Source organism: Chlamydotis macqueenii, chromosome 1 (assembly GCF_036417535.1).
Source record: "Chlamydotis macqueenii isolate bChlMac1 chromosome 1, bChlMac1.mat, whole genome shotgun sequence".
NCBI classification, from domain to species: Eukaryota; Metazoa; Chordata; class Aves; order Otidiformes; family Otididae; genus Chlamydotis; species Chlamydotis macqueenii.
The window spans coordinates 184,409,769-184,534,274 of NC_141556.1; the positions used below are offsets into that span (position 1 = coordinate 184,409,769).

General features: G+C 45.2%; 2 protein-coding genes across 2 annotated transcripts; one reads left to right on the top strand and one right to left on the bottom strand.

The window, feature by feature from the left end:
- The first annotated feature begins 19,734 nt into the window (after positions 1–19,734).
- Positions 19,735–47,495, top strand: CBY2 (chibby family member 2). The gene is given in 5 exon segments (XM_086757490.1): positions 19,735–19,859; positions 19,861–20,347; positions 42,990–43,143; positions 44,351–44,488; positions 47,293–47,495. Coding segments are annotated over 5 exon segments (1,107 nt in total).
- A 3,302-nt stretch (positions 47,496–50,797) lies between these two features.
- SIAH3 (siah E3 ubiquitin protein ligase family member 3) lies at positions 50,798–99,929 on the bottom strand. Its single transcript, XM_086741809.1, has 2 exons — positions 99,567–99,929; positions 50,798–51,591 (listed from the first exon to the last, which is right to left on the bottom strand). The coding sequence occupies exons 1-2, from the start codon at positions 99,699–99,701 to the stop codon at positions 50,998–51,000; spliced, it is 729 nt and encodes a 242-aa protein (XP_086597935.1). The 5' UTR covers positions 99,702–99,929; the 3' UTR covers positions 50,798–50,997.
- Between the last annotated feature and the right edge of the window lie 24,577 nt (positions 99,930–124,506).

Genomic DNA, 124,506 nt, shown 5'->3' on the forward strand with positions numbered 1-124,506 from the left:
CTACAACTAAATACCACCCACCAAGGGCTGATTGGGGTGGTGGGAGTCCATACTTCCTTAAATGCTAAGGAAGCAGCTATATGTGTGTATATATACATATACATCTGTATGTATCTATTTATGGATTCAAGGACAGTAGCTGACTACTTTCCTAATATCTTTTATGTATGTATATATATAAAATATATATTTTTATACATAGACACACACATACATATATATATATAAACATTTATGGGCTTTAATTACAGAACAAGCCTATGAAAAGCAAGCAGGACATTTCCCTTATTTCTCCCATTGCAGCTGTGTCCAGACTAGATCTCCAAATTCTGAGTTACAACCACCGCTCTTGCAGAGAAAACAATCTCTGAAAATAACTCTGTTTCCACCCTTTGCACTTCCCAAGACATTTGGAAAACAATTGGTTGCCGTAAATTGCACGGAAGACTCTTGAGTGGTCTCCTATTGTGCAGCCTTTATGCCTGTTACATCCTACCAGTCCCGAAAGCACCAGCAGAGCCAGTAACACTCATCTCAGCAGTGCCTTTCCGTTTGAAGGGCTGCATCCAAAAGCCTGGATCTCACCACAGCGATGACATCGGCTCCAACCGAGGGGCTGCCTACCTCTCCGTAACCCACAGCGGCCATTAACAGGCTTGTAGGAAAAGCAGAAGGATATGGCAAATATGTGGTGATCCCGGACCCCGTGAATTCACTCAGCCTCAAGGTTATAAAGCCACTAACACTCGCAAATTAAGAGTTAAAACCATTTATTCTGGTAAATCAGGAAAGTAACTTCTCTTCCTTTGCGTTTATAATAGTTATGAACTTTAAAATAAAACTGATTTTAGCAGATCCCGTTGCCTGGGCTGTGAAGCAGACAGGACACACACTCTATGCACAGCTGAGGAGCTACAGTCCATGAATATTCCTCAGAAAGCCCAGCTTTTCAGCAGGATAGCTATTACAGGACACAGTAAAACGAAGCGGCTCCAGCTGTAAATCAGGGTTATTAGTGCGTGTCTGGGATTTGTGTCATAAGAGACAAGAAGTAAACTGAAGTTAGATTGTCTGGAAGCGCAGAAATCCCCGATTAACACTGCCAGTGGTTCTGGCTCTTTCCTGCTCTGAAAGTGCGAAGGACCTGTCTGAAAGCACAGCCGGAGATTTACTTGGTTTGGCTCTGCGTAACACAGATCTGAAGTTACTGCTGGCTGTGGCTTTGATTTCTGACACTGCGGCAAAATGCAGGTAGAAACATTCTGGGCTGATTTTGGCACACGGGACCTGATCCTCTCATCCACACAAAGGTCCTGCTTTGTGCCCGGCTGTGCAAGAAGGAAGCTCAGCACTGCTGCCTTTCACCCTGCCCTTCGCAGAAGCCAAATATTTAAGTAGAGATCAGAACGGCATTTCTTACAGGTGGCAAATAATGCGTAACTAATCCATTAACCCCTAAATGTGGAGCTAAAGGTTGTAGTCACAACACCAAAGGTGTAAATTTGCAGCAATACTGGGTAACTACCGTTACTGTTGGTTCAGAGCAAAATAAATCACAGTTGCACTGAGAAAGGGCTGAGAAGCTCCTCCTTCCCCTGATGGAACAAACAATACTTCTGCTATTCAACCGAGCCTCTTTTTTATGCTATGCTCTCTGAAGTAGGCATCCGGAAATAAAAATGTTATGGTAAGTCTCAGGAAAAATGCGTATATTCACAGAGCCGTCTCCTAAAGCTGCAAGTTCTGAAGTAGAAATTTATGACAGTGTAGTCTGAAAAAAAAGATAAATGACTGTGAACACTGTTTAGGAAGGGGAAACGGAGAATGAGAAAGAAGCCAAGAGCGAATGCTGTCAGCACTGACCCTGTTGAGGCACAGTCACACCAAATGCCCTAAAAACCACCTGCCTGCATGCTATCCATAGGCACCTGGGCAAGAGGCTGCCTGCAAGGCTGCGCTGTCCCCATATGCCATTTTTAGGGTCTGCCAGCCTGAGAGTCTGCACCAGCACCCTGGGGTGGGGGCAGAGGGGGGCACTGACTCCAGCTCTCACCAGGACCAGCTCAGCATGTTTTGGAGAAAGAAAGATTTTCATTTCTTTTCTTTTTTTTTTCTTTTCTTTTTCATTAAGGTATGTTATAGTATGGTCTTGCCAACAGTTGATCTTGCATTTCAGGAAAGTCGGACTTCAGGGAGGGCTGGGGGGCTGAAGGGGGAGGCCAGCTCTGTGTCTCTCCCCTCTCCCCTCACCCACTCTTGTGTTTCCACCCCTGCCTGCTGCAGGGAAGGGGACATCCCTTGGGGCACCCTGCAGCTTCCTCCTCCTCTCTCCGTAACCTCCTTACGGTGCTGGGGTTTTTCATGCAGGGGTTTGGTTTTCATCTCCTGGACAAAAGGGAAAATGGAGGAGGACAGCAACAAAAACAAGAACAAGGAAACATGGAGGAAACAGCACAACAGCATCTGATAGGCACAGCAGGCCCCAAAAAACTTCCCCTCGCTGGCTGAAACCCCAAACAGGCATCCCAGAACAGGCTTACCTCTCGCCAGGAGAGTGGGAGGAGAAACCACCCTTCCCCAGCCCCACGAGGGGCAAGCAGACACCTGCTGGTGGGGAGGTGCCTAGGACATCCCCTTGGTCCCCCAGTGTCCCTGGGAGTTGGTGGACCTCTTCCCCTTGTTGTTCCCTTGTCCCATTGGCCCCCCATTCTGTCCATCCACTGGTGTCACAGTTCCTAGGCTGTAGCAATGGTATGGACTGGGAGCTGAGGGCTCCGGCCAGCTTGCAGCCTCCCATGGATATTTTGGCAGGGCTGCAGGAACCTGGAACAGGGCTTGGGGGATGGAAGGGACAGGAACTTGCTGTGGTGGAGGGTGTGCAAGATCACATCCAGAGCGGCCAGGGCTGCCCAGCTTGCTGGAAGCGGGATGCGGACCTGCAAGCTCATCTCAGGTAAGGATCCGTACCACCAACACCTGAGACATCTTGCCCCAGGCCAGCTCTGAGAGGAGGTAGATGAATTGTCCTTGTGTGTTTCTCCACAAGGAGAGCCCGGGCATCTCACAGTTGGACCCATCCATCTCAGTCATGGTGGACTGTTTCCACCTGAGGGCTCCCTCGCTGGTGGTGTTTTGCTGTGTGCTGCATCTTCTCTGGCATGAGCTGCCTCCATGGTCCCCAGCACATCATCATCCTCACCCCATCTGGCTGCTGGTGCTAGAATGAACTAGTCACCCCTGCCGACTTCAAAAACAGCTCTTCAGCTTGGTGGCTGTGGGGTCTTTCACATATGCATCTTTTTTTACTGCATCTGGAGGGGAAATAAGGTTACCTCTTATTCTGGTAGCTGAGTGTCTGAGCTTAAAGGGTGTGAGGTCCTGGGGAAGCTGCAAAGGCCAATGACTTGAGCAAAAGCTGCTTTTTCATTCAACTCAGAAATTTCTTAAACGGAAAGCTAGGTTTAAAGAGAACACTTGATATATTCCAGTAGTGAGATGCACTGGTGCTGTCAGGAAGTTTGTGGCCCCATGTCTGTTGTCTCCAGCTGTGTTTTACTCTGTGTAGCCGGTTCCTTTGAACCCCTCCATCAGACTCTGGGATATTTTCCATGCTGGTGATCATGCTCGCAGTGAGCCTGGGGGATGACCTTACAAAACACATGGAGAGGAATTTGCCTTGTCCTTGGTGATGTCTTGGTTGATTCTTTTTGTTGTTGTTTTAAAGGCAACAAATGACAATAGGTGAAACAAAACAAAACGTGACAAGGTCAGCGGCTGCACAGCCAGGCTGCCTGGAGAGCCCTCTGCTTTATGTACCCTTCGCCTCAATGCTGCGGCCTGTTTTTTTCCCTTTTGCAGGACCAGTGGTAAAAATGGCACCAAAATGTCGGTGGGTTTGACCTTTGCATGTGGCCTGAGAAGTTAAAACTGATAAGCTGGCAACTGGAGGGCTGATGGGGCTGGAGGAGCTTTCCTCCTCCCGGCTCCTGCTGGAAAGGGTGGGGAGAAATCGCCAGATGATGGTCAAAGACACAATGTCTGTGGCCAGGGGCTTGCCCACTCTCCCGGACAGCTGTGATTTAGGTTTTCACCTTATGTTCCCAGAATTTCCCTAAGGGCACCCAAATGTGGAAGATGGTTCATGCAATGATGCTGTCAGATGGGGGCTGGGGCTTGACTGCCTGTTGCAAAACAATGAGTGGTTTTCTGGAGGCAGGGGGCATTCCCTAATAATCTGTAATTTAAATCAAAACCATGTATTGTGCAGTACATACCTCTGATATACTATGGATTTTATAATTTACTTGAATTTCTCACTAGGAAAAAGTCAATTCCTGTGTGGCAGGGCAGGCAGAGGAAAGAATGCTTTAGTCTGCTCAGCAAACAGGGACCTATTTTTAATCCAAAGGCCATCCATTAGTTCTTACCTATTTAATGTAAAAGCAGGATTTACTACACATACAACTTAATCCCCTTTCTGTATTTGCATAGAGATCCCAGGGCATGTGTATGAACAGTTTTTGAGATAAGAGAGGGAAGGCCTTGGGAGTCAGAGTCATTATTTTTGCATGAAGTATTTAATACTAAACATAAATATTGAGAGGACTGAATTCCCATGCACTTGCAGACTTCACTCGTGTACTCCTGAGGATTTTTGCTTTATGTCCAATTATTAAAAGCACTCTTGTAAGTGAATGAAAAAAAAATTACAGGAAGCCTTTATAGCAAAGATACTTCCTCAGGCTTCATTTCCCAGTTAGAAGGAAAGGAGACAAAACAGAAGAAGAGGTGGTATCCCTCTCATCTCCCCAAAAAGAGCTCAGCTAAGGAGTGGATGTGCCAGGCAGGAGGAACCCAGCCCTAGGAAAGGACTTTCTCCAGTGATGACTTCGAAGGGGATTGAAGCTGGAGTTCCTGTGGTGCACATTCATCAACCCTGCTCACTGTAATTCGCATGATTTACGTTCTCAGAATCATGATTAGGTAGTGAAAAAGATGATCTACATGCGGGTTGACTTCAGAAAGTGACGTTCTTTGTCCAAATCTAATCAAGCCCCACAGCAGGCAGTCCTTTTGATTTAGCATTAATTTTAATACGTGTGGCCCTGAAAATAACCCTCCTGGCTTCAGAAACCTTGGAGATGAAAAGACTATTGGGTAAGTGCTGGGCAGAAGATTATGTCCAAGAGCTGTCATTCTTTCCTCCGGGGGCAGTTTTGCTGGAGTGAGGAACACGATGCTGCACTGGCATGAAATTCATTTTAAAAATGTAGTCAAAGGCAACTCAGTGGGGAAATTTACTTCTCCAGACATAGAAGTGGTCTAGAGGAACTCCACTAGAAAGGCTTGTGGAGTTGTTACGGGCTCAGCAGTGCAACTGCAGTGAAGAACAGATTTTTGCCTTAGTAGGGGCAACGTAATCGGATTAATTTTCGCTCTTTTGCTTCTAATTGATGTAATAAGACTGGCAAAATGTGTCTACCTTTGGATGTAAAAATCCCTGACTCTTTTGATGTTGTTGTGACTTCAGTGGGTCAAGATTCTGTATTGAAGCCTCCTGCTGCTGCTACTCAAAGCTTTCCAAGATAAGTCAGATAACAGCCTAGTTCTTGCCTGCTGATGACAGGGCTCTCCATTGCAAATTAGAGAACAGAAACCAGCAAACCATGTGGGTATCGGTCTGATTCTGACGCCTAAAACGGGGAAAATCAGGAGGGTAAAAACCCAGACAGCATTTCTCCAATATGCCTTTCTATATCACACTGCTACATCAAACTCCAGAAGCAAATCTTGACCAGCACTAATAAACATGAGAAGTCTGTGGCCAGTCATTCTGGGAAATGGCTTACGGGTACGGGGGAGGAGGAAATCAGAAAAAAAAGTGTTACTTAAGTACTGCAGGCTGAAGGAATGAGTTTGAACCCAAAACTTGAGTTGGGTTCAATCAGAAAGACAGAAGAACAAGAGTACTTTTATTAGCACGCTACATACCAAAATTAAGGAACTGTTCTCTCCTCATAATGTTTTTTAGACTATTAACCAGTCACACTATGCTGGTGACAGCTCTTTTCTATGCTCTTGAGATGTTCTCCTGCCCTACAATTTTTCTCCTACGAACAGAAAGCTGTAGTGCTGATTGCAAAGGACAGATGCCTAATTGTAGGATTTGTTATTAGTAGAGTTTGGGAAATAAAAAGTCAGCAGTTCATATAGTTTAGAGAATGATGATGCATCTCAAATAGCTAATGTGACTTAAAATGAGGTCTATCGGAACATGCACATTTTCCCCCAATTAAATCAGTGAGAAAGCCTATCTGCAGCAAGATCTGGAAGGCTTTGCAGCTCTTTTTCTTGACTTTTGCAGAAAATAAACTTTGAAAGTTTTCCTGACGTCTTTATCCCATCCGTCTGTCAGTCAGGCTCACAATGTTCTTCATGCAAATCTATCAGGACATTCTATAATCTAGTGTGTAACAGATGTCTTGAAGCAAGACAATGTTTGACAACATCTCGAAGGCTTGAGATCCTGCTTCCCTCAGGCACACATCCTGGGGAGTTTCTGGGACACGTTGTCCCTTTGCTACCCTTGGTGTTCACTCGTGGCTGATCACAGCATCGCAGGCTCGTTGTCCTCAGGAGTGGCTAGTGGGGAACGACCTTGGGAAGGGACAGGAGTGGAGCTGTTTCCAGTCGGCACACACCTCTGTCTCTGCTGACAGTCTACTTTATAGTTGCATTCAAACTAGATATATTGTTTAGACTAAAATGAGGAGAGAGAGAGTGAAAAGAAAGCGTCCAATGGTAAAGATGTGAAGTGAGGGGAAACAGGCACTTCCTTCTGTGTTGCTGAAGGCTTCGTAAAGATAACAAACCATTAAGCTTTATGACCAAGGTCTCAGGGTAGTACTGGTTTGGTTTTTTATGCTGCAGTTGTCTGCACAAGTTTTGAACAGTTTTTGACTCCTTTCATCCCCTCCTGCATTTTCCTTCCTTCCTCCTGCCCGTTTCTGTCAGATATTCAGTCCTTTGAATAAATTGCACCTATTAATTTCTCATGGGTTTGTTGTGATGTCCAGCCCCTGTCTCTTAAGGACAGTCCATCAGGCTGAGTCAACCTCATTTGGTGATGATGTGAAGCACATCTGGGCTCATCTCTTTTCAGTGGATGTTTCTAGAAGTTTTCTGAGCTAGCACTCGCTTGGTTAATGAGCACTGTGTCTTCACGGCCTGAAATACCCGACTCCAGAGTCCCAGTTATGTGGCACATTATATGCAGGGAGATAAAACTTTGTATTTCTCCATGATTTTAATCTGGGCGAAAATATGGAGGAAAGGATCATTTCTAATTCCAGACTTTTCAATTTTCACAAGAAAAAATATAGATCCTCTCCAATGCATCTTCTTTCTCACTCTAGTCTCACCTGAGACACACCTAAGGGAAAACAGTGTCTTTCAGGACTATTCTATCTTAGGTTAGTTTTAGACTTTGACTAAAACCAGGAAGAGTCACAGCTCATAATCAGCAAATTATGACTGGCCAGAGATCGAGAGATCAAATGCAAAAGGAAAAAATGAAGGAAAAAAAAAAGAAGAAAGAAGAATAGTACATTATTTGAAAGGGATCAAAGGAATTAACCTTTAATATAATATGCAAAGGAGTAACAGAGCAATTTAAGTTAGAAGGAAGTGGCAGCTGAACCCACCTCAATATTGGAAATCTTCGTCCTTGTAGGTTTTGTGGGTCTTTGTAGGTCTTGGTGTTACTAATGAGCTGGTGACTGTGGGATTCTGAAGCAGAATATAAAGAGTTTACCAAGGAAACAGAAGATGAGAAGAAAGCAGTAAGTAGAGAGAGAATGACAAAATTATGTTTCAAGGATTCTGGTTCTCCTTGACATAACATGTCAAAAGCTGGAAATATCCAGGCACGGGCTGTAAACAGCTTTGACAATCTGATTGATGTGGGCATTAACCGAAGTTACGACATAAAATATATGATCCTGCAAGCGCTTATTTTTCCCCATGAAAGTGATTACCACAAGCACTTTGTGCAGTGACATGTATGTGAACTTGTAGCTGGGGCTTCTCAGGCACACTACAAAAAGACATTGGTATAATGAAGAGCCACTATCTGTCATTTGTTTTATATGTATATGCAAGCAGCAAGGCATTTAAAACAAGTATCTTTGCAACAAATGCCATTGTCAGATCAGATTTTAGTTCAGCTCTTGTTACCCATATGTACCTTTTTTACTTAGGAAGGTTTTCAGTGATTCTGTCATTTGATTAAAAAAAAAAGTTGTGTGATGTTACTGCTCCAGTACTGGTGTTTTATATACATAATTTGGAGGAAATGCTGCTTCAGATTTCTGTGAGTGTCTATACTTCCAGTGCTGTGTATTTTTCCTCCCTAAGAACACAGGTATCTGACAGGAGGATACAGTTTCACTCGATATTAGCATTAACCTAAACCTCAGCAGCAGTTTCTTTAGTAGGCCTCCTAAGCGATCTGCAGCTCAGCCCTAGCCATCACCCAGGTATGTCTGTGCTTTGGTGGCAGTTGTGCATCAAAGACGACGTGTTTCAACAATGAGGCAAGCAATTTCTGGTCTCATGCATGTTTACTGCATCTGAATTTTTGCCTTTGAACAGTACTGCCTGGGGCTCCCTCAAAAAGGGAAACATGAGGGTTATGTGTAGGTATAAATGGAGATGGTTGGAGGTTGTTTCTAAGGGGTGTTTGGTGGGATGGAGCTGGTGCAAACAGAAAAAAAAAACCTGAGATAGTGGCAGGTAGCAGAAGTGATAGGACTGTAAGAGCTGCTCATAATCCCTCTGGCCAGAGGAACTAGAGACAGCTAGCTATCTAGCCATTTGCTTTTCTCTTCTGAAGTAGAGTGACATGAAGTAGATGCTGATAGTGTGTGCTTTTGCTCCCTATATAACAAGGAAACACATTCTGGTAAGAAAATCACAGAGCAAAAGTAAATATGACAAAACAAAGACAAATAATTAGGCAGATGACTCATTATTTGTAAGAGAGCATCTGCTGTCATCAGAAAGAAACTTTCTGTCTCCCAGGGGTGTGAAGGAAATTTGACCTCTAAAATGATCCAGAATCCTGATGTCAAATAAAAAGAACTCCACTTTTTTATTTTTAAAACTGTCTTTATTTTTAGCAAGTTTTATGATTGTTGAAGGCTTGGGCAAGGCCGAACCTAGTCAATGAGACTGCAGAGTACAGCAGATAACAGTATCTTTGATCAATCAGGCAAAGCAGATAAAGATGCACTGCAAAAAAAAAAATGGCCCACAAGCCACAGAAATATCTTTTTTTTTCTGTCATTCATCATTTCCTGGGATGAGACTTGCAGAAATTAATCAGCGTTGGGGTGGAAGGTGAGGGAGATATGGGCTGATGACATGTACCTGTCTGTAAGCTTGTGACAGGCTTTGGTTCAGTCATTTCAGATGAGGCTTCCCAGGTCACCGGAGTGCCCCTGTCTGCCTCAAAAAGGCAGTGTCGGGATGCTGTCTTCTTATTAGTGTCAGGTAGAAATCTTCACTAGAAACAGGAGGACAGTCTCCAGGTACCTTGTTAGATACAGAAGACTTGACAATCACGGCAGCAAATAATACAAAGCATTGCATGGCTCAGAAAAGACTTTCCTGTCTCATAAAAAAAGAGTTTGCAGAGATTTTGCAGCCAGGGCAACTGTTCTTTTCTATGCAGTTCAGACTTGTGAATAAACATGCTAGCAGGCACATGTCTAGAGCAGTTATGCAGCTCTCATGAACTACAGACTAATGACAATTTGGCTTGAGACAGGAACTATTGACCTATTATTGTCTTTCTATTATACATACGAGAACCGTGTCCTTGGTGTCCATTCAGCAGTGAGCACCGTGGTACTTGGTCTGTAACAACCAAGCACTGACAATATGAGCAGTCAATCATATTCCTGGTACTCTGTCTATGCAGAAAGCGACTTTGGTGAGATAGGGGAAGAGTAACACCAGCACAATGTGTAACCTCAGTGTTTGTGTTATGCAAAATGATGTTTCCGTTAATGGGGTGACTGCCACATAATGTATGTTTGTCTTGTATGAAAAGTCCAGGTGGCTTATGCTTTCTACCACAATGCTAAGGTTAAATACGATGCAAAATATTTTAATGGGTGTTGTGTATTTCTGCCACCTCAACCCTGCTTATGATTGGAAGGAGATGAGCTGTCTTCTTGCCAGGCAGCAGAGGCTGAGTTTTGCTTCTTGCACAGCTAGCGCTGCTCAGACCAGGAGTGATGCCTGGTGGTGTCTGAGATGACTGACATCTTGGACAAGGCAACACTTTGGCTCTGATGACTTATGTTGTAGAAGACACCTTGCAGAGGAGAGCTTACACTGTAAATCAGAGATCCAAAGCTTACATATACATAAGTGAGCCCGTTGGACATGTTATGTATGTTACGTACACGTCATGGTGTTCTGCACCCCTTGGCTACCGTATCAGAAACATTGCACAAGGGGTTCTTGCCATCACTTGAGTGCACTGGAGAAGAGCTAGTGTAGAAGAACCACTGGAGGGGAACCAAGGATACATGCAAGCTAGTAGCACACAGCAAATCTGTAGCTGCATGGTCAGAGAGACTTACACTTGGCCCCAGAAATAGGGTCACTTCCTATGCTCTTCCCATCAGTTGTGTTAGCAATCTGACCGCAGCTCACATTTAGCAGTGAACTGTATTTGAGGAGTGCCTGTCCCCTATCCCATCACACGTCTTGCTCCACCTGAGCCTTTCTCTCAGACTTTGCTCACTGAACCATTGACATCATAGTAATGTGACCATCTTCAGGGAATTTGTCCCTTCACCTAGCTGAGATGTGTGCTTTGACTTTGTAATATATACACTTTCTTTCCTTCTGCATGGTTAAGAGTGAAAGCTGTACACCAAGTAAGGAACAACAATAGTAATAAAAAGTAGTGTAATATTTTTTAAGGCCCAATAACTCCATACTTGCTCCCGCTGAGATACACCTTACTGTGAATTGTATGTCACTGATGGGACTGTTCATTTGAGCATGGCAAAGCAATAGGGACATTATAATTAATAATGCTTAGCAGGAAACAAGTTATTGTGCTTGGGGCGAGGAGGGGGAAAACCATTCTCTATTATTTTTTGAAGAGTTAATTGGTAGTAGGCAAAGATTTGCTGCGTTGAGCCAGCAGGTGCTGCTTTATGACTACATTAATGTTAATGATATCCTCCGGACACGTATGAAGACAGTTTAACCTATTTCTTTCTCATTGCATTTCTCTAGGTGGATGTATGTCCTGATTCCAGTTATTTTTTGAATGCCACCACAAAGCACTTGGACAGACAGTGACTCCACCTTGCACAGATGTTTGCAGGTAGTTTTATAGGACCGGGTAACTTTAATAACCTGCAAACACTCCAGGACAAACTTGACAGATTAAAAGTTGAGGGAAATGTGTAAAAGGGGCTGTATCTCTGGTACAAAATAATTCCTAGGGGTTGCATAACATTTCTAAAATTGCCTGTTTAAGTGTTCCTGGGTGTGCTTAACAATAGTACCTGGGATCTAACTGTTTATTCTCTTCTTTTATCGCTGAAATCTCACTTTCCCCCGGCGTACTGTTAAAGAAGCACTCTGGCAGCAATTTAAGTCCTTAGGTGAATAGGTGTTAAAATTGTATTCCTCTAAGCAAAGTGTGCCGTGACCCACCAAAACATGTACATGCTAGAACAGGCAAACCAGTGGCTCCACAGAGATTGAAATGGTCTCATTTCAAGTTTTGTTATGGACTTCTATTCCCTTTTATTTTTTTTCCTGAACTTTTTGCATATCTAATTTGGCAAACTTACCAAAAGGCTTTAAAGACCCTTCAAGATATTTATATTTTAATAAGATATTTGCTTTGCACAAGCCCGTCAGCTCCAGTCAAAATCTGGGTGCAATTCTAGTAGGTAAAAATGCTGTGGAAGGACAATCCTTGGAGCTGGCTGTGGAGCTCTGCAGAGCTCAGGTGACAAAGCTACCATTACAGAAACCCACCAGGTAGATAGTGTTTCTGAAAGCCATATCTGATTTTTAATAAGATTACTAGATGGGTCCTGTGCCTCATTAGAAGTCTGCCCTGCTGATCTAGTGATAACAAAACAGAAGGACAAATCTTGCGTGCCTGTGAAGACCACAAGTGTTGTATGCAGCAGTGTTTGCCCATTAGGGCATGGGTGCAACTCCAATTCAGCTATTTCATAATTTCTTGATGGGTGAAACACAGGTATTTGGCATATGTAATTTTAGGGAGACTTGCTGGAAGTATGAGGCAGGAAGAGATGGAAGATGGAGTTAAGAGCAGAAGCTGGTTAAGGAGGGAGGGAAGAAGGGAGGGAAGAGGCTGTACAAAATCATAAGAGGGAGAGTGGAACCCTACACATTCATCTTTTTTTTTGAAAAGACATCTCTAGAATGCAGTGTTCCTTTGTGATCTATAGGAATAGGAGAAAGAAACCAGGAGCACCAGTCACTGAGGAAGACAAAGGAGAAGAGATGCTGATGGAGCTGGGCTGTGCTGAAGAGCTACTAGGAAACCCTGTCCATCCATAGATCTAGACCTAGTGTTTTGCCGTCTCCAGGTTCCTTGGTAGTCAGCACACACCTGTGAAACCCATTGACAGTACAGCTATCGCCTTGTGGCATATGTGTCTCCTTATAGCATAGCTTTGTATAGAAAATAATAACTTGTTATTATTGCTATTGCAAATACATCCTGTTAAATTCAAATTGTGGAGATGTTACCAGTGCTGGAGGTGAGATGTGTGGAGACCAAAGCGGTTGTATATAATCAAATTTTCTTGGCTTATCTCTTTAAAAATGTCAGAAAATGCACATGCACAAATACACCTGTTGAACGTTAAGTCTGTAAAGTCAAACAGTCAAGGGACAGGAAATACCTGAGCCTGGCAGAATTTCTAAATGAAACATGTCTTTCTTTCCTGGTAGGTTTCCACCATACTCTGCCATTTAATCATCTTTGTTAGCATCCGAATTGATTTTTTACTTTGCTTTCATGAAGTTTATAGTATAGCATCTAGTAAATCCTAATGGGATACTAATTTTTTGAGATCTTTACTTCTTCTTCTTTAGAGCTTTTAAAATAAAATGAAATGGTTGGATTTCAGTTAAACAGATCCTTATTAAAGCAGGAGCTAGTCCGATAATGACTTAAATTGGTGCTATGTGGCCATCAGATGATATTTGATAAGCATTCCGTTACAATTAAGAAGTGACTAATAGACAATTAACATACAGGATTGCACACTTGGCTAATTAGATGGTTTTCTTTTTTTTTTTTTTCTTGTTAGATTAAAATGTACAGGACCCCATAAATCACTATTAGAGAATGCTTAATAAGCTTGAACTCTCAATTTTCTCCCTGTCAATCAGGAATGGAGCTGCTGACTTTTCCTCTCACCCAGGGAGACTTGTCATGTGAAATAATGTGAAATGAGCTGAAACGTATTCAACTCCCAAACTTCGCACCCATTCGCAGGACATTGAGGCTTGAGTTTGTGCTCTCATGGTCTGCTCTGCTCGTTGAAACTCTCAGCTCCTGCCCTTGCACATCAAATGGGATGTTCCTTAGTGTTCCCTCATCACCCTTGGTGAGAGTGCCTCTGCCCTCACAATGAAAACAAGTGCACCTGTGAGTATTGCTTCTAGTACTTACTCAACAGTAAACAACCGATGGGCTTGTTCAGCAACAGAGACCGCTCTGTAAAACTTGCTCAAACAGAAGCAGCAGAGTGATACGGTAACTGGGCTGTGGCTTTTTGGCAAGGCTCACAAGCAGTATATCACAGGGACACAAAGGGATAGCACTGACAGGCAATGGCTTACAGTTGACCAAGGGACTGCACATGGTTTTAATGTGTTTTTTAAAATATTCATAGCTGAAGTACAAGAAAAGCAAGGTGGGAATGAGATCTAAAGTGGAACAATGCAAAGCCTGACATCTCTGTAAGGTGTCACTTACTAGCAAAAGTAAAATGTTTTGCTTCAGCTTGTAAACATTGCATGTTTTACAATTGTGGGCATAAATAAGAGTGGTGTGCAGGGCTTCTTTCCTGTAATGCTCTTCATGTTCAAAGCACTTTACAAGTAAGAATTAATTTCTCTTGACAGATTGTGTCAGAAAGTCAGTATCCCAAACTCATTGAGAACCTGAGGAAACAAGGGTATGGAAACAGATGACGTGCCCAATGTCTAAAATGAAATTAGGACCAAAGACAAGGTATAGAAGTAAATATTTCCACCTCTCCTTCCAGCTCTCAGCTAACCCACCCATCCTGGCCACTGCTGACGTGAGTATGCAGAGTTTGGTGTTGTCCCTGGAAGGACCTATGATGCTGTCCCTGGAATTATGATTAGTCCGAATGGATGGCGACATAGGTCTGTCCCTCAAGCCATTTATCTGTTTGAAAAAAAACTTGCTTTGGAGGTTTTCATTACTGATTTTCACACTGCTGACTGAATGCACTCATCTCTTCCTGAGCAGAACACAATGCTGAGATATCACCACCTCTCCCTCCAGGCATTTCACTACCTCAAAAACTGAGAAAGCATCATTTTTACTCCCTACCCAGTTATTGAGGTCAGGAGATGATTCAAGAACACTCAAATATGCAAGAATCTTTTTAGTGACTCAGTGGGATTGGCATCCAGGCTTAATGCCCTGGAGAAAGGTGGATGAGTGTGCAACTAGACCAGCCTGCGCTGACATGAACAGAGGCTGGCATTTCAGAAGCACAAATGTGTTTGGAGTGGTAGAAAGTGGTAGTGGATGCCTTTGGTTTTATTAAATAAAGATTTGGGAGTATTACACACTTATAAAAGGAGAAAAAGAGACAAGATGCTCCAAATTCAAAGAAACGTTATACTTCCACTAAAAAAATCTTCAGATTATTTTGATTGCAGGCACTTTAACAGGTCTTCTAAACTCAAAAGCAAAGGAATGAAAGGGTTGAATTTTACTGTAGGTACACACCACCATTCCCAATGGGAAGGAGACTGGAATGGGGTCTCCAGGGTCCTTCCTGCAAGATCTTCATGGCAGCAGTTCAGCCCTCGCTCTCCCCTCAGCTTCCAACCCATCACTGAATGGTGATGTCTTGCAGCCCAGCATGGAGCTGAATTTCCAGACTGGAGAATATTGTATGAGTGTGTGTGAGATCATCCACTCTCTCCCACTGGATCCTTTCCAGAATCAGACAGCCTCCAAGAAGGACAGCCAGGTCAACTGAACAGTCTGGTGTAAGGTGTGCAGGAAGGATGGGGAATATGGCTTTGGTTTCAATTAATATTTAATTCTTTGTGTAGTGAAACAGCTGCACTTGGAGAAATGAAGTAGTCTGAAGCTGTGGATAAAGCAGTCAGCTGGGAAGTTAGTTCAAATCCCTCTTACAGAGCAGGGGTTACTTGTCTCTTGGCAGGGAGGGGAACACACTCAGCATTATTTCTGCCTTTGTAATCTTGTGAATGACATCTCAGTCCTTTTGAGAGTCCAGCTCAGAAATCAGTGTAGCTGCCATAAAAAATTCTGCAGTGAGCTGTTGCAGCATTTCCAATTCTGATGTACTAGTACATACATCTGATGATGCTCTCTAAATTTGATCCAAATATATTGGTGTCTGAAGTAATAATTTTCAGCAAACAAATGACTTGCCAGAAGAACTTTATCCAACTTTAAGGAAAATATTGCATAAGAAAAGGTGAAGGTGCACTGCTAACTTAGTTCTTAATAGCTCTGAGTTAAGCAGGATTTGTCTGCTCATCAGTCCTATGCTGCACTTGTCTCTGTTAACTCAGTTTCCAGTCAGCTCTTAGACCTGAAGAGGTTCATCATAGATCTGCTTCAGTGGTCTACAGCCTCAGTTCTTCAGAAGTTCAGGTCAGCTCTTTCAGTAAAAAAATGGCTGCACCTGGGTAGCACCCTTAAATTCCCATCTGATGGCAGACCAAGCACAAGCACCCTGTGATAAAATCTTTTCCTTTCTCTTTTGAGGACATTTTCCTGCTTTCCTGTGCAGGATCTTGGAGCTCGAATAAAGAAGAATGTTCCCTGGGGAGTTGCCATAGTAACCTGTGGTGGTTTTTTGTTGTCTAAGATTAAATATAAGCAAGGGAGAAATTACAGAGAAGAATTTTATATCTGAGTTTATCATCTTTGTGTAACACCAGAGCTGAACTGTACCTCCAGCTTCCTAAAGCAATAACCGTCACCTTGAGGCTGGTGTCAAGTTGGTAATTTTCCCTGGAAAAGAAATTAACTACTGTATTTATTATTCAAGAGCCCTGATTAGAAAAAAAAAAAAATTCCACATCTGAAAGATGTAGCAAATAAGAAAGCGAATGAGATCATTAGAAATGTAAAGACATGGAAGTGGGAATAGCTGCTACAAATAATATCTAAACTTGCAATGCATGAATGCCCTGCATATTCTATTTTCTTCTTAATAGGCTTCAGTGATAGTCTGCTCTTACACTTATGGTCAAAGAAAAACTCCAGACTCCTGTTGTCCTTGGAAAATAACTTCAGGTCTCATAACGCATACAAGGAAGTGATTATTGAACATATCAATCTCAGTTCAGCAACAAACATAATTTGAAGATTCAGAATAAAAACAAAATTTGTTTTAAGAGGGTGTGATGGAGAAGGAACCCACCCAAACTGCTCTCAGTTATGACCATCAAAGGCAGATGGGGAAGTCTCAGATCAGGAAAGGGCATGAGAGCTGAGTTACCAGAGAGGTGATTTCCATGAGAAATAATCCAAAAGTGCAATGCTGGGAAAAATCAAAGACAATCCTTGGAGGCCAGCAAGGAAGGAGTGCTGGTGGATTGTGTAAAGAGGGTTCTCTGCGAAGGGCATGCAGGAGCTCCCAGCCCCGGTGAGGTGGGGGCTGGGAGTGGCTCTGGTGTGAGGTCCCCCACAGCACTCACATCTCAGTCGGTCCTCTGTCCCTTGCACCTCTGTCACCCCCAGACACTCCAGCAGCAGCAGGACCTCACAGTGAAAATGAGAGCAGCAAACAGGATGCTTGGCAGTGGCGTGGGGAGAGAGAAGACCTCCGGCCCCAGTGAGGGGGTGAGCACATACCGGGGCGTAATTTAGCGTTGCCAATTACCTAGCCCAGACGGATTTCATGCCACTTCTCCCCAGTCAGCTGTCCTGTCTGCCCACTCCAGCTACCCAGCATTTCCTGAGATTATTTAGTTCAGAGCCAGGGGGAAAACGATACAGGAGAGGGTAGAACTTGAAGCATCTCTCTGAAGGCTGGGTCTCCTCTGCAGTGCAAAAGAGCTGACAGAGACACTGTCAAGTTTAATTGTCCCCAAGATAGTGTCCTTCAATGCTGTATATATTATAAGTTTCTGTGTATCCTGAAAACACGCCATAGAAACACTTTAAATATAAGTGACTTTAACAACTTCAGCTGCCTGCCCATGCTATGCAGTGGCAGGCAGGTCTTGGCTTGCGATGCTGGATGTTTTCTGCTTCTCATCTGGATATTTAGGAGTCAGGTCCCCCTGTGACAGATTTACCTCCCCATCTTGGAGCTGAAAGTGGAAACACCTGGACTGGGGCATTCTAAGGGAACAGGATGGGTTGGAAAGGCTGCAGGGGAGAGAGTGCAAAGGATAGAGTGACATATGGCTCTGAACATCGCATAAGAGGAAAAAACTCAAAATCTGGGAGTTTTGGGGGAAAAACCTTTCAGCAGAGGAATTATATTATGAAAACATGAGCCTGATGTGAGAGAAAGCAGATGGTGATGCAGAAGACAACCCTAAAAGTCAGATGGAGACCCCATTGCAATAAAATCAAGTGTTATTGCAAACAGACCTATATTGCAATTGTCCTCTTCTGCATTAAGGGATTTTAGATTTTGAATGCAACCAATAATTCTCCAAGCTTTTGGACAAGCTTGGGAAGGAGGCAAAGGAAGCAGCTACAGATGATGGCTCTCAGAAGTAACCTGGAGGAGCTTGGAGATGCAGTGCTGTGTGGTGGAGACAGCAGGGAAAGTGGGGAGCAGCAGCTTTTGGAAAGGAGAGGGTGAAAACAGGGCAGAGGGTGCACAATGTAGTGGCAGAGCTGGAGGGTATGAGGAGCTTATGCATGGTTGTCACCCCATGCCTAGTGCTCAGGGCAGAGACAAGGGGGCAAAATTCGTGAAGGTAAAACACTTCTCACTGACAGAAAGGCAAAACTGGGTTTCCCAAGGGACAGGAAGGCAGCTGGAAGAGCTGAGTGGGGAGAGGGGTAGACTTGGGTGAAATTTGACAGCCAATCTCTTTTATAAAAAAAAATTAAAATAGAAAAAGGCATATCTATGCTGTTGGAAAGACTGCACAGAAAAACTAAGAATTATGTCAATTTGGTTATAAATATTATTCAACCTAATCTCAAATTACTTCATCTTAAAATCACAAAAATTTAATTTTGGAAAAATGCAGAAAATAAAATTTTCTTTGGCACAAAACACTTTTTTTTTTCCTGTTGTTGTTAATGTAAAACGACTGAAATCCTTCATTTGCCCAGGTTTACTTATGAGGAGAAGGTGATTTAAGCAGCAACAATTTGGGCAGAGGGAAGGAAGGAAGTGTGTTGACCAGATATGTCTGAGGTTTCTGTGCCTGAAATGAGAAGTGTTGGAGGTACGGCCCAGCAGTATGGATTTTAAAGAGATGGATTTTCTGGTGATGTGAAAAAGAGGCAGAAGGACTGGAGGAAAGAGATGAGCAATCATTATTGCAAGGCTAGAAAGCAAGAAAAATAATGGAGCTATCAAAGGATACAAAGAAAAGAGTGACTGAGGAGAAATGAGGAGGAAAGATGGAGAATTACCTAAGGACTGTGACAGGTTTTGGACCGTGGTGATGGGAACGTGTCAGAAAAACACGCAAAGAACAGAGCTCTCCTGGTACAGATGTCCCAGAGCTTCGGTTTGGATTTTTAATTATTTGTGGATATTGTATCATTCGCTGCTCTTCCCGTTCACAGTTCTGTAGATTTTAAGATTAAAAAGCACAACTGCCACCACATTTTTGTGGTGTCATGTTAACACAGGCTACGGAGTATCAACAAGAAAAAGCTGCTCTTGAGGCCAGTTTTTCCCTGTGATCCTTTGAAAATGTTTTCTTTTGAAAAGAAACAATTTTTAATTCATTTGCCCGTGACTCAGTTGGGATGGGCTATTCTGAGGTGCAAGATACTCTTGCATCTTACCCCCTTACATGTCTTTAAAAATGAAGTAGAGGGATAAAGATGAGTCTGGGTTTTACAATAAAGCTTGTGGTACTGCAGTAGAGCTGTTTTATCTACCAATGCCAATTTTCTCAGCTTCTATAAGCTATGTTTCCGGTATATTCCTTACCTTGCGGAGTCAAAGAGGCAACATGGTTGGTTAACTGTGGGAACTGATTTATTTGCCTGTTCTTGTCATCCAATGGACTTTAATTCTGACCTTGAATTTTGGCAGCAATTCTGTGCGTTTGTGTTCCCTCTTCTTCCAGTCCTCATCAAGCTTCTCCAGCCCCGCTGTGTCACCTACTCCTTGCCAGTGGACAGTGGCATCTTGCAGAAGTCCTGGAAGGAGCCTTTTCACACAGTCCTCCTCAATTTTCTAAAAAAAAAAAAAAAAGGCGATGTCTGCTTTTTATGTGATGAACAAGAGCATGCAGTGCACAGAGCCTGAGAGAGACTATATCGCCCCACGGATGAAACTGAGGAATGAAGTGTTGTTTGTCTTGATTGATGGTAAATGGGTGAATCTACTGCCAGTCACCCTTTGTTTCATCGTGGAAACCTTTTGTCAAGAAGACACAGAACAAGTGGAGCATTTAGGAGGAGAACAGAGCACTCTGGGAGGAAAACCAAGTCCTCCAGACTGAGAATAGGATGCTCTGGCAAGAAAACAAAGCTCTACAATGTCTCCAATCACAGAGCAAAGCTATTCAGGTTATTTACACTGATGCCATTCAGTAAAGCCTCCAGAAGCAAAAGAAGCCGTTCCCATTCTTCCAAGAGAGGAACATAGGCTTTCAGGTCACTCCAGGCAACAAAGATCTCCAGGTGGTCCAGGAAAAGAATAGAGTCTTAGAGGATTTTCAGCAGGAGAATAAAGCAGTATCCATCATCTGGAAAGACCAAAAAACCATCACAGTCCATGAAGAGGGCAAAGATGCCAGCTCAGATCTTCAGAAGGACACTGACATCCTGGACTGCATCAAGAGGAGCATAGCCAGCAGGTCGAGGGAGGTGATTCTGCTCCTCTACTCTGCTCTGGTGAGACCCCACCTGGACTACTGTGTCCAGCTCTGGAGCTTCCAACATAAGAAGGACATGGACCAGTTGGAGAGGGTCCAGAGGAGGGCCACAAAGATGATCGGGGGCTGGAGCATCTCTCCTATGAGGACAGGCTGAGAGAGCTGGGGCTGTTCAGCCTGGAGAAGAGAAGGCTCTGAAACTTTCATATATTACTTAGATGTATTTCACCTTCTGGTTATATAATGTGGGTGAGTGTCATAAATTTGGCTAGTGTCAGTAAAACATGTTTTCCAGCATTTTTTTTTGCAAGTTTCTGATAACAAGGCCTAGATTTTCAAAAGAAAATTCATGCTTTTCACACTTAATTTGAGGTACCTTATGTTGGCCATAATTTTCAGAGGGATGGACACTTCTTCCTGGGAATGAGGATGCCAGCTGTGAGCTGAATTTGGATCCTCAGTGGTCCCTTTCTTTCTTATGGCTGACCAAGCTCAATGGCCGAACTGTGTCTTCTGCCACCCACCAGCCTTCCCTCTCTCATATAGGGTAAGAAGTGGATCATTGAAAATGTAGCCTCCCAGATGAGACAGGCCCAGGAAAGTCAATGGGACAGAGAAAAACAAACTGTATGTGCCATATATATATACGTGCTTGCTGTTTCCTTTTCCCAGTCCCACATTTCCACTTAAATTGTTGTCTCTTTCCCTTGTTTAGAGCTCTTCAGTAGAGAACCCATCTCTTGCCTCAGAGTATAACAGAACCATAAAGCAAACATCACCCACCAGAACAGCATGTCTCCTTCTGCCTTGGTTATTTGTAAATTGCCTTAATAATTTTGTACCTTAATTAGGCTTAATTCTTCTCAGATTGCCTTGTTTTGGTACACTTGAATAATCTTACTGATTTCAAGTGAGATTATTATTTGCTGGTAAATGACACTTTTAGGATGCAGTGTGGATAGGAAAGACTACTTAGTGTCTTATTTATAGCTCACTGCTAAAAGAAAATTCCTTTGGTGATCTTTTTTGACCAACTTTTCTTTGTGGCCAGGAATTAAGCATGTCTTTGTCTTCAAACAATCACATGTAGTTATGGAGCTAATAGCTTGGAGGAGCATTGGTATTTCTAGTGGTATCATGGGGCAAGGGAAAGAGCAATGCCCTACCCCCATGCGGCAGAAGACCCTGGGCAGCTTTGTGAGTCTGAGCTGTCTTCCCAGAAGAAAAGACTTGGAGACTTGAAAGCAGGACCACACGTACTGCAATAACTTGCTGTCACATGCTGAGTATTGGGCTGGGGTAAGTATGCTGCGAGGCTAAGCCCCAACAGCCCTCACCAGCCCTGCTCCGTCACCCAGTGGGTCCCCGTCAGCCAGACCACTCCAGGCAGGTGGGGAAGAGATGACCTTCTCTGCACCTCGCTCCTGCTGCTGCTTCTCTTAGGATGTTTTACACCTTGTTCTTGCAGTGCCTTTTTGTTTGAATGTCTGATGATTTCCTTCCTTTGTTTTAAACTGTTGGTAATTGGTATCAACTCAGCAGTCCCCCTGCCACGTGCTTTCTTCAGCTTTGCCTCTGCATCTTGCACAGCTTAGCAGCCACCATAATGTCTTGCATACAGACCAGCTGATGGGACACCTGCAGTTCACCATTAAGCTGCTTTCAGCAGAATGGTCCCATTGACTGGCAGCTCAAAAATTCAGGCCCTGCCTCAGGGATACAGCCCCAGAGAAAATGAAGGGAGATCAGGGATATGTCCTCACTTGTGATGGAAGGGGAGAGAAAGGAAAGAAGTGTCACACTCATGTGGGTGCTCAGGCTGTGAGGGACAATACTTCTGGGGACAACTGCCTGTTTCTGCACTGTTGCTGAAGTGTCGCATGCAATCATAGCTTGAGAGGAGTGGACAACAAGACCAGAGTGAGAAACATGGGTCCGAGCTCATAGTGCAAGGGCACACTCTTAATTTCTTGAATGGTCAGCTGCTCCATTGCAAGTAAGTTTCCTAGAACGATGTTTTGGTGGCTGTTCCTTGACTTAAGCTGGTACTTGGATGTGTATCTGCTGCGCTATGAATGGACATGCCAGTCTCAAGTGATCTGCTGACACAGGAGATTGAGAATCTGTTGATATGGTTATGTTTAAAAATTGGATCTAGACTCAGTTGTGTGGCCAGAGTGTCTGGAAACACATTTTCCTCTGTCTTGGATATCCCCGACACAGAGCAATTTGTGCAATCTTTCAAACAGGATACGGGACTCTTTGGGTAATCTAACAAGACAGGTGCAAGGAGACTTCTGCACAGCAATTGTAGGAGCATTACTGTAAAGCAAAGGGAAGGTTATGGTGAGGTTTACCTCTTACAACAAGACCCAAGAAGCAGATTGTCACTCTAGTTTACAGATGTCTATGTGATTTGGCACCAAATTACATAAAGGATGAATTATCTTTCACCTTGTATTTCGCTCAGACAGCACCAAGGCCAAATACCAGTGATGACTGTTTACTTCAGATGCTGAAAGTAAGGGGTCCCTTCTTCTGCTGTTAGGGCTTCAAGATGCTGAGGCAATTCTCCTGTCATGCTTGAAGGTAAAGGACTGGCTCTCAGTGCTGCAGGGAGGGCTGCGTGTGTCGGGACCAGGGGAGAAGAAGAGGAGCAGTGTCTGTGAGTAGGAGGAGGTGCAGACAGCAAGTCGCTCCTGCTTAATAGCAGGATTACAACTGTATGTAAACAAATACCTCAGGCCTGTGTTGGAGAATGTGTTCATGCTTCTGTGCCTTCAGACACACTCCTTTTTTTTTCCTAGCTGTCTACCTCATGGTGTTTTAATGTAATATTTGTTAAGAGGCAGGAGGGAATCTATAAAGACCCTAATGCCAAGCTCTGGAGGGGAGTAGCGGTAGTGACAAGCTTTGGTGATGTGTTCATATTTTAACAAAGAGATTTGTGTCCTGATAGAAGAAACAAACCACTCCTTTGCCATTAGTCAGGGTACTGATTCCTGCCATGTCCCTGGACGTGGGACATGGACGTGCAGCTTTCCACCAGGCACTCGGGAGAGATCATCTCACCTAACGTTGGGTGTCCATCCAGGACAGGACATCAAGATGTCACCTGGTCACTCCAGGCTTTCTTTCTAGCCTGCAGGAAGAAATGGGCACCTTAAGGCTGTGATTTATCTGACCTCTCTTAGACAAAAGTTTCAGGATGGACTGAGTCCCCAGCTGGAGTCACCTGCTTCTCTCTGTTGCTTCTATAATTGTTTTCAGGGCAGCTAGCTCCAACTTAGACACTCAGTGTGGAGTTGGAGGGGATATATTCTGCTCTCTGAAGGAGGAGCTTGGCGGTTCTGAGCAGAGGAGTTGCTTCACAAGAGCGTGCGCTGCCAGTCCCCATCCCTGGCTTTGCTTTCTATGAGATGCCTTCATTAAGCAGCTGACTCAGATGTCCCCATTGTGTGGGAAAATTATTACTTTGTGAATAAAATTGAGTTAGTTTAGGAAGAACTTAACCATCAGGAACACACGTAAGATCCTCAGGGGAACATGCTCCTTCTCCTGAATGCTAACGATGTTCCTGGAGGGAATTAGGTTTTGTGAGATCTTCGTGTTTCGATTGCTGCTTTGGATCATTGATCTTCCTGGTTATAAAAAGTCTATATCTGCTGTATGCTTTTTGGCATCTCTCATAGAGAAGTTGAGTTGACTCATGCCTCAAAGTTTTCTCAGGTCCATCATGTACTGAGATAGCAATGCCCATAATGACTGCCCAGCACTTAATCTTGCAGAGGACTGTGTGATAAGCAAACTCATGATGCTAGAAGGTACCAAATCTCCAGTCTGTGCTTATTTGGTTACAAACCAGACAGAGTTGGTGACAACAGTGGAGGATGGCTCCTAGGTGATGGGAGAAAGGCAAGTGATCATGAATATTGCTTGATCTACATGAGTATTGCTCAATCTGTTACTCAATGTTGAAGGCACAGATGGTGAGATTTGACTCAGTTGCCTGCAGAGTGCCACAGGATTGCATGGGGACAGTTTGAAACACGGCCCATTCTCTGCTTTGCTCCATGCCCCCAGTGAGTGGCATTAACCACTTCAGTTGGGCACCATTGCAGTATCCTACTGTGATGTAGGTGCTGGTGAGGAGGGCTGGCCTCACAGCTTTTGCAGCCTATTTAAAGTATGAATGTAGGAAAAATGCAGCAGCCAGTAAGTATTTACAGGAACAACTTATTAATTATCATAACATTTAGGCAGGTTTGGGAAAAAATGAGATAAGCTTAATTTTTTTTCCTAGCCTGGTCACTGATTTACAAGTCCTTGGAAACTGATAGCTATTTGGTTTGAAACGGATAGATGTTATTCTTATAGTGCATAATTTACCTTTTGCAGAGAGACAAACTTTCTGTCTCTCTCCTTCTTATTGTTGCTGATTAGCTCCTTATTTTTGCACTACTCATTTGTCAGTACTATTTTAGGAAAGCCGAGTTTTTGGCAAGGTCACCATCAGCTTCTTGCTTCCCTGTAAATTGGATTATTGCCTGTAGCTGGGCTCTGTGCAAATGCTGACTTTCCTGTTCTCATTTCTTATTAGGCAGTCTAATACAGCTGGTTTTGCACTGCCTTCATATAATACCCACCCTGGCCTCTTGCACTTGTCTTAGCAGCCACACCACATCCTCCCATCGCTAAATTTCAATTTAGGATTTTTTTCAAAGTGTTTTGAGCTTCCTTGAGCCCTGGCTTGCTCCTGTTAACTGCTGAAGACAGTTTTCCCAGAATTATGCTTGTGATTTCATGAAGTCTAGGATGTGCTTCATAAGCTGTTTTACTGGCCAAAACCCATGCTCTCCATGGTGGCACGGGCTGTTTGTCAGGGTTCTCAGCAGCCCAGCCTGGTCTTCCCAGTGTCGGTCCCAGTTCAGCACAGAATTAGTCATAAATGTACTTTTAAATGTAGGATATGGTGGAAGTCATTCACTCAACCTTTGTGCTGAAACAGGACTAGTCATCATTTTTTGACATTCAAATTTGAGCGCAGACTACTCACAGTATTCATGTAGTGAGGTACAAAGAAGCGAGGGTGGCAACGCTTCAGATAAGGTGCATGAAGAAGTTGTTTCCTACGGAGGCCATTGGCTGGTTTTAAAGCAGATAGCTTTAAAACACTACTACATTTTCCAAAGTGATATTCATCCTGCCTAGGTGCATGGAGGCAGGCTTACCAGACGAACCCTCTCCAGGGGTGGAGGTCTTTTCCTGCTGGCTGCAGAGAGCCTGGAGTGGCTAAGGTTAGGTGGGAAAAGCCCAGGCCTGAGCGATGGTCCCATCCCTTAATGCACTTGCCCAGGCAGCACCTCAAAGGATACCAAAGGAAAGGGAGGTGGGGGAGCTGTAAGTCACTTGGCAGAAGTCACTTGTCTCACTCTCCTTGTAGGCCAAAAGCAAAAGCTTATTTCCTGAACGCAACATCAGCTCCCCAGAATGATGCCAGCAGATTACAGCCATTCACCCAGCCTTGGATTTAGCCACTGAACAGGTTCTCGGCATTGCATCGGAGATTTCTGTTCTACGCTCCTTGAAGCCTGTGGCAAAACTCCAGCTGAGCTGAGCATCAGCGGGACGGAGTATCGTAGTTACACTGTGCAACCGAATCTCAAAAACTTTGTTGTAAATATACACATTTTAGCTTTTCAGCCTTTCTGTCCCTCTGAGTTAATAGGGGTTTTTTGTTGTTGTTGTTTTGGGTGCAAAAGGTAAAACTGCAGAACTTTCAAATTTTCAGAAAAATAAAATTGACAGAAATGTTTTCTAAATGCAAATTGAACATCTTCTTTTTGATTGTGGGCTATGCCAAAGCTCCAACATACATCTTTGATCTTATGTCAATGTCTGGAGAAATTATGGGATTCTAATATGGAATAATAGATTCTCATTAAGACTTGTAGCTTTAGGAAATTGTTTAATCTCCATTCTCAGTGGCTGTTTCTTTGATGCAGCTGTGACTGAAGGGTCCCAAGTGCTGGGAAAAACAGCTCACCAGCTCAGAACAAAGCTGATTATGTAAATTGTGCATTAAGATTCAGCTTCAATTTAATTTTATTCTGTAAATAAATATCCCATTAACATCCATCTGTTAAAAGTCAGGTAAAACATTTTCAAAACCTCCATTTCTATTGCAGATGTGACTGTACCATAAATAGTGATGGGATGGTGGCACGAGGATGTCAAAGTATAAAGTGCGAAGCACATTTTAAAAAGCAAGGAAGGTGATAACATTTAATTATATTTAAATGGACCTTGTCTGATTGTTTGAGACAGACAGTGTTTCAATTTGTGTTGTACTGTTTGCATTATGCAAAATGCTTTCTCTGATCACCGTCTCCAAGATCACTAATAATTATAGTTCATTAATTCACTTAAAAGACAAAAACATTTCAGCTGATGAAGGTCATTACTGAACAATGTCCAAGCCTTTTGCTTAATATCATTTTATTTCAACAGCTTACTTGTGAGTAGTCCTCTTCCCTTGGTCTAGCTGGTACTCCACCATCAATGATGTAAAAGATTATACCGATCAGAAACAGAATGATGAACCCTGTCAGGTTTTCTAAATTACTCTTTGAAGAGTACGAAAAGGTTCAAGCTCCCTTATCCTATAGCTATTTTTAACTATTTTAAATAATCAGAGATTTCATGGGCACTGCAAAAGAGCACTTGACAAAGAAGCAGGTAGAAGATTGGAACATATTTCACTTATACAAGAAGTGTAAAACTATGCATATCTTTCAGCTGGAGATCAGAAACAGCTTCCTTATATATTCTTTAACATCCTGAAGGAGGAATTGTAACAGTGCTAATTTAATTCCATAAAGAGAATGGAAAAGCTATTTTCTTTGGGACACATTGTAGGGAACAGTTAGAGGTAGTGCATCGCTGTACGCCTCCAAGATGGAACAATCAAGGAGAAATTACGATTCTTCAAGGTGCTATCATGGTGCTTGAATGTAACCTTCCAGTGCCCTGCTATTCCACCAAAGCTCCTTGTTTATAGGAAATCCACACTGTATGTGCAAACCCTTACTGCTTGGTGGAAGCTAGCCTTAGGTATAAAATTGCTTGCCTGTAAATACCTAACTGTTGGTACAACAAAATGCCATATGCCACACTAAAGCCGACAGTCTAATTCCCAGCAAAACCAGTGTGCATCAAACCTTTTTTACCAGAGCAAACAAAAGCAGAGTCTGGCACCAAGTTTCAAGAACGTTTTACTGCTCAATTTAAATGTGTTTGCAAATCATAGAATCATAGAATGGTTAGGGTTGGAAGGGACCTTCAAAGGTCATCTAGTCCAACCCCCCTGCAAGGAGCAGGGACATCCCTGACTAGGATGAGAGCCTCATCCAGCCTGGCCTTGAATGTTTCCAGAGATGGGGCCTCCACCACCTCTCTGGGCAACCTGTTCCAGTGTTCTATAACTCTCATCGTAAAAAATTTTTTCCTAATTTCTAATCTAAATCTACCCCCCTCTATTTTAAAACCATTACCTCTTGTCCTATCGCAACAGGCCCTACTAAACAGCCTTTCCCCATCTTTCTTGTAGGCCCCCTTGAGGTACTGGAAGACCGCTATCAGGTCTCCCCGGAGCCTCCTCTTCTGCAGGCTGAACAGCCCCAACTCTCTCAGCCTGTCCTCATAAGAGAGGTGCTCCAGCCCTTTTATCATCTTCATGGCCCTTCTCTGGACCTTCTCCAACTGGTCCATGTCCTTCTTGTGTTGGGGGCTCCAGAACTGGACACAGTACTCCAGGTGGGGTCTCACCAGGGCAGAGTAGAGGGGCAGAATCACCTCCCTCGACCTGCTGGCCACGCTCCTCTTGATGCAGCCCAGCATGCGGTTGGCCTTCTGGGCCGCAAGGGTGTATTGCCTGCTCATGTTAAGCTTCTCATCCACCAGCAAGATCCAAGAGAGCTCAGCGGTTCTCTAGGTATTGAATATCACAAGCTGTGTCCTCATTCCTGTCCTATTTTCCAAAGAAAGTGTGAGATTGTAGGGACCATAGATACAGCTAAAGAATATGGCTGATATTATGGGCTCTCCCCATGCATCGGTATGCGGTGAATCTGCTTTGACTGTGCATTTTCTCAGCTATCTCAGGCTTTCCTGTTCAACTGGATTTTCTGGCGGTGTGGGTGTTGGGCGAGGATTAGAGGGCCATGCAGCTTTGATCACCTCCCACATCCCCAGCTGTGACAGGTGCAGTCAGATTAGAAAAGGGAGGTTATCCCATTCCACCAGGCCAAAGCCAGAGCTCTGACCTGGCAAGAACGACCTTTGAGGAGGACATGTTAGGAAGGGGCCCTGAGCTTTGCTGCAGTCAGCATTGCTGCCCTCCCCATTGCTGAGAGAGGCTATGAAGGCCGCAATGGATCCCTCCTTGAGTATCCACCTGTCCCTCCTGTTCTCCCCCATGTGAATTGGTCCTTCTGCCACCACGCCTATAGGCATGTCTTGGACAGAAATATCTTCTTCATCACATGCCCTTTAACACTCTGAGGATGCAAAGGTACCCACAGTCTGGGGAAGCCAGACTGTAACAGGGGAAAGCATGTTGAACACCGTTGCTGCAAGCAAAGCTTTGCTCAGGTGCAGTCTGGGAGAACCCTGAGGGGGTTCCTTGGCTCTAACACCATGTGTGAAATACAACAAGCAAACACAATCCTCCTCAAGAAGGTTGGACACCTCATTTGTGACATTATTCAGGCTGGTGTGCTCTGCTTAAGATGGTAGGGGGGAAGTAGCGAATGTTCCTGCTAGGGAGCATCTCCAGAGCTGGAGCATTAGATTGACCAAGACTGCCCAAGAAAGTACTATTTTCTGTCAGCTGTTCTGTGAGTGGAAGACGCAGACTTCTCCTGGGAATAAACACAGATAGAGGGTGGGTGCACACAGTCCATGGAGTTGTTCTTCTCCAGACAAATAAACAGCCACAAACAAAGCATGTGTTGCACAAACTGTACTTGTATAATCAAGATTTCATCTGGTCCGGTTTTCACAAGATTCAGAGGCAAAACGTAAATTAGTCTTCAAAAAAATATTTATCTTTCTCTCCTCTTGACAGCCCACATCACACCTTTGCTCCTCTACCCGTGATGTGATACCGTGGTTATCCATTTCCTCACCATATTCCTCTCCTCAAATTCTTGCCCACTCTTGTCTCCTAAACCCCAAGAGCCCTACCTGGGACAAGTTACTGTAGGTCATATAAAACACATCTTGAAATGGATACTTTTCTGTGTGATGAGGCTCCTGGGGACCCTTGGATGTGTGACTGCTTTTGCTGGTATCTAAAACTGGGCTTAGGTTTCAAGCCCAAAACTGATTTCAGGAAATTACTTGAATGCAGGACTGATCAGGGCTATTTCTGTTCCATTTATTTGCTTTTGGCAGGGATCAAAAAAACTTGCCATAGCTGATGGGTTTTCCATCTTGAGGCAGGCAGACAGCAGCCGGACTCTGGGGCTGGGTGGGCTTGGTGAATGCCCCCTTCACCCTACACTCGCAAAAGGACATTTCCGGTTCATTACGTGTTGTGCACCCAGAATGAAATTCTTTTTAAAGGAGGATTTTTAGAAGACACACGTTATTCTAATCAGATGCCTCTGTGATCTTTGCAGCAGGGTGGCCGGGGATTGTTGGCAAGCTTTATTGAGTATGACTTAAATGCATTAGATTAGAAAGCACTCAATTTGGCTGGTTGTTTTTCCTGATTTGCTTGGCTACTCCAACCATCTCCCCCTCCCGCTCCTTCATTGTGATGGAGATGCTGTGAGTGAGGCTGGCATGCAGAAAAGACTACATGTCAGCATATTCAGGGTCCTAAAGGTGAGGTGCATCTATGATTGCATAGCCCAATGATGAACAGAATTTCAAGGCTTCCTAATTAACCTGTCTAATTTATCTTCCCACCATATGGTAAAGCGGAAGTTAAATACAAGACAGGATTAATTCAAGGCCTCTTTTCAGAAGGCTGGCCTTGCAATTTGCACAGACTCTTTCCACCTGGGGTTGAAAAGCAAGCTCAGATAAAACTGAGGCCACTTCTAGCTCTTTGCTGGGGTAAAGGGGAGTGAGGAGAGGTGTAAGTACACAGGGAAGTGTTTTGCAAGTACAAACATGAAGGTACAATTTTTACAGGTGAAAAATATAATCTCCCTCCTTTAAGACCCTTGAGCCTGCCACCATAACAGCACCCAGTAACATCTCTGTGCTGCCCCGCTTCATTGCAGGAGGGGAACATGCAGTTTGCAGTAGAGAAAGGAGGCAAAAGAAGGGAGAGGGACAGGGAGGGAGCTGTGGGCCACCCTCAGGAGTTGCTCCCAGCCTGGTGGCTATGACAGAGGGGCAGGCAGTACCTCCTTGCTCTGGGAGAGAAGGAGTGAAGACAGAGACCAGAAGGCAGCTGCCTGGTAATTTTTTCTACAGTGGTTTAATAAAAGAGATTCCCAATGACAGTCTGCAGGAAAGAGATTTAAACTAAGAAAGAGATTTAAATCCCAGGCCAGGTTTGATGGGGCTCTGACCAACCTGATCTAGTTGAAGATGTCCCTGCTCCTTGCAGGGGAGTTGGACTAGATGACCTTTAAAGGTCCCTTTCAACCCAAATTATTCTGTGATTCTGTGACTCTATGAACACATGCAAAACAGTCTGAAGGCCTGCCTGTCAATGTCCCTGTGCTTCTAGGACGGATGCTACTGCTAACGCTGAAAAGTGTTTCTGCGTGACACGTGTTTGCAGTGTTATTTCCTAATATGCAATTTGCTTTTAGGTAGAAACCATTGGAAAGATTAAGTTGTGAGCAACCAAGCTTGAAGCAATACTGCAAATGGCACTAAAGGTTCCTGGCAATATGGTACACCTTTCAGCGCAATGTACTCTGATTTAAAGGGCAGCTGACAAAAAAATATCTTCGCTGAGTTTTTCCCTTCTGCTTTAGCAGCTCAGATAAATTATGACATCTCTTGCACTCCTTTCCCTTCAGAGTAGAACTTTAATTTTAAATTTCATAGTACGCTGGAAAGAAAACAAACAAAAGCAAACGGCAGAATAAATCTACCGGGGAAAAGAAAACAACAGAGTCACTCTAGTGACTTTGGAATGTTAGAGGTGGCCACTTGATTTCATGGGTGTTACAGTTTTGTAGTGGTCAGAGCTGCCTCTCTGTGTTACAGTTCAGGCATGAGGGTTTGGCTTCCAGTTTTTACTTTGACCTTTCGAAATCCAGAATGAAAAAAAAAAACATAAAAAAAGAAAAGCTCAGGTAATGGCACACTTTATGGACTTTGACCTGCCAAAGCACACAACTCATGTTGTAGCTCCCACACCATTTGTCTGAGCAAGTAGTAGCAGTGAGGACAGAGCGATCAACATAACATTAACAAATCATTTCAGTCTGACAGGGCTTAAGTTTACTTTTGCTGCAAAGCGTGACCAGTACTAAAAAACAAGGCACCGTAAGCAACACCCCTCCTTAATACCCTCACGTCTTGTTTTCTCACTGGCAACCTCAGAAAGCAATTGGGTGTCCTCCTAAAATGCACGCCATAGCTCAGCAAGGAGTTTTGAGCTCAGAGTGAGAATACTGAGTGAAATCAAATGGTCCTTAATTCTGTCAAGGAGCTCAGACTAGAAAATTAGTTAATTTCTGGCCCCAAAATTTATGAATTTTGTACCAGCAGTGGCTGGCACCAGAAGCAAATCTTTGTCACATGGGATTTCTCCGCTGGCTTACCATTATGATCCAGCCATTTTTTTTTGGAGGACCAGAGACTTTTTGCCTAATAAGAGAGTGGCAGAAGTTATCTCTTTATAACAGCTGCAGGACTGGGAGATGGTGAGAAGGTATTCTAGATCTCAGACTCCAGGAACAGCAAGAAATATCTTTTTTTTGAGGCTGTGTCTTTAAGATGCATATGTATTTAACCAAACTACTCAGATACAGCTTCTCAAACAGTGAATTATGTGGGGTTCAGGGAGATGTGACCCAAGCAGAGGATCACAGCGATGCTGTATCTGTTGGACAAGGGAGAAATCTTCCTTGCTTAAGTGTCCTCTCTACCATCAAGGCATGACAAGGTAGGCCCAAGCTACCTAAGCTGGAACTGCAGTATGGAAATTATCTTGATCCATCCCTGAAACAGCGTCTCTCTTGCTCTTTCCAACAACAACTACACCTTAGGAGAGACGGACCTTGGAAGGACTGACCATGTCTCTCTGGATTCACAAGACACGTTTGAGGGTAAATCTCAAGCTCGGATGTGGTCACCAGTATTCCCAGTGAAGCCAAATAGGCCCTTCAAGGTGTGAGACCTCTCCTAGAGGAGAGGTCCAAAAGAGATCAGATGGGTTCGATGCTAAATGCACACATTTTTCCCCACAAAAAGGGAAGGGAGCTATTCAGATTCAGATAGTGGGCTATTCAGATTCAAGGTGGAGGCAACTGCTCTGTTGGCACCCTAAGCTAGGTGAGACAAATCCTTGGCCCTTCTTGCCCAATTAGCACCATCCCATCCCTCCAGATCAGTCTCACTGACAGAAATCTGTAACGGTCTGCCCATGTCAGCACGCCACAGAAGTAGGTGAGAGCATCAGTCACTTCCTAGCAAAGAGGAAACCTCTAAAAGATGTGCATGAGTACATGCATGTGCGATAATGCGATCCCATGTATTACTGGGTTTATACGGAGTGTATGTGGTGGGTTGGGTGTATGTGCTCCTAGAGGGCAAGGTGCACTAAGTCAAGAGCCTCAGCTCCAGCTCCAAAGGAGGAGGGCAGGTGACTCCAAGGATAGAAAGAGAGAGCTGAGATGTGAGATGATGACTAGCAGCCACTGGCCAAAGCATGTCCAGGAACCTTCTCTCCTCTTCAGAGGAAAGGAGGTGGACTTTAGCCTCTCACCCAGGCAGACACGAAAATCCTGAACCATGTTTCTTTTCCAGGGCAGTCACAGCTGTGTCCTGCGATTCATCATTTGTTGTCCTCATGTGCACACCTCACAAGCGCATCCCAGCAAGGACAAAGCTATTCAGACTAGTCAAACCAAGGAAATAACCGTTACTTGTAAAATTACTGCAAGCTGATTTTCTCATTAAAATTTCATTAATGTCTTTTTTTTTTTTTTCTGACTGTGCTAAATCCCATACTTTTAAAAACGTTTCTTTCTATTATATTTCCATTAACACTAGCCACCATATTAATAACTTGAAAACACAGGTTGGTACATTTGGGCTGTTAATGAGCACTGCCCTCTCCTTCTCAAAATATAATTATGTTGTGCAAAATAAATATTACGGCTAATGCTTTGCATTCCTCCCGTGGACTTATTTTAAAGATATCAGCAGGGTTTCCAGCTGGTCTCAAAGGTCTCATCCATGTTTGGTTTGGAAACAAAACAACACGCAGTTATTGTTGTCTCCATCTGAGCACAGTCAGAGCCCGGCTGACAAAAGAAAAGTGTCACATTAGTGCCGGCTGCTGCTTTGCCATCTTCTCTGGGCTTTGAGAAGGGTCGTTTTGCAGGCAGAGGCTCATCCTGGTGCCCCTCACCGGTGGCATGGGTTTCTGCAGCAAGTCTCCTGCCCCGTAGTGGCTGCACTTCTTCAGGAGTGTTTCTCTGCTCCATCCATCCTCCAAAACTGATCTTTTCCCACTGAAAACCAGCAGCCCTATATGGAGGCACTGCTGATCACAGTGGCTGGAAAAGTCGAGGGAGGGAAATTTGTCAAGGATGTGCCTCTGTGACAAGGAACCATTGGCACCAGTGGGAGCTGGAAAAGGCCCTCTGCACAATTTAGTCCTTCCCTGTTGTTTGTGCAAAGAAGGCTTGCACTCCTGCCTCTGCTCTGGCTGGGGTGCCAGCCAGGAAAAAAATGCACTAGGGGCTTACTGGAGTGAGGAACAGCAGGAGAACACCAGAGGGGAGAGTGTTTCACCATGTGCTGATGTGGAACATCTTCTGAATACCTGGCTACTGCCTGTGTCCCCAACCCCGGAGAACGTCAGGCGTGGCAGGCCCTGGCTATGAAGTTTGGACTCCTTAGTTCAAAACACACAGACACATCCTTCTGGTGTGCTGCTGAGGAAGCAGCCCTCACAACTTGTCCTGCTGACATTAAAAGCAGCTTTTAGGGATGCCAAGATTTGGCTGAATCAGGAGCCTCAGGGAGATCAGGATCACCCCTGGTGTGTGCAGATCATGCAGAAAAAAAATAATCCCTTTATAAAAAAGCTCCTAATGACCAGAGGAGCATGCGAGGCTTGAGGGGGTGGACTGGCTCTGCTTGCTGCAGATTCACGTTGGCGTAGATGAGAGGAGAAGTTGATAGATTGCTTCAGCATCTCGCAAAACACGGTTTAACCCCCAGGGGCTGGAAAAGATCCCCTTCCCTCAGCCTCCCTGGCTGTGTAGGTAGGCTTAGAGTGCTAATAAAGCAGTCAGAGAGCACAGAGGCAGCCTGGTCTGCTATGCCGGGTACTGTGCAAGCAGCAGTGTTTACTTTCGTATACTTTCCTAATTAGGGGGAGAGGAAAAGCAATATCCACGCACGTCGTCTCCCGGGAGAAGATTGAATTTTAACACGTAACTTCAGGAAAAGATAAAGTTATCTATTCTCGGGACCCAGGCTAATCTCACCTTTCCAGAGCGGGGGATTAGGGTTAGAGGTGTAGGATTTGCAGTTTTAATCAGGGGAGCCTTGACAACTTTAATTGTCTGCTCCAGATTACTCTGGCATCTCTGTATCCTCCCATCCCTCTGAATAATGAGGAGCTGCAGACTGAATCCTATCTTATTGATACTGCCGGACTTTCACGGCTTTATGAAAATTGTCAGTAACTTAGGCTGCTGCCTCTCTTTTCAAAGAAATATGAAGGTTTTGTTGGCTTTGGACTCTTGCCCTATTTCCTTCATTGACCCAAAGGATTTAGAAAACTTAATGAACTTTTTTTCTACTGATGGTGGGAATAGCAGGTCCAGTCCTGCCTGACTTGAGAGGTAGTTGATAGATGGCCCAGGGCAATGGAGAGGAGAGAGGAGAGGGAGAGGGAGAGGGAGAGGGAGAGGGAGAGGGAGAGGGAGAGGGAGAGGGAGAGGGAGAGGGAGAGCGAAGGGAAGGGAAGGGAAGGGAAGGGAAGGGAAGAGAGAGAAGGGGAGGGGAGGGGAGGGGAGGGGAGGAGGAGTCTAACTCTCTAACCTCACCATGAGTTTAAGCTCACAACGTCAGGGACCCCAAAGCTTTAAGGGGAAAAAAAAATAGCGTTCTTCAGGACTGGATGATTCAAGAAATTGATGAATTATTATAGAGGCATGGTTTTGTTTTAGTTTGGTTTGTTTTACCTACAAGAGTATTTTGTTAGTAGAGGCCAATATATTTTGGCAAACCACTATTTATTTACACAGGATGTAAACAAAATCTTATTCCCCATATTGAAGTAGAAACAAACACACCTGGTATTTTCCTGGCTCTGAAATCCCATTCTGGTGAGTTCTGTGACCAAAAAAAAAAAAATCTCTTCTCTCTTTGCATGGCCAGCCTACCACCACTGCACTGACTTACTGCTGTCAGTGCCCTTACGGAGCAAATCTAGGGGATCAGCTCTTGCTTGTGCAATCAGAAAATCCCATGACCTACATTAATTAGCAATGACCAGACCTTGAGATGAAATTAGTTTTCTTGACTGAGGAGCTAACACAGTGTCCACCTACCCGACAACATATTTGTGGTCATATATTGATTTTGACCATGTTTTACCATTGTGCTTTAGTGAAGTTTGAGGTGGACTGTCTGGTTATATCCTTGAGGAAGGGAAACAAAGGAGGAGAAATGAAGAAAGACCTGAAAGCCTTGACCTTTTCAATCTTACAGAAGACCTTTTCAGTCTGATTTGACATAATCCCCTGCGTGAAAACCATCAGAAGCTATGAGACTTCTTGCAGTGGGAAAATTAAAGCAGATTCCAGAACTTCAAAAAGTCTCATGACACCAAAGCAAATCGCGACTTTCCAGCTGTCCCATATGCCTTGCACAGCCAGGTGCTTCCACCTGACCTACAGCTGGGCTGGAGTCATGGCTCACTTGCTGGCCACCACTTATCCCTCTCATCATCATGAAATGAGTACTTTAGCTTAAGTTTAGTGGGTCTGTCCCAAAGATGACAATAAGCAGCCCCAGAAGAGGTCTGAAGAGAGGCGACAAGGGCTTCCTCTGCCTGGGAAGTAGAGCACATGTGTGGGAAGGAGTCTGGCTTGGGGCTCTTGGAAGCAGGGCACACACAGATGTGCAGCAGGATCCAGCAGCTGGGGACTCTCCTGGGTCCAGTTTTCTAGATGTAGGCATGATAAAAAAAACAACCCTTTCACCTTGGAGTGGGTCTGAGGGTTCATGGTGTCTCACAGAAGGACCTCCTACTTTCTAGGAAAAAAAAAGCTCTGAATGATTTCTCAGGAGCAGCAGTGATCCAGAAAGGGGGGAAACGTGCACACAGAAGGCTTTCTAAGTAAAAAAAAATAATTACTTCCTCAGTGTTGGTGTTTTTGTATGGATTGTACTAGATGTGCTTATGTTTGAGGTTGGATACTCTCAGCCTGGGGGTATCAGGATCTCCACTGGTGCATGAGGGCTGCTCTGTATTCCCTGAAATGTTCTGATATAGCCAAAAAGGGCCTTAAGAAGCTGACATTTTAATTCCTGGGAGAAAAACCAAAATTTGCAGAAGATTCTGTTGTAGCTGTGCAAATCGTTTTGGATTAATCTCAGTCATGTCAGTGATCCTGGCAGGGTGATAACTGGCCTTTTTCCAATTTCTCCTGTATTGCTTGATGTAGGACTGATCAGCTTTCAGTCAAAGCAGATATTTTTATAAATAAATCTGGAAGAAAACTGAGTTTACATTCAATCTCTTTGTCTATAATGCATTTTTCATTGATTCAATAAGTGTGCAGAATGAATTTCTTCTGAGAGTCTTTATTATATTTGTTAACAAGAGCACGGCTATCCCACTGGAGCATTTTTACCATAGTATTTTAAATACAGAGACGTTTTAAAGTCTCAGTTCCCCTCATCAAACTTAGTGGCTTAAAAAACGTGACTCCATGTGGACAGTTGCAGGCATGAAGAATTTCTAAAATAAACCCTACTCATATCCTTCAAGAATCCACCCTTGTTTTGCCTGTAGCTCTGGGAAAGCCACTTCTTTTTTTCACCGATGTCCGCAGCCTCCTGCATTACCCTGTCACTTCCAGAAAATAGGATTTCTCACCTACAGATGGCAAGAGGAGGATAGCCGTGAACATTAGGTTGAAATTACTTGTCAAGTTTGATCAATTCATAGAAAGACAAAATCCCTTTTGAAAAGGCACAGTTGATTTTTGAAGATTAGTAGCAGTGTCCTTGCAGCTCCATTGTTTGGGGAAATTATACAAGGGTGCAGTTTATTACCTAAATGAAAGATACATTTGCATGTAGATGGTACACAAATTGTTTCATTCGGTGCTGGATGGTGCAATAAACAACCCCTCTCCTATACACACACACACACAAATGCTCACACGCATTCACCTACCCAGGACTTACGGCACAGAAGGTGGTTCTTTTTCCTTGTATTTTCTTTTTCCTTTTATTGCCTTGTAAGTATTATCATATGACAAAGCACTAGGGAAGGAGTACATGAATCTATTAAAGATAACAAAGCTCCATTATGACCTGAAAGTCAGGAAAGCAGGCAAATAAATCTTTCATAATGTGGACTAGCTGGTCCCTCGCTCTTCAAGCGAAGAAGAAGGAGTTGATCTTGAAATGAACACTAATCTGAATCCTGCTATTCTTGTGGTGACTTCTTGTTGCAGCAATTTCTTCTTACAATTTAGTCATGTCATGATGCATTAATTACCATCTGTGTGGCTCTCTTTAATGGCAGCATTAAGAGACAATACCTGTTTTGTTCCCTCCCGGAGTAGCATTTATAGGAGACAAGCGTGCGTGTGCCAGAAAACACCTCCTGATCTGCTGCGTGCTTTATGGGCCAGCGATGTAGGCTACAAACAACAGGCAGTTGGCTGTCTCTGACAGGAAAAAAAGCTTCCTGCTTCCTTCTAGCTTCCTGCTCTGATTTTCAGCCTGGAGATGTGGTGCACAGTCCTGTGCCACGCAACACCCTCATCATGCCCAAACCATTGGGCAATTTTGCTGGGGTGCACTGGAGCTGGGGATGGCTCAGCCTCACCGGCAGCAGCTGCATCCAAGGCTGGATTTTTGTTCTGCTGTGCCCATGCTGCTCACAGATGCGAGCAAGCCCTTCCCACTGCCCTATCTCTCTCCCAGCGTGGTGGGATGTCTCATCCCCAAGCAAAATCCAAGTGTGAGCCATATGGAGAGCTGGGGAATCAGGTGTCCCACGAAAGCCAGTGTCCTCGGCTAACCTGGTGCTGCCAAGTGGGTTTCAGGAGAAGAAGTGACCAAGTTGAGGACATGGAGCTCCCAGTGGTGCCTGCAATGGAGGAGAGCTTCCATCATGCACGAGCTCATGGGGGACAGTGTAGAGGCTGGGAAAGGGCCATGAGGCTGCAGAAATGTCCCTGCCTTGTGGAAAGGTCCAGCTGGAGCTCACAGTCCATCTCTTGCACAAGCCACATGCCTAAGCTTTGAGCTGGAATTAAAAAAGTGTGGACACTTCAGCCCCCATCACCTACAAATTGGGGAAAATCAAAGTTCTGTGTAAAAAATATTTTGATCCCTCATCTTGGGCTGTGTGGAAATCCACCTGAAATGTTATGAAAGCCCTCTCTGACCCGCTTTGTTTGCTGATCATGTGCTAGCAGCCTTACGATAAATAAAGCAGCTCTCGCTTCTAGTCTTTTTCTCCTTTGTTCATTAACATTTCATTTCCCTAAGATCAAGGAGAAAAAATTGAAGACCCGAACAGCCTCGTGTTTCTGAACACTTTGCAGCAGCAGAAAGAAACAAACCCTTTAAAATATTGCATTTTCAAAAAGAATCATCATCTCATCATACAGACGGTGTGTGCCAGGCCTTCATTAGCATCCTGGTCTATTTTTAGACTCTATTCTTGCTGTGCATTAAATTTGGTGGTATTAAAGGAAATACTGCACTGCCTTCCCCAAACATCATTTCGATCCACAAAAAGCACTCAGCTCCCTTCCTGTGTTGGGTTTTAAGTCACAACTGCCTTCTCTGCAAACTAGCGACTGCTCTGCAACCAGTAGTGTATTTGTTCATGGGGCAGTGGAGGAAAATCACCTGCCAGATCTCCCTCCTCCATCATCAGCTCTGTTTTTTGTGTCTGGCACAAAGAATGTTGTTAATCCTGAAAGAGATGCAGTCCTCCTCTTTAGACCTTGCTGAAACAGATTCTAGGATTGCACTGGCAGGCCAGAGAAAATGAGGACAATGAAAGGAAAATTTTCTGTTTGTTGCTGAACTGGAGATTGATGCTAACCCACAGCCCAGGATGGTCCTGTGGTAATCTTTGGTTATTTTAGCATACGGCAGGAGGGCAAGCACAAGGCACCCTTCACTTCTAGCCTGCAGTGTTTGGGGTAGGTTTCACTCCAGTTTTCCTGGAGATTTGAACCACCAACAAAGAGCGGAGGTTGACGTGAGCAATGTAACAACTTTATTCTTTTCCTCCCAAAGCAGGGGTCTAAATAGCTGAAATGGGTCATAGAATAGTTAGGGTTGGAAGGGACCTTTAAAGGTCATCTAGTCCAACCCGCCTGCAAGGAGCAGGGACATCTCCAACCAGATCAGGTTGCTCAGAGCCTCATCCAACCTGGCCTTGAATGTTTCCAGGGATGGGGCATCCACCACTTCTCTGGGCAACCTGTTCCAGTGTTCCACTGGAAAAATTGTAAAAATTTTTTTCCTAATATCTAATCTAAATCTATCTCCCTCTATTTTGAAAACATTACTCCTTGTCCTAAAGGGTCAAATCCTCAAAGTGCCCCTATCTCTACCCTCTGTAAGAGAAAGTATTGGTGACCTGTGCAGATGCAGGCACTTATCTTCCAGGTGTCTAAAATCAGAGGGGACAACATCCATGCTTCGTGTCCAAGAGGAGAAGCTGGTTCTTGTAGTCCCTTCAAGTTCACTTTCTTTTGCATATATTGCAGAGAATTTCAGGGGCCTCCGCTCTGGAGCAGATGCAGTTTTATTTCACTGTTTTGCTGAATTATTTAACACAAGCTCAGTGTCCCTTGCAGCTAGGTTCCAGAGGAATGAGTGGTAATGAGGCAGTAATTTGTATAAGAGATAACAGGTCAGCTGAAGGTACCCTACTCTGAGAAGAGTGTGGAGGTTGCTCCGATAAACCATGAATATTCATCTTGCATGTCTGGTCAGTTTTGATCACTCAGCTCTTTTCAAGGCAATTTCTATCAAGCTTCATGAGTGCCTGAAACAGGTTTTGGCAGTAAGAAAGCAAAGAAAAAGATTGATGTTAAAAGGAATTGACAGGCAATAGTGTTAGAGATCCTGCCCAATTCTGATCTTGCAAATAACCAACCTGAAATTAAAGAATTAATCTGTGAAGGTCCTTGACAATTCATGGGGTAGAGCTAAAGTATATTCCCTGTTAATTGTCCAGAAGAATAAAACAACCAAACAAAAGTCAACTCCTAAAGCCTTCAAGAAATGAGGTGCAGCTTTGTGATGTTTCTATTTAGTGACATGACAGAAAGATTAGAAAACTCCAAGAATCCCTTTCTTTGTTTCCCTACATGCCTAGCTTTGGGCTAGACACAGGATCAAAGCTCTGATTCCTAGGTGGGTTTTCAAGCTCCTGCCATCAAAAGCAAGCTGTGCTGAATCCAGCTCATGAGAGCAACAGAGGACCCAATCCTGGGGTACTGAGACTTGTGTTTTGCCTTTGGTGACGGTGACACTTTTCTTTTCAAACTGGTTGTGACTGTGGAAGATTAAAGGTAGGCAATAACAAATTGTAAGGCAACCTCTAGCAGGCAGTGCACTTTGGCAATTGCTCTTTTCTTCCTAATATTTCATTTCTACCCTCTCATGATGCACTACCTTCTTCATAAAAGTAGCCCTCCAATGCAAGCAGGTGATACAAGCTGAGAATGCCAAGTAGGACTTAATGGCATTTTTCATGGCAGGCATTATGAAATGTTTTACAGATACCAATAGAAAGGTTTATTGCCACTCTTTCATGTAATACATCATCATAAGGATTTCTAGAAAATTATACACATTGGTTCAGATTAAGTAATTGTCTCTGAGTGTCATTGCTTGTTGAAGTAAAGTACTTCATACAATGTAATGCACTAAGTATATGTCAAATATTTGAGAAGGGACAGTGGAATATGAACACTAACAGATACAAGTATATGTCAAAAAATGTGTGGAAGAAAACACTGCTTAGGATTTGTACAGTAAATTTCTTACCTATTCCTATGCCACTTTCTTTACTTAAACTCTAATCTGGTATACCTCACCTGGGTTCAGGCAGGTTATCCATACTTCGACTCTGTGCTTAGTTCTTCCCTGTCCATTGAAATGCTGAAATGTATGCAAAGATCTCCTGACTGAAGTCCTTGGAAAAAAATTGCAATGCATTTGTCCTTAAATGAAGCAGCCACTCCAGGAGCTTTGCCATCGTAAGGATCTCAAGTGGCACAGCCTTGTACTGCTCATCCAAAAAGGAATCATTTCAGTTTCTCAAATGATGAATTTTCTTGAGGCATTTGAAGAGTGATACTGCTTGAATTTTAAAAGAAAAGATGGGCTTTTGAAGACACTGTCATTGATGCTCACAGATGAACACACCTTAATGTCTCAGAGGTTAAGTTAAACATTTGGATAAAGTGACCTGAACTGTAATTAAATCATGGAGTAGTCCTGTTCCAGAAACCCCTCTTCTCCATAGTCCTCTGCTGAGCTCCAGGGATGCCCACCCTGCCAGTCCAGCTCCAAGCACTCCTTATTGCACTGCTTGATGCTTCTTTCTAACTAACTGAAACTGGAAGATTGTCTCACCGTCTCCTGCTGTTTTTCTGCCTGCTGCGTGCTTTGCAATGCCTTGTGCTAGTTTGCCTTAGGGTTAAATATGTCCATCCTGGGAAATGACACTGTATTGTGACATGAGGCATCTAACACAAGGCTGAAGAGATAGTCAGGATCCCCTAACCCTTTGGGAATACGAAGTCTTGTGCAATTGTGTTGATGTAACATAGAGGTGGTTTGGGTTCACTTTTTCAGCTGGAAAAATTTCTTTTTAGAAGAATTAAAGTGAGGGCCTTTAAGAACCGCAAGGGAATGGAATTGCTACTTGTGGAGGAATAAGGATAGCTTTGTGGGGTGTTTGGGCTGGAGGCAAGGCTGCTTGCCAGGGAAGGACACTGCCCTGAGATGGGTTGATGAGAGGACAACTAGCTCCTCTGCCTTGCGGGTGGCATACCCCATGACGGTGTTTGAGCTGGAACTGTAGCCTGAAGGCTGTGGTTCAAGGGACTGAGGACCATTCTCAGAATCATGTGTCACCATGACCACAATCAAAATTTCCCCCAGATAAAGTGATTTGAATGCGATTGTCACCACAGGATGAGAAGAGAGCAGTAAGCCTTAGGCGTTTTATTGACAACGGAAATACTTCCCAGCATCACCACCGTTACTTCTGCCTTTCCCTAGAGGACCTGAGAACAAACATTGATGCAGCTGAGGAGTCAGGAGGACCTTTCCTGATCACAGCCTCATGTGGGAGCTAGCCAAAAGCAGCCCCTAACTGCACAGCCCTTTTCCAACACACTCCCACTTGACAACAAATGAGTCCCCAAGCCAGCTCAGTTAGTGCTTCTCTGATCAGAGATGACTGCCATTGAATCTTTTAACATGCAATTACACTTTGAAAGGTCAGTCTGTGAAAATGGTGCCGTGAGGCTCCATGTTTATTGACTCCCTTCCCTGGGCAATTTGCTCAGTTTACAGGTAATGAATAAATGCTGTTCTTGGCTGCTGCCCAGCCCAACGCGTCTGAAAAGCCAAGCTATGTCAGCTCTCTGCCAGGGCATTATCACCAAAACTAAAGATTACTCCAGGAAAACTTCTTGACCTGTAGCCTAGGAGTGTCTTTTTCCTGCCACATTTGCATTTGGGCACTTTCCCATAATCCCCCCTTATCAGCATACTCCATTTCTTCTTGTTTTCAGCTCCTGATGAACTCCACCACTCCTTGTATCCGCTTTAGATTTTGGTGCCATTTTCTCCCAGTGTCAATTTTCATCTGCAGTGTAGCTCCTAACCTGTCTGTGATGGTTCAGACCTGTCTCTAGAACTGGCTGCTGTATCTACTCAAGGCAACCAGGAGAGGAAAACGGGGTTTGTCATGTTAGACAATATATCAGCCTTGTAGATGGCTCCAGGATGGGCAGCTGACCCACCATGGGCTGAGCAAGTGACTTAACCTGGTAAAGTGGTGAGACTGTTATGGCAGGATGGCTTCTGATACTTGTGCTGGCTCAGCTGTAGTCGGGTCAAGGCCCTCACAGCAATGCAGTGTGACGATAGCTGCTTTACAGATCTGGGGCTGGAAAGGATCATTCTGATTTTGTGGCTGAATGGTGCAGATGGGGTTTCCGCAGCAAGCCTGCACCTGGGGAGTATCACCAGGTCTGGAGAAGAGCTACACAGAAAAGCAGTCCTGTCAGTCACTGAGGAACTGAGAGCCAAAGCGTGGCCCATTTGACCCGATACTCATCGAGTCTGAATGGGAAGTGCAACCATCACCGCATAGGGAAACGACATGAGTCATGGTAGGGCTTTCACTGAGGTTTCAACTTGAGTGAGGACGAGTGCATTTTGCAGAAAGAAATCCTCTGTTTCTCTCTGGATGGGAAAGTTAAGGCTTATATTCAAAAACTTCTTAGTATTTGGGTCTATGCTGCTTGTTTCTCTCTATGCACAGCAATGGGCCCTCCAGGACAGACACCCTCGTGGTGCTTCTATGCTGGCCTCAGTGCCCTGGACACCTGCATGGCCGGTGACTCAGCTCCAGTTCCTCCAGGTTTCAAGCTAAGAGAAGAAGAGCAATCAGGAGGCATGGGTGAGATGCGATCCAGCACAGACAGTATGGTTAAATGCTCGCCCTCAATATATTAAGGACATATCTCATGCAGAAATGTTTCTTCAATGTGACTTCTCAGTGTATACATAAATACCAGTCAACATATGTCAGTCCCGCATAACAGGCTATGGGGCTGGTGAGTCTACCATAACCCACAGACTGACTGTCACCATCAGCAGGTACAGATGTACACAGCCGGAGGGCCCCAGCTTAATCTCCGCCAGTTTTCGACGCGGGAGTTATCATGCACAATTGCTGTACAACAGTAGCAACAATTTACTGGCTGTCAGGAATGCAGCCAGTCCTCTTCAGACCTGGGGCTATCCCCGTCTTCTGCCAATCCAGCAGAGAAGTCGCATGGAGGCTTACCCAGAGGAGGCTAGATAAATCTCCTTGGCAGCTCTCACACTGGTCACACCGTTCAGTGGATATTTATACTCTTTTTTTTTGCAGTCCCGGTTAAGTCTTTCTCTGCAAAGACTCTGGAAGTGACAGCACAGGGGCTGTGACATGCTGAAGTTCAAACCTCTCTGCCTACTGGAAATCCTTTTCCAAGGACATGTGTTACAAGAAACTGCTGTCCACAGGCAATGGCAATATATTTCTGCTTCACTCAGGACTCTCCTAGCTAATTTGTTTTAGTTCAGCATTTCTTTGAGTAATCAGGGTAGCCCTGAGACTGTCACTTTTCTGGATATCTTCTTCCACATCTCAATAAAGAGAAAGCACAGGCACCACCCGAAGCTGATTTTGAGTAATGATCCCTTTCAGTATCAGCTGCTACTTTAAAAGATGTTATTAGCCCTAAAAGGCCTCACTGCATTATTATTTTACGTTAGTATATTATACAATCATTCATTTATATTACTGTACTTTCCAGAGGCCTTTCTGTGGATCAGAACCCTACTGCAGAAGGTGTGGTAGCACCTAGCCATGTTTTGTAGCCTACTGTCATCTTCAGAAGCCAGAGATCCATATCCCAAAATAGGAGTCATCTGATGGAAATATGAATCAGCCTAACGTTCCTGTGCAAGATCCTGGTTTAATTCTCAAAGCTAAGGGAGTATCTCACACCGGTTTTGTCTGCTGTTGGACTGAACATCTCTAGAACTGGTGGCATCCGGTTGTGTGATCCAGCCATTTGCCGCAGTGTGATAGGAGAGACCTGAACTGATCCCTGTGAGTGTATCTAGTGCTCCTGCTGTGAAAGGCAGAGGTAAAGACGTAGGGCTTCTCTGTATCCCTCCCATTCACACACATCGATGAAGCTCACAGAGTTTCAGTGGAGCCTTGCTGTCTCTTGCCCTAACACCACCTTGGCCTAAAATTCAATATTAGTAGATTTTTAGACAACAGTCTTAAAGTCATAAAAGGCTTCAAGCCAGCTTGAAGCAGGGATTGTAGCATGAAGAAAATATTTACATAGGTTGTGCTTGTGACTCTGGACTCCCCCTGAACATGTAGGTGATGTAGTGCTCTCCCCAGAGTCTGCTGGCCAGGCAGTCCAGTTTGAAAAGAAAGATTATTTCCAGACTTCATATGTGTTTCATATGTGACAGTGTTTGCTTTACTTTCTAAAGCGGTCTCCCTTAGTAGAGAAAGGAAGAATATCTGACTTTCTCTTGAACTCAAGCCAATAGGACCTGACTGGTAGTGAAATGACTCTTGCTATGCAGACATCCAGTCTGCGGTAATAAGGAAAGTGCTCTTAAGATCACCTGAAAACTCTGCCCTACATCTCATGTTTGCGTTTGAATAAGTTTATTTCTTCGGCTAAAAGCTCTGATTTTTCAGCCTGCACCACATGGATGTTGAAGCAGTTCATCACTGTTGCCATGAAAGTTCAAAGCCATTTATCTTCAATAAGGTTACTTGATGCAATTTCTAACAGCAAGAACCCCTCAGTCCTGGGGCTTTCTACAAGATTAAGTGATGTATTCAGATAGGCAATGTCTCAGGAGAATTTTCGGTACCTGGAAGATATAAAGCTCTTCCTAGTCGAAGGGCATCGGGCTTTGCAATTAATGTTTCCCATTTGCCTTCCACTACGGTTTGTTAGGCTCTTTTTTTGAGCCTGGCATCTCTTTGTGAAAGTACTGTGAGAACAGTCATCTTCACAATGAGTGCTAGTTCTTGTCTTTCTCTTGAAGATGATCACTGCCTACCTGTCCTTCAGATGCATGTTCTGGAGGGACAGAGCCCAAAGAGGGATAAAAAAGCTCTACATTAGTTATTACTTTCGTGGCGAGAGAAAGAATGAGTGATCATAGTCCTAATCAAGGGTATGAGGTATAGGTTTAATTTGATGTTCCACCAAAGATTTTTTGGGTGGTTTTCAGCAGATATTTTCCTACCTTGGTGGGAGCTATGCAGGTGAAGGACAATAAAACTGTTCAGTGCTAGGGCTTGGAGGAACCACTAGCAGCTGCAGATAGCTGAGTACTGATCAAAACCAGAGGAACTGTGGGGCAGGATTTGGGTTGGGTGTCTGCACTCACTATGCACCATCAGGGCCATCCACACGCAGACCCACAGCACTGAGGGCTGATCCTCTCATCTGTGCTGCTCCCAAGACAAGGCTCCCAGCATGGTTTCTGACGGGCTCTTCTCCGATTAAAGTGTTTTTCAGGTGCATTATCGGCTAGAAAAATAGATGAATCACCTATACTACAGTACTGTTGATTGAGTTTCATTCCTCTGATGCTCAAAAGAGAGAACCATGCAGCAGTATCTGGCAATTTGTAGTAAACCATGCATTTTATTATAACTCTTTTATTGTCCAGAGTTTACCATCCCTCCTTTCTTCAGTAGCTCACTGGCCTGTATTCATAAAGGATGCTATGAAACGGAGGATGTGATATCAGACTCCGGTGGGAAGAGGACTACTGCCCTACTTCTCTGCAAGCCCTCCAGCTGGCGCTGGCACAGTGAGATCCTTTGTCATCTTCAAGACGATGAGACTCAGGATGTTTCAGCTGATTTATAAGGAGCCGTGGATATATGATGTGAGCTTAATTCATAATGGGATTGAGCTGAAAGCACTAATGGTGTTTTACTGCATATCTGACATTAACATTCACACTGTGTCTGATGGATAGTGCAGAAAAACCAAAGTAGGTTTTCTAGTGGGTCTGGTAGCAATCTATCTGGCTCAGCCTGATGAAATTATTGTTGCAATTTGCTAATCTAGGCACAAGAAAATCCATCCATGAACATAGATATGTAAAAACTCTAAAATAACCCCCAAATATAATTTTGTTTATGTAAAAAAAAAAAAAACCAAAAAACCCCCAAAAATAAAGAGGGAACACTGCTCTCAGGTAGGTAGGAAAACAGAATTCTGCAACACCTGCACAACAATTTTGCAAGACCTCATTTTCTCCTGCACCAAATGAAGAGTACCCCCTTACTTTAAAGAGATGTAAGGCTGTGTTCTTCATATTTTGGAAGGAATTGGGAGTGACTGGGTATAATATATTACAAAGTTAAAAAATATTACAGTACAAAATGGATTCTAGAAGCCCGAATTTCAGCCCAAATTTGGAAAGTCAAGCTACGGCTGCCTTTCATCCATAGATAGAGAGCTATAAAAAGTGCTATATTATGGGCACTGAAAGAGTGCATGTAAACTGAATTTCATTGTTGATCCTACTTGCCAACATTTTAGGATTTATTCCCACCATGCAGAATATTTTCTTCACCTTTGCTTTATGGCAGTGAAGAGCGGCTCATAGGCTGTGAATTATGACAGAACTAGGATGTTCTCCATGGTAGAAAGTCCTTAAATATACCTTAAACATTTGAGTTTTATGTTGAGATGCTTATGAAGGTTGGATTTAGGTACCTATATCTCCTTTCTCCCTAAAATGTCTCCTCCTTTTCTGTACTGAGAGTCTTACTGGGCAGATTTTGATCAGTACTCCAATGTATCTCGATTTCTGAAATCCCTGACAGAAGTGAGGCTTTGCAGCTGTGGAGAGCGACGAACAAGGAGGTTACTTGGTTGGCTGCAAAGAGCAGTGGGAACAATTTAAGCAACAGCACCCAAGAGGCAAAAGCAGGACAAGGCAAGAAGCACCACGGGCTCTGCAAGCCGAAGGGTGAAACCCAGGTTGAGAGCTTGAGAATGGGCTGAGAAGTGTGGCCACATGGGATGTGAGAAGATCCATGTCGAGGAGGTCACATTTCAACTGTGCCTCCTGCCCCATTAAAACCAGAAAACCAGGATGCTGGCAAGAGATGGAGATGCCCATCCTAGAGAACTGTTCCTGTCACACTTATTTTGCCAGAAGTACAGAGGTCCTTTGGCAAGGGGCATGTCCAAAAATACCAACAGTGCATTCTTAATTTCAGTAGATATTTCAAGAACAAAAGGTGCCAACTGGCAAGGAGTAAATAGTCTGGAACATGTGAATACCCAAGAAATATCCCTCCACCTAGAATGAGTTGTGATTAGGCAACAAAAGGAGCATTATGTTAGGTCTCTACACTGTAGAGACGAAGAGCTGTATGAAGAGCTAAGGAAGTTTAAGCTAGAGGAACTGTTTTTATTGGGGTTTTATTGCTTTCGCTTTATTTTAATTCAGCAGAATATTTGCCGGAGGTGCTGGAGAACCTAGTTTCAGTCCACAAAAATGCCAATGATTTATTTATTGCCGTCATTTAGGGAAAGGGCAGCAGTTGCTGGTTCTGAATATTTAACATTGCAGAGATAAAGCAAGCCACTCTGAAGCCTGCGTGTTCCAGTGAAGCACTGCAAACCAGCATGCCCTCCTGGGTCTCCCGTGACCTCAGCTCCTGTGGTCATGAGCAGGCTGTTGAGGAGACCCTACCCCCTCTCTAAGTGGTGGCCTGATATGAAAGCCCAGGTAAAGAGACGAGGTGCACCTGCAACTCAGAAGGCATTACCTCTGTAGCATTCACCTCAGGAAAACTGCAATTTGTTTTACTTCATGCATTGTTTATAATAATTCCCAGGAGAGAAGCATGTGGGAGAGATGAGCATCAGAGCTTTTCCCTACCCAAAGCTAGCTACAGCAAGGTGTCTTTTGAATCACTGAAGGACTGTTCTTAGCTCGCTTTCCCTCTTCTTTGGTTTTCCAAGAGACTCAAGCAAACAGCCTCAATCTCTCCAGCTGCTAACTGACACAACCCACCAGATGTTTCTCAAAAAAGCATTCAGGAGCAGACAGCCCACCATCACACACGGGCAAAAGGGAAAACAGGAAAAGACAATTTCCCATGCTTCTAATCTGTCATGCTTACTGTAGAGCCCCCTTCCTGCAACACATCACCTGCTGCGGTGGGATTTCACTGCTGTTATTGGTTACAGAGGAAGCATGCCTGACCACAGATGAGACTGAGCATCAGGAGGTGGCCAGCACCTGCCTCTGACTCTCTCCCAGGAGCCGTCCAAGGGAAAAGCTCTAAGAGAAGCCTGTTTCTTCTTGTGACCATCACCATCTGTGAAACACCCTCAGCGGAAGAAAGGGAACATCATCACCCCTCAAGAGTATGGGAAAAGAAAAAGAAAGATATTTTTAAAGGAGAGCATTTCAAGTCTCGTAGCCAATTTGCAAACAGATATTCCAGCTGCGTTGTTTTAAATCAGTATTTAGCAGCACATGTTGTGGGTCTAAGTGGCACAGAATTCAATAGCAAGATCAGTACACACCTTAGCACCTTCCTGATACTTTATTTTCTGAAAATCTCTTTTTGAATGCTTAAGGAAATAGCAGCTAAAAAGGTGACTGCCCTGATGGCCAGCTACGGTTTTCTGTACCCTGGAGCCAGACCATCTGGCAAGCCTCTCACTGCCCATCATGATAGAGGAGTGAGATTTGACTGTGCTCACAGTGACCACCCACTGGCTGTCGTCCACAGTTTAATGCAGGATGAGGCTTCCCAAGCCCCAGCTCAGGAAAGGTGGTGACTTTTTCTTCTGAAGCTTTAAATGTCTGGGTGGTGAATGTTGCTTCCTCAGAAGCTGAAGGGAGCTCTGAAACTGCAAGCTCGCCAGGGCTTGGTTGTGACCACAGTGTAAGAGTTAAATCACCATTGCTAATATGGAAACCTGGGTGCTCTTGCCCCTTAGTTGAATGCTTCACCTTTTACTGGGCACAGGGGCCTCCTTAATACCAGGCAATTAGGCAGACCATGAAGGAAACACATTTCCATAGCATCCTCAGACCAGAGGTTTCTGTGAGTCACCCTGGGTGCACTTTCCAGGAGAAAGTGTTGTTTCCAGTGTTGCTGGAGGGCGACAATAAATTGATTAGCCTCTTTAAAATTTCTCATAAAATTGTATTAACAAAACAGTAAATACGTTACACAGAGACCGTAACCACAGGATGTTTACATAATGCCCACTGTGGACGAGTACTAAATACCATAAAAGACCTGAAACCCCCCCGAGAAGTCCGCAAGTTCTGGCTCTCACAAGGCAGCTAGAGCACCATTGTTGTTGTTGTTCCTCTTCCCCTTCCCCCTCACATTTCATCTTCGGCATTGTGTACTTTGCTGGTGGTTATTGCAATTCCTATTGCTAGGCTTCCGTTGTCAGAAAAGAGCTGAGCCAGGGAAGTGTTCAGCACAAGGCAATCCCCATCTGAAATGACAGAGTCAACGCACTCCAGTACCGACCTGGGGGTCGCCTCCCACTTAAGGCGCCTCTGGTTCCTGTTGAGCTCGAGCCTGTAGGTGAAGTTGTCGGCTTGGGTCGGTGTGCCGATCAGCATCATCGTAGCAAAGAACTGGGGGTGGCCTTCATACTTCTCCTGCTTCCTGAGGACCAGCAAAAACTGGTGGCCAAGGCAGGAGTGCATGATGATCCAGTCCGTGGGTGCAGGCAGGTGCATGTCCGTGGCCAGGAAGACAATCTCTGCCCCCTGAAGGATGTTGATGCGGTGGGTCTGCCTCAGGTGGGACACCACCACCTCCAGGTGCCCTTCCCATGGGCAGGAGAAGAGCGGGCACGTGCAGGGAACCAGCTGGGGGTCGTGTACTGCTTCATGGTGATGGCAGGGAGGAAGGACACCTTGCTCAGCAGACGTCTGCGCAGCTGCACAGAGGGTTGGGGCATACTACAAGAAGAGAGAAATTACACATGATAGTAAGTGGATGAGGAACCGGTGCAGATATGCAAGGTGCAGACCCCGCAGACACCAGCCAAATAATACTTCACCTAAAACAGCACTGGTGGGAACACCAGGAACACAACACTGCTGAAATCAGGCTGAGATCAGGGGCAATCCAGGCCTGGATCTGCACAGCAAAAAGTGCTGGCAGTTGCCTTGTTCTCCAGGGGAAGTGAGAAACCATTTGAGCCATGATAAGTCACTTCAAATGGAAGTGATGTATGTGTTTAAGGAGCGATTTCATTAGTTTGGGGTGAAAAATCTGATTAAAAAGAAAAAAAAAGCCCAACAAAGGAAGGACAGCATGGGGCATTTTATATAGTTAAGGCTCTTGCTGCTCAGAACAAGGAAATGAAATATGTATGGCTTTATTATTCTTTAATGAAACACACTGGCAAATACAGGCATTTCTCTTGAAACAATATGCTTTATAACACCCATAATTTGTGAAATAAAAGTCAATTTTTATTCTATATGATGCCTTCATTTTTTTCTTGTCAATGAATTTGTGCTTAATTGATGCGCCTCCCTCCGTAAATCTTAAACAGCTCTCAAAGGTGGATGGGTGGCAAATTAAAGGCATTTTTATACTAAAGTAAATTTGGATTAAGGTAGTTGAAAAGGCATCAGCTCTTGCAGAATAATTCTACATGAGGACAAGGAAGCAAACTGCTCTGCCTCTGTTGAGAGGAGGTTGTTGAAGAGAAATAAGTAAGCCTTGTTCAACCAAAAGTGTATCCACACGCAATGCTGTTCAGGAAGAGTAATGGTTCTCCACAGTAACTCTGTGCATAGACAAACTCTAAGGCACAGGCATGCCAGTCATGATTCAGCCTACTCAATTTTAAGCATTTACTTCAGCCACCCACGACAGAAACCTAGTCACCCTGGGCTGCCCCTGAGGTTAACAGAGGAAGGCAGCTCTTCCCAGTGACAGATTCAGATCTTAGCTGGAGTAATTCACCTCCTAAAGGCGGCACCAGCGGCTGCCAGAGTGACTAAGGCTGAGATCCAGTCTGTCTAGTTGTAACTACATTTTAGATGCTTAAACATAGGAGGGCAATGTCTTGCTCTGAACACCTTTGGAAATGCTTATAAGGAGTGTAAGAATTAAGAGCAAATATATATACAGGCACATTTTGCTTTAACATATGTTTTAGGAAGATTTGTGTAATTCCCTGGGTACTGCCCCACATCTGCTCATTTTAACATACGTACCCAAAATTACAGGAACAACAGTATGGTTCTAAGATCTAGCAGTTGTTCTCCTCCATGCCACATCCAAGTCATAGCAGATTTGGGGTTTATTCAGCTATTTTTGAGCAGAGATTTGGTTTACCCAGGGGCAAGTATAGTCTGCTGTAGTAGGTTCCAGGTAGGTTGCAAGTGATGCATTGTCTCATCTCTCTGTGGATACCATGATGCCTTTCCTTACAGCCTTGATATGAGAGTAAACATTCTTATTGCGTGCAGACTTTTGCTCCAGAACTTGCACGTTTGCTTTCCAGGATGTTTTGGAAAGCAATCTCTTGGGTCAACTGTCCCAACTCGTAGATGACCAGGACTTCCTTGCCAACCAGAATCCTGGATCTCTGTTCAGGATTTCTGTTCTGTCATTAGCTGCCAAAGGATGTGATGGGCAGACAAGGCTGTGATTGCTGCTGCTGTGTAATGTATGGTTTGTCCCTAGGCACTGGGTGTCAAAGGGAGATGTTTCTTCTTCCTCTGACATTTGATATGGAGAGTAATTGACTATTTAAGCCCTGTTATTGAACCTTGCAACTTTTTATTGGGAGAATTTTTACTTCAATAGTACTGTTCTACTTTTTTCTTCCTAATTTTTTTAAATTTATTTTTCTGTATAAAATTCAAGAATATAAACTTTCCAACAAGATAATGAATTGGGGTCAGATAAATGAATATCATTGTCTGGGAAATAAAACAGGTCATTATAAACTAATTGAGGTTTGTGGCTTTAGCTGCCTGCTTATCATGGTGGGATTGCTGGAGAGGACTTAATTCTACATTAATTTTTGCATCCCATTAGGATGAAAGTTATGGTTAATTTAAACTCTTTTGGTGAAGGAGGCTACTGCAATGGCAGAGCATAAAAGCCTTTTTAAAAAAATCCCTGAAATGCTAATTGCCTCATAAAATGAATTCTAATCTCCCGATCTAATACAGTGGGTGTGAGCAATTACTCTCTCTCACCAAACTGTTAATGCAACATTAGTGATTATACTAATTAAAACTAATGAACTCATACTCACATGCTGATAAACCTCTCAACCACTTGACAAGTTCCAGCCTTCAATCCGTTTTATTTAACTCCTCTTTAGGAAGAAGAATCTTAAATTAACCTCTTGAACAACATTCAAAATTAGGTTTTGAAATGTGAAGCTTTATAGACTGTGTATAATGCCTCTCCAAAGATTACCAGAGTCAGAGAAACCATTTCCACTGAGGATGTAATTGAATTTAGAAATGCATTCTCCTAATTTGATAAGCATGGAAAGCAATGGTAGCTCATCCATCTAAACTGTACCCAAGGTAAGAAAATACAACTGTCTCCAAAAATCACTTTATGAAAAGCATGTTTCTTTGGCTCAGGAACTGGAAAAATAAATTATGATGAGAATTCCCCTTCATTTCTCATGTTTTTGAAACATTTCCATGAATCACTTCAGCAAAGGATTTTTGGTCTGACTGTTCAGTTCAGATTTATTGAAAATTCTGGAAATCCAACACAAGCCACATGATCTATTTTTATTCTCTGACTAGGTGCGAATCATCTTCAAAATCTGGTTTCTGAATTATTCAACATTCCTGTTTAGAAATTCTAAATTTTGTAACATTCTGAAAGAACAGTTTTAAAATTCCCTGTCTCTGTGAAAAGAAGTCCCACGGAAAACTATTATTTTACTAGGCCTTGGCCAGCAGCGGGTCCGCCCTAGGCCTGGCCAAGTCCCCTGAACAAAGGGGAGCAACTTCTAGCAGTTTCCTACAGAAGCTACCACCTTAGGCCCCCCCTCACTAAACAAAACCACGACATTTACTTTTGAGGTATGAGTGTAACTGTTAGGGTGCCTGCATCCTTCTTGGTCTTTCATATGCCTGTGAATCGAACCTCTAAAATTGAAATGCAAAACCGGCATAGAATTCTCACCTTGAGTGCATTTAAATGCTTAAATACATATTTATGAACATTTTTATCCATGTTTAATCTGCTTCAGTATTTACTTTTCATCATTTATTGCCTGATTACCTAATAAACTCAGGTTTATTATGTTGTTGTGTCAGTCCAGTATTATTCTCAATTATCTTTTAGCTTGTTGGCCTATTTCAGTCAAGTTTATCCATATGATAGAAGTCTCAAAGGCTTTCATTTTCAACTGGTTTTGTGAGAAGAGGCAGCAAGTCAGAGAAGTATGACCCTTTCACGTCTCCAGGGAGGAACAGCCTGCCACGTGGGCAATATTACATTGTCAGATGACAATGGATAGGAGAGAACTTAAACAAATGCAGTTTGATCCCAAATGTATTATAGACACCAGAGAATCCACATGAGACAGCGTCTTTATGAACAGGAGAAAAAGCTTCAGCCGGAGTGCTCCTCATTAGACGTGAGATAATCCCACCATGAGGCACAGAACGGCAGGAAATCAGGCTCTGCTGCTCTCAGAAAAATTTCTTTTTAATGATCCAGCTTATTACAGTGTAATTCTCTCTAAGAACAAGTCATTTGGCAGAGGGTGTGAATCCATGGCTCCCTACCACTATTACACCTCCAGTCACCAGTGAGTGGATAGAAAATCCAGGGGAAAGTCAAAGGGTAGATCCAAGAGGTAGAGATCTCCAAGATCTCCAAGAGGTAGAGAAGGCACAAGCATATCTCTGAGCTTGCAACTGAAAAGCTGAGGCACCCACCCAGGAGAGAGGGCTTTGGTATTGCTCTTCATGCTCTGGGGGACCTTTTGTATTTTAATTGGCAGGGACTTTAGGTAAAAATAGTGGAAACAGAGGCAGCAACCCACACTGCACCCTTGCTGCCTGAGCTCCTGCCCTGTGGGGCACAGGCACCGGCTGCACCATGACCCCTCAAGCCCCGCTTCTCTGCTCCACATTGTCCTGAGCAGCCAAATGCCTTGCAGTTAAAGTCCTTACTTGCAAATGGGAAATTTTCTTGCTGGAAACCCCTCAGGGTGAGGGAGGGTTGAATCCAGTTCTTCCACCCCAAGGGAGAGGACCCAGACCCTGACGATCAGGAGTAGAAGGAAGGCAAGTAGCACCGCCACATTGTAGACGAATAAATGCTGTTCAGGTCTTCAGAGTGAAAGTTAAATGCCACATTTTGTACTTTCCAGTGGTCTCTAGTGTTATACTGGGAGTCTGGATGCCTCATTCATACTTTTACTTACAGTAATGCACATAATGTGCAAAAAAAATCAGCCTTTAACCCACCCATGAACAGCGCAAGGTGTGCCAAGGAGAACATCCCAAGGACTGAGGAGAAGGACTTGTTTGCTGCCCAGTCAGTATGGGTTTCTGACAGCAAAGTAGGTGCTGTGCATAACCACCCTTTTCCAGACACTTCATATTTATGCAACTGCGTTTTATCCAGGGATCACACACAACTTCGCAAACAGCCATTAATTCACTCATGGGCTGGGCTATTTGCTTGGGGAAGCCAATGGTATAGACTGAAGGCCATCACAGCTTCTGAGCAGCATCACACAGAAAATGGCAGAGATTGAAATAAAGACATTGGACACACCAGCCAGCCCAATGCAGCAGGTAGTACTCCCTCTTTACACCGGTCCATCTTTAGCACACCTTGAGATACTGCAACCTAGTCCTCCTCCCAAAAGGCAACCTGAATCTGCTCCTTCTGTGGATCCAAACTCTTTCCTCCTCAGCCACAGCTTTCTTGGCTGGATCACAGGAGACTTGGTAGGAGCCGTGCGTGTTCACGGCAGCCATGACCTTCAGTGGGAGCCGGGGTTGAGAGGGGCTGCGCTCACACCCCCTGTTACAAACTCACCGCCTCGGCCGCCGCTGCCTCCTGCTACAGCTGACCCTGCTCCGAGATCCATTTTCCTATTGTGTATACTCTGTAAAACTTGGATTGTTTGGGATAACATCTGATTCAGGCTGACTTTAGAACAGAGATTAAATTATATATGCACTTTCACAAACATATACATATTTATACATAGACTCATAACACTTGCAGGTCTTTTTCAAATGTTTCGGAGTGGGGAAAAATGCAGCAGAAAAAAAGCACATTGTTTTGTCCAACTTAAACCATTCTAGTATCCTTTTTTTTAATTTTAAAAAGTTCTCTGTGGGTGGGACTTGGGGGATGGAAGCCCATGCATTTTGACTATGAGCTTATTTTTGCTGTCCTTGTGAAAATAGTCCCAAATTTGAGACTATATATATATATTTTTTAAAAATATCTCTAGTAGTTCATTATATCATGTATTTTTTTCTTCATAGCTGTGGCTGTGTCTGTCTGTGCATCACAGGAATCTGTCAGCTGATATCTATGGCGTTGAGCTAAGGTACAATGGCAGTATTTTTTCCCAGTTTAGGGTCAAGGAATTTAGGCACAGAGAGATTAATGATCCAGGTGTATTGACCATATTTTTTTTGCCTAGCTTGTATCACACAGCGCTTAATTTTTCATAGTAGAATTGCCTCATAGAGCACTTGCTATTTTCAAAATCCAGCCTCCATTAACCTCAGATGCAGCCACCAGTGATCAAACTATTCACAGCCAGGTCTACAGCTTTAGGTTGAGCAACCCAGGAGCAGAGATTGTCTGAGTAGAAGCCATCTGTGAATAGCTTGCAGTATCATACATGGCTTTCCAGGCAGAGGCATGAATGGACTCCAGCTCTCCAGTGCAATGTGGTCTTCCTCCCAGCTACAGGACCTCCTTGCCAACCTGTCATCACTTATCTCCTTGTCATCCTACATGTGACAAGGGACAGCAAGGGATATAGTCGCCTTGCAGGTAGGTGAGCAACCTGGAAATGCGCCATGAGAACTTGGTGGATTTTTGGCTTTGACCTAAAGACTTCAGCAGGCAAGGAGGGACTCGGGCCTGCAGCTTTGGGATGCTTTGAATGAGAGCTCATGGTGATTTTCAGGGTTTCTGCTGAAACAAATCGGCTTTTTCTTTGCCAATGAAATCTGCCATTTATTCAGTTTTCTTACTATCTTCCTCCTCTTCCCTGGCTTCTCAGGGTCTGATTGCTTCTTCTCATCTGTATGAAAACTGCCTCCAATCATTTTTTTTAAATTCTCAGCTTTTTTCTGCCTCATAAAAGCTTTGCCACCTACTAACATCCACCTCCACATTACTTACACCCACCACAGAGGGACAGATGCTCAAAAGAACTATAAAGGTGACATGAAGAAACTAGTGAGTCTTTTAATCCTGGTCTTCATTTAATTTATCTTCTACTATTTTTTAGTATGCTAATGAGATTTTTGTAAATCTCTCAGATGAAAGAAAAGAGAAGGAAGAAAAAAAATCAACCCCTCAACCTATTTTGTCAAAAGCTGTGCTTCCATATCTGAAAATAAGAAGTCCAAGCCAGGGCTCATGTTGGGGATTTATTTAAAATTTTAATTACACAAAATCCTATTCATTATGAATGCATCAGTTGAATTTCTTAAGTAATGAATATTAGTCGCAGCTTTGGCAGTGGAAGGATTTGTTTTCCCTACTATCAAATGGCAGCAAGAGGACAACTTCAAGCTCATTTTGCTAATCTCTCTTTGCAACATAATCGTGCGTGACTTGGTGACACAGCACACGGGATGTGTTAATGGCTGTCCTCATGCTAATTACACATCTCTGAGTGTGTGGAGAAGATGTTGCTTTGGTACATGTCCACACTTCAGCACCACACTTCTCTGTTTCAGAGGATCCTAAATTTTAGATGAGGCCACATATTTTTAGAGGTATTTTGGAAAAAAAAAAATTGTTTTTGTGGTAGATGTAGCAAAAGTATGTTACAGCATTTTAAATGTATCCCAGATGGAAAAAAAGACATTATTCTCAAATTAAAACCCCATGCTTGCTTTTCAAAATCAGGATTTTCAGCATAAACTGTCATGCAGTCTTGAAGTGCAAGCAAAAAAATATCAAGAAACTTGACATTCTTCAATATATTGAAAGCAATGTAATTACAATGAAATATAAAAAGGATCCATACTAAAGCATTTCAGTTTCATACATGCTTTCTGAGAGAGATCTAGGTGTAGACATCGGCAGGGTAGAGCAAGGTCGTGCTCTCCTGCTTTAAAACCAAATTTGATGAACCACTCCCAGCCCAGGTAGGAGGACACCAAAACTTCCCATTTTTCAGGCTGAAGGGAGATGTGTCACCTCTCTGACCCTCAGCCAAAGCTGCAGATGGGTTATGGATACCCAGAAAAATTATCCCAGGGTAGCTGCTATGGTTGCTGGATCTTACTCTGTGGCTAACCTGAGATCACTTTCTGTGCTTTCCTTGAGGAATAAAATATATTGAATAGATACAAGCAAACCATGCACACAGACAATTCCTGTGGAGCATCTGGCACAGTTATTTGCTAGCCAAAATAAATGAAAAGCATGGAAATGAAATGGATTAAATGGAAGCATCTGGACCTGCGGAGGTCTGGCAGGTTAGCAAGCTGATCTACATCACCTGCTCTGGGGTAATTGTCCTGTGCCTGCTCCAAGGACTTAACCAAGGAGGAATCTTATTTTTAAGATTTGTAACAACAGAAAAGAAGGCATCTTGGCTTTGAGTAAAGACAGTATGAGACCATGACTGTGGGAATGCATAGGACCAGACACGCTCATGGTGTCCAGAGCATCCTTGCTCATTGCAGCTTTTATCATGCACCTGTGCTCACCACCCTCACCAACATTGCCTTTCTGCTCTGTTATTTGAGTTTTGGACCCCCCCAATAGAAACATTAGCTTCCTGGAAATTTTGAAGGGCTTTTAAAACTAAGGAGAACAATAGAAGGCAATACACTGCTCCTGTTCCTCAAGGAGAAGCCCACGAGGGTGCTCTTGCCAGTACCATTTAAGCCCTTTGCAGGGGCACTGAAGCAAGGAGCTGAACTGAGGCTGTTTTGGTTGTGCAGGGGCTTGTGCCCCCACCATAAACATGGAGGGAGCAGAGACAGACTCTGCCTCCACGACAGGGAGCTTCTCTGAAGTGCAGACGGCTACTGGGGATGAATCCAGATGCCAGATCCTGAGTTACAGCTACCATCAGCAACCCAGGTGGTAAGGGTGGGCAGCTGCAGGCCAGAAACAGGAGCTTCCTCCTCTTCTGGTAGTTTAGACCATTTCCCTCTCCATTTTGGTTGCGAGGGAGCACCGAACATCCCCCTGGCAGACTGCCGAGCCTTGAAGAGGGGCTGGAGCCACTAGAGACACAGACACCAGGCTGGCGGGTGGGACGTGCCCTGAGGACCTGAATTGCAACTTGAATTCCCTTTGCTGCACTTTAGTACTAGGTACAATGCAGTGAAAACAAACCGTACTACAGAATATTTGATGTTGCACTGCAACTGCTGATGGACTGGTGCATGGACTTGCTATCAGCTCTTGCTCCAGAAGGCCAGCGTGTAACTACTGTTTATCCTCAGATCACTCATGAGGCAATGCTGGTTGTGGCTCTGGGTGATGTAGCGAATGGCCTGCGTGTGCAAAAAAAAAGATAATCCAAAATGTAGAATGATCTGAGGATTCACTTCAGTCTTTATCCACTTTGTATTTTGGACAAAGCCTGTTATCAAAGTGCAAAACTGTTACAGGCTTTAATTGAAAACAAAGTGATAAAGTAGTTCCAGGCTGCATCTGCTCTGTCTGATAGAGAGGCAGAATTCACAAGAGGCCTATATCTGACCTGTTGATTTTCTGGTTTACATCTGAGGAAGAAATTAATATGGAAAAAATTAAAAAAAAAAAAGAAGAAATTATTGCCCACTGTGCTCATAAACCTACCAGTTCAGACTGGCTCTAATAACTTATCATCCAGTATTCATTTACAAGTTACTACAGTAACAGCATGTCTCCAAGAGGAGCAGATTTGCTCAGATTTGACCAAATCCACCCCGAGACAATAGAAATGCTTCCCTTCCATCAGACAACCTCTAGCTATCACAATTATATGACATTTAAATTCACTAACTACTCTTTTAGGAATGTCAAAGGACAGCACAAACATTACTGGTCTGCTGGAAAGAGAGAAGAAATGAGGTGGTGATTGTTGTGCAAGCCTGCAGCCTCTCTTTGTGGAAACGATGTCTCCATTCCCATCCACACACACCTTCTGTCCAAGGATTTGCTCTGTGATCTATGACACATCGGTCTTGCAATTGTCATGGGATAATGTGCAACTAAGCCTACACCAGGCGGGCCACAGCTGAGTTCAAACCCTGGGGCTGGGGCCACGTAGGCGGAGCAGGGAGGGAGCTAAGGGCATGCAATGCTGTCAACACTGGTTTCCTGTCGTGTCTCAGGCTGTGCTCATGCCTACATCTCTGTAGCAGTCACTGAGCAATGCATCAGCCATAAGACACTCCTCATTTTTGGTTAAGACCTTTTCCTGAGAGCTATGTCTTGCAGAATGAAGGAGTGGCTTCAAACCATGCCTGCCTCCCTCCTGCTGAGGCCAGCTGGTACCAGTGAGCATCTGGCATCTTGAACCCAACCACAATGGCCTGGCTGGCGGAGGTCATGCTCAGGTTTCAGAAGCATTAGGAAGAGAACAAAATGGGAAATAAATTGTGCTGGGCTCAGAGTAACTCTCCTTTCCCCTACATGTCTCTGCCCCTTCTCCACTAGTGACCTAGCCCTGAGCTTTCAGCTTGCCCTTGCTCCGGGCACGTGCAACATAAGTGCAACGTTGAGTGAAAAAGGTCTCCCTGTTACAAGACAACCCAAAATTCATCATGATCTCACTGTCAGCTGAAATTATATCTCGAGTTTGTGCAGTCAGTCTTAAGAAAGGGGAAAAAATACAAAAAAAAATCCGGAAAATCAATGTGAGCCATTAGCTTTGGGCATAAAAAACAAACTGCAAGTCTGCAGAAATTTTTTAGTTTGTATAATGTGTGCTGATGCTTCATTGAGGTATTCTTTGCAGTAAGGAAAGGGACAGTGCCGCGGGAACATTTGGCTTGTGTCACAAATACTTCTTTTAATTTCATGCAAATCATAGCCTGTTCCTTCTTCTTCCTCCCCCTCAAATTCTCGAAGAATAGTTCTTCTAGAACTTTTATTCACATGAGGAGGATGCATGTGGAAAGAGAGAACACAAAGGGAGGCTCACCTGAGCTGGAGAAGACAATGTTCCACCTACAGTAAGAAAATTATCTCTATTAATAGAGTGAAAGTTTAAAGGGTTTTGCTGAAAGGGAAAAAAAAATCCCACCAACCTTCTAAGTTAACATTCATGCTTACACAAAGGTACTGTATTGACAGCCTCCGAGTTTGCAGTGCTCTGCCTGCAGAAGCAGCACAGACCACAACAGTGTTCATTTTTTTTCCAACTTGTCCTGTCAAAATGCCTCAGATTTGATAAAAAATGGTCTCCCCTAGCCAGGAGATGTTGAGTCAGTCTCTATGCTTCCCCTTCTGCAGCATTACCCTTTGGAGGAGAGAATCCCCTGGCATTCCCTAGCCCATTGGCATCTCTACTCTGACCTTATGTGCCACCAGCAAGAGGGAGCACAGAATCACAGAATGATTGGGTGTGGAAGGGACCTTTGAAGGTCATCTAGTCCATCCCCCCTGCCAGAGGTAGGGACATCTGTCACTAGATAGGTTGCTCAAAGCCCTGTCCAACTTGACCTTGGACACTTCCAATGATGGGGCATCCACAACTTCTCTGGGCAATCTGTTCCCATGTCTCACCATCCTCATCGTAAAAATTTTCTTCCATATGTCCAATCTAAATCTATCCTCCTTCAGTTTAAAATACTAAAAAAAACCTTGTTAATATAGGTCCTGGTAAAAAATGTTTCTCTGTCTTTTTTATCACTCTCCTTTTACAATGAAAGGCTGCTAGAATGTCTCCCCAGATCCTTCTCTTCTCCAGGCTGAACACTCCCAACTCTCTCAGCCTGTACTCACAGGAGAGGTGCTCCAGCCCTCTGATCATCTTCATGGCCTCCTCTGGACTCACTCCAACAGGTCCACGACCTTCTTATGTTGGGGGCTCCAGAGTTGGACACAGTACTCCAGGTGGGGTCTCACAAGAGCAGAGAATCACCTCCCTCGACCTGCTGGTCATGCTTGTTTCTGTACAGCACAGAATACAATCGGCTTTCTGGGCTGCAAGCACACATTGCTGAGTCATATCTGGTTTTTTATCCACCAGTATCCCCAAGTCCTTCTACTCAGGACTGCTCCCGATCCCTTCATCCTCCAGCCTGTATTGATATTGGGGGTTGCCCCGACCCAAATGCAGGACCTTGTACTTGGTCTTGTTGAAAACTTAATAAGATTTACAAGGTCCCACACCTCAAGTCTGCCAAGGTCCCTCTGGATGGCATCCCTTCCCTCAAGTGAATCAGCTGTACTGACACTGACTCAGTGTCATCTGCAAACTTGCTGAGGGTGCACTCAATCCCACTGTCTACGTCATTGGTGAAGATATTAAATAGTATTGGTCCCAGTATAGACCTTTGTGGGACACCACTCGTTACTGGTTTCCACTTGGATATTGAGCCATTGACTGTAACTCTTTGGACTCTGCCACCCAGGCAATTCCTTATCCACCTGTAGGTCCACCCACCAAACCCATCTCTCTCCAATTTAAAGGTAAGAATGTTGTGGGGGACTATATCAAAGGCCTTACAGAAGTCCAGGTAGATGACATCCTTAGTCTTCCCTTGTCCACTGATGCAGTCACTCCATTGTAGAAGGCCGCTGGATTAGTCAGGCATTATTTGTCCTTGGTGAAGCCATGTCGGCTGTCTCTAAGCACATCCCTGTCTTCCGTATGTCTTGACATCTTCCAGGAGGATCTGCTCCATGATCTTACGAGACATTGAGGTGGGGCTGACTGGTTGGATGTCACCAGGCGGTGACAGTGTTGTTCTTGGGGAAACTATGAACAATCCAGACATGAAAGACCTGTCACCCAGCAGAGCCACAGTTCCTGGAGTCCAGTTATTTTTAAAGTCTGTGAAGCTTTTATGGGAAATCCATTGGCATAAGCTGTGCAGCTCTGGTTGCAACACCACAAGCTCTTTCTATTTTCTCTGGTCTCTCTCACCCTCCATCCTAAAATTTCCTATTTCAGTGCAAGTGTAGCATTGGAGAAAGGGGACAGAGGTGCCACGCTTCTTATTCAAAACTGTTCTTGCACTTTAATGCCCCCCCACACACACACACACCCCCTCCCTTGTCTTGTGGGAAGGTTTTTATGTTTTCACTTCAGACAGGTCCTCCCTAAGCAGGCAGTTTAATACATGTTCTTGTAAAGTTGTCTGGCTGTACAATACTCATGATTCACATCATGAAAGTGAATAATTGTACAACTATTCTGATACTCTTATGGGTTTTGAGAGTTTTTTTTTTTATTTTCAGCTTTCTATAGAGAGCTTTTTGTAGAACTTTCTGTGTGACATGTTATTCAACAAGATGACAGACCACTCATTTCATCACATCAAAGGCTTTTCAGCCTTTCTTTCCCAGGGGAAACCTCTCTCCTTCTTCCCAAAGGGCTGCCAGGGCTGGCGGGAGGAACTGTAGCAGCTCAGCAGTGGGAGACCAAGGGAAGATCTGCTCTGCACCTCTCATGCTACAGTGCTATCTACCTGTTCCCTGGGCCGGGGTGCACGTGTGTGAAAGAGGGGACAGCTGGACCACCCAGGATGCTGAGCTCCCAGCTGTAGTTCCTGCTCCCCGTCGAGACGTCACCTGAGCTGAGCAGTGTGGCTTTGCTGCAAGGAACCGCACGCCCCTGTGACAACCTGAGTCAGCTGGGATGGGCATTACATCTGCTTCTGGTTTTGTGGAGGGCTAGGAGAGATCTTGGTAAACCTCTGGGACCAGGCTTAACAAGCAGGAAAGGCTGCATGGTGTTTTGTGCAGCCTGTCAGGCCAGAGGCATGAATCACTTGTGTAGTTAACGCAAGAGACACCCACACTCCCAGGCGGAGCCACTGGAGTGTTCCTGAGACTTCACCTGCAGCTACTTGGTCAGTGAATGCTGTTAGGCACCTTCAAGCCCCTATCACAGTTGTCTCATGTGTTGAAGGAAATAAAACTGTAATAATTGATTTCCATGTCTTTAAAACCCTTAATTTCCCTCCTTTCCACCTTATGAGTATGTGGTGATGGCTCACCCTGCAATTTCCAAACCCACAGCGAGTCCACGCTAACTCAGAATAACATCTTTTAGACACAAGGTGCTTGCAACGCCTTCAAGGAGAAGGGTGGCATTACTTAGCTGTCGTAGTTCAGCCCCGATCAGGACCAGACTACACAGTCTCTCTCTCGCTCCCCCCCACCCTCCAAGAGAATAGGGGGAGATGATATAAGAAAAACGGCTCAAGGTTTGAGATAAGGACAGGGAGAAATCCTTAAAGTTACCGTCACGGGCAAAACAGACTCAACTTGGGGAAAACTATTCATTTATTTCTAAAATTAGCAGGAGAATGAGACAGGGAACAAGATAACGTCCCCCCACCCCTCCCTCTTCCCGGGCTTAACATTATCTCTACTACCTTCCCCTCCCGAGCGGCACGGGGAGGGGAAAAGGGAATGGGGGTCGCGGTCAGTTCATTACGCGTTGTTTTACGCCGCTGTATCATCGTCGGGGGAAGAACTCCTCGCATTCCTCCTCTGCTCCAGCGTGGGGTCCCTCCCACGGGCCACAGTCCTTCGTGAAACTGCTCCGGCATGGGTCATCTCTTCCACGGGGTGCAGTCCCTCTAGAACAGCTGTCCCAGCGGGCCCTCCACGGGCCACAGCCTCCTTCAGGCCTCCACCTGCTCCGGCGTGGGGTCCTCCACGGGCTGCAGGTGGATCTCTGCCCCTCCGTGGACCTCCATGGGCTGCAGGGGGACAACCTGCTCCACCATGGTCTTCACCACGAGTTGCAGAGGAATCTTGGCCAGAAGCCGTATTACTCCTCCCCCTCCTTCTTCACTGACCTTGGCGTCTGCAGCCGTTCCTCACAACAGGCTGGCAGACGCCTCTCAGGATCCTTTTTACATCTTATTCACTTCTCATCTCCTCTCCACTTCTTGCAGCCAGGCTGGGCCGAGTTGGGCCCAGTCGGCTGCCTGGCGGGAGGCCAGAGGGTGAGGCCTGCAAGGCCCATGAGGCTCGCGCCTCCCCCTCTCTGCCCCCCGCTCAGCTGCTTCACATCTTCTCCTCCTTTTTTTCCTGTTTTCCCCTACTTAAATACGTTATCGCAGAGGCGTTATCACGGGACATTCTGCTACCAATTGGCTCGGCCTTGGCCAGCAGCGGGTCCGCCCTAGGCCCGGCCGAGTCCACTGAACAAAGGGGAGCGACTTCTAGCAGTTTTCTACAGAAGCTACCACCTTAGGGCCCCCCTCACTAACAAAACCAGAACATTAGCAGAAGAAACACCTGTGACAAACAACTAGATAAATTTTGGGTGGGATTTGTCTCACCTAAATGTATACATCTAGAAGATAGACGTGTTCAAATATGAGCTACTCACTTGAAGCTCCCTTAATAATGAAGGTAAGATGTACCTCCACAGAGCAATTCATCATCCCTATCTTGAACATGCCAGTCTTCGGGGGAAGATGAAATTACCTTGTGGCACCCACAGGAGATGCTCACTTCTCTTCCGTGGCTAGAAGTGGAGCTGGGATCACGGGCCCAGAATTGGACATCAGACTTGAAAAGTTTCACCATGTTCAGTGCAGCAGTAGAGTCACAACTTGGAGTAGCGAAGGGTGTTGGGAGACAGCTGCTATGACTGTTTAATGGGTGATTATGAGCTGCCTATTTGCCTAATGCAGAAAATCCCTTGAGCTGACACATTTTCTTCCCAGCTAAGGGCTGGTCATCCTAATTTTCAGGCCTCTAGATTTAACAGTGAAATAAAACTAATTTACGGCTCTTGCCATTAGGAGGACAAATTTTCATCTCCGTCCTTCGGGTGAGAGGCACTATACCAAATGAATGATTACTGACCCATGATACCTATTAGAGATTGCAGTTGGGTCATCTCATTTGTTGTTTTAACACAAGAAATTAAGACCCCTGGCAGGGCTGTCACAAAAATTGAATTGATTATGAGATGTACACTGCCTTCACCAGAGGCTCTTTCTAGAATTACACGTGGGAAAAGCTCAGCAATGAGAGGACCTCGAGCCATGGGCCTGAATCGCAGAGCCCATCAGTCAGCTCGCGCTGACCTCCTCCCGTTGCTACCTGGAAGTGCAATCTGGCTGCTGCACACTGGGCTTCATACAGACAAAGGAGCAGTTAGCCATGCACTTGCTTGGCCCTTTTCCCTCCATCACTACCCACAGCTAAATAGCCCACCAAAGAGGTTTCGAATTAAAACGGTGTAAGCAAACAGGAAAATTTGCTCCCAACAGCAGCCGCCATGGCAGACGCCTGTGCTGATTGCAGTCTGGTCCCTGCTGTCAGGTAACAAAACCTCCTTCAAAAGCATCCTCAGTGCTGGGAAACAAAGAGCTTTCAAGTTTTAAGGGAAGTACTGAAGAACATCGTGGGTAACCTGGCTCTGAGCTGTATGAAGGCAAAATTAGACCCTAGCAGTCCTGCAGACCCTCAAGCTCAAGACATACATGTTTGGCTTCTGCTCAGACCTTCATGCCTCTAGAGTGGGGGGTTGCTCCCTGCAACCTACACCGACACACCGGGCATTTTCCATCATGTGACACAGTGCCCTGGAGTTGTCTCATGTGTTGAAGGAAATAAAACTGTAATAATTGATTTCCATTTAAATACTAGCTAGTCATTAGTTGATTAGCTGTTCCTTTTTCCGATCAAACATAAGATGGAAAACTGTCCCATTGCTCTTAGTTCATAGAGGTCTGTTTAGTGCATCCACAGGCAGAGAAAGTACTCAGCAGTATCCTACCCTTACTTTGTGGAGCTGGGTTAGATCTTTCCTCTCCACAGTGGGGTTTCAGCTAGCACTGGATGGAAGGAAATCAGAGCTGTAAGTCTTTCTTCTACAGAAGAGCAGCAGAGCTGACATTCCTCTTTTCATGGGCTCAGGGAAGCACAAAGAGGAAACTCTGCAAGGTTGTGGTGTGAAGCTATAGGGCAAGACCCGCTTCAGATTTAGACCACAGCCCGGAAGATAAAAGATCAATGAAGGACTTAATACTTTCACTGCTCTCCTCCACCTACAGCCACTTAGGCCAGCGCACTCCAGCATAGAACAGGGCTGTATGAACACAGCTCCTCCACCACTGCAAACCAGAGCAGACCCAGTACTCATCAGCTTAGGATGCAGATCATTAACCCCATCCCTGCTTGAGGTCTTGTCAACACTGGTGAAAGCAGCTAACTTCAGGGCAGGCAGTGGAGAACCTGCTTCCACAGAAAGTGCTGGTGCAGTTACACTGGGAAACCCACTCCCTTTCCATTGCTGCAGTCCCAATGCATTCATCACAAAGGCTCTTTCTCCAGAGCTGCTTTGTCTCTCTGGTAGACCTGAGGTTGTGAGGTTGGTGTTGCAAAGTCAGACCTGCAAGTCACATTGCCATTTTGCTTCCCACATGAGCTTTCTCCTCATTTATTCCTGCTGCCTTGTTTTACATGAAGATCTGCTTTAGCTTTTGGGCTTGCTCCAGCACCATTTGCTGAAATTATATCAATTATTGATCGGTAACAGATATATTACAGGGACAATGCTATTGAGAATACATTAAGTAAATGGAGGAGCCAGCCCATGCTGCTTTCTGCCTTTCACTCTGTTTCTGTTTATCAGAACAGCAAACAGCAGCAGCAGAGATGTACAGGATCTGAATCAGCCGTGGCTTAAACTGGTCAGAGATCATCTAAATTCATAGGTTATGGAGGAGACTCAGCGTTGTGTTAAATAGCTGCACGCCTGGTGATACCCATGGTTACAGAGTAACTGCATGGATGATCTTGTGAAATGAGAACGGTTCAAGGAAAAAACTTTGTCATTAAGAACCTGAACATTGTGGTGGTCTGCCATACTGCTCCTTGTTTCATTTTCAGGTATTATTGCTCCTTTTTAAAATTTCCTTCTGTACTTAGAAACATGCCAAGCACTGTTGACAGTGGTGACTGGCTACTATTTTTCAAGCCATGCAACCCAGGTGGTGAAGTAGAAGGGACAGTAAGAGAACAGGAAAGGGGAAACACAGACACAACTCCAGGTGATGGACATCAAGGTGGCACTGGTGGAAGATGAGAGGAAAGTGAATGTTTCAGGATGAGAAACTGAGGTAAAAAAAAAAAGTTTTAAGCAGCAAATTTACACTAAGGTATGGAGCAAGTTAAACTACAACTCTTTCTTAATACTCAGATGTGAAAATGAGCATCAGTGACACCAGTATCAACCTGAACTGAATTGCAAATGCCCTTTTGCTGGAGATCCTTGCACTGGCCTTAAACAAATGACTGTAGTTGGAGGAATGCAGGCTGAAAAACTAGAGAAGCCTGTATATGAAATAACATCAGGATTACGTTAAACTATCTGAAGCTGTAGAGTAGCAGAGCTATAGCTAAACTTCCTTCCCAGTTGAGTCTGTCATTGTCCTGATTCTGGCATCACTTGACTACTTCTCTGTCCAGTGCCTGTTAAGGGGTGTTGAGGGTCAATAAGCCAAGCTTAGATGCAGACACCTGGTTTACAGCTACTACACTCAGCTGAGACAAATCCCACCCTGCTCCTGCCTGGGCTCCTGGGCTTACTGGTCACCCTCAGCCCTTTGATTCTCTCTTCCTGATCCATCTTTCTGGCCTTGCACTGGCTTGGCCCTGTGTTGCCTGGAACACGGCCCTCTTGTTGTCCCCATGCCCTTCTTCAGATTAGTGCTTTTATGAATTTAGGCTCTCCTAATAACATCTCTGCTCTTCCCTGAACTCTGCCCTAACTGAGCCATGAGACAGGACCATGAACATCTCACTCTAACCCTAGACTGCTTTCAGAAGCTCAGATAGCCAGTTGGAGTACCTCCATGCCCTTTCTTTGCCATGTGAAGATGTACCTTGATATCAACCCTCTACCTGAAAAACTCCTGGTCACACCTGCTCCCTCATGTGAAAGACTCCATGTGGTAAAACAAGAACTCTGATTTTCACTATGGCTTGCAGCCTTTAAAGGAGGATGATGCACAGGTCTTACGTGCAATGCCTAAATTGACAAATAAAGGAGGTTTAGGGACAGATCTCTGGTCCCAAGCTCACGTGACACAACTTGGCTTAGAGACCTTTGTTGAAGGGAGACAGGTCAGCCTGAACCCATGTCAAGGAACAAGCAGTGCAGGTGGTCAAGGTCCAGACCTCAAACCCAAACCCCATCTCTAATTTATCAGCCTTTATAGAGGTTAATAAAATAGACCAGGAGACATTCCCTGGCCCCAAAGACAAGTGGCACAGCTTGTGTCCATGTGGTTCACCTCTGCTCTCCTACAGGGTGGCCTTTGCTTTGTGCCTGGTGGGAACAGTCCCTGGTCTCTCCAAGCCCGTCAAGAGAGCACTTGCTGGCATGAGGCAAATCCAGGGACAGTGCTGGCCATCGCATAGCGTGGATGATTGCAAGTTGGTGCTGTGGCCTTGGCCTGCTGCAACTTGGTGGATACAGCCATACCGGAATTTCCCACGCCCAGAGGTGGCTCAGCTTGTGCAGGCGAGAGGCAGAAATTCACATCACAGAAGTTCACATGCTGCTCCCCAAGCCCTTGAAGGTTAATGGTTGCACAGACACTGTCAGTCTTCAGGGACATCTTTTGGCACCTTTCCTAAGCACTCGGTCATTTGGAAGGGAAAATAATAAGCACTTTCCTGTGGAAGGCTTTTTCTTTCGGCATCTTATGCCAAGATGCAGTTACATGTCAGGTACGTGTTTGTTTTCATAAAGTGCTGTGTAAAAGAAGTCTCTTCCTTCAAGCGCATGTTGTGTCAGCAGCTCTTCTGGACAGATTTCAACTCCTCAGCCGTACTGCAGCAATTCTACAGCGAGAAGAGGGCATTCAGGCTTTACCTTCCCTGTCAGCTGAAGAGTCACACTGCTCAGCAAACTGCCCTTGAAATCAATGTGGTTGCTATATTAGAAATACTTAGCACATAAATTGCAGGACATGGAGACAGCGCGTGTTACAAGGCATGATAAGCCGGCAGTGAACCTGCTGTACGAGCTTATTTCAAAATCCAGCACAGACTGCTTGCTCTCCTGCCTGCTTGGTTGAGAGCTTTAAGGGAGGGTGTGCTTGTGAGGGTACGCAGCTAACCCCATCCAAACTCCAGTCAGCCAGAAATGGGGCTGAGCTTTCTCACACATTGTATTCTTTTTATGCTGATATGCCCACATTGCAGATTTGATGGTAAAATGAGCTTTCCCACCTAATTTGTGCACTTTCGCCTGAATCTGAGGATGTTACTGGGTGGGCAGTGGTTAAAGAACAATAAAATAGGAACGGAAGTTACATGCTCACATTTCAGTAAGTGCTTCCACAGGGCTTGATGGTGTGCACACTGATAAATAATCATAAATGGACACCTTATCCTGGAATAGTGAGACAGTGAGGGAAAGAAAGGGAAATATCTGTGCAAGTTTTTGCACGCCTGGGCATTTGAAAGCCAAGGCGACCATGATAAGGATGCGTCCGGAAGGTGTTTTTGTTTCCATGCCCACCAAGGAGAGCTGTATCTATGTATGTAACTATTAAAGGTGTATCTTCCGTGTTCACAAAGCCGAGCCTATAAAAACATAAGCTCATTTACCAGGGAAAGTCTTTCTCTGTGAAAAACCTAAAGACTCTTTAGACGTGCCAAATTGATTTTTTTGTCTTCGAGCACAAATATCAATTAAGCAGAGGTTATGTCCTAGCTTAAAAGCAGGGTGAGATTTATGTGAATAATCAGTTTCAGTTACAGGGAATTAATCTTAAGCATGTAGTATGGGCACAGGAGTGCATTACTTTCCTTTTATACCATTTGTTTCCTGATACTGGCAGTCTGGAGCAAGGGTATCTCAAGTAAATTTGGCTTCTCATTATACATCTGAATCCCATCAACACAACTACAGGCAGCTGGTGAAGGGTCACATTCAGTTGAACATGCTCAGCTGCGTGTGGGTGACATCCTGTTCCACTGCAGGCACCTCAGGGTTTTGTAGATGTTGCTGGTAGAGGAGCTGTGGCTCCAGGGAGAAAAGCAGATGCTGAGTGGCCAGAACAGGTCTCAGTTGCACTAGAGCGGTGCATTTCTCACTTGGCTGCTTTACTGTACTACCACCCTCATTATTTCTGCTATTATTACTTCTCTAGCACTCAGCATAACAGGTACCTTGAAAAAGGACCATACAAAAAGGTTGAACCACTGTAAACCTGAATTCCCAGCTGAACAAAGCCAGCACAGCTCCACGGCAGCTGTTGCACCTCCACTACGAAGTTGCGCCGCTGGGAGCGGAGAGACACAGGGACAGCAGAGGCTTTCACAGTTTGTGTGCTGACATGAGGGACAATAAATTTAGGATCCAGTCCTAGTTTTTGTGGATTGTGTTTTGCAGGAGACAGTCAGTAGCTAAAAGAAAACAGGCTGCTGTTCACTGTTTTCCAGAAGAGACGTGAGTGTGGAGTCGTATTTCTTCCAGCCCAAGATGCTTGTGGTTTTGACTGCACGATGACCTCTCTTCCACAGAAACAGCAGAAGGTGATCCTTGCCCTGATCTCTTCCACCATCAGGGCACTCCTGTGGGAAGTGGGAGATGCGGCTCCCACTCCATGGGAGAGACTTCTCGCTTCTAGGTTGCTCTGCAAGCAGTGAATGAAACATAGACTGAAAGCTGTTGCCAGGGAGTTGTGTCTTCTCCCCTCCTCTGTGCTGTCACTCTGTGGTGGGTACACTCACAAATTAAATACAGGATCTAGTCCTTCCGGAAACATGGAATCGCCTGGGTTTTCATCCTAAGATGTCAGCCCTTTGGGGGCAAGGAGACACAATAGGCACATTACCACATTTTCAGTGCCAGCTTTGGTGTACAGGGACTCTTACAGTGTCTAAGTGATCAGGTGAGTCTTTTGAAGTTAGATACCCAATAGTTTCTCATAATATTTTAGGAGTTGGATCTTGCCCTGAGTCTCCAACAGGTCATTTTCATGGATAGATAAAGGAAATATCACAATTTACCCCTACACTGTCTAAGGCACCGTCCACCATGGGAATTATCCATCTCCTATATACTGAGGGACCACAGAAAACCTTGGGGATCTCAGTCTATCGACTGCAGAAGAGTTACTCAGCTCTGTAACATCATACTCAAGCTTGTACCCAGTGGGTCTCATACAGCTATCTGAGAAAAAGGGATGACTTTGAATGAAGATACTAGGTAAAGGCATGCAAAAGGAGGGGCCAGGTACTAGAGGTCTCTACTCTGCCAATGTGAGCTGAGCCTGGTGGTGGCTGTGGCTGTAGAAGAGTGTGAGAAGAATGAAACTAGGCTCAGCCAGATTAGGGATTCAGTCTGAAATGCTTGCACAGGGGTTTCCTAGATGTGGGGCACACGATATCAGTAGCATGCAAGCCCTCCATGGTGCCAGGACCTGTCAGTCACAATATGCATCCCCATCAGCGCTGTTGATCTTGGCGCCCAGCAAAAAATCACTTGTGGATCTGTGCATCCATAAATCGCTTAGGCCCTGCCACACTTGCAACGTCCTCTCTTCCTACAAATGTGGCTCTCTGTGCTCCAGGAATACGGCAGCTCGCTCTGGTTCAGCCCGGCTACATGGTCTTGGCTCAGACTGCTACGGACAAGCGGGGAGAAAGTCTGTAGAGCAGAGAGACTCATGAGATGAGAAAGGTGAAAAGGCAAACAGAGGTAGGATTGCTGAGATGGGGACAGGAGACAACTGAAGGGTTCAGGAAGAAAATCACCAGCGTGGAAAGATATAAAATTCTAGATAGCAACACAGAGAGTTGGAAACTGGAAACCCAGCAGCACTGAGGACTTGTCACAATAGAAACCAACCCTTGCCCACCTGATGACTGACTGCCTGGCAAGCAAGGACACTTCAGGTACCAGGGACATGGAGCATACTAATGCTTAGCCCGGTAACACGTTCAATCCCAGCTATCTCTTCTCTGTGTCAACCAATAAATAACTGTGTTATACTTCAAAGTTGTGTATATCCTGCTTACAGAATCTCTTTGTGCATAGCAAAAGGTGCCTGAACAAAGTGACCTAGAAAAGGAGGGCTACAGCTTCCTTTCTCCAGCATGGAAAGCCAGCATGACCAATATGAGAAAATATGGTTTCTTTGTTCTTATTCTCCCTTTTAATCTTCATCATCCCTTCAGCTACTGAAAATGAAACACTTTCACTGTGTTTTGTTGGTGTTGGGGGTTACCACAAAGGCATAGGACTAAAAAAATCCAGCTGGAGTTGTATTTCCACTTGTACACAAGTGAAAAGTGATGTGTGTAGTATGTCATGGTGTTGACTCTTTTTACAGACAAAAATTCAGATTCTCTGAATTCTCCAGATACTCTGCTGGGCTAGAGTATATACAAGCTCAAAAAGATAAATCTGGTTAAAGTTTTATGCTCTGTGTTTCAAAGTTTTGAGATCACGGAAAGGTTTCAAAAAACAACTCAAAGAAAAAGTGTTTTCCATCTTACCTAACCTCACAGGTTCACAGGCATTTGTATATGATCTAGTCAATATGGGCTCTCCTAACAGTCAAAGTAAATAGCATAGTCCTCTGGGCTCACTCTCTGATCTTGCTTTTGCACCTACTCCAGGCATGCCTGTTTCCCTCCACTGCGTAAAACAGGACCCTCCATTTAGTCCGGCATCTTCTACACATGGCACCAGAGGAAGAGAGGAGTCACTGAGGGTGTGGAGTGAAATAAAAATAAGGAGCACTGGGTCTGGCTGGGATGGAGTTCTTCACAGCAGCCCATATAGTGCTGGACTTTGGATTTGTGACCAGAACAGCACTGATAACACATGGATGTTTTAATTATTGCTAAGCAGTGCTTGCTCAGCGTTGAGGTCTCTGCTTCTCACTCTGCCCTCCCATCAAGCTTACTGGGTGTGGATGAGAGGTTTGGAGGGGGCACAGTTGGGACAGATGACCCCAACCGATCAAAAGATCAAAAAGCCACAATGTCATGCTCAGCAATGAACTGGGGGGGGGGATAGTCTTCCCAAAGTAGTTTTTGCTTGGAGATCAGCTGGACATCGGTCTGCTGGTGGGAGGTGGCAAGTGGTTGCGTTTGCATCACTTGTTCTTTGTTCTCTCTTTTTCCTTCACTTATTAAACTTTCTTTATTTTGACTTGCAAGTTTTTCTCACTATTACTCCTCCAATTCCCCCAGCCTGCTGGTGGGGAGTGAGCGAGCGACTGGTGGGTGCTTAGTTGCTGAACAGGGTTAACTCACCACAAAGGGCAAAAGGACAAGCAACGTTAGCAAAAATCAAAAGGAAAGGAAACCAGAAAATGGGCATTTACATGAAATAAACCAAACTCTGTAGTCCACTGGCAGCATTGCTGAAACATGAAGGAAATGGAAATATCACTTCCAGGGCTCTGGTGCCACAGAACAAGCAAGGAGCCACAGCTGAAAGTAGCCATTTCACTGGAAGTTTATGACACCTGGTTGCGTCAGACATGAAGAAACCTTCCCACTTCATATAAGGTCTCTGCGATATTACTATTGTAATTCTGAAGATCCTGTTTGAACAATGCCAGCTGCGGGGCACTCACACTTAATGAAAGAGTAGTTTGGCAAATGAAGCTGAAACACAACCCAAAGCTAAGATTGAAAAAGGAGGAAGTGAAAAAAAAATTGAAATACTGAGAAAGATACATTTGGAAATAAACTTGTGTTTGTGTCATTTATGGAAAACATCGTCCACAGCACTGAGCAACCTCTGCACTCAGTCCAGTAGCGGGGAAAGACCTTGCAATATAACGCTAAGAAAAGGCAGACAGGACAAACATCAAATAAGCCAGTCCCTCCATCCGCTGCCATGACACAGAGAAAACATAGGGTGTGCAAAGAACCCAAATGATAGCAGCAACCCCAGATCTAAGCTGGAAACACCTATAGAGAAAAGATTGCAGGAAACATTCACTGGCGCTGTTCGAAGAGCTGATGCACACCACACACCACTTGTCTGCAGTGAAGGAACTACATGAGCAGCAAGCAGTGTGGAGCACTGGCAGCTGGAATTGCCAGGGTAATTTTATGATGTGCACCAGGACAACCAGAAAATAGGTGCATAAGAAATAAGAGGTCAGGGCAGCATGTCAGCACAAGGCCAAGATTGGCACGTCCCCAAAGGAAATCATCTGAGCCAGTAGTGAAGCTGGTGAAGGGTCTAGAGAACAAGTCTTATGAGGAGCATCTGAGGGAACTGGAGTTGTTTAGTCTGGAGAAAAGGAGGCTGAGGGGAGGCCTTAACACCCTCTACAACTACCTGAAATGAAGCTGTAGCAAGGTGGGTGCAAGGTGGGTGTAGCAAGGTGGGTGCTGATCCTTTCTCCCAAGTAACAGGACAAGAGGAAACACCCTCAAGTTGTGTCAGGGGAGATTTCGTTTGGATATTAGGAAAAATTTCTTAACCAAAAGGATTATCAAGCATTGGAAAGGCTGCCAAAGGAAGTGATTGAGGTATCCACCTCCAATACTACCGTTCCTGGAGGTATTTAAAAAGACATGTAGATGTGGCACTTAGGGACATGGTTTAGTGGTGGATTTGGTAGTGTTAGGTTAACGGTTGGACTCAAAAATCTTAAAGATCTTTTCCAACCTAATGATTCTATGATTCTATAGGACTGGAAGTGTGGTCTTTGGACCCTGCAGATGAAGGTTAACTTGAGCTGTGGTAGCCTGCTCATGTTTCAGGCCTGCCCTAGATGAATGCAGAAGGAAAGTGATCTTATCTTTAACCTTTCCATGCACCTCCTTGGTGTGAGGCCATCCCAAAATGCAGCACATGGCCCGACCACAGGCACATTCAGCATGACTTATATCATGTGTCTCTCCTCTGATGGTTTTCATCCTACAGCTTTGCCCTTCCTTCCTTGCTGCTCCTGCCCCACTCTGGTGGCACATGGCTCTGAAACCAGCATGACCCCCACAGCCGACCCCAACCCTCTGGTCTGCAATTTGCTGCTCATGATGGTCCCCGTGCTGATAAACAAATCTTGGCCCACTGGCCAACACTGCAGCAACATGTCTTTAGGGCTTTCTCCCTGTCTCAGTTACTATTATTATTTCACAAGAGCTACTGATGGTTTGGGAGCATCCTGGTATTATCTGGCATTCAGCTAAACTTCCTTGTGACTGCATTAACTTCTCCATGTCTGGTTGTATATGATATGAAATGCTTAGGAGGTCTGGCAGCCAAACATGTTGTGTCAGCCCACTGCACCGGGTTTCTTGTGGTCCTCCACCACACTGAGCTGAAGCTGTGTGGTAAATCAGATGTGATGAACCCAGCCTGACCTGGTGTAACCACAGCGACCAGGATTGGGAGCTTCTTTTTATATAAACTGCACTTGTGGAAACATGGCAGCCCATTGCTTCCAGCTAGATGCAAATAAAGAAGGAATGACTAAAGTGGGTTGCCCTCCCTTGCCTTTGGATGTGATGAAGGACACTGCATTAACAAGTCTCCTAGCCATCCCAATAACATTTCTGAGCATGGAGCAAACACTGGCACTCTCAGTGTCTCCTTTCCCTACCTCCTCTGAGACAAATTGACCCTGCCTAAGTAAGAAAGGACTTTCCTAATTGCATTAGGATCAACTTAGATGGCAGAGAGGGTAACAAAATTAGAGCTTTTAAACCATTATCTCTTCTTCATGAACATCTGCATTGATACAAGCCTGTGGAGAGCTAAGGAAAGCTAAGCTATGGCTGATCTTATTATAGCTTTAAAAAACAAAATACGTGATAGAGAGCTGGTCCATGGCTGTAAGAAAAACATCAATCTTTTTTTTTAAGAGGCAAGAAAGAGCTCTACTCAATCCCAGAGTGGTTATATTCTGATTCTTGATTCAAAAAATAAAATTATCTCCAATTCCTCAAGTCTTTTCCTAGGCCCCATATGCAAACCAATATATAAACATATACTTAGTCAGGTAGTGTGTCTACAACTTCATATTATAAGTGTCATGCCATAGTGTTTTAATCTTGTTGTCTACATCCCGTCTGATGTAATAATTTATTGTAATATTTTGCATAACCAGAGTTGATATATTGTATGGAGAAGCCAGGGAGCGTGTCTGATCTCCTTGCTATGACAGCAATAACTGAAGTGATATGGTTATTGTACTCGGAGAGAAACACGAACTCTGCAGAAAAACTGGACTGGATGAAATAGGGGATAGGATTGGATTTTGGCTAGTGCAAAGTAGACACCTATATGGCAGATGATACAGTAATCAGGAGTTTTACTGTGCAACATGTTTTTCTTAAAAGCACTAAATAGGAACTACTCACATATTTCTTAACATAAACTATGAAAAAAAAAAGACTTCCTGTTGATTTACTTAAAGTGTCATTTACTGTGAAAAAAAAAAAACCTTCCTTTTATTTATATGTTTACATATATAAATAAAACTTAGAAGGTCAAAAATCAAACCAAAATTTTCTGAATTTTATTACAACAGACAGATGGGCCTAAAACAAAAAACCAGTGTCTGGCACTGGGTATGTTCCATGCAGAGGTGTATACGACTATGTCCAACAAAAGAAAATCAAGTAGTGAACCCAGGCACTGGACACCTGATCATCCACATTCCTGAATTACCAGCTCACTCCCTGACTCTGTTTGCACCACTCCAGCTCCCTCCCTCCAAGGTGAAATTGCTGTAGCAAGAGCTAACCCTAACCAGCTGAAGAAGTCATTGGCATTTAGCTTCAGGCAAGAAATTGCTTCCCACCCCTCTTTCATTTAGCAGTATAGACATAACTCGACAATCTTGGACTTTGGTCCTGTACTTTCTCTGTGCAAGCATCACTTCTGCAATGCACTTACAGTGATGTGTACAAATTCACACGTGCATGCACGTGCACACATACTTCTTCTTCGTTGTTCTGGTTTGGCAGAGCCCTGAGCCTAATTTTGAAATGTCACAGCTCAAATATAACCCCCCCCAAAAAAGTTTGCAATGTAGATCACTTCAGTAATCTGGTTCACAGCGCAGCCCCCAAAATGATGATATTGGTCACAGACTGAGATGAGAGAGCAGAAACTTTTTAAGCCAGTCTCATCGCTGAGGTCTATTATGAAACTACCTTCTCCATCTACAGACATTTAATTGCTACCTGGCTTTTGGCCTCATTAAATTCCAGATAATTAATCCCCAAGTACTAGATTTTCACTCTGCCCCAAGACACTTCAACAGGTTTTCTTAGCAGTGGCCTTGAAATGATCGTTTCCTATTCTCAATGCCGAACATGCTGTGCCAAGCAGTTTAATGCGTGTCCATTAATAGCGGACCACTCTGCTGTATTAAGGGGAAGAGAAAGACGGGAGAAAAGTACAAGCCCTGCTCTATCATCAGTTCTGCGGTGAATTTGAGTGATCAGAAAAATGCAGATTCGACCACTCGTGGGACAATTACCCCATTGCTCTCCAGGGAGCTCGGTTTGCAGAACGGCCAAAGAGCCACGCTGAGCTTCAGAGCTGCTGCTACCAGAGCCTTGTCATGTGCCCCTCCTGCTCCAGAGTCGTCACCTGCCCTGCAGGGAAGTGACCATACCTGTCCAAAGGGAAGGGATCAAAACCCCACCCCCCTTTTTGGCATTGAAACCACCTCCCACTTCCACTCTCCATTCTCCAGTTTTCGTTTGAAGGTGGATAAGATCTCAAGGAAATGAGCACAATGCACTCCACATTGTGAAACAGGGACAAAACTTAGTTGCAATTTAATCCTGAGTAAATTCCACCACAGATTTAATTCAACCAAAACTTCCCTCCTCCTCTTAAACAACCAGTAGAAGGCATTTGCTGTAGGTCTCCCCTCCGTGACCGTCACTGGCAGAGGCATAGCTGGAAGGCAGCATCCTGCGGATGATGCCCAGGCTCTCCCCTCAGGGACAAACAGAAGACATCTTGCATGAAATTTGTACTTTTGCCCCTGGAGACCCAACAGATTCTTCATTTTTTTTCTATGATTTGGATAACAAGTTTAATGTAATCTTGAGATGCACAGACTCAAAAGTAACTTTCTTAATTTATTTTCTAGACTTCTGGGGCTGGCACAACAGCCCTGTCAGGAGGGGCTCCTGGTTCATGCACTTTGAGGTAAGATAGGGAATAGTGTCTGTCCTTCAAAGCGGACCTTTTCTGGATTATAAATACTATCAGCTTACACTTACTTTTCTTTTTTTTCAGGACTGTATTTCTGTTTGTTGTATGTGGCAGATGTCTGGACTGATGGTATCTGAAAACAGCATAATTAATGGCTTCCTGCAACTTCAAAATAAAATGTATTTTGATCAACTTCAAAAAAAATCCCTTCTTTCTGCTGATGGGAGGTGCGAACCTGTAAGTGCTGAGCCGCTGAGACTTTCCTTGACTTCAGAGGAGGTTTCATCTCTCGTTCCAGAGAATTACTGAGAATGTCTCCTTCATGAAAAGAGAGGAGACTAGGACTTTCTCCTTTCTGTGTTGCAGGCCTTGCTTTAACCTCAGAAAGGCCTTGGTTTTTCCAGCCCTAAATGTAAGTGACAGTATTTATAAGCAGACTGGGATTTTCTACTTGAGACGCACTTTACAAAAGCCTGGCTGTTTGCCAAAGACAAGTATGATATTTTCCAGACCAATGCACCATGGCCTCTCTACTGCAGGAAAATAAAAAAAAAAAAAAAGAAGTAGAAGAAGATTCAGTCCCCTGTTTTGATATTTAGTTAGAACAGAAGTGGGGCGTTAAGGCATTGTGACGCTGCCAGGCTGGTACCCAAAAGACTGAGGGAGTAGAAAGCCCACAGCTGATCTCCCCTGATGTGGGATCACCAGGCATGCTTCAGGAGCAGATGATCTGCAGGGAGAGTGCTGTCTATATGCTTCTGGATGGGGAAACCAGCTGGATGGATCAGGATGTGACTAGGGGAAAAGTTAAGGAGTAATCTGGTAAAACAGGGCAGGGGAAGGATGCTGCAGCTACTGTGGGAAAGAGCTGGGACTCCACTGCGGTGGGTAAGTGGTGTGTGCAGCCATCGCTGGCTTTTAGCACCAGTCAGTGGTTTTGCAAGCTAGGGTGACTTTCACGAAGCCTCAGAGGGCGTGAAGTGCTGATCCAGCAGTCGAGATGAGCTGTAACCACACCTGCAAAAGCGATGAGAGAGGAGCACGGGGGAAAGCTGGCATGGAGGGAACAGGCTGATGCGGTGAGCACCAAGGGAACATAAAACTATTGGCAAAACTGTCCTGAGGAAGGGGAGTCTCACCAGGTCGATACAAACCCCTACTGTCCATCAGCTGTAATTGATTTTTCTGGGGTTATTTCGTTGCCTTCCCTCCAATCCCCAGCAAAGTTACTCTATTTTTTACAACAGACACAGTGTTTCTGGGGGGATATCAAAGTTCTCCAGAGCTGGAGGGAGGGAATACTTAATTTCCAGGCTTTTGTATGGCATCTCAAATTGCTGCTATTTCATTTACATTCAGAAAGAAGAAAACGCTGAATAGCCTCTTCCCAGCTTCCCAAACCCTTCCGAGCCAATAAAACATAGCCTTTTTTTTCCTGTTGACAGTATCTTTTCTAAAAATATTATATTTTGCCTATAGATATGTGATCTCTAGCAATGAAGGGCATTGTGTCCAAACTAGAGGTCTTTCTAAAAGGCATCAGGGAGCTGAAGTTATGGCCTTAAGCTCCTGAGAAAGGATCTTGGCTTTGGACTTGTGGAGCTGGCCTGGTTAGGATGCCATAAGAGACTCTTCTAGCTTTAAAGGATGTGAATTCATATCTAGGAGGCAAGGAAATTTCACTGCACCCTCACCAAAGCTTCACTCTGTGTTATGTTAGCGAAGTCTCAAAACAGGATCCCTCGCTTCTCCTGCCCCACGCCACCAGCTTCACAGGCTCCCTGGAAGATGCTTCATCTGGAAGATGCTTGTCCTTAATGCAGGATGAACGTGCTGTGAGTACACAAAGCTAGCGATGAGCAATGGAAGATCCTCAGCTTTGTGACTCTCACTTCATTTAGGCCAAAGAAGACACAACCATGATGCCCTACGGTTCCTGGGGTTGGTGGCTAAGAGGCAGCTCAGTGATCCCAGGGGGTCATGGTATGACCCTCATTTGGACCAGTGCTGCACTTCCCAGGAGGACCATATCCATGATCATGATGCAGAAATGGAAGAGCCATTTGGGTTGTGCAATTCCAGGGAGCTACAGCAGAAGGAACCCTTGAAGGACCACACTGTTACTAGGTCCTGACTGACACAAATTCCCTTCCCAATTAATATCTGTTAGGGTATATAGATGGCTTAACCCAGATCTGATGCACAGAAATGTGTTGTTCATGGTAACAGTCTCTTCTCCTTTGATCCTGACAGGTCTGGAGCTTTATGAAAATCTTTGGTACCTGCTGTGTCTACAGAAGGGTTGATTTATGGTTCGCTTAATTAAGGTTGTTCTATCACATATTGATTTTCTGTGTGGTTAATGGCTTAACTTAAAAATTACGTGAAGGCCATAACTACGTTAAGCCTGTATGAACAGCAAAACACCCTGACATAATAAAGCAAAAAATTACTGCTGACCTGCAGCTGGTGCAGCCTCTCTCTGAGAACCTGCTTAAGCATCATAGCCAACACATTCTCTGAAATAATTTTTCTCAGAGGTGAGCTCATAAGCAAGCTAATTAAATACAAAATTGGTTATTGTGGGTGCATTTACTGGGCATGAAAAAGTGATGCATCTCTGACATTTCCCTCTGTAAATACGTTTTAAATAAGTAGTTGGTAGTTAATTACTGTACTGTAAAATTAAGGCAAATAGATGTATTTTTGATGCTATAAGGCAGCTGCTTTATGATAATTAAGTAACATCAATGGATTATGCTCAGATAAAAATTCTGGAAAATCAAGAGCATCACATCATGGTATAGCATTTATTGCTTCCCCAGGCAGAGCTTCTGGATTAGAGGAGGTGCAGAGGATGCGTCCATGTTAGTAATGAGGGCAGCACAGAGCAAGAAGGTGGGGATCGATTTGCAGCAAGCTGTTATATTTTGAGGATGACCTGTCCACACCCCCTGTTTCATGGCCATGAAGTTTGGGGCAGCTGCCAATGCTCTGTGTACACCACAGGTCGCTTCCCACCAGGGCAGCACCCATGCGTGAGCCGTGGGGCACAGCTCCAGGTTTGGGACCTCAGGGGGCCCTGCACCCCTGCTGCTCTGGTCCAGAGAAGGATTTACCCCTTAGAGCACATGCATTTCTTCCCTTCTTCACCTTTGGGACTGGGTTTGAGAGGCAACCCCACCAGAAAGGCAGGCTTCCTGCTCTTGCTCCTCTCTTCGCTTTGCAACAAAAGCAGCCACCCAAGGTTGATAGGATTTGCACCCTTTTGGAGATTTGGCTAGGACACCGTACTGCGTCCAAGACGCGATTCAGCAGGTCCCATAGCCTGGCCAGCACATGAGTGGCCTCAGCCTTGTCTCGCACACTGGAAGTGAAGAAAATACACACAAAAAGTAATCTGGGACTGTGACAGCCTCACTACTTGTTTCCTATGGTGACAGGTATGTGAAAAATTAAGTTCCCTGTTGGAACAAAGGTACATCTTGCCTTTGACCATGTAGTACCTGTACATCTACTATTGCCTGATGTGCCCCTCCATCCTTGTTCTACCCTATCCTCAGGCAGTGCACAGTATCCCCTTGAATTTTCTGCCAGTTAAGAAGATCCTGAAGATCACTGAGCTGACAAGTTTTTTTATTTGCCGTGTGACAGTAGGACATTTTCTACAAGAATTATCCCTGCTCCCTCTACTCCAGAATTAGACCCCCAAGGCTGGCTGGCTGTACTGCAGACACTGCGGTTTCTGCCTCTGCTGAAGCCCTGAGAACTCGTCATGCTTGGAACGGAACAAGGCACAATCTGATCACTGTTGTGCATGAGGAACCACTAAGAGAAGTCGAAGTGAAGAAAAGCATTTTTGTTTATCAGTGAAGATAAAGCTGGCGAATACTCTAGCACATGTATTTTTTTATCAGGTCATTGTTGTGGTGAAACCTAGATGATTTATGATTGACCTCCCAAGGGTTTTGCCTTTGCTAGGGAAAAGCACAGAGGTTGCTGCACTGATACACACCTTTCCAAAGCAGTACCTTCAACCTTGACCTAGATGACTGAATTTTTCTTTGGTTGTAAACAGAAAGTTAAAGGTGCCCACTCTGCTGTCTTTGTTAGGCAAAAAGTCAAGATGTTGGTGCAGATTTGTCGTAAAACCCCAATGCACCATGACAAGGGAGGTTAGGGGGGCTGCACATGCCTTGTGGTGGCTGCCTCAGACCGTCATCTTCTGTGCACCTCCACCTCCTCCCATGGTCTCAGGTGAAGCGGGCATCCTCCGTTTCCCTCCCGAAGGCAGGCGGGGACGGCGTGCTGCGTAATGCTGAGGTGGTATGATTGCTTCATTCCCTCTCAGTGGTGGCTGCATATTAACTGTGGATTAATGAGCCCTCTAAGTATTACTTAATGCTCCTAAAATGCTTTATATTTTCTGCTTACGGTATAATCATCATTAAGGGATTAAGGTAAAAAAATAAAATTAGGTGGCTACAATTAAGCTTCAGCAGCCTTGTTTTGGGTCTGATATTTACAGCCTGACTGTGAGATGGGAAGAGCATATCCCCCCAGCCTCATCGACACCAAAATGACTGGTGGCTTCATGGTGTTTATGGCATCAGAACCACTTTTGCAGATGGGTCCCTCACACACATACAGCAGCTTAACCTACAGCAGGAGATTTGACTATTTTGGCCTCCATCCCAAACCATCTAACTGATGTCAGAGAACATTGTCCCACGCCTGATTTACAGAGAGAGAAACCAAAGGCAGAGATGCCTGCGGAGCATCCCCGCTAGCTAATCTTTCCCGCAGCTCCGGTGGCGCAATGGACTGCTGCAGCACGTGGATGTGTCCGTCAGGTTTGGAGGCAGATAAACCCCAACGCCTCGGCAGGATGCTGCAGTGAGCAGATCCCGTCGCCTGCAGGGCTCATTAGTTCAGGCACAGCATGCGCCTAATGCCACTCTTTAGCTGCTAGGCTCAGACTGGCTCCTAACCAGCCTCTGCTGCATCTCAGCTCCATCCTTTCTGGCACCCCAGCTGCTGGGACGAGTAGGGCAGGAGACAGGCAGCCTGCCTGGTGCTGCTGGTGAGCTCAAAGGTAGTGTTTGTACCCAAAAACGTCTGTAAGCACAGCAAACTCTGTCACCGTTAGCTGTAGCTTGGGCTCAGAGTATCGGCTCAGTCATCACAGGGTGCTCTCCAGGGAGCTCAGCCTGATTTTGCCCATGAACTCAGGAAGAGATGCTCACTGATGGGTCTTGGGGAAGTCTAGTAAAACCCACCAAGAGGTAGGGTTGTTCCCCACCAGGGAAACAAATTATCCACAAAACTGGACTTAGGCTCTAGGACTTCTCGACTGCAGAGGGCCGAACTAGGTTGTTGCTCATCTTTTAACACTCAGCTATTTGCAAACACCAGGTGGCACAGGTCTTGCTGGAGTGCCTGAGCTGTAATTACAGGTTAGCCAGGACTGGAGTTAGCTGCAACCCACTGCGTGACTTGCCTGCAGAGAGCTTTAAGGTCCTTTTCCATGAAAAACAACTCAGAAGCTAACTGGTCTGCAAGTTTCTTCTGTGTTGTAAAAGTCAAGAAGTAAAAGTAACTATTACAAAAAATGCTGAAAGCCTGCTTTTGGCATCAATTAATTTTCCCTATGAGTAAGTAAAGAACAGGTCTTGCCTTCCCGAACATCTGCTTCATCAGACTGAGCTCTCTTGCTGTAGGCTGTTGATTGGCCTCTGGCAAATTAAAGTTGCTTTAGTTAAAGCAGCAAATAGGCAAAATATCCAGACACAGCCTGGATTTATCTGTGAACTGGGATGCTGTTTTCTAATCACTGGCTTATTCTTAAAAAATCATTAAAAGCTTAAATACTATTCAGACATATCCCACCAGTAAGCTCATGCTTAGCTGCAACACTAAATTATCTCCAGTTGCCTTGTGAAGCTCCTGGAGATTAAGTTGGCTTCAGATCTGTTTTCTGATAGCGCCTTCATCTTTTACCAACAGCCTGAAAGAAATTTCAGGCTTTATAATCAGTTATTTACAAACCAGTGGTTATGTTTGTGCAACCTTGCATGACCTTAACATGTTTGAGTCTCTTTTTTGAAATATTTTCTATGGCAGAAGAAACCCAGTAAAAGTTTTGTTTTATTTTTAAAGCTGTGTTATTTCCCATATGATTTAAACCCTTGAGATTCCTGGCAGGAGTTGCAATTGGATGAAAGATCCCTGTTTGGCTGTAAGGGAAAAATAGATGAGGCGCTGGTGAATTACTGCAAGCATTTGTGTCTGTTTTCCGGCCACATTTCATACCTTGACCCGTGCACAGTCACGAATCACCTGCAAGTAAACACACTCCTATTTGTAAGGAACGCGCTTCTACTGTACTGCTGCCTTCTTTGAGTTTGCATTCTGTGGAGATTGGCATGTGGCTGTGGAAAACACTTCTTTTCAGCCCCTCCCAAAAGCATAGATAATGAGATGTCTAAGAGTGGGTACGCGTCTTGAGGCAAATATTTATATGGGATACTGCCTGACTCAACAGGGGTAAAGGGGTCCCCAAAAACCACTTGCCAGAATGATGGCAGAGAGGAAACTGAATGAGCCAGACAAGCCCCTGACCACCTCACAACTATTTTGTAGGAAAGCGAGGAGAGAAAATGAAATGCAAACATCTCCCCCAAGCCAACAGACCTTAAACACCAGCAAAACATTTTTCAAGGATCGATGCCTCAGGCTACTGTGAGATAGCCTCCTGGTGAATCTTGCTGCAGGACGTTCCTGTCTCTGGTGCCTACAGGACCACTGCTGGGACTCACATTCCCGCAGCCGAGGCAGCAAAGGGGAACATGTGCCTGCATTTTGGCTGCTTCTTCAGTCTGACATAGTAATGCAAAAGCTTTTAATAAACCCACAAAGGCCTGTGAAATGGGTTGGGGATAGCATGAGGAGCAGGCTTATGTCCCACTCTGTTGCCCCTGTACTTTTTAGCCACATCCAAATGAAGTCAGGTGGTATAGCAATATTTTAAGCCACCCCAACAAAATACAGGTCACCTGCAGACTTCCATACCACAGACCATGAGCTGGCCTGAAAAGAGCGGGTAAATCAGCATTTCCTCACCTGTAGGGATGCTATCTCATCCTAAGTCACCAAAATCTGTGTAGCACCTCTGGCTTTCACTGATTAAAGATAAATAGAAAGAAATTTCATTGAGCCTGGAATCAGACCCAGAATCCAGGCAGGAAACAGAAATGATACTGCCTAAGCAGCCTCTCCACTTTGTACCCCTTTGCACAGCTAATTAACACAGCTCCAAAGCCAAAAAGCGGGTCTAAAGCATTAGGGATCACGCCATAGGGGGAAAGTAATCATGAAGCAGTTAATTGAATAAACCCACGGAAAGTTTGTTCTGCTGGCAGCCATCCCACAAGGAGAACAAAAGGCAGATTCGCCTGAGTGGATTATTTACTCCACGTGACTTGCTTTACGTTATTTGCTCTACTCAGCGCTCTAGGAGCGTGTTTACCCTTGCACCATGGTGCAAAGTCTTCACAGACAGATGTTGAACAGTCTGTCCTCTCCCCTTCTGAGTTTATTTTGTAATTACCAGTAAGGGTGCTTATCCCAAAGCATATTTTGAAGAATGTCTTAGTCTCTTCTGCCATCTCTCTTCTGCCACAGTGACGCCCTTTCCAATCCAGATTTATTTCATTAGCTGGTAACAGCCCTGGTCTTTGGACTAATGTAAGGTTTTGTATTTCTGACAAGTTTAAATTACCAGATACTTGTGTAACTGCTACAGCTCTGTACTTTTTCACTGTTGTTAGCTTACTGTGCTGTTTCTTGAATTCCTGAGTGTTTCCTACATATCTGTCTGTCTGCCGTCTTCATTCTTTTCAGGTGTCTTTCAGATACGACTTGCCTTGGTTGATGTTGATGAAAACATTCAATGATTGCTCTTGAGACCCTTATACTGCTGCACCCCTCCTTGCACACCAAAACGCCAACCTTGTTTTTATACCATATTGCAGGATCAGAACAATTCAGATGAGAAAGGACCTTTGAGCATCGCATGATGCAGATGTTGCAATGTAGCAGCGAGACATCCACATTTACTTTGCTATTAAAAAGGAAAGAGCTTATGGGTCAAGATCAGAGGACAGGGATGGACAGGGGACGTTATGGTGGGGGTCTGTTACAGGCAGCCTGGCCAGAAGGACAGAGCAGAAGAGGCGCTCTATAGCCAGATAGGAGCAGCCTCACGGTCACAAGCCCTGGTCCTCATGGGGGACTTCAACCACCCCCACATCTGTTGGAGAGACAACACGGCAGGGCACAGGCAGTCCAGGAGGTTCCTGGAATGCGTGGACGATAACTTCCTCCTGCAGGCAATAGAGGAGCCGACAAGGAGGGGTGCCATGCTCGACCTTGTGCTCACCAACAGGGAGGGACTGGTGGGGGATGTGAAACTGAAGGACAGCCTTGGCTGCAGCGACCACGACACGGTGGAGTTCAAGATCCATGGGGCAGCGAGGAAACTACACTGCAAGCTCTCAGCCCTAGACTTCAGGAAGGCAGACTTCGGCCTCTTCAGGGACCTGATGGGCCAAGTGCCATGGGAGGTGGCCCTGGAGGGAAGAGGAGCCCAGGAAAGTTGATCCACATTCAAGGAGCACCTCCTCCAAGCTCAGCAGACGTGCATCCCAATGAAGAACAAGTCAGGCAAAAAGGCCAAGAGGCCTGCGTGGATGAGCAAGGAGCTCCTGGACCAACTGAAAGTAAAAAAGGAAGCCTATAGAGGGTGGAAGTGGAGACAGGTAGCCTGGGAGGACTACAAAGAGGCTGTGCGAGTGGCCAGGGATCGGGTGAGGAAGGCTAAAGCCCTGAGAGAACTGAATCTGGCCATGGATATAAAATGCAACAAGAAAGGCTTCTATAGGTACGTAGGGGACAAAAGAAAGTCCAAGGAAAATGTAGGCCCCCTCTAGAAGGAAAACGGTGTCCTGGTTACCCGGGATGTGGAGAAGGCTGAGGTACTCAATGACTTTTTTTCCTCAGTCTTCACCGATAAGGGCTCTTGTCCCACCACCCAAGCTGTAGAAGGCACAAGCAGGGACTGGGAGGATGAAGAACCGCCCACGGTAGTGGAAGAGCAGGTTCGGGATCATCTGAAGAACTTAAAGGTGCACAAGTCCATGGGACCTGATGAGATCCATCCGCGGGTCCTGAGGGAACTGGTGGATGAAGTTGCCAAGCCACTGGCCATTGTATTTGAGAAATCGTGGCGGTCTGATGAGGTCCCCGATGACTGGAAGAGAGGGAACATAACCCCCATTTTTAAAAAGGGGAACAAGGAGGACCTGGGCAACTACAGGCCGGTCAGCCTCACCTCTGTGCCTGGCAAGGTCATGGAGCAGATTCTCCTGGAAACCATGCTAAGGCACATGGAGAGCAAAGAGGTGGTTGGTGACAGCCAACATGGCTTCACTAAGGGCAGATCGTGCCTGACCAATTTGGTGGCCTTCTATGATGGGGTCACAGCATCGGTGGACAAGGGACAAGCAATGGATATCATCTACCTGGACTTGTGCAAAGCTTTTGACACTGTCCCGCATGACATCCTTCTCTCTAAACTAGAGAGGCATGGGTTTGATGGACAGACCACTCGGTGGATAAGGAGTTGGTTGGATGGCCGCACTCAGAAAGTGGTGGTCAGCGGCTCAATGTCCAAGTGGAGACCAGTCATGAGTGACGTCCCTCAGGGTTCTGTGTTGGGCCTGGCCCTGTTCAATATCTTTGTTGGCGACATGGACAGTGGGATAGAGTGCACCCTCAGCAAGTTCATCAATGACACCAAGCTGTGTGGTGCCGTCGACATGCTGGAAGGGAGGGATGCCATCCAGAGGGACCTCGACAGGCTGGAGAGGTGGGCCTGTGCCAACCTCATGAAGTTCAACCAGGCCAAGTGCAAGGTCCTGCACCTGGGTCGTGGCAATCTCAGGCACAAATACAGGCCGGGCAGAGAATGGATTGAGAGCAGCCCTGAGGAGAAGGACTTGGGAGTGCTGGTTGACGACAAGCTCAACATGAGCAGGCAATGTGCTCTTGTGGCCCAGAAGGCCAACCGCATCCTGGGCTGCATCAAGAGGAGTGTGGCCAGCAGGTCGAGGGAGGTGATTCTCCCCCTCTACTCTGCCCTGGTGAGACCCCACCTGGAGTACTGTGTCCAGTTCTGGAGCCCCCAACACAAGAAGGACATGGTCCAGCTAGAGAAGGTCCAGAGGAGGGCCACGAAGATTATCAGAGGGCTGGAGCACCTTTCCTATGAGGACAAGCTGAGAGAGTTGGGACTGTTCAGCCTGGAGAAGAGGAGGCTCCAGGGACACCTGATAGTGGTCTTCCAGTACCTCAAGGGGGCCTACAAGAAAGATGGGGAGAGGCTGTTCAGTAGGGCCTGTTGTGATAGGACGAGGGGTAATGGTTTTAAAATAGAGGGAGGTAGATTTAGATTGGATATTAGGAAAAAAATTTTTACAATGAGAGTTGTAGAACACTGGAACAGGTTGCCCAGAGAGGTGGTGGATGCCCCATCCCTGGAAATGTTCAAGGCCAGGCTGGATGAGGCTCTCAGCAACCTGATCTAGTCAGGGATGTCCCTGCTCCTTGCAGGGGGGTTGGACTAGATGACCTTTGAAGGTCCCTTCCAACTCTAACCATTCTATGATTTTATGATTCTATGTCTTCAGTCCACCCTGCGCTCTTCAAAAGAGATGGATAGGTTTGCTGGACTCCAGTAGGTTTTTTATATGGTCTTTTGCTGGATCGAGTTTGATAATTTTTAGAATAAGTATGTCTGAATAAGGGTCTGATCCTGCTAATCATACATGTTTTTTAACCTGTGGACATGCTTGACACTGAATCCCTAATAGGTTTTGCTGAGTCCAGGACACCACTGTGACCACTGCACTTGCTGCCATCCTGCCATTTCCTTTTCAGTTTCTCATTTCCACAAAGCCTGAAGGTGACCTTAACCCAGCTGCAGCTGCCCTATGTAATCCTTGTGTGGTGTTTATTTTCTCCATTTTCACAATTATTACTTTGCTTGTTTTCCACATGGCAGTCCCTAAGAGTGGAAGGACATTTTGATTCTCTGCTGATGTTGTTTTCTGCTCCGTAGCAGCCACCTCCTTGCTCATCTGCAGTGTTTGTTTTCTGCACAAGGGGACATTACTGATTTAATCTTTTTTTTCTGTCCCATTTATGCTCCATTTCTCTGTCTCTCTTTCCATTTCATCTGGCACATGATGTGAAAGAATGTGTGATCTTGTGTTTAAGATATTTACAAGGACCTATGTCTCTTCTTCACCACGCATTTCCCAGGGGCTGATAGGCAATTCACCAACCACTCTGGAGCTTAATATTTCCATGTGTAAAATACCAGTAACATCACTTAAGCTATGCAGGTGATTTATTTTTTACTGGGGAAGCCAATCTGGAAGAAAAAGGGCTTTCAGTTTGGATCAGCTCAGAACAAAATTACTCTAGAAGAGAAGACTAGAACTGAAAGCACCACACCTTGTATGGAAACAAGTGGTTAATTCCTTTCCAAAGTTGTTTCAAACATTTCTACCTTTTAAAAAAAAAAGTACACCAAAATAAATAACCAAAATCTCTACCATTCTCCCCCAGTGAGGCTTTCATGTTGTTGCTGAGACTAAAGGGGAGAGCTAAAGATAAATCCATTAGTGTTATATAAGATGCTCAGAAATGCCTCTAAATAAATGAGAGTGCTTCAAATTGTACACTGGCTATGTGTCGGGCAATTCATCGGCAGTGCCAGGATGCTCTTCCCTCTTTGGAGGAGAACGCTGTGGGAGAGCTGAGCAGGAGTGTTGCAGGTGGCTATTAGCAGCAGGTCATCCAGAACAATTTTCGGGAGATCTCCATGCACCGCTGAAATTTTGCCGCTCAGCACAGCCCTCAATAATCCCTCGGGGGGAAAAACCTTTGTGGGAGGTTGTGAAAACCAGCTGAGGCTGCTGTCCTGCCCAGCTGCTTACTCCTGCAGCAAGGAAGCAGAAAGAACGTATGTGTACTTCGGCAGTGCACACCCCAGACCTCCAGCTTAAATCCCTGCTGAAAGTGGATTTCTCGGAGCAGAAGGAAGATGTTCTTTTTAGCCAGCCCCAGTGAACGGATCATGATCACAGCTCACCGTGCTGGGTGGACAACAGGTGGACATGGCACCTCCAGCCAGACCTGCCTTCTCCAGCCCTGATCCGGTGCCTGATGGCAATAAAGTTTTGCAGGCATGCAAGGCACTTGGCTTCCTCGCCAGCTGCATCTGCAAGTGGTGACAGCAGTGCTTTACTGCTTTTTGTAGCTCTCCTTGTCTTGCTGGTGATCATTCTGAGGGCAGACTTCATCTGTCAATAGGTAAATTGGCACTGAACAAGCTGAGGACTGAATTATCGTGATTTCTTCTGAAGGAGCTTAGAAGAAAATAAGAGATCCAAAGTTGCAGTGAAATTAGGGATGCTTTCCTTTCAGCAGCAGTGAAAAAAAAGGCCAAAATTAGGTTGTTGAACAACAGATGAGGAGAATCTTTTTCTTTGAGTCTTTGGTATATCAGGGAATGGGCAAGATGAGGAGGAAAAATAGTGCAGAAGAAAAGGTACTTAAGAAAAAGACACAAGAAAGAAAAATAATGTGGTCTTATAAGGTGTTTAGTGTCTCAACATCTGTGCTTTTCGTTTCCAAATACAGCACCTGTATACAGAGGTGGTCTGGGAAGTTGCTGCTGTGTTAGCCAGACCCAAGTGGAGAGCTCAGGCCTGGGCTCTCCCTGGCTGAAAGTGGCAGCTCAGCTCTGCTTGCCTTACAGCCTCTGTTGCAAAATCACACCAAAAGCAGGCCCAGCATGTTACTTAAATCTTGTTCAGTTCACCAAAGGAATTCCTTTCTTTTCAGCAGTGCGTGCGCCTCCTGGAACCCACCTCCAGCAGCTCCAAGGAGGACAGTGGCTCTGCACCCCGCTGTGCCACACCATGCTGTGCCATGAGCGCCAGTGCCAATGCCACCAAGAGGTGCTGAGGGCAGCCCATCGCAGTCATCTCTCCCTCGTTCATTGCTCCCACCATGCCGAGGGAGCAGCGGTCCTCACCACCCCAGCCTCCTGCAGTTAGAAGAGCACGGCTGTGTCTCCCATGTTCCTTGCCACCTTGCTCAGTCCCTGCTAAAGCTGGGTAAAGACTGACTCCATCACACTCCCCCTCATGAAATTATTGCAGGATTAAAAATTTTTCCTTCTTCCACACCAGGTTTAGAGATGCTGACTGCGCATTGTGGTGGGAAGGCTTTGGAGGTGCCAGGGGGCCATAAAGTCTCAGCTCCGAGCCAAAGAGGACAAAGATTATGTACTCTCTACAGCATAAGATGTGCCAAAGCCCTGGGGATACAGAGCACAGACACAGCAGCTTCTTTCCTTTGTTTTCCTGGAAAACAGGAGCTGTTTTCCTGGAGCTCCTGGTGTCTGCTCTGCTTCCTTTAAACTAATTTTTTTTTTTTATTACTTAAGCACCTCAGATTGTCTCTGAAGAAAAAAAAAAAAAGGAAGTTTCTAAATGTCCCTTAGCTAAGTGTACCGGGAGGTCTTCGGTACCAGGAGAGCATCCTAATGATTAAACTATCTGTAAACTGTGACTTTAAGGCAAAATTCACAATGCTTGGGGAACCTAGCTTGAGACTTTTTGACATCTGGGGCTTGCAGGACCATATTCAGTGCTCGGCTTTTCTACTGGGGCAACCAGCAACGTGTGCTAATTAACGCCAGTTGTGAGAATTTCTCCTGAGGGAGGCGTCTGGGCTGTTACATCTAACCCAAAGGGCTGCACTGAGTTCTCGATACACTGAGCCATATCAGAGTGGGTGGATCAGCCAGCGATACGTGGCGGTGCCTGATGGCTGCTCCTCATCCTGCTGTCAAATGCCCTGTCAAGGGGAGAGGCATTTCTCTAGTATTGTAACAACAGCACAGTCTCATCTGACTTGAAATGTCCTGCAACTAGGTTGGGTTTATTATTGAAATTCACCCTCAAAGTCAAAAGTGGGTAGGGAAGGAGTCGATGCTTACCCGCTCTATCTCATCTCCAAAGCTGTAGCATGACAGGCAGTGCCAGTTAACAGTGGTAATTAATTTTCCACAGCAGGTTTGGGGTGGGAGGTGGGGAGAAGGAAGCTGGAGCATATTAACACAGAAACTTCTGAGATGACGGCTTTTCCTCTCCTGCTCCCTCCTCATAATTGTTATTCTGGGAGACCATGGCAAAGCTCAGAGCTGCCTTGCTTTGCAGCGTGCTTGGGGCGAAGCCCGTGCCGCTCTGCTCACCAGCACCGTGGTCCCACGGGCTGTGTATGTGCGAGGGGCCGTGGGCTCAGGGTTAATGGGATACAAGAGAGAGGAACTCCTGGGACCGGGCAGCAGCATCAGTGGATGGACAGCCCCTGGGGACAGCTGCTGGAGCGTGCTCTGCCCCCTCTCCATGGAGCACCATTGCGGTCACGTCTGCAGGCAGCTGTGGATTTGCGGATGGAGGCTCCCAGGATGCTTGCAGTCAACTTGGTTTCCAGTTTTGCCCTTCAAAATCCCTTCAAACAGAGGTAGGGCTGAAGGAGGGGTGGCAAAGCAGCGCTGCTTGCTGCCGTCCGCATCCCTACAAAAGGATTTGAAAATCTGCAGTGCCCAGTGCTCAGGCAGCCCTGGCCCATGGCTGGGATGGGACCCAGTTGCCTTGCCAGGAGCCGGGGTTTGAGGCAATTGGTGGTTCTGCAGCCCACCTTGCTGTGGCTGTCATGATCCTGCTGCACACTGGGGCCAAACCTCCATTGGGGTCCCCAAACCACAGCCCTGCACGGGCGATGCGAGGGTGTCTGGGCTAAGATGGTGGCAGAGGATGTCTGGGGGTTGTTAGCAGCAGGTTTCAGAGTCCCTCTCCTCCCTTGCACCAAATAAATAATTAAATCCTGTGGGGGTATAATGCACCGTAGCACTTTAATCCTGCTGGGGATAAAGTGGATTACAATGCTGGCCGCTGCGCACAGAGCCAAACTGTTACAACAGGATTCAAAAGCCTTCCCTCACTCAGAGCAGATTTGCTCGTTGCTTTAAAAAATAGCGAGAAGACAGCTTGGCCCCATAAACCATGCTATGACCCTTTTTGAATATAAGATTGAACTATTTATGCCCTCCTTTAAATATGCTTCTTTTTGTAATTCAACTCTGAAGTCCTACAGAGGTGGAGAGGGGGGTTTTTGCAAAAACTTTGTAAACACACTTTTTTACTCTTTACATGAACATTTTTCACACTCTCCAAAGAGTAAAAGTTGCGTGTAAAAAGCTGGTAACTCCTCAAATGAGGAAGATCTTTTTTACCCCACAGTACAGCAGTCCTCTGCCACCTTACGGCTGGATTTTGGGAGAGGGACCGACGCCAGCTAAGGAGCGGGACACGGCCACCCACCTTTGCCTTCTCCCCGGGGTGCAATTAGTGGTGCTGGGGGGGAATTGCTATTAACAGGGGGGGAAACACAGAGGAATTCCCTGAGCCTCATCTCCACCGGGACCAGCAAACTCTGGTCGTTTCTTCCATGTGTGCGGAGAGCCTTAAAACTTTCCCTGCACACCAGGGCCCGCACGAACGGAGATCCTCTAATTTGTATGGCCTTGGAGGGAGCATGATGGAGGCCAGATGCCTGGCCGTGCCTCTCCAAGGGGAGATGTCGGGGTGAACCCACACTTGAAGGAAGACAGGTTACAAGGTAATGCATATAATACAACTGAGAACAAAGGTGACCTATAGAAGTGTGGTAAATACGTGATTTTTCTCTGCTAGGCAAGCAAATTTTGATCCCGGTGTAGCACCACGTTGTAAGATGCTGCTACCCTGCCTGGGAAAGCTTGCAGGAGGACAAAGAGCAGATAGCGGCAAGAAGGACAAAGACGCTGCAAAACACCCCCCCCACACACCCTATTCATACCCCTGCCAAACAGGCAAAACGGAGGGTGATGGTTGCAAAATTGTCTTTCCTTGTTTAGAGCGGCCCATGTCAGCTTGTTGTCCATCGGGAAAATAGCAGCAGATCAATAGAGTTGTCTACACTGACACTCTTGTAGTCATCTCCTTTAAGATAGACTGAATTGCTCGTCAGCCTTCCTAGTTAATGACTCTTTCAGTGGGAAGAAAGACACAGGTTTCTTTCTAAGCATGTGCTTCTCTGCCAACCTCCAGGCCTCTCCTAAAGGAAGAGATAAGTGATGGGCTCTGGTCACGGTCAGAGGTCCAGGCTGTGACTGCAGTGACAACGTGCTGATACAACTTTACCAGAGGCCCCCACTGGTTTAGCTATGGGTCTGTGAGACCAGAAACTGGTGCAACCTTTCCCGGGATGGTACCAGGGCTCCCCTGTCCTCTGCTGCTCACCAAGTGCTTCATGTGATGCCAAATCTCTGACACATATACATGATCACCAACCATGGATCCTTGGGGTGGGCTGGGTCCTGAGCTGTCCCTGAGCACTTGCCTGGATGGAAGGGGTGAGAATGGAGGTCCTGCCATGATTTGACTTCAGTGGAGTTGTGCGCATGGTCACTGATTGAGGACCTGACCTATGTGAGGGATGTCAATGTGCATAATCACACCAGAATATGATGCTTGTCATTTATCATTTGTACCAGTCAGGCAGCAGTCCCCTCACCCAGGTGCTGTGGAGATACAAAACCAAATAATCCCTTTGCGGAGAGCTTATGATTTTGGAGCAAGCACAAACATTTAAGCCTTGAAGGGAAGGGAGAGAAATGACATTGCTCCTAGCTCTTGTTTCCTAGCAGGCTTGTATTCATCGACCGCGAACCTTAATACAGTTTTCACTCCACTTGTCAATTGTTAAGATAGATTTGGGGGCTGTCAACAAAATGTTACAGTTGAAATGACCCAGCTAGAAATAATAGACTATGAAACATCATAGTAGTCACAATACTGTAAACCAGCCCAGAGGAATATATTTGGACTTTGCATTTTTAATGGTCCCTCAGGTGTCGTTTGGTGTACGGGACAGTTTGTGGGGGATTCCTCTGTCCCAGTTTCAGAAGCCTCTGCACCAGGCTGCTGGAGGTGCAGCAACCAGAACCTCCCTGTGGATCCCCAGGGGAACAACAGGCATCTCAAGAAGCAGATTCATCTGATTTGTCTTCAATATCAGTTTTCAGACAAGGCTTCTTGCCAGCTGGAGGCAGATCAGTGCTAAAGCTTACCGTATTTACCCAGCTAGATGTGAGCTAGTATTTACCCAGCTGGATAAGCACCTTCAAAGCATATTTCACTTTACAGTCAGGGGGTTTTTTGTCAGAGCAGAGAGGTTTCTTGTCAGCTTGTCCCATCTACCTGGTGTCACTACTGGCCCGTGTGGGAAACGTGCCATCGGGTTCCCATTTCAATCCTATCACAGGAGAAACTCCCACTCAGGTCAAGATGATTTTCATTTGGGCTTCACTGACACATCAGACCTTTTCCTAGAGGCTCCCACTTGTTTCCAAGAGAGTTTTGCATCCAGTGCCTACTTTCAAGAGCTGCCAAGACCATACTGAGATTGCTTGTCTCTCTGCTAGGCTTTGGGTCTGATCAGCAAAGAACTTGGCCACAGAGGATTTTGATACACTAAAATGCCCTATGTGTTTAACAGGGAGGAACAGAAGCATCAATTATTTTTTGGTATGCTCAAAGGTAAAATGCTGCAGCCCCTACAACACCAAATCTATAACTCAAGAGGACCTGAACTGATAAATTCAGGTGTAGTCCTAGATTCCAGTGGAGCAGTCAATGGACACCCCTCTGTGTGCTTATGGGACCTCATCAGACAGTGCCACTGGCACTGAAATTGGATTGTGACCTTCAATAACCTTTTTTCTGCTCAGTTGTGTTTTGATTTAATAATTAAAACTATAGATGAAAGTAGCAGGAGACCATCGCATAAAAGGGGTCGAGCACAGAAGCATTCACTTACAAAATATCTCCACGCACTTCGGAACGTGGCTATTTCTTTTATCCATTCCAACAGCCAGATCCTTTTGGATAATGACAGGGCTGCAGGTTTATTTTTAACAGCTTGTGTCAGTGCAGGAGTGCGATGCTGAGAGAGGCGAGCTGGCATCTGAGCAGTCCATCCCCTGGGAGCCCCTGCCCTGGCTGGCAGGGCTCACCAGGCTGAGCAGAGACTTGCAGGGAAATCCTTCTGGAGCTGGCACACTGCTAGAAACAACCTCTCCCTGCCTAAGTGCAGCCTGAGACTGGAAATGTAACTCTAGGAAATCTGCCTTTTCTGGGGGAGGATGCTGCTCTGAAGCGGGATTTACCCCGTTACCGAAGCTCCCAGGGGCCCCTGCTTCAGGAAAGATGCTCCCCGCAACCCCTCTGAATTCCTGGCGGGAACCCCAGCAGAGCCAAAGATAAGTTGTCCTGAATTAATTTCATTTCTGAGCTTGTAGCAGGCTAGCGGAGTGGCATGGCAAGTCAGATCTGCAAGGACTTCCCACAAAACAAGGAGTCACTTTGTTAAAGTTGGTCATTCATGACTCTGATAAATCAATTAAAGCCTCCCAGCCGCTTTCTTCCCCTGCTGCTCTTTCTCTGTGCAAAAACATTAGGGCTCTGGCACAGACAGAGCTATTGACACTTTGTCAGTGAAAATTCAGAACCGTGCGAGTAAGAGAAATGTTTTATGGGGACTATAAATAGTTTTGCATTAAGGCAAATGTATTCTCCTGCCTAAAATAGATTCACCTTGCAAACGGCTTAAGGACACTTTCAGCTCCAGAGGGATGCCTTCAGACTCTCCTCAGGAGACAGAAACAGCCTTTTTTTTTTTCCCCAAAAAAGCAAACCAGACCAGCAATCCAAGACCCCTGTGCTGCTGCTCCCCCTCTCCCCGCTCCCAACTGCCGAGCAGCAGCCGGCTGTGCTGGGGTGCCAGCCTGAGAGACCGCCCAGTGTCCTTCCACCAAAAAAAAAGGGGATTTATTTCTTCCAGCTAACTTTTCCAATCTTTTTCCAGACACTTGCAACACACGTGCTCATTACACGAGTGAAAGGGATGAGGAAACTTTGGGGAGGGGGAGCAGCGACTTCCCATGATGGCTTGGAGCAGCGGGTTGCTTCCCTTTCGCTCCGAAGGGAATCGCGCAGCCAGACAATGCAAACATCCCCTCTGCCAGGGCTGCAATGTGTTAAGAGCACTCTCCCCTTGCTGCCAGAGCATCATTTCATTCCCTGCAGAGAAACGCCAGTGGGGGGATGGGGGGGACAAGAAGATGTCAGAAGAGGAAAACAAAAAAAATTAACTCACCTTTAGGCTGTGCGTTGGGTTGACGACGCAGACAAGTTGCCCGGCAGCTGAGAAAACCCTCTTTGCCTTGTAGTGCTGAAACCGCAGGTGAATGAGATCTAACACAGCCCCAAAGCACTGGGTGAAGAAAAGCATCACAACTTTTGGCGTTTGCTGCTGCCGCTGCTGCTGCTGCTGCTGGCGGTAGGCAGGGGAAGCAGCGAAGGGAGCCCCTGAGTCCTTGAGCCCCGGGAGGGAGTGCAGTCGGTGAGAGCTACGCTCCGGCACGACTTAGTGTGCCTTCATATTCATCATCAAAATAAGACGGGAAGAGGCTTGCAGCAGCGGGGCGGCCAATGGAAAGGACAGAAATGTTATCCTTGAGGTCCGGAGACAGCCAATAACGAATGCCTCCCCTCCAGAAACTCCCTGATGAATAGAGCCTGGTGGAGAATGTATTATTGAACATTACCATACATCAGCACATTGCATTTGTCTTGTGATTACAGCCAGTCATACGTGAGGCTGCGGAGATATGCAGGCAAAATTGATTGCTTAATGTCTCCATTTATTAATTGCCTTAATTTAACCAAAGAGCGCTCAGATAGCAACGCTAAATGTAAGGCGTAGGGAAGCAGCCCACCAGTGAAACTGTTAGAAAGTAGCAAAAATAGATTAAACACTGGACTGTGCTTTACCGAGAGAGAAAAATCAAATATGCAAAGAGAGTGACAGTTCCTCGCAGGGGTTAAGCAGAAGTAGAGCTCACTATATAAATAGATTCACGTCTGTGCCTTCACAGGCTTTGATTTGGATTTTCACTTCTCTGAAGTTTTCTGAATTTTATATGCTGCTATTTCACAAGGGTCCCAGCGTACAAATAACAGTTCCCCCTACCACTAAAAATAGGAGAGGTCAGGTCTCAGGTCTGGTGCAACTTGGAACAACTCCATTTAAAGCCAGCGATGTTTTCCTGATTTACACTCACTGGTGGATCAGATCGGACACAAAACATGGTAATTACTGGATGCTGGAACAACGGGAGCGTAAAAAAGGCACGGAGCATGCTTCTAAAAATAATGAAATATGTGATGCATGAGAGCACACATGGAGAGAAACTTGCACTGGGGGAAAAGGGGCTTCTAAATCAACAGAATAATTAAACATGCAGAAGGCTTTTGCTTGTCATTCATCTGCATATCAGTGGGCAGGAAATTACTAATTGCCATTAGATCGTCCTAGCCATTAAAAAGGAATTAGGGAAGCACAAGGAAAATAACATGCTTTTGCCCGTTGTTGCCAGTGTGTGGCTCTGTTGGTGGGCAGGGATCCTTTTCGAGCCATTGACCCTCATTAAGCTTGAGTCTCCATAACCGGGTTTTCCGGGGGGTGACTGCACCGAAGCAGCCAAGGGAATCGGAAAGCGCATTCATGTCGTGGGACCATCCTGCGTGATATGTTGCTCTGCTTGTTAATAAATCAAAGAGGGTTAATTTAATTAGCTCTCTGCCAGAACTTCCTATCAGGGTGCTATTCAGGCTTGCTAGCTAAGTAATCAGATGGCTTATTTATCCGTGGTAATCCCTTTTCCCTTCAAAGTAGAACAGATAAAAGTAGCTTTTCAGTTTTTTGGGTTGTGGTTTTTTTTTTTTTCAACGCTTCTTTTTAAACATGAGCCCAATGCTGGGGTTGAGTCTTGTGCTTTGGATGGAGCAGTCCCTGTACAGTGTGGGATCAGCCTGGGACTGGATTGTCACAACTGCCTCTTCCTAAATCAATACTGCAATACTGGCTCTGCCAGACTGCAGAGAGCCTGTGCGTTATAAAAAAAAAAAAAAAAAAAAACAAACAACAAAAAAAACCCCAACAAACCAAACAAAAAACCACAACAAAAAAAAACTACCAGAAAAAGGAGGCCTGAGTAGATAATAAGTGAGATATTGTGAATGCTGGAACAGCTGATGACATAACCCCCCAAAAAAAACATTAAAGACGGGAGGAACATGTATCTCTGTTCCTAGCATTTGCTTGTAAATGAGAACAGGAGATGATTTTTGTGTTGCTGAGAGGCACTTTCAGAGTATTTTCAGGCAGACTTGAGCACAAGTGAGTGAATTGATTTGCTTAAATGTATCCTTTTCTCTGTTCCCAAAGTAACTGTGAGCATCCAGCTATTTATTATTTCTTTCTTCCTGATTTGTAGCTGATAGCTGCACAAACACTTTGTACCAGAAAATTTCAGTCTGCAAGTTATCAGTGCGAGTGCTCTGCTGTCAAAGCCTTAAATGAGCAAAAGGTGCTCGTTATTTACATTGGTGATCACCACCTAAAATGCCTGGAATTACTTCTGTTTGACTGATTGACTCAACTGAATGCCTAGGCTTGAGTGGCAGGGACGGTACCCCTCATCCCTGCTCTGGTGATACTGTGGTCCAGCCCCCCTGAGACCCAGTTCCCTTCAGGTGGTGGGTGGGAGGGCTGTCCCTGATTCCACAGGTGCAGAGGGATGTCTTCAACCTAAATATACATCTTTGGCACTGGGCTGGTATACAAAAAAGGCTATTGTTCTTGCAAAGACCACCTTCAAGGGTGGGTGAGGGAGCTTTGCAGCACTCAAATCCCCATATGCATTGTGCCCATCTCGCTTTCTACATGTGACTTTCTGGGGAGCAGCTCCACCCCAGCAGTATTTGTGGACAAGGGCAAAAATGAGTGCTCGGTGCATCTGAAGGTAACTCCTGCCCAGAGCGTGAGTTCACATTTGTGGTGATGCTTTTGCAAAATTTTTCAGTGCCCTTATTCTTTGTGTTATGAGACCCACACACAGCGTCCACTTACTGCATCTCAATGGACAAGCTTTAGTACCATCTTGGCAAGGGACCCTACATCTGCTGAGTCCCAGCATCCAGCTGTGGATGCCGTTTCGCTTTGCAAGCAAAAGTTCTGCAGTGTGGTCTCGTGTGAGGGTGTGAATTCAGATCTTTCTTCTGCTTTTGCACAGGAGGGCTCTTGACCAGTGTAACTCCATTCATTTGAGTTCACGGTAGTCTTTTCAAGGCTTGGGAGTGCAAGGTCTGCTTGCCTCAAACCACAGAGCAGGTCCTCAACAGCTTTATTTAGCTGTGTGGGTGCACCCAGAGAGAGGAGGAACAAGTCCATATGCAAGGGGCATTGGATGAATCCCACTGAACTGCTGGTTGCTAATTTATGGCGACTGTAGCTGTTGTTTCCAAGATAGCTAATTCTGTAACATGCAAGTGGGATGTGGCAAAAGGTCAGAGGCTAAGTCGTCATTAAGATTCAGATTTTGCCAAATTAACAGCTCTAGTGACACCACCATAATACCTGTGGGGTTACAATACTCTAATGGCTCAACTGCTGGTGCGGCTGCATCAGGTTAACATGACAACAGGATCAACTGGACATAAAAACTGGCCACAGCAGCACTAGCTTTCTAGTTTGCACACTTTGCTTTCGGTCCGAGCTGCCAAGGTGAAAGGGAAACACTTGTGAGAAACCATGAGTGTCCAGGCACCATGCGACTTGGCAGGATGGCAGCCTGGGAGATGCACTGCTCAGTCCAAACCCAGCATTAAATTGCAGGGCTTGGGTTTCAGTCGAATTTCTTTTTCTGACTGGGCACTTTTGTGGGTGACCTTCCTACACGCTGCTCTCTCTCCTTTCCTGCCCTGCTAGACACCATAATGAATCCAAGTCCCTTCTGTTCTAGTTGAAGATGTCCCTGCCCATGGCAGGGAGTTTGGACTAGACGATCTTTAAGGTCCCTTCCAATCCAAACCATTCTATGATTCTTACCCCTACTTGTATAAACCTGGGTGATCACCTCTTGCTGACATCCACGGGATGACTCCCATGCAGATGGCACCAGTCTGCCCTCCATTACCAAAAGCTGTAGGGGAAACCTAACCTGCCTTGGACAACGCCAGCACTAGTCTTTGTCCCAAGAACGGGAGATGCTGTTCAGGGCACCAGTATCCATCTGGGCATCTTACCAGCACGCTTGCGCTGCCCCGTTGCTGACTGCCGATAGGATTTCTGGCAGTGCTGGCTGACACAAAACATACTCTGTCTCTGCTACTTATATTTCCCTGCGCCCTGGGGCGGGGAAGGACCTCTTTTACACCCTCAGGTCTGCCTTCTAGGGGTGCTAGTTGGCTATTTAAACAGGTCCCTGCCACCTTCTAGCCAAAGTGCAAGTTCATTTTCTGCCTGGCTAAGGGCTGCAGGACCAGGATCCATGCCAACTAGGCACATCTCCTCTGAGTCTACATCTGAGTGCATCATCCCAGCTCCTTTTGTAGTCTTCGGGGGAATGGGGTGCACTGAGGATGCATTTCTCCTGACCTGGCTGGGACATCAGGCAGTTTTCTATATCCTTCGGATGCAAACTTAATGCAAGCTTCGTCTGCTCTCCTGGGTGCCACAGCAGGTTTTGAGGAGAGATGTTTGCACTGTTAGTTATAATTTTCCTCTGTTGTCCACCAGATCTTTTAGGCAAGAATATGAGAAGTGTCTTACTAGCTCAGTGCAATGGTGCCTCCAGTCCAGCACACTGTCCTCAGCAGTGATTACTGGAGATGGCATTTCGAGTCAGCTCATAGGCAGAGGCCACCAGCTGTTGTCCATTCTCCTGGTATTCCCTCAGCACCCACCACGGTCATATTGGGGCACTGGAGGGCACATCCCTAGAGAAGCAGAGCCAGCAATTTTTAAAACCGAGAGGAGAGTTGTAGCCCTCCAACCTTGCCTCTGTAAAGTACATGTCACTTCATACTGACTACTTTGTGCTTTGGTTGGAGCCCACACTTTCAAAAAAAGTCTGACTTTGAAGTTTCTGACGAAGAAGACAAGTGGCACCTCCTGGTAAGTTCTTCCAAAGGTTATTTATCTTCACCACTAGCATTTTGCATCATGTTTCCAGTCTGAATTATTTTCCTGCATAAGCTTCTGCCTGCAGGAAGTCATCGTGTTGGGGAAGCCTTTGCAATCACAGACCTTCTCCAGGTGAAAACACAGTTTTTCCCTAAAACCTCCTTCAGCAAAGCCAATAGACAGATAGCATTTCCTTTGCAAAGCACCTTTCTTGCCTAAAACCAGGTCACTCTTGCAGCTTCTCTACGCATTTTCTCTACCTCCTCCTCATCTCCTCTTGAGCCTGATCTGCTCCTTACTGCTGATGGCTGCAGAAGCAAAGTGACCCCTTTGGCTCATGGCATGAGGGTGCACTGGTTACAGGCATGACACATCCACTCCTTTGGGTCCCCGTTCCCACACCTTCTCTTTGCTTGCAGGGCAGATTTCACATCGCTTCAGCGGAGCCACATGGGAGCCAGAGCTGCCTGCGGGCAGGGAAGATGACCGCAAACCTCCCTGGAAAATGCATGGAGGTACTCCCTCCTCTCGTCTTCTCTGTTGTCTGCAGTGATGAGACACAAGAACATCAGCAAACCTTTTTTCCTCTTTTAAAAAAATTATTTATTTTTTCAAAAGCAAAGTGCAGCCACAAGTTGTCGGCTTTTCTGAAGTACTTTATTTGTGGTGAATTATTTTGCCAAATATGTTTTCAAAAATCCATTTTGACTCCATGCAGCCATATAAGCAATAGCTGCACTGGAATTGTGTGGATGCTTTAAGCAGAAACTGATCTTAAATGTCTCAACAATTTTCATTTTCTTAAAAGGACAGCTTTTAGTGGGCAAGACCTATCAAAAGCAGTCTTTAAAGCAGTTGAATAACATGCCAATTAAGATATCATTGATAAATGCCACCGATAATCTTACAAAACTCGTGAGAAAACGGAATTTGCTGCACTGGAACTAATTTCACAATTCTGAGGTTCTTCCTGACATTTCCTCAGCACTGCCTTCCTTCTCCCTCTGGGCAGCTCGCCTTCAACCGTGCGTGGTCATCGCCCTCAGAGCTACTCTGCAACGCTGACATCCGACACCACCGACAGAGTAACAGGGACACACGCGGCCATTGTTCGCATGCTTGGGCCGCATCTCCCCATCTGTCACAGGGCAGAAATTGTTTCTGCACCCCGTGGCCACCTGCAGAGCATCATCAACATGCAGCTGCTGAGCTGGGCTTTTTCTGCTGATCTCCCTTCAGCAGAAACTTACATTTCCCTCTGGTATTGAAGGACATGAATATAGCAAGAGGATGTTTTTCTTTTATTCCTTTCAAAGCCATCCTTTCTACATTATTATTAGCAGTACATGAGTTTCCTAGTTGCTGGGTCAAGAGGGCAATTCTTCATTTCTCCTTGGGGGACGTTTGCTGCCTAGGGAAAAAGGTTGCTACCTCCACCATCTTAATTTTGTCCCTTCACACCGCTGCATTTTATCTGCTCTCCCTTTCTCTGCTCGCTTGTTAACAGGAGGGCTTATGGCAATATCTCAATGCTACTTCTCTCTGCAAATGTTATACCCAGGAGAGCATCTCCTTTAACTCTCTCCAGCAAGCCAGCAGCTCAATAATGACACTTTACATTTTCATGCTGTTATTAGATAAAGTAACTGCCATCATTTCCTATTCATAGAGGCTGCCTGGTGCCCACATTACCATAAGGATGTATGGCTTTCAATTGCCAGCCTAACACAGCGTCCAGCGGAGAGTTCTCCTGCCCCGGGCCATACCAGCACGGGGACATGGATGGATCGTAGCTGCCTTGGTCGCCTTGCGTCGGAGAGAAAAAACACAAGCAGCCAGTAGTGATGGATGGAGGAGGTTTCTTTTCCTGCCAACAGCCTGGGCACTGGCTTGTTCAGAGGCAGCCTCTGATTTTGAGCAGGTTTTAAAGGCTGGAGAGTTTATCATTTGCTGGGGAGCCCATTTGAGAGGCTGTCTCTGCTCACGCTCTGAGGGCTGATGTTTCACTTCCAGAGCTGCACTTGGCCGGGGGAAGTGGCAGTTGGCAACATAGACCAGCAGCAGCGCCAGTGTCACCCTTTAATCTCCTCAGTCTGCTTTCAGCTCCAGCGCTGGTTTGTAATCAGGATGCTGGAGACCTCCCTAGCAGCCTGCCAGAGTCACGATGGGCTTTTTTTTTTCAGTCCAAAGGCTTTAAAACAGAGACACAGAGACACACGCACGGGGGTGCTCAAAGGACAGACTGGTAGGAGGAATGAGACAGACTTGCTGAGCTCACCTCAAAGTGTGAGCAGCTTCTGGGCGTGCAGACGAGCCCTGCTGAACTGGGTTGTGCTGCTCCTGCCTGCCCCACGGAGGAGGAAGGCTTGGGCAAGGAAGAGGTGGAGGGCTGTATCCAAAAAACCCAGCAAGACAGACTGAAGTCCCTGCTCTTCTGGGTCACAGGAATGATAAATAATTCAGGCTAGCTTCCGAGCTTTGGATCCTATGTCTACGTTTTCCTAGTCTTGGACTTTTCTGTCTTCAAAATCTGGTCAAGGTAGGTTTAGTTCATCAAGGATTTTCCAACCATCAGAGGTGGCATACATCTTCTAACAGATGCTTACACCTGACTTAGCCAGCCGTGCCTCCTGAGACAGGGGGAAGAAGCAGGTCTGAGGCATCTCAGGTTAAAGGAGATCTCTAAAATGGGTTAGGTGACTCGCCACCTAAAAGTACCAAATCGCTCCACTGACTGTACACCTGCGACTCTCAGCAGACTCCTCTGTAACCAGCTGAGATTAATCCCAGGCCCAGCAAGCTGGGCACTGCCACACAAGGAGTGGGTCTGGTTCATGGCATCCTGCAACACCACAGAAGCCCCCACACATCCCACCCGGACAGTGGATGCCATGGCAGGGGCTGCTTCAGTGAGGACTGCAGCATCCTCCTGACCTGGCCCTAGTGAAGGCCTTAGAGCCCAGGTGACCCCAAATTAGTCTAGGTACACACCATCGCAAGAGCCTCTGTGTCCCTTCCGGTATCCATCCTGCTTTGGGCAGTGGAGCTCCCCATTACCATCCGTACCCCTTGCCAATGCAGACATGGGCTGGGAACAGTTGGACAACCACCAACTAGGTCTAAATTTCAGATCCCTTTTCTAAATTTCTAAATCTTTTTTTTCTGAGAGTCTCTGTGACAGAGCCCAGCGGTAGCCTCCCATGTGGCCCTGTTAAGCCCAGGGGCTACCACCACCACTATCTGAAGGCCTCACCAGCTCCTGCCATCTAAAGGCTCACATATCTCACCGGCCAGGCGGGACGCATAGCCTTTTCAAATCTATATTTACTCATTTGAAAAATGTGCCTGCCAATGCCAGCATTGTTAAGGTATTGCTGTGAAGCCCAATTTAGCTAATGGCACAAAGATTTGGAGACCGATGTGGACAGGAGGCAGCACTCAGTGCCAAGTGCTGTTAAGATGATTCCCACACCCCAGTGTATCACCAGAGGCATCCATCCCCCATGAGGTGCACCTGGTAACACCTTGCCTGGACCACATCCTTTCACATCTCTGCGTGCACCAAAGGCATCCTGGCAGCCAGTGGCATTTTTTCAGCCCACAGATAGCTAAGGTTTAGCCCAGTCAGAGACAGTGCAAGGACTTGTCTGCCCAGAAAGTGTGCACAGAAAAGGATGCTGAACAAGAAAGGCCTCACCTGGAGCACCAAATCCTCTTCCCATGTTCACATGTGGTGCTCCCATGACACCAGTGGCATTTGTTGGCAGGTATTTGATGGCAGAATTTCACTCTTATACCATTTATTTTACCTTCAGAATCTTCTTGAAATGAAAAAACAGAGGTGGCTAGTCCTCCTTGAAATGAATTTTTGGGCTGTCCTTCAACTTAATATACCCTTGCAATTATGCTGATGTCAGCAAGGACAAAGCAGATGGATGCCTGCTTCACCAGCCAGCACAGTGAAAGCCACCCAGTTCCCTCCAGGCTACGTCCTGCAGCAACTGTTTCTCTGCATCTCGTGAGCTAGAGACAGGACTGGCATCTCGTGAGCTAGAGACAGGCTGTGATGTCCAGGACCCACATCACATCTGTCTTGCCTTGACTAACATGGCAAATTCCAAGGAGAGAAACGCTGTTGTCAAAGCATGGCCTCTTTTTGACTCCTCTTTGCATCACAGGTGGAAAAGTGATGCTGTGCTGTGCTTCAGGCATGTCTGGAGTCATGGACAGGGCAGAGGATGTTGGTAGAGCAGTGGAGAGGGGCAGGAGCAGGAGAGGAGAGTTGGAGGGCCAGAACACAGGCTTATAAATTATCCACTTTCTTTGTGTGGTAGAATGATATATATCTGGAGTTGTTAACCTAGGTTATAAACCCTTAATTTGCTATTTCCTTGGAGCAAGACAGCACAACTGTCCTTCATGCTGGTGGGCATGTCACCCGGCCAGGTCCCTCTGGGCAGGTGGTTTCTCACCAGTATAGGTTTTCAACAGTGCTTGAAATAAATTTAAGATACATAGCACTGGAAATGACAACAACCAAATAAATACTTGCAGCCACACCACGCTTTTGGTTTCCCTGGGGAGAGCAGTTTTAATACCACCAGTGTTGCCTCTTTTTGGGGGCACAGCCACAGGACAGACCTTATTGCTTTTCTTCCTGCCTTTGTAAATTTAACTAAATTAATTTGATTTATACAGTCAATAAACAGGCGCTTCTGTCCCCTGCTCTCAGACACAATTGGGAAATGGACTGCTCCTGCAGCCACCTCTCCACCAATAATAACGTCTTTTAGTCAAGAATAATAATTTAAAGGGGCAACTGTCCTAATGGCCTAATGTCTTAATTCAGAGCCTGTTTTCCAGAGAACGACTAATGTTTTTCATAATGAGACCTGTTATCATCTCTGGGGATGCAACCACCTTCTTCCTGGAATGCTTTTGATGCCGGAGGACGCGCACTGAAACAGAGACAGATATTGTCGGTGAAAATCCCAGCTGACGCTCCGTGTTTCTGACTGTGATACAGCCAGCTCCCGAGAGGCCAGCAGAGCCTGACCTCAGCGCAGGCGGCGGAGATCAAGGCTGCAAGCTCCCAGCCTGGGATTTAGCTCTGCTACTTTGCGCCGGAGGGAAAACTCCCAGAGCCTGCTCTGCAAGATTTTTTCCAGCAAAGTGACTGTTTTGGGTTAAATGCCTCGATGTGAAAACATCCCTCCGCCAGCAGTAATAACTGAGGAAGAATTCCCAGTGTGATTTGTGTGTAATAGCAGTGGGACTAAAACTGCATGTGTTGCTAATCATGGCACATCAAAGAGTCAGGCAGCAATTTAAGGCTTGATTTCTTTTTTGGAGGGGCTCTGCGTTTCATTTTCTTTTTGGCATTTCTTACAAAAAAAAAAAATCTGTGCCTTCAGTAAAACTGAGCATCCAGAAAGCTCAACACAAAACCTAAAAGCAGGTTATCAAGAGCATCCTGACTTACATCTTGACTCATTACTAGAAAATAAACAGCTCCTGCGGATCTTTTGCCAGCAATTAGCTAGCAGGCTGCAAATCGCTCCTCCCCAAGCCCTTCCACCACTGCCACCTACTCGCCCAGCTATAGCCCTCAATCAAGGAAAGCCCCACTGCACAGATGAGCCCTGACCTGTGGCCCTGAGGCCGTCGTGCTCTGACTTCCGGGGGGGTCTCGGGAGGCTTCCTTCCAGAACAATTGCTGGTTTACATTTTAAATGCCAATTTATAAAACCACGATACAGCTAACACCGAAAACACAACTTGTTTGAAAGCAATCCCTGTCATGCAGCATGACAACGGCACGCCTCTGGGTTTGCCTTTTTTTTTTTTAATGTAAAGATATCAAATGATCAACTGACTCTCCCAGTGTTATTCCACCTCTCTGTATGAAGCAAGCCCATCAGAAACACTTTTCTTAATTACTCAGCAATCCCACTGAGGTTAATTTATCTCCAGGGTTAAAATATGCCAGACATTTAAAAAGCAAAGAAAACGATTGTATTAAAAGTTCACCAGAAGGACTATCAGCGTTTTATGTGTGTAGCATCCCTGTTTGAATGATTTGGAAAGGTGGCTGTGATGTATTCCATTTAATTATTTCTTTCGATGGGTTTATAAATGTGCTCTCTACGATCTACAAGCAGTGTACATCTCGATTATACATGACATGTTTGTTTTTAACTAAAAGCAAATCAATAAAGAGACTCCACTTTTTATTTAATGTTGCTATTGGATGGCTGCTCCCAATAAAAACCCCACAAATATTAGTTGAATCATAAAAATCCAAACAGGCTACTTAACAAAGAAAAAAAAAACAGATGCCAGCCTTTGTTTTGGAATTAGATTATAAACCGTGCCCCTGCATCTGAAATGCAAAGCAGCTGAGCGGGAGGATAAGGCACGCAGCAGCACCTTCGTCCCTCTGCCTGCCGGCGCGGTGACTCCGTGAATGGAAGGAGCCTCAGAGAGCCCCTACTGCCCACCCTGGCCCCACAGCCCATCAGAAGAAAGGAGGAGCTCTTACAAATTGCAGTCCCAAAGTCCAGACCACAAATTTTCTTGCTATTTTTTTTTTTAATTCAAATTTCTTTCAGCCCCGATCTGGTGCACAGCACAGTGGTTGCCACCTCATCCACATTTCTGCCATGCCTGCTGAGAGTGAGATGCTCCAAAGCACAAGTGGGACATAGTCCTGATGGATGACCTGACCCTTTGGTGGTCTTGGGTGCCAAATCAATTTCCCTCTAACAAATAAAAAAAAAAAAAACCAAATAAATAAAAGTATATTTTTGTTCTGCCGAAACACCACCGGAGGAGGCTTGGCCACTCTGTGTCTCTTGCCCCTTTGCTCCCTGGCTGACCTGGAGCCCCTTGGCAGGAGGACAGAGGTGTGGGCTTGGGGACAACTACAGCCAGGACACAGTGGGACCAGACACAAGGAAGGTCTGGGCATTTCAGGGTAGAGAGCACCCATGGCACTGGAAGCTCAGCTGTAGGGGCACTGGCAGCCCACAAAGGTGTCCTCAGGCCGCTTGGGGAGTCCAGCCTTTCCCAGCCCATGCATTTTCAGGCCTTGGTTTTTGCCCTCACAGCCCCATTTGCCTCCTGCCACCAGTCTGGCAGTGGTGATGTCTTGCTGCCAGTGGTGTGTCTGGAAGTGGCCACATCCAGAGATGATGAGACGGACTCCTCCACCTCAAAGGTCAGGGCAAGGAGAGTGGTGGAGGAGGAAAACGGCAGCCAGATGAATTCACACTTCACAGTTACTGCTAATATTACTGGTTTTCATCATGAAAATGTGTCAGCAAGGAGGATTTAAATAGCTTTTCCTTCTTGTACATTCGCTTTTCCCACTGTTAGCAGATCCTTTCGATTAACTTCTGCTGGAGGAGAAAGCCCTTCTAGATCGTTTTCCAAGGCTTTGTAATTAATGTAAGCGGAGCCCTGAGAGGCGTTCTATTTGTGTTAGAGTGTCAGTCTCGTTTACAGTTAATTTGGGATGGATCCACTCCGCTTTGCTTTGCTGGACTGTAGCACAGAGTCGAATCTGTTTATGAGATGCACTTTATTACCAGCAGAGGTGCCTCCAGGGCACCACATCAATTTACAAGTGCTTAGTCGCTGCTTTCTCTTAACCCTCTGACTGCCAGCATATTTGCGTTTTGTAAGTTAAATAAACAATAGTCAGTGTCTGGTTGGGGCAAATATTGATTTCCTTAGCTCGTGGATCCTAACTAACGAGGGCGTCGTAAGGCGTCCACTCATATCCGAGTAATACTGTCATTGCACCTTGGTGTTTTAGCTGAGGATCCCTGGGATCTTTATGAGACAGTGGAGGGGACAGAAAGGACATGGGGGTGGATTCCTAGCGAGTACGTGAGTCTCTCTCTGCAGATGGACACAGTGATTGAATGACTCATCACTGCCTGCATGAAAAGTCCGGGCAGTGTTTGGAAGAGAGCCTGGAAGAAAGCCCACATGTCCCAAATTTCAGAGTTCTGCTCACCTCTCCGGCTCCAGCATCCTCCCTCTTCCCGGAGTCAGAAGTCAAGGGGGAATGGTTTGGGTGGTTTCACCCCAACACAAGAAATCCCACTGGTCTCCTGGACATTTAAAGGATGCTGTGAGCCCTCCATGGGGCCTGAGACAGGGAGTGCTGACCCTTCCACCATGGCACCATCCCTGTTGGACGCAGAGAGGGAGAGGGGCACACAGGGGAAAGGAGGCAAAATAAATAGAAATGAAACAGTGGAAAAAGGACCTCAGGCTCAGGTGTGACTAGATCTGCTAGAGCAGAGAAGAAAATTGTCCCTGATGTTTTTCAGTGAAAAACAGCTTTTGCATTCAATAAATATTTTCAAGAACATGCTACTTTCAATGATTTTTCATGGTCTGAAAAGTATTAATTGCCAAGAAACTCCCAAATATTTCCATTTCTCGAGCTCTGGGTTTCTCATGGAGAAAGTTGAAAAAACACCAGCAGTGACAATAAAAGTCCCAGATTCCACACGGAAAAAAAAATCCCCATCAGCTCTGGCTGCAGTCTAGAAACAACCCTTTAGATAGGACCCAGGAACAATTTCCCATCCTATTTGCTCACTTCACCAGCAAGGAACACTTTCACCTTGGTTAGGTCTGCAGAGCAGGCTTCCTCACAAGAGGTTACACCATGTAGCACGGGGCAGAGCGATGACTCTGTGTCTTATGTCAAGGTTAGGCTTCTTCTAGACTCTTAGTGGAAAATAATGTGAAAGGAGAGAAAAGGACCCTTGCTGTGCCAGCTTTTGGGCCATTTTTCTGCTCCAATCACACTTCAGTGAAAGTCAGGGCAGAAGAGAGGGGCAGTAAAAGAGGGATCTGCAGGAAATTATAACAGAGGGAGTGCCAAGAGGGTTTAAATGGGCAGCTTACATCGGATTGAGGAGTAAATGCGGTTAACAGAAAGCATTTTAAAGCCCGTGGTAAATGACAACTATGTTCCTTTGCTCCTTATTATTAAATTGTGTTGGATTAATCTGGCATTAAGTGGCATTTCTGTCTCTCTCCTCTGTCACACAGATGCCTCATTCCTGTGAAGCGCTGGCTGTGATACTTTCCACATGAGCATCAACCAGCAGTGTGGGATCAGCCTGTTTGCAGAGGTTAGAAGCCGATTTCTCTACCCTACTCCTCTCACAGATTGTGTTTCTAGATATTACATGGGAAAAAAAGCAATTTGTAAAGCTGGGGCACTGGCTGTTCCGATTCAGCTTGGCTGATTCTGTTCTTACTAATCAAAATTTGTCTACCTTGGAGAACTGTTCTCCTTGTGAAAATTGCAGTGTACCATCACCAGGCAAAATTGTGATGTTTGACCTTGGAGAAGACAGTAATGAAGAGGTGACCCCTCCAGAACACATTTTCTCAGGTACTTTGGGATGTCTTGGAAAATAAGGAGTGATGGGCCTTAGTTACACAAAAAAAAAAAAAACCAGATCCCTTAAGAAAGTCCACTTTTATTATGGCCACTCTGAAGAGTGAAAGGCACAGCCCTGAGAGCTATGTTGCTCCTGTGTGGAAGTGGCTCTAAGACTGTAAATTAAAAGTACTCTGGGTACTCTGCCAGATTTTCCACCAGTCTCTCAGGTCATTTGGACAACATTCAATTATTCTCTTCTGGACCTCAAAGCTGAACTAAAAAAAAAAAAAAAAAAGAAAGTTAAAATAGCAGCAATTCCTGGAAATTCTCCTGAGCTTTCTGGTATGGTCCTAGTAACATGTATCGGGAAGCAGAATGACTGCATTCAGCATTTGGCATTGATTGAATATATAGATTGGTGATGCCTCAACTTCTGTTTTAATCTTCCCTTTACCTATGGTATTTTTTACAGGGAAAGCCTTATTATTTAGAAAACAGTTTCTATCAGCCTTCAAATAGAAGCTGTGGCATCTTAATGGAAGGTAAATTGCGGGTGCTTTCACAGCCAGAGCCTCTCCCTGGCCTGACGGAAAGGTTAACTATTTAGCACGCCCTCAGTCTGAACACCGTTTTCTAAGTAAATGAGAATTTGGCAGAATTTGTCACGGTATATTCAATAGCAGGACAAGCTTCTCCACAGCATCTGCAAGGGATGGTTACTCCGTGCCAAGGGTGTGTAAATTTTTAGCATGACAGAAATCCCATGTGGGGAATGCATCTGGCAGGGCAACAACCTGCAGGGACATGTGCATCTGTAGGCCACCCCATCTGCCAGCGCCGATGGCCCCGGTCCCAGTGACGGGCACCCCTCGTCTGTCTCTTGGCCACTGGGGTAATTTGAGTGATCAGTTCCCACCTCCCTCCTCCGAAGCCAATGAGCAATTTCACTTGAGCGCCGAAATCGGATTCCAGCCAAGGTGTCTAGGTGGGGAAGGCAATTGCTTTAATCCATTAAGCTACTTTAGCTCCCCGTCTTTATCTGAAACTTGCAGACAGAAAGTGTCACTGGGAACTTGATGGACTTAACTACTTAGTGCAATCAGTGTTCCCAGGTGCAAATTGGGGTTTCTTGGTTACCTTGTTTAAAAGGGAAACGGCCAAAAAGAAAAAGGCCCTATTGCAACCTTGGATGCACCATTTTGGAACCAGATCCTCATCAGACGATCTGTGCCAGCCAAAATGCCTCTCAGAAGAGGATGGGGACAGGAGTGGTGTGGGGTGTTTCATCTGAAAATGGCTGCAGGCCTGTTTTTAGAAGCCAAGCAAATCCAACACATAGGCTAAAAAGCACTGAGCTGGTTAAATCAGTCAGACTGCTAGCAGACACTGGTGTGACATGTTGATTTTCCTGTCTCTCCCTGTTATTTGGTAAACCACGGAGGCTTCCCACACCTCCAGCTGTCACAGATTGGTAATTTAACGTATGCATGGGCAGCACAGCGTTTGGATGACTGCAAGCAGTGCGATGCGTAATGGAAGTCACTTTTGGCATCAGGCTTTTAAAGCCCCCCCCCACTAGCTATTATTTGGTTTAGATTTTGATGAGGGGGGATGCTAAAACCCTCCTCCAGCTCTGCCTGTGGGTGGGCAGCAGAAGCAAGGCTTGGATGACCCCCTCCATCCTGTGTCCTTGTACTGCCTCAGCCCCAAATTTCCACACAGAAGTCAGAGAGGGACTAGGGAGAATTTGGGAAAGGGTGCAGAGCTGGCACTGAAAGTGGGGGCAGCTGCCCAGGCTCTCGGGTGAAACTGCTGCGGCAGCAGGGTCCTGTCCCCACGGCTGAGCCTTGGGATGCCTCATCCCCACCCCAGGGCCCTTCTCAAAGGCATCTTGAAACCTCAAGCTGGTGTCCCAAAGCCCTCTCATCCCACTCCCACCACACCAGCCAGCTTGACACAAAACCTAAAACGCTTCATTACCCTTCATGAGGTTATTAAAGGCGATGAAGTGGAGGGCTCTGGGAGGTGAAGGCTGCTTCCAGTGTCACTAAATCAGGAAGGGGTGTAAAAGCTGAACAGTATGCCCTCTTACAAGGCTTTGAAAGTCGGAGGCAGAGGCACTCAGATTTCTTGTTATGTTGGCCTTTATAATCCACTCAGGTCTTTCCTTCCATAAGGGGTCCCTTCTACATTTTGCTCTGACACTGTGACCAGGTGCCAGAGTGCCCAGTTTTCCCTCTCCATTCCCTGGATCCAGAGATGACTGATCTTTGGTAGCTTCACCCCTGCCTGTGTTTTACTGGGGAACAGCATTCTGCCCCACAGCGGCTGAGTTAATCTCAAAAGAGTGGTCATTACCCAGAGTTTCCCTCCATCCATCCATCCTGACTTGTTTTTCCTTACACACTCAATCCTGTGTTTGGTTTGTTTTAACTGTTTTTCTTTTCTCTCATTCTTCTTCCCCTGCAAGTTGCCTATTTCTGGATTTTCTGGCTCTTCTCTCACTTTGGAGTCAGGGCTTTGTTCTTTCCCTGGGCGACAGCCACCATCCTAGGCTGGCAGAAGAGACAGGCCAGCCATGCCTGCAGCCCTGAGCCCAGTTCCAGGGCTGAGGACACCATGGCTTTCCCCATGTTTCTCTCGTCACCTGCAAAGTTGTTCTCCAGTTGTTTCCTAACCCTGTGGCTGTTACAATTGTCATGTCCCCCCCCCCCCAAAATGAGATGTACCATGATTTAGAAGGTTGTTATTCCACAACCCAGCCTCTCTTCCTCAGACCTAGGACGCTGCTGGCTGATGGTTAATGGTAATAGTTGCGTGGATGGGAACCAGGAGTAAATTGAAGGCCCCCTTGAAAACAGGGGAAACAGATGTTGGGAAGGCTCACACTCCTCATTGTTAACTTCAGAATGTAAATGCCTGCTAATTCCTCCTTTTATTGCCCAGCCTCGTGCTCAATGTCAGAGAGAACAATTCTGCAGGGATGCTCCATACATCAGCTCTGAAGGTCACGGCAGCGGTGGAAACGTACCCAAACAGGAGAGGGGAAAAGGGATGGGGGGGCTGCTGTTGCAGCCTATGGGCTGTGGGAACAAAATGGTCTCCTGAGCGACTGTGAGAGAAAAATGAAATAACAGCGTCTGAGAGCAGAGAGGGGAAGGGGGAGCCCTGGCCTGGACAAACAGGACTACTGGAGTTGAAGATTATTGTTAGCTCGATTCCTAATCATTTTTGGTGTCTAGATTTTTCTCAGTAAAAAGCCAGAATATTTTTTCACTTGGGAAGAAGCTTGCAAAAGACAATTCCCTGAATGCAACATGTCTTTGTTGGGAGCTGGGTCTGTCCTGGAAAGCAAAAAATATTTCTTTATGTAGAGGGAGGGGAGATTTTTACTACCTGATGAACAGAGATTTAACAATAGCTGTTCTGTCATTTTCTCACTCCCTCGCTTCTTTTTTTTTCAGATATTTATTCATACTCCTTCGCCCCGCTTTTCCATTTCAGCTTTCCTTCCCTCTGTCCCCAAGCGCTGCCACTGTTCAGTGCCAGCTGACAGTTCTCAGGACCACAGATGTGGGGGTGACCTGCAGGGGGACAGGGTTTTATGGTCTCTGACCTTGTCGCTTAGACCTCCGCATCTGAAGCTCACGCTGCCTCGGGATCTAACTCCTTCTGCGCAGAAAGGGTCCTGCTAGAAGAACATTTATAGAGATTTTACTGGGGATAACAGCAGCATGGGTGAGTGGAGTGGAGCTGAGGCAGGCAGGTGCATCCAGCACAAGCAATTCACTGTGTTAGTTGGGAGATGAGTGGAAACTCCTCTTGTGTTCTCTTAATGTCTAGAGTTTCGCTTAATAAGCAGAGAAAGCATGCATATTTATTCTAACCCTTAACTGTGCATATGAAGTGTAAGTCAAATACATATTTGAAGACAGCATGACCACAGCGGTACTCCTTGGGGATCTGAGTAATAAAAAGGCACCAAAAACTTTTCCACTTAACAGGCCTCTGTATATCATCATGGATACTTGTCCGCACTTGAAATGTGATAGTTTAATAACTATGCAGCACTGGAAATAATAATTAAGAAGATGGCTGACTAGAGCAATATTAATTATCTGTAACAAATACATCAAGCCAATACACTGTTGTACATGTAAGATTAGCTTCGGCTAGTGTATTAAAAGGTCAGCATGAAATGAGGGCTGGGAAAACAACTTCTCTGATTTGTGGACAGATGCTGTAGAGAATCAGGAGTGAGGTATTCCAGCCCTCATCCCGATGTTTATAAAAGCATAGGGCTATGTTATTCTCATCAATCACTTCCCATTTATGAATTCCAGCTCATACTTGTCAAACACAAGTCGCATGCACATGTACAAAGCCTACTTTTGATTAGTAGCTAAGGCCTGTTCCTGAAAAGGCCGCAGGCACAGAGGGACTCCACAGCTGTGCCTACAATCATGATAGCATCTTGGCTAGGAACAAACCTCCATTATCCTTGAGGAATAAAAAAAATGCACAGTAATGAGGCAAGGGAGATGTCCAAAGTACAGTTAATTTTGGTGAGGCATATTGATCATTTTGCAGTAGTAATGAAGTGAGGCAATACACAGAGGTCTCCAAGGGTACGCTAATCAAGAAGGTTTTGCCTTGGTGCTTCGCTGTGATGCATTACAGACAACATGGACAACACAGAGAAGCCAGTCAACAGTGATGATCTGTACTATGACCACATCCCCTAAGCGCAAGACTCTCATCAATATTCAAGTGTGGATAGCAAAAGACCATAAAATAAACCTGTAGGATGTCAAAGGCTAGTCGCTGAGGAGTCAGGCAAACAAGGACTTCACCTCATCTAGACAAGTCCAGGCTTTTGCTGGGCTGGGGGGGGAGGAGGAATGCAATATATTAAGCCTGAAGCCAGCAAGAACTCAGACAAGATAAAACCCTAACATCAAAAATATGGGTATGCATGAATGCATTTTTGTCATATTGCTGCTTTCCTGTCATAAATGCTTTGCCCAGTCTTTTTGAGATAGTTTCATACAAAATAAATGTAATTGTATGTTGAGTATAATATTTGGATTGTGGGATGCAAGCATACAGAGAGTCAATACCTCTGAGTTCGGTATAGGAATGGAAGTTGGTCTCACGAGGGACAAGGACTGGCGTGGAAGTGACTGTAGTGATAGACTGATATCCCTTCTGAATTACTAACACCAGACATCCAAGGGTGAATTACTCCTTTCTAACCTTTCGTTTTTATGGAATCTATTTCTTCTCCCAAAAGATGTAACAGGTATGTTAAAAGGCAGTTGAAGACAGTAGGCAACTTTCCATGCAGGGAATTATAATGCCTTTCAAAACAAATGTTTAATATTAAATACGGGCACCTGGCTTTACAGTTAAGATCTGAGCTCTCACTACTAAAAATGCCATGAAGCACAAGGGCAATGTGGTCACTGCCTTCTACTGTTGCATCAAATGGTATAAAGCAGAAGGTTTATTCGACTTATTAATATGAAGAGATTTTTGATCTTGTTTGTCTTTTTAGGATAAGCAGATGATATTAGAGTTTGCTTCAGATTCTGCCTTCCTGGCCAGTGTAACCTGCTTATCACAGAGAAGTGTGACAAGTTTAATTTATGCCACAAGAGAACAGTGATGAAAAACACTGAATCTAAATGAGATTTTTGATATAGCTTTCTTACCAGAAGAGGAAAGAGCACGGTAATTCATACACGCACGTCCACTCACTCATACACACACAGCCACTGAATCTTATGACATTATTAATGAAGATGTTTGGCTTTGTTATTTTTAATGCCTAAAATATCGTCTTTGTTGGATGGCTAACTTTAATGTCATCTGGCTAACTTAATGTCTCAGATTTCCCCCTGAGGGAACTTGCAATCTGTATTAACCACTCAGTTCAATAGAGAGGCCCATTTAACACTCTTATTAGCTCAGTACAAAGATTAATTAAGCAATATTCTCTTCCAAACAGCTCCCTATCAGTGGTTAATAACATGTTTGTTAGTTAACTTCCTAAGGCTAGAGCTGTGACGGGGAATGTTCTAGTGAGCTGGTTAACTGTTTTAGCAATTGCTAAAGGTTTTATTGCCGATATAAATCGTACTTCACGATTTGTAACAGGAGCAGTGTTCATAAAGAGTTATCCACAAAAAAAAAAGGAGATTTAACCATGTAGATAGAAAGACGGTAATTTAACCAGCAGGGGTCTAAGACTCAATTAGAAAGAAGGCCACGCTGAAGATAACTATAGCTCTACAATGGTTTTATGATATCCTTTACAATGTATTTTTAAATGCACCTAAGACTTCTGTTGACTTTTTGAATGTTTTTATTTACAACAGCTTTCTCTTGCCATCTAATAACCCTTCCACGATTCCTTTTCCAGCAAGCCTTCACGGATCTGCCAGCCTGCCAGCAGCAACACATGCCAGCAGCGCGGGGGACGGAGTGGGCTGGGGCCGACTGCTAAAAAATAATTGGGATCTGGCTACTATATTGCCCTGCCCACCACTAATCCAGGTCAAAAGCTGCATAAAATTTAATTTCCTTAAGGCTGGAAAAAAACTTTCCCAGCTTTTTATCAGTAGTGTGTGATGAATTGCAAAGCTACCCAAGTCTTGCAGAAGGAAGAGGAAAAAACTCAACAATTCCATTCAGTTTAGGGTTACATTGATTTCTCCTCCATCCCTTTATGGGTTAGTGTCAACATTTATCAGATTAAAGGATGCTACTATGTCTCCAGATAACTCTTTTGGAGCTGTGGATCTTGTGCTTTTGTGCTCTGCTTAAAAACAGTGACATCATCTAAATCCTCCTAAAGATGCAAACTGCAAACATTTAGGACACCTCTGCCCATAGGCAGCCCGAGGTGCGGTCAGCCCCCTGGGGCAGTGGCCAACATGTTGCGTGTTGATGCTCCTCGTCAGAGCTGCATCCTCTCCTACGCACAGCTGGGACCAGCACGTGGAGCCCACGGACCCCTCCATGGCACCAAGATCTCCACAGGGGCATCTGGCTCCAGATGTGCTTCTGCATGACAGCAGAAAACCTGATGCCTCTGTTAACACAAGTCTAAGTCAGATGGATGCCCACTTTTGGCTCTATCCTCTGGCCAGACCGGACAAATTACCCCCTGGAAACCATAGGAAGGATATGTATATGTATTTCAGTAACAACCAGAGACAAAAACCAAGGAAACTCCTGCTCTTTACCTAATATTCTTTTTTTTTTTTTGATACACAAATCAATACAGCAGTGATTAGGTACCTTTAAAGCAACACTAAATACTTCTAAGGAAACAACCAACCCACCTGATAAATCCTCCTTTGCTGTTCTCAGGTGAAGAGCTGAAAACGAATTTCTATGGTTCAGAAGCAAGCAGGGAAGGAAAACATCTTTCCAGATATTGGATTTATCACTTTGGTAGTATATCAATTTAATCATGTCATTCTCTTCACAGTTCACACTGGTTTATACAGGTGAAAATTAGAGTTGAATCTCCCATACATAAATGTGATTTTTCTTTTCTATCCAGATGTGCATGGCTGAGCTGAGGCTGGAACTGATATATGCCTGTTGCCAGAAAAAAAGAAGTCCGACTCTGAAATTCTCTATCCAGTTGCCTTATTTATTAACTACCCAGTACATTTTATTATAGGCTCCAGCAATTTAATGTAAAATCAGGCTGTTTTATGCTCCTATGGTATTTAAGCAGCATTAAATTGCCTTTCCTAAAACGGTGCAGAAGTGGGACCCTAATTTGAGCATTTCCTTATGAATGAACCTCATGGTTATGCAGCACTCCTGCGATGACATTTCTATATAGATGGTGACAGCACCATTCTTGTGTTCCAGGAAAAGCTCGTGTGCGCATCAGGACACGTACAATGAACAAAACAGCTCTGTTTTCCACAGATTTGGAAACACTTTAAAAACGGTGTTTATCAGTCCTTTTTTCTAAGCTTCAGATCTGATAAGATTTCATGCTCCCACCTGGGTCAGAAGAAGCCGTGATTTACGCCAAGCTGTCATCAGACAGTGCTCCCCATTTTTTATGTGCAGTTATGAATGTGGTGTTAACTAGATCAAACAACAAGATAGAGTCGTGCATCACACCCTGCACGCACTTTAGAGTCAACTGATGAATAGGCAAGGCCATCTTTATAATTTGTGCTCCAAGAAAGAAAAAAAAAAAAAGTGGGTTAGATTATAGCAATAAAAATGGAAATTAAAGGGATGAATACAGCAAATAGATTATGCTATCATTCCAGAGCAGACAGCGGAGAAGTCGTAGTTGCCCATTTATGTTTTGACAGTTCATGCATCAGATGAGATTTGCAAAGAGGGGTACTACTGCTTAGGGAAAGTGGAGAACAGCACACTTGCTCCTAAGTGTGAATTTAACAGTGCATTTATTATTTGGGCAACTTGCTTTTTGATAAGCTGGCAAGAAAGCCTTTTGCATAAAGAAAAAAATTTAAAAATTCAGATGGTGCAGGAAAAATGCTGCAGTCAGGCGTGTTATCTGTCAATTTCTCTTTCTCTTACAGTGGTCCCAAACAAACATCTCAAAGGATAATTCAAGAGCCATCAAGTAGGGTCTTCCAAGTTGTACCAGAGTTAGACACAGGCTGACAGAGCCTTCTCAGCAGGTCTTAGAGTCTCCAAGAGGTAAGCAGTTTAAGCCCACACATATGACACTCTGCAAGATTCAAACACACCCAGGATGGTTCCAGAGCACAGGAATGTGATTGTCTGAATCGTCTGAATGATTGTGTGACTGAATCTGGCTTGTCCCCATGCAAACCCTCCGTGCATTTTGGCAGCTGTGTCAGAGGCTTTGCCCAACAGGCAGCCATACCATTTCTTGAGCTAGGACAGAATTAAACTGCTGGATACCAGGCGCTTGCAACGCCTGAGAGCCTTCCTTATTGTGCATAAATTCATATAATATAAACTGTTACAGACACAGTCTCGGTTTACCCCTCAGGAACAACAGTATAAACTCGCAGCATGATCAATCCTTATAGAAATCTTGCTAAGTTTTGGCGTCTGCAACACCCTACAGCATGAACTCTGCTTCCGTCCTTTTTCTGGACCACTGCTTCATATATTTTAATCATATTTACTAGTACTCCTTTCCTTTCTAGGGACACGGTCTCAAGAATTTTAATAACCTGACATGAGACCTGTGCCTTCCCCGAGTCCTGACCTGTTTGGCAATCTTTCATGCACTTGGAGCCCACTCATTGTGCAGTTTTTGCCTTTGCATACATCATCTTTTCTGTGTATTCTTCTATTTTTGGCTTTATGCACATCTCTTTACATCAGATTGAAGTTTTCTATGAACTTCTGGCACTGATATTGCTAACTTACGGCACTGTAAGGTATAGAAGTTGAATAAATTTTCCCCTTCGGTGATGTGTCGATTTGCACATCTTGATGCTGACTGGCAGAAGGACTTGAAATGAGCTAAGTGTATGGGCCACATGGCAGCAAAGGCATCTCCAGTTTTACCTGTGACTTGCAAATTTTCTCATCTTTCTTGGTCCACTCCTTCCCAAATCCCAATGTACATGGAAGTCACCCACTGTAAGCTGTTTGTGATAAGATGTAATCATTTAATCCTCTGTTTTACATTCTGTTTCCCAGTTAATTTTTAATTCATATAATTTCTTCATCCTTCACTTGCTGCAGCTTAATTTTTTCTAGTAACCTTGTGCGAGACATTTCAAAATCTGGTCAAACCTCTCGTTAACAAGTTTTCTGTGAGCATGCAAGACACAGACGTGGGAACGATGTCTAGGACAGAGGCAACTACCTAGACTTTTACCACTACTGCAACACAAAGGAGATTCCTAAACTCTTTAAGCTGGTAGCAACTCTTCAAATCGAACACACATGCTGTGCCCTGCCTCGTACAGGCAGAGCAGCTCCAGCCAGCCCCTCTGCTGAAGGGCATCCCTGCAGCAGAAAAGGGAGAACACAACTGCGTCAAGGAAATTCAAACAAAAGCCTTAATTTAGTAAAATTGTCTAAGCTCTGCCTTTTGAGTACACTGCGCAGATGGCCCACTGTCCGAATCTGTATCTCGCTCCACTAGCTGAACCGATAATAGCTTGAAAGTACTATTTGAGATAATGAACATGACAATATCCCAAGACACAGGTCATAGCCCCATTTGTGTCTCAAGGCTCTAAAAATCTGCTGTCTGTGAATCCATTATGACTGCAAGAGCTGAGCAGAGATTCACCTGGGTGAAAGCCTGCCCGAGCCTACCAGCATGCGTAGCAGCTTGTTCTTCTGCAGCTCCACGTTCCAGACTGCACCTCAGGGATGCTTAAAACTAACTTATCATCCAACTAGGCATAGCATGGGCTGAGCAGCAGAAAGGGCCGACATCTCTGCTTTGGTACAGGGACTTCAAAGTGGCTGCTATAGCTTGAAAGGAGAAATTGAGCAGTGATAGAGACATTTTCAGACTTGGAGCTTGACCACACAAGGGTATCCAAGGCACACATTCAGCCCTGTCCTTACAATGGTGCCTGAAATATTACGGGCTCCTGAGTATCACTGCTGGAGTCTAGCAAGATGAGAACCGGACTAAAATTCTTC

Bases quoted from the DNA above. Each gene is read 5' to 3' on its own strand.
- SIAH3 (XM_086741809.1), bottom strand. From the start codon at position 99,701: ATGCTTTTCTTCACCCAGTGCTTTGGGGCTGTGTTAGATCTCATTCAC. The intron at 51,592-99,566 runs GTGAGTTAATTT...CTCTTCTTGTAG, and splicing joins ACCCAACGCACAGCCTAAAG to TATGCCCCAACCCTCTGTGC.